Consider the following 138,473-nt stretch of genomic DNA (forward strand, 5'->3'; position numbering starts at 1 on the left):
CTCTACGGGCTCCGGACCTCATTCGTCAACCAGCATTTTGGGTTTTGCCTGTCAACGTTTTAAGGTATTTGGGTGCGAGGATCTGGCCAGGACAACTGAGCCACATGATGCCGATGTCGTCCCATGTCGTCGAGTACGCACATTTCTGACAGAAGCGGTGAAAATTTAAGATTGATCACCGGGCCGAGTGTTTGCTAGAAATTGGTTGAGCTGTTCGGGTGTCCAGGATGTTGTGTGTGTTGGTGTCGATGTCGAGTGCCGGCTAAAACCTAAATAATGTCGGAAAATGTCTGCAGCAGCAGCCTCTTTGCACTCCCCAATTCCCCAAAGGATAGGCTAGACCGAATGAAAGGGCAGTTGCCGTCAGGTTGGATTAATTTAATTAGCAGCGGACACCCCTGACCAGGGGCCCTCTTCGATGCCCCGGTGTGAGGTCAATGTTGAGCGGAATTAAAACATTCCAACGAAACGAAACGAAAACGAATTTGTATTGAAAATAATAATAATAAAAATAATCACTTCAGCTGCTGGCCGTCAGCGGAGACATTGTCTCTATTGGACAACTGTTGAAAAACGTCTGTTAATTACAATTTAGTTTGCTTAATTTCTGAAGGAAACACTCAACCGAGCACTCGAGCACCGACACTTGCCTGGCTTAATCATTGGCGAGCGCAATTTACAAACGGTTAAGCCGAAAATAGTTTATGGGAATTACAATACGAAGTAAATGCTGTCCAGCCGGTGAGCTCGAGCTCAAATAATGCCAATTAAACTTGCCGACCAAACCAGTTCACTTACCATTTTCTTTATGGCTTATTTTGGCAGTAGCCAGTGCGCCATCAGCAGGCAGCAGCAGCACCTGTGTGTGAGCCCAAGTCGTAAGCCCTAAAAATCTGCTGACGGTGCCTGGTGGCACTCGAATCACATACGGTGCCCCCGTCATAGTCCCAATCACAGTCGCAGTCGCAGTCACAGTCAGAGCCATAGTTATAGGCTTTGCTGGCGGGCCTGACCTTGATACACATAAATTATTGTTCGCACTGCGGCCTTTCTTGTAAGTAATCATAACGAAATATTTTTGTTCATTTGTTCAACTATTTATAAGATGCCCGAAGCAAAGTAAAAGTCAAGGGGGGTGACGAATACATTACCATTTTAGGGTGTCTCTATATATAAGTTATTCTCTAAATTTCCATTTCCTACAAATTTGATAAGATTTTATAAGGACTTAAACTTTACGAGTTATCTAAATTTAAACTAAATATATCCTGCGAAAGATTTTCAAATATATGAGACGAGTTTATCATTATAATAAAGGTGGTTAAATTGAATAATCAAAACATTAGTCAAATCCTTAAGATCGACTCAGTTTTTGTTTAAGTAAACAGGAAATATTAGATTCTCCAAGACCTCTTATCCTTGAGGTCAATAAACTTGTAATCATAGTTTTCCCCAATAATCCAAATAATTATAACTCGATAGCTCGATGCCAACTGTCCGATAAGAACCCAAGAAAAATAAATAAACAAGCACTTGTTTTGGATTTTTCGCTTTTTTTTGGTAGCCTATTGTTGTTTTTGTTTATTGTTTACACCTAAACTTAAACTCAAATGTAAATTTTGTCCAAAGGGCCGAAACGACGTTTGGTGGGTGATGGATGGATGTGTGGTGGATGGCTGATGTGCGATGTTGTGCGGCCTTCCAGCGATTCAATGTTTCGTGATGAGTGCCAATAGTAGTTCTGGCCAGATGCGAGCCCTGATTAGGCCCTATCAATGGGTTCTTCAATATGTCCGGAGAGTCATAATCAACAGCTTGATGCTGGTTTTTATTTTAGATACTTTAAATAATGTTTGGGTGGTTTGGGTGGATGCAATGACTGAGCTTGGACCAAAATCATGGATGTTTTCATTTTCAATATTTTGAGTATGCAGCTACAAGGCTGACACAGAAGAGATGAATCTGGAAAATATAATAAAATATTTATAAAAATTTAATTCCATACAGAGCATAAATTTAGTGAGTAAAAAGGTAAATGAAATAATTAAATCCTCAGTGCTTAAACATATATAAATAGTTTCAAGAACTTTCTTCTTTAACTATTCCAAAAGTAGTAAAGTTTTATGGGTTATTAAGCACACTCAAAACAAACTTATAATTCGTTTATAATTTTGCACAGATACTTAAGTTAATAATAAATTCTAAAAATTAATAATAAAAATAATAATAATAATAATTCTAATTCTAACAACTAATAAAAATGATCCCAGACAATAGTTATCCTTCTATTGTGTAGTTATTTCCCCTTTTGATGAAATTACCTCTACATGTCTGCCTCTTAGTGGACTGGTCGCCGGCTGTATCCTGAAGAACGGTATCCAAATGGTGAGTTTTTTGATGCTTTTATTGGCCTGACTGACCCCAAGGAGCGATCGCAAGCTGCTCCTGATCCTGAACCTCTCGGACTCAACACAAAACACTGAATGAGGCAACCGGGAGATATTGGGTCCTATTTATACGAGAGCCGGGACTTGGAACGGGCAGGGAAAAAATCGAAAGCCTGTTTGCCCCTGCTGAGGTTCGACGATCCTTTAGCTCACTTGATCGGGTTTGTTACTGGCTTTTTTTGTTGTTTTTGCCCCTGCTCCCTTTGTCTTTCCTGGGCTTGTGCTTTTTCTGTTCTTGTCTTGTTTTGTCCGGTTGCATTGTCAGTTCGCATTGTTGTTGGCTGCTCGCTGGATGATAATGACGATGATGAAGTTGAGAAGGGTTTTCGGCTGCGTATCGACGAGGAGCAGCACCCAAAATCAGAAATCTTCCACTTGATTAGTCGAACCTCGGCACCAAAAACAAGGGAGAAGTCGAAGTCGAAGGAAGCAGTTGGCTAGCTGGAACTTCGCCTGACCTTGGGGCGCCCCTTGCAGAATCCAGAACTGTTCTAGGGAGAAAAACAACAGGTGTGCCGTCCTCTAGTCGCACATAAATCCCTACGCAAGTTGTGGGAAAATAGAGCCTGCAACTAGAATTAAACTGCAGTTTAATTTGCAGCTCCCCCGACAAGATGCTGGAACATTTATCACTTGGCAAGTAGAGTCGTGACCCCATAATTTCCGTTTTATATTACAAACACCAACAACAAAGGCGGTTCTCTTTGCATTCAAATGGAAATGACCGACGGTACAAAGCTCAGAAATTTGCGCAGTCCCTTCAGACAGACAGGGGGATCGGGATCGGGATCAGGATCAGGATCTGCATGGCCAGCGGAATCATCAAGCAGGCCAACGCAGTTCGTTGCCCTCGCCTCATCCTTAAAGGATCGCGGAACAAAAGTCCAGACTGCACCACCAAAAAGCACCACAGGAACTGCATCGCCCTACGACTGCAGCAATCCTTTTTCGTGGCCTAAGATGTCTGTGAACTTTTTCACACACAATAAAAACAAATGAAAACAAAAAACAAGTTATGAAAACAAGCAAATAAATAATACTCAAGCCCAACAGGATAATGTGAACGACCTCTGAGAGTCCTTTAAAGAAATACCTCTGAGTAAGCTTCTCAAAACACTCTTGCTTTTCATGATATGTCTACATACTCGTATGCATTTTTTTATTGGTGCTGTCAATAAATAAATGTACAGTAATAATAAAGCCAACAATTCTATATACAACGTCGATTTCGATCTCGTCCACTATATTCCTTAATGGTGGTAGGCAACAGCGGGAGCGGAGTACGAGGTGTAGGTGGCAGCTGGGGCGGCGTAGTGAGCAGGGGCGGCATAGTGGGCCACGGGAGCAACGGCAGGGGCGGCGTACGAGGTGTAGGCAGCGGGGGCAGCATAGTGAGCAACGGGGGCAACAGTCTTCACAACAGCGGGGGCAGCATAGTGGGCCACTGGAGCCACGGTCTTGACCACAGCAGGGGCGGCGTAGTGGGCAACGGGGGCAACGGTCTTGACCACAGCAGGAGCGGCGTAGTGGGCTACGGGGGCAGCATAGTGGGCCACAGGGGCGGCGGCAACGGTCTTCACAACGGGAGCAACGGCAACGGCCTTGACAAGGGGCTCACGGTTAACCACGGCGTTGAATCCGTTGATGGGATCGGCGGTGTACTGAACGGTCCTCTTGTAGCCATCGGCATCGATCAGGGAGTACTCGCCGCGGACCACATCTCCGTCGCGCTCCTCTACCTGTCCCTTGTTGTCGCCGGTCAGCTTGTCATCGACTCCATACGAGAAACGGTACTGAGGATGGGGATCGTACTCCTCGGTGGCCTTGACCACGACCTTCTGGGCCACGGCGACGGGGGCATGGGCGTAGGTGGCCACAGCAGGGGCGGCGTGGTACACCTGGGGTGCGGCAATTGGGGCATAGCCAGCGCTGGCCACGGCGACGAAGGCAAGAGCGAACACGAACTAGGGAAAGGTGAAGGGTGAAGTCAGTTCCTCGTCCTCTCACTTTCCATGGGGACCAGGTGATCCCTGCTCCATCCCGAACACTTACCTTGAATGCCATTTTGCTGGAAGTGCTGATTGTTTGGTTCTTTACAGAAGTGAACTTGATCGGCGAATGATACTTTTCTGCGCCCAATCCTCAACTTTTATAGTAAACCAAGTCGCAGCTCTGCTCTGCCCAAATCCGCTCTGCCCAGATCAGATCTGCTCTGCTTTGGTTCAGCGCTATTTTCGCGGTGACAGCGAAGTGTGTTTAATGTTTCTCGACTGCGATTGTTGTCGGGCAATAACTTGTACTTCCTGTTCGTGGCGCTAAGCTCTGTGGGTGTGCAAAATGTGAGCAGAATGAGTGGCTTTGGCCGCGAATTCTGGAGCCGGTAATGCCTAGTCAAGTGAAAGAACTTTGGGGAAAGGTTTGCACACGAAAAATGGGAAAGGGCTTGGCGAGGCTTAATGTGGGGCTAATTATTTCACTGGATTACTTTGCTTAAAGTTGTCATATAAAAATTACGAAATCAACTGGTATAGTTTCTTTTTTGACTTTTATTCTGGTTGGTTATCTTATGCTGAGCTTAAGCTCTGGTAATCTTGTTAAGAACAATCTTGTTATGATTATTATTCTATCGGTTTTGTAATCTTCTTAGGGTTATGTAAGCTTGGAAAGCTGTTTGGAAAGAAAGTTGAACGAACTTTTGTTATTTCCATTGGATGTTATTGAAAATAATAATAATAATAATAATAATAATAGAATCAAGGCTATTCTTTCAAGAAGGTACATAATATTTGGTTCTTTTATAAGTTTGTAAAATGTTTACCTTTTTATTTTAAGATTATTATCTAAAAAACATACAAATATATTTTCCTTAATAAAGGTTCCTTTATCAATTATTTAATCATTTCCATTAAGGGTCGACTTAAGCTTAAGATTCATTGCCATTATGTCAGACACTTATCGTCGCTTGTGCAATCATCGGAAGTCAAGGCCACCCAATTGTCGGAAGATATATCCCCAAAACCCATATCTTCGTTCTCAAACCATCCTCTCTTGGCTACCTGTAGACCTGCGATTAATCGGCGGGGCTATTAGCAGATGCAATCATTTCACAATATCCAATTCGTACGTGGGCATCTGGCTGCCGGGAAATCCCGCGCGAATCCGCCGAATCCTTTCTAAATAATTGGTCAGCACTTGGCCAGCTCGGATTGGACAATGTCGCAGTCGACGTCGACGCAGAGCGGTGACTTCGCGCTAATTCGGACCATGATATGCAGAAGGCCGAAAGCCAGCACCTGCCTGGCCTGAGCAGAAAGTGCAAGCGAGTGCTATAAAAGCGACGGCCAGGCCAGAAGCCACATCATTCAGCCCTCAGCATCGTTTCTGCAAAGAACCAAAAAACCACAACACCAAATCTTAACAAAATGGCATTCAAGGTGAGTCCTCTTAAAGGGGAATGTGGGATTCTGGCAGTCATTTCTTTCTTTATCCTTCCTAAATCCAAATTCTATAAAATGTTATATTAGGAACATTACTGATCTATTTTTTCTCAACCCACAGTTCGTGTTCGCTCTTGCCTTCGTCGCCGTGGCCAGCGCTGGCTATGCCCCAATTGCCGCACCCCAGGTGTACCACGCCGCCCCTGCTGTGGCCACCTACGCCCATGCCCCCGTCGCCGTGGCCCAGAAGGTCGTGGTCAAGGCCACCGAGGAATACGATCCCCATCCTCAGTACCGTTTCTCGTACGGTGTCGATGACAAGCTGACCGGCGACAACAAGGGACAGGTTGAGGAGCGCGACGGAGATGTGGTCCGCGGCGAGTACTCCCTGATCGATGCCGATGGCTACAAGAGGACCGTTCAGTACACCGCCGATCCCATCAACGGATTCAACGCCGTGGTGAACCGTGAGCCCCTTGTCAAGGCCGTTGCCGTTGCTCCCGTTGTGAAGACCGTTGCCGCCGCCCCTGTGGCCCACTATGCTGCCCCCGCTGCCTACACCTCTTACGCCACCCCAGCTGTTGTCAAGACCGTTGCCCCCGTTGCCCACTACGCCGCTCCTGCTGTTGTCAAGACCGTTGCCCCCGTTGCCCACTATGCTGCCCCCGCTGTTGTGAAGACTGTTGCCCCCGTTGCCCACTATGCCGCTCCAGCTGTGGTCAAGACTGTGGCTCCGGTGGCCCACTATGCCGCTCCTGCCACGTACACCTCGTACGCCGCCCCTGCTGTTGCCTACCATCACTAAGAATCGCCATTTCCCATTCCCCAAAACACGTCCATTGTTATAGTTTTACGAACGACCCCTTAAAATAAACAAATATTTTTCACATAAAAAGTATACATTTATTTTACGATCACGATATCCGCCTGGAAGGATCTGTTTGGCCAGCGGCAGATTTGAAATTCAATTTAATTATTTTCGGTTCATTAGGGCCCGATTGGAGCTGCTGTGTGGCCAATTAATTGAATTTGTCTGCGACATTGAAATTCCGACGTTCGAGTTCCAAAGTCAAATTGAATTTTTTCTTTCAATTGTTCCATTCCATTTAGTGCTCCATTTGCTACACCCGCTACGATTCGATTCGGCTCTGGAAATCGACCAATCCTATCAGCGGATAATAAATCACAATCGGATAGCTGTGAACTATGTATGTATATTTATATAAGTGTGTCACGGATGTAGCTATGGAATTCTTACACTCGGGCTTTTAGCACGTGGTCAGGTGGTTTCCGGTTGGTTTTTGCAATTGTCTCAGAGTTGCCGGCTTTTCCCCATCTAATTTTATTCCCATTCATATTCCTACGATGACGTAGTGGAATCAATATATGACCCCGAACTGGTTTTATAGGAGACCAGACGTACGTCTGATCTCGAATGGTTCTTATAACAACCATTAATCAATTGAAGCTATTTATTAGTAAATTTGTCATGAAATGTCTTTATTAAGTATCTTGAATGCTGAAATCAGTTTCAGTAATAATTGTAAGAATACTTCTTTATATTTATAAAATTCTTTCAAATTTTAAATAATTGGTAAATCAAGTTGCTCGCTTAAGTCTTTTGTTTTCTGACATTAATTTCCTTTGATTTGATTAAATTTAGTATATTAATTTATCACCAAATAACACAATTATTATCAGATTGTGGTGGAGAATGTATTTTATAATAAATCGTATCTTAAGATTTATCACGTGGTCAGTTTGATTCCGGCTGCCTCTGAGTAAATCTTAGATTTTTATCTAACGGATATGGTTTGCCGGCTTTTCCCCTTCCCAAGTTAACTCCTATTCCCATTCATGTTCCTACGATGACGTGGTGGAATGGTGGTGACCAGGAACTGGTTTGACTCGCGGCCAGACGCACGTCAGACAAGATCTGAACTGTTCTTATAATTTTTGAGCTCATTGTTTGATTTGCCGGGTAATGAGATCGGGGCCTTTGGCACAATACTGCCAAGTAACAGATTTGCTAATTAAAACGTTTTTTTTATTGAAAGTGAAATATACAATAAACTAAACTTAATTGAAGTGAACTGAAATCGAAAATGAATTGTCTATTGAATTGGCCTTAAACGGTCATTGATTCCTGGATCGATCCCCAAGATAGCAGAGTCTATGCTTGCTTCAATGGAATAATTAAAAATCGATTTGTTAATTTAGATGAGAAAATTGTGCATTTGAGGCGCACCCTTTTCATATAAAAATGCAAAACTTTGTATGATTTCTAATATATTCTTCAGCGTGTATGTATAATTAGTTGAGACTCTATTAGTGCTGGATTTTTTTATATTTTATGATAACTTTAGTCATAATTATGTTAACCCTAACAGTTTGCGAGTGGATTGTGGAATTGAATAGGAAATTCATCATAACTAACCCAAAAATGCATTAATTTCAATTCAGAAAGCAGTTCTATGCTAGTTTTTGATCGATTTATAAATTTACATACTAATTTTAAACATTTAAATATTTAGCAATTTTTGAAAATTTTAATAACCCCTTATAAAATTTTGAAATTTCGACAAAAATTTTGAAAAATATTTTTTTCTACCGAACATGGCTATATCGACTCGGCTGAATGTACTGATCAATAATATATATGATTTATAGGGTCGGAAATGATTCCTTCAATACGTTTTTAGGTTCTGACTGAAATTATAATTCCCTGCAAGGGTTTTTATCTTAAACCATATATATATGATTCTGTAAGTATATTTCCTGTGTTCACAAACGTTTTCTGCATTTGAAATTAATTTATTTAACCAAAGACTTCATTTTGTAATATTTAATATCATTTAATACATCAATATAAACATTGTAAAGTTAGATAGAATGTTTTAAATATCTTAAATGTATCCAATATTTTATATTCATTTTATTTACAACTTCCTCTATTCCCACGACGACCTTCAAATGAAATTCTTTCGATACCAGCCCCCGCTGAATTTTATTTATTACATCACTTGGCCGAGCGTTGAGTCACTTTCCTGCCCATTTCGACTTCGACCATGATTGAGCACTTACCTAGGCCACAATAATGGCTGTAAAGCAGCGAGCAAAAAGCTTCAACCAGAAAGCTCGACCATTACTTGTCCATTTAGCCATGTGAGGTGATCGGGCACCTTTTTTGGGTCATTTGCCAAGCGGAGGATAGCGGAGGTGTGTCCCTTGCCGTCTTTCTCTGGTCTCTCCTATTTGATGTGTGCGTTTGTGTCAAGTGCAGCGCTGTTCATCGATCAAGCTGCGATTTATTGGGTTACTTACATGACTCGAGTGTGCCCCAAAACCACGATGCCCGTAGCCCCCCAAAAACCCCTCTTTAGAGTCCGGATCCCCGATACAAATCGAGTTGCTCGCTTAAGTCTTTTGTTTGTAACGACTTTGACGGCTTTGTCCGTCTCCCCCCATTCACACAACAATAGCGAAATGGGTGCGACTCGTGGGTGCAAATCTTTTTTTTTTTTTGGGTAAATCTAGCGATCCACGGGGAGGGGAGCATGCAAATGAATTACGATCGAAGTGATTTGCTGTAAGCCGCCAAGTGAAGAGAAGAAAAAAAGTGAAAGAAAGGCCAACGGAGAAACAATGGCCCAAAGATTTTTCGTCTATAAATACGAATGCAGCCGAGGTTCAATTATTATTCAAACCACGTACTCCACAGAAGGAGGACAAAGTCGCGCTTCTTTCGCTCCGCAGTTTGCCCACTAACCTCAAACTCTCGCCAAATGGCTTTCAAGGTAATCCCCGGCTGATGTAATACCCAGCCCCATGGCAACAGGCTATATTGATTTTGAATTCAATTCAATATTTTTCAGCTGATTGCTCTCGTCTCCTGCTGCCTGGCAGCCGCATCCGCTGGTATTATCCCGCTGGAGCAGCACGAACACCAGCCGCAGCTCTACCAGGCCCACCAGCCACAGCATGTGATCTACCAGAAGCAGCACGAGATCCATCCCCACGGCCATGAGGTGTACCCCGACGATCCTCATCCCAAGTACAACTTCGCCTACGATGTCCAGGACGCTCTCTCCGGGGACTCCAAGAGCCAGGTTGAGTCCCGCGATGGGGATGTGGTCCAGGGCGAGTACTCGCTGGACGATGCCGATGGCTTCCGTCGCACCGTCAAGTACACGGCTGACTCTGTAAACGGATTCAATGCCGTTGTGCACCGTGAGCCTTTGGCCCATGTGCACCACAAGGTGGTGGCCGCTGCTCCCGCTCAGTACCATCATGCTCCCGCTGCCCCCGCTGCCGTGATCAAGACTTATGCCTCTCCTGCTCCCGCTTATGTGGCCCCCGCTTACACTGCTCCCGCCTATACCGCCCACCACGAGGTGCAGCCCCAGCAGCACCAGATCGAGCATGTGCATGTCCAGCAGCCGGCTCAGGAACAGGATCACCAGCAGCACCACTATGCCAGCTACGAGTCCCCCGCCCACTCGCAGGCCGCCCATGAGGGTCATGAGTACTACCACCACCAGTAAGGGGTTACCTACAGCCACAGATCACCTGACGAGCAAAAAGTATCAACTCTGCATCTACACTACATCGCGATAACTCATTTAGACATTATCCTAGTTTTGTTGATTAGTCTTACTCTTCCTGTACATATTTCTAATAAACTATCTACCTATATGAATATATAAACAATTGTTGTTTTTATTCATATATAACAATATTAGGGGCTTACAAAGAAACCATTGACAAAATTGCATTCATTCATTCATTTTGTTTGAAAGCCCTAAGAAATATACAATACCCATATTTAATATCACATAAATAATTGAATTGAATTATTTCCAAATTTATTGGGTAAACATAGACAACTCTTAAATAAAATTAAATTTCACCAAAAGCCTTCAAATTTCAGCAAACTATTTTGTCAAGGCTATACCAATGCCACAAAATATTGAATGACTCGCATAATTACACATTCAAAGCTAGCCTGATTGGGATTATCTTTGCATCGCCTCGTGTTCTGCTGGATTACACACTCCTATGTCCAACTTAAGTAAGCTTAACAATCTATGTTTTTTATTTTGATAAAAAATACCTACACCAAAGCCAGAACAATTGGCAGTAATTTTATTAAGTGTGAGATTTACATTTTAAGCATTTGGCCAGTATTTCCCGATTGGTCATGATTAGCGGTAGCAATACCATGCGAATATTTGCCCGTGCTCGATTTTCGCACTTGGATCGGGCGAATCGAGACCGGTTTTTCGGGCATGCCAAAATATCCGGTAGCAACAATCGCACTTTTTGCAATTTTAATGTCGCACACAAATTGAATGTCAAATTACTTGGGACATATCTGCTGGCACACGGACACTCTGGCCGAAATATGTATGTATGTATGTCCAATTGGCGGGCAAGAAATAATTTGCTCCACATTTCCCGCACACAAAGGTCCAACGCAACGCACATTAGCCGCCACATCGCCACTGGCAAGAGCTCTTGGCCTTTCGCGGCTCTTTGTTTGCCACTGCCGGGGATAATAATCGACAGCCTCGACACTGGTCAGTACCCAGCATGGATCTCTATTGAAATAACTGGGCGCAGTTAAATACCAAATTTGATTGCATTTGGGAGAAGTCAATTTTGGATAGAATTAAAGTCTAATTATAAGCCTAAAGTGTTTTAAAAAGAATGCGGTAAAGTTTAAAACCCTTTTATTAAAAAATATAAAACCTAAAAAAAATAATTAAAGAAAAATTGTATAGTAGTTCAATAATTAATAGCATTTTTAAATACGAGAGTGATTTTTTTTTTGCAAATATGTGACAACACCAAAAATGAATCAAAAGACTTAAGCGACGAACTCGAAATCAAGTTACCAAATGTCGTTTCATGAACACGATTAGCTTAAAACCTTGTTTATAGTATGTTTATCCTTTTTTAATTTGAAAATATGATACAAGACAATATAGTTATAATATATACTAGTTTTTAAGAACATTTGAAGACCATGTTTGTATGTAAAACAACAAACATTGGCGGTAAATAGACGGTCAACATAGATACTTATATCCGTTATAGCCGTACTGAACCATATATAAACAATCAGCAGAAGTCTGCTGACTGTATTTGAGCCAGTTTATTATAAAGCTATATCCGTGACACACATAAAACGATTATGACTTACTTTTTACTGATACGATTGGTTAAACCCAAACTCAAATTTAATTGAATTTTTCGAGGGAGTAATAAACGGAACACCGCTGAGCGGAAAAATAATGATTAAAAGAAAAAACTCGACTTGACTTTGAAACTGGAGTTTTGGAATTTCAATGCCACCGACTATTGGTAATTGAATTTAAATGTTAATCGAGCTATTATAAACCACGATAGTTTCTATTCAGTTACTAGCTTAGAAATCCTTTGAATACTTTAAGTAAAACATACTATTTATATCAATAATAAGGGTATATTTTTAGGGGACATTCGTATAACTATAACAAAAAGGGTTTCGGGCTTTCAGTTCTTAATGGTGGTAGGCAACAGCGGGGGCGGCGTACGAGGTGTAGGTGGCAGGAGCGGCATAGTGAGCCACGGGAGCCACAGTCTTGACCACAGCGGGGGCGGCATAGTGGGCAACGGGGGCAACGGTCTTGACCACAGCTGGGGCGGCGTAGTGGGCAACGGGGGCAACAGTCTTGACCACAGCTGGGGCGGCGTAGTGGGCAACGGGGGCAGCATAGTGGGCCACAGGGGCGGCGGCAACGGTCTTCACAACGGGAGCAACGGCAACGGCCTTGACAAGGGGCTCACGGTTAACCACGGCGTTAAATCCGTTGATGGGATCGGCGGTGTACTGAACGGTCCTCTTGTAGCCATCGGCATCGATCAGGGAGTACTCGCCGCGGACCACATCTCCGTCGCGCTCCTCAACCTGGCTCTTGGAGTCTCCAGACAGAGAGTCCTGGACATCATAAGCGTACTTGTACTGGGGATGAGGATCGTACTCCTCGGCGGCCTTGGCCAGGACGGGCTGGGCATGAGCCACGGCCACAGGTGCGTGGGCGTAGGTTGCCACAGCGGGAGCGGCGTGGTACACCTGGGCGGCGGGCAGAACACCGGCGTTGGCGGCGGCGATCAGGGCGAAGAGAGCGATGAACTGAAAGTGGAACTCGGATTAGGAGCTGGTTCTTGGGGATTATGAGTATCCTCGGGGCATACCTTGAATGCCATTTTGAGTTGTTTGGTTTGGTTAGTGGAGCTGCTGCTGCTGCTGTTGGTTGCTGAGAGGCGAAGTGAACTGTGAGGGCTACTGGGCCAGCACTCCGCTTATATACGGAGATGGAGCGATCTCTGCACTGGTTGGCCACGCTCTTGGCGTAATTAGTGCAATTCACTTATGCTAAACGTGTGTGCAGAGGGAAATGCGTAGCATTGAGGCCGTGCTCAATCTTTGTATCTTTGCGGTTTGTCATCCAAATAAATTCAATTTATCCAAGAGATACGTAAAGCGTGCGCACTGTCATTTCTACTGTTGTCCAAAACCTGTTTTGGTTCACGAAACAGTTAATTAATTTATAGGTAAGTAGTTTAAATGGGATTTAATTGGATTTGCTATATATTTGATATTGGTATAAGACAATAAATGTCTTTGTCCTTTAATGGATAGATTTATTTATAAATTATAAGAACTTTGAACCTTATGTTAATTATAATTAATTATCAAAAGATTCTTTACTTTAAGAGATCTGTTATTTTGTTTTATTATAGCACCCATACTTCTCAGAATTAGGTAATTAAAATTGGCCTGGTGTAATCGATCGAGTGCAGGTGGGGGATTCCAATCGAAGACTTCCAAATGGACAGAACCGAAGAGGGTGCGTGACAATTTTTACAAGCCCCCCAGCGCCCGTTCGAGGTGAAGCGCCAAAAATGAATTCCAATTAGGTGTCATCAATGTCGCCAAATCGCGTATAAAATCCAATAGCTCACATCGGGTAAGACATTCAGTGTTTGGCTTTAGCCCAAGACAGCAAACGTTAATCAACTAAACAACAATGGCCCTTAAGGTTAGTCGAAGGCTTCAAAGGATTATCAGTGCCAGCGCAGTGTTATTTAATAAGAAATTACTACAAAAGTAATCGGCTCGTACACTTATTTATTTATTTTATTTAATATTTTTATAGATCGTGATCGCTTTGGCTCTGTTCGCCGTGGCTCATGGCGCCGTGCTGAGGACGGCTGCCCCTGTGGCAGTGGCTGCTGCTCCCGTTCCCGTTCTGGCCAAGACAGTTGAGCTGGAGGAGGTGGATCCGCATCCGCAGTACTCTTACAGCTACGATGTGCAGGACACTCTCTCTGGCGACAACAAGGGACACGTGGAGGAGCGCGATGGAGATGTGGTCCGAGGCGAGTACTCCCTGATCGATGCTGATGGTTTCAAGCGCACCGTTACCTATACTGATGCTGTCAACGGTTTCAACGCCGTCGTCCGCCGTGAGCCTCCTGCTGCCGTAGTGGCTGCCGAGCCTGTGGTTAAGGTTGCCGCTCCTTTGGTCAAGGCCGCTGCCCCCGTTGCCCTCGCTGCCCCAGCTCCCATCGTACGCGCTGCTCCTCTGGCTGTATCCACGCCCTTCGTCCGCTCTGCTCCTTTGGCGGTGGCTGCTCCCGTCATCAAGTCCGCTCCTCTGGCCCTGACCACACCCTTCGTCCGCTCTGCTCCTCTGGCAGTGGCTGCTCCCGCTCCGGTTCTGCGCACTGCTGCCTATACCGCACCTCTGAGGTACACCGCTCCAGCTTACACCGTTGCCAACTTGTAAACTGATGGGACCAGAAAGAGGACTGTTGTTGTTGTTTTGTTTCTATGATAATAAAATGTGATTTGTTATGTTTATATGATCTGAGTTTGTCTGAGATTAATTAAGGTTTCCATAAGTTACACTTTCATTTAAAGTTCTTCCTCACAAAATGCCACTAGTCACGGGTGTAGGTCAGTTCCAATCGAGTATTGTCTCTAATCTCTGTGAGCTCCCCAGCCAAAATACCAATCCGGTAACATGATATCGCTCTCAAGGCAGAATAGTGAAAGCGATCGATTCGCGAATAGCCCGCGGAGGGACACACAGATCCGAAATCTGAGGGTCTCTCCAACGACACTAAGCCGCACCACATTTGCATGTGTCCGCGGATTGCATAAATGGATCTTGTGCCCATGGCGTGGGCAGTTGTAATTGCCTCGTTTCCAGTCGATAAATTAATAAGGTAAATAGCGAGCCAACAATACCAGCAATAGTAAATGGTAGAAAAAAAGGTGTAAAAAAGTGATATGAAAAGTGACAAAAATGATTTTGCCAGCAGCGAATTAACCAATTTCCATTCGCTATTCGAAGCTTGGCCCCTTTGAGTGAGTATAAAAAGCAGTGCTCGTGGCGGAGTAAATCATTCCACAGCCTCTCTGTCTTCGCAGCAGTTAACGGATAACCAGCAAGCCTCCTTTTCAAACCCAGAGCCATGGCCTTCAAGGTGAGAGATTCACAGGATATGGCCACTTCCTTGCCACAACTAATACACTTTCTCTCAACAGTTCTTCGCTGTTCTCGCCCTCGTTGCGGCCGTCAGTGCTGGAGTCCTTCCTGTCCAGCAGGTGTACCATGCCGCCCCCGCTCCTGCTGCTGTGGCTTATGCCCACGCCCCCGTCGCCGTGGCCCATGCCCAGCCCGTCCTGACCAAAGCCACCGAGGAGTACGATCCTCATCCACAGTACAAGTACGCTTATGATGTCCAGGACTCTCTGTCCGGTGACTCCAAGAGCCAGGTCGAGGAGCGCGACGGTGATGTGGTCCATGGCGAGTACTCTCTGATCGATGCCGATGGCTACAAGAGGGTGGTGCAGTACACCTCCGATCCCGTCAATGGATTCAATGCCGTCGTCAACCGCATTCCCCTGGAGCATGTGAAGACTGTGGTGAAGACCGTGGCTCCCGTGGCTGTGCCCGTTGCTGCTGCCCCACTGCCAGTGGCCTACCATCAGCACCACTAAGTGTGGAACCTATTCCGATTTGTGGCCACTGTTGTAGATCAATAAATTGTTGAATATTTGTAAGCTCATAGCGACTGAAGTACATTTTTATTGGGTGGCACTTTCTACTGAATAATAATTAAAGCATTCTGTGCTTAAAAAGACAACCTTCACATTAAAAATATGAGAGTCAGTCAGCCAGAAAAACACCGAGTAAATAAGCTATTGTAAGTGGGCAGCCGCAAGGGAGTTGCCCTAATCCCACCCAATAAAAGTCAATGGAAGTGATTATTTGGCATTGCCTTGGCTCTTCTTTACGGCCTCTTAACCATATGCATTTTGTAATCAATTTTGTGGCAGTAATAACTCATTAATGCCTCCAAATTGATCAGGCGTCCGCGTCCGACCCATTTTACACCAATCAACGAAAATTGAGGCAGACATCCGATCGGAACGAAAACGCATCGATCGGAACATTTCAATGAAAACATCTGCGTCGAAGGCTTATTGAATTTAATGCATGTAATGCGCCCGGCTCTTGGAAACCAGTTAAGGTCACTTAAGTTGCAGCTTTGGCTTGGCCAGAAACCTTTCGCCAAGTCTCTGTTTTATGTTTTTTGTATTTTTTTTTCGGCCTGCTTGAGAATGATTTACGCGACATTATTGGGTCCCGAATCGTTTTCCTTATCTGGCCGCCTTTCCAACGCGGACAAGTGCAAATATGCCAAGGTACTTTAAAGTAAACAACAGACAGCGAACAACGGACAACGGACATCGAGGGTTAAGGTCAAAGTCAGTTGGCATTGTTAATTACCGTTGCAGCGAACGGACTCCGCTACCCATTCCCATTCCCATGTTTAGCATGTAAGTACACACAGCCCCAAAGATCCACGGCAACAATTCAGATTTTTTAATGACAGTGCGCATGCGCAACTCGCGGCGAGGCCCATAAACTTAACCAGACGAATTACATTAAAGCTCGTGTCGCATTGAAAATCAGACCGACCGAACGGCTGCCGCACTTAAGCCCCGTTTGCACCAGCTCCATGAATGAGTAAAAAGTTTTCGGGGAGTTTCCTTACACTCAAAATAATTTATTTTAATTAGTATAGCGTAGAGTAGTGTAGGATATTCCTGATTTACTTATAATAATACTAATTCGATTCGAAATCTAAATTCTTCTTCTAGTTAGGCTTTGGCTAAATTACTCCACAAGTAGGCAACACTTTTCTTCAGTGTGATGTAAATGCTTCTGACATTGTCTTTACGGTTTTGTCGCGCATTTCGTGCGTTCTTGGACGTGTTGGACTGCGGTCTTGCTGTCCCATTATGCGGACATAACTTCATTGTGTCTTTCTGTGACAGTTAGTGTTATTTTGTCAGTAGTTGTCGCTTTCAGTAAATTCTTTCTCTTTATCTGGCCTTGAAAACGGTCGTGGGAGAGTGAAAGTGAATTACATTTTTGTTTTTTTTTATAAACAAAGAAGTAATTATATGTTAAAGATACTTGTTTTTCCTGACTGATGTCAATGAATATCAATTGTGTGAAATTTAAATGCAAGAAATAAATAAAAGAGTACAATTAAGGAGCTATAACATAACTGAAAAGGTAACATAATATAACAGATTTGGTTAATTAGTTTACTAATTTAGGGGCGATCCATAATTACTTAGATGTAATCAATTTTGCAATTGGCTTTCATTATATTTGTCAAGTTCAAATCATTATTATAATCTTAAAGATATCTCTTTGTGAAAAGATAATATCTGGAAAGAAATAATATATGCACATTTAATTTTCAATATAATTAAATGTTTCACAGTAAGTTATGATTGTATATATATAATATATAGTTTGTTAATACCAACTTTTATGTGAGGTACATGATTATAGAACCATTGCTTTTCATTAAAGGTAATAATCGAAATACCAATTAAAGCACAAATTATTTCGAATATTATCCCCTCCAGATAAAAGATATAGCTTAATTTCCATTCAATTAGATCACATCCTTTTATTCAATAACAACTAACGGCAATGTTTGGGTCGTGGTAACCAATTAATTAGATAATTAATAGGCGTACGAGATAAGGGGAGAGGCGAACTGGGTCTTGACGATGGCAGGTCCAGCAGCGACCAGGGGGGCAGCGGCCTTGACAATTGGCGCCGGGGCAGCATAAGCCAGAGGAGCTGGAGCAGCGGCGTAGGCCAAGTGAGCGGGAGCAGCGGCATAGGCGGCGGTCAGAGGAGCAGCACGGACAATTGGGGCAGCAACGGGAGCGGCGACAGCGGCACGGACAACTGGAGCGGGAGCGGCAACCACGGCAGCGGGGGCAGCGGCAACAGCGGCCACCAGAGGCTCACGGCGGACGACAGCGTTGAATCCGTTGATGGGATCGGCGGTGTAGTCCACAATGCGGCGGTAGCCATCAGCGTCGTTCAGCGAGTACTGGCCCTGGACAATGTCACCGTCGCGGCTCTCCACCTGGGTCTTCGAATCGCCGGAGATGGCGTCCTTGACATCATAGCCATAAGTGTACTGAGGATGGGGATCGTACTCCTCCACCTGGGCAACGGCGGCCAAGGGAGCGGCAGCGGGAATGATGCCAGCGCTGGCCACAGCAATGCAGGCGGCGAAAAGGATGGTGAACTGCAATTGGCAAACAATAAAATAGTTAAGTTATTTTTATAGCCTTCTATAGAAGTATTAACTGGAGGAGGCATAATGGGATCCGTATGAGAGCAGTTAGAATGATTCTTTCAAGATCATAACAATCACAAGTTTCTTGAGCTTTTTTAAAATTAATCTGTTGTCCTCGATCTATTTCAGATTGATCTTATTTCGATTTATTTGTGGTTTCCTCTGTTTATTTGCACTTATCACTTGGTTTGCACTTGAGAACTTAGTCCTTACTTTGAATGCCATTGTTGATTGTTTTGGGTTTGGATTGGCTGCTCTAGATACCGTAATTGGTTTTGAACTGATTTGAACAACGTCCAACTGGGGCTTATATACCGCCTCGATGGCACTTCGCCCGAGTTCGATGTCAGCGGCGTGCACTTGCGTCACAAAACCGCGCCGACCATATCAAAATGCGAGACGCTCAAGACTAGAAGCGGGGGAAGACTTGGGGACAAGGTGACTGAGCTGAGGTGACAAAGCCGCGGCGAGCATAATGCCTTCTTGATTGAATCGCACCTGAGCGGGCAGCCGAATTAATATTGGCCTCAGAAGTCGCATACCCGAACGTGGCAGTCATGGCAGCCCCCCATTATTCCCCATCCCGATAATCGATCCACAAAAATAATGATGATCGCTAAAGCGCTTTCGAAAAATGCCAGCGCACTAATGGCAGCCATATCGTATGCAGCGCATGCGCAAATGCATAACAACGGTTTTTCAAATCGACTTTTTGCACTTTGCAAGCTCACCCATTTCGATTCCGATTCCGATTAACCATAACTCGTCGCGACCTTAAGCGCTTTTTTTTTTTTTTTGGTGTCGCTGTCGCTCCAGTTGAACACTAATTGGATTTCAAGCTTTGGTTTATGGTGGCCACCGCACTTCCGAATGCCCACCCAACAAAAGAGAAGTCATTGCTGATCACCTTTTCAGGAATTCTATCAGATATGTCATGCCAAATGGAATTAAGAAGCGAGTACCGGGTATCTTGGAGTTCGGTGACAAGGGTTTAATTACCTTCTTACATGTTTCTTTTGGGAATTATTATTGTTATTTTTAATAGAGTTTCCGCAATGCTATTATAAAGGCTTTAATTAAAATATTTTATGTTTTAAAATGGTATTTGAGGCAGTTACAATTAAAGATCTCGTTAGTATTTCTAAATGTAATACAGGAGAGAATATTAAAAGCTTAATATAAACAACATTATGTATATTTAATTTTTAAATTTTAACTTTATTGAACCCTAAAACACATAGGAAATGGCATGGGGATGGTGTCCGTGATGCAGGGAGGACTTAAGTAGAGGCACATGATGCGAAACGATGGTATGCGTGGGAGCAGCATGATGCAGCACATGGTGGGTCACGGGAGCATGGTGGATCACTGGAGCATAGGATCGATGAACCACAGCGGATGCCTGGGAGAGAGGCTTAAGGGCAGGCAGCTTCTTTAGTGGCTTCTGCTGGAACTGAACCTTTGGGGCCACCACTGCGGCCTGTGGCTTCACTACAAGGCCGGCACTAGAGAGTGGCTCACGGCGCACCACCGCATTGAAGCCATGCACATCGTCGGCGGTGTACTCCACGGTTCGTCTGTAGCCATCGGCATCGTTCACAGAATACTGGCCCTGGACCACATCTCCGTCACGGGATTCCGACTGGGACTTGACATCTCCTGTTTCCGAGTCCTGAACATCGTAGCCAAAGGAGTAGCGCGGATGAGGGTCAAAGGTGGCATCGCTTTCCGAAGATTTCACGGGCAATAAACCCGCTTGAGCCACGGCTAAGAAGGCCACAAAGACTGAAATCTATAAAGGATAAAATATCAGTAATGCCTTGGCCTGCAAAAGAATCACTTCAATGCTTACTTTGCCCAACATGATTATGCGATTCTTGAGTAGAAGAGAACTAAGGCTTGCTCCTGTCGGTAGCTGAATTTACACAAATTCACTTTGGCCGGGACCTCGGTTTATATAGGAAACTGACTGCCGGTTGACCCAATGCCACAGTGGCCTGCATCTGCGGCGGGATCTGGATCTGGGTCCCTGCAAGGTCATCGCAACCTCCCGTCCAGTCTCACTCTGGACCGCCTAATTGGAGTTGAGTTTGCCGATGCCCCAACAAGTTTATCAGGCAATCGACAGGTTTTCAGGCAGCTTTTGGGCTGCCGCTGCTTGGGCCTACAGCTCCTTACATTTTTTAGCGCTGTCATTCCCAACTAAGATTCGTTAACGCTTGACCAGAATTCTGATTAATAGCGTTGTACACTTAGCTATTTAACATTTTATGGAATTCTTTAATAATGATTGAGAAAATAAAGATTTGAAAATATATATCAAAGCTGTATTATTTGTAGAATAGGGATACAATAATAGGTATAATTATTGATATAGTTTTATAACAAGAATTTAACTGTTAATCAACAAAGATTATAACTAATATAGTTACATAATACAAAGTTATAAATAAAAATAATAGGAATAATGGATATAAGTTAAACAAATAATGTTTTTAGCTGCCTGAGTTCTGTATATTAATTTAAAAAGTACCCTGTGTGGTATGTCTTTATATACGAATAAAATAAAACTTTATCACAAGGCTAAAATAAATTTGTTGTACTATAATTTAAAATTATTTTTTACATGCCGTTAACTTAAAAAATTACGCCCTCTAGCGACACGATCGGTAATATATATAATACATATGTATATCTTTCAAGAGCAGGCGCTTTGCGATAGCGGCGCTGCCTTCAAAATTATCAAAATTTTTTAAAAATTTTATTTTAATTTTTATAAAAAAAAAAGAATTAAATGATAGTATATGTTTGTTAATGTGTATTGTAGAGTACATCATTCAACTTGTCCATAGGTTTCTTTTGAAATGCTTGAGTTCGAGCATTTCACTATACGCCGAAAAGTATGCTAATTTGCTGTCATTAATTTTTAATATTTTGCCTGAGAAAACAGACGGGTCTATAGTGCACAAAACATTTCATATTTAAAATTTGTATGCATTGCATGATTAAAATAAATATTTTAATTAAGAATAAATGACTTTAAACATAACTAAAACTAACTTTCACGGATACTATACACAATTTTATTGTGTTAATCTGTATAAAACATAAATATGTACATACACACAACAAAAAATAATCTAGTATTTACACTATTACTGCTATATTCACCCTTTAATAATTTTGTAAAACCTGCTACACAAACATGAGCCATATCTGTTGTACATTTCAGTAAATTTCTAATTTACAATGCCATTTACCAAAAATTGTTCAACAACTGTGGGCCACTTTTTCCCCGTGGCCTGCCAATCAACAATAAAAAGCGATGCCATGGCAATTATTACCATCCTCCTGTGCAGCTGCCTTCTGCAGGATTCCCATTTTGGCAAGGGGAACAAGGAGAGACTGTTATTTTAGACGGAATATTTGGAAATCGAGGGCTGTTCTATGGAAGTCCACTGCGATTGGCTCACTTCAGTTGCGCAGTGGATAAAGGGAGCATACAGAGAGTCGTCCCGCTCTAACTTTATCCGATTCTAAAATGAACGAATCTCGAAATGTCGGATTTGGCTTAAACCGCCCAGCATGGCTTCAAGTAAGTCGAGGATTTTTTGCATAATTTTTCAACTTAAGCATTCAAGGTCGTTGACGAGTCTGCAGACATTAAATTGCACCAAATTAAAGTTAAGTGAGTGTGACCGACAGATGAAATAAAACACATTTAATTTTAAGACTTGAAATAAAAGGAATTAAGTAAATAAAATAAGGCAACCATTAGGGTTTTAAATGGTTTACTGGTTTATCTTTTTATTGTTAAATTGAAATAATTTTGCAAGGGTAATTGAATTGGTAATTCAAGGAGCATTAGTACTCAAAACTTAATTTAATAGTATTAGAATCTTTTTGCCGTAAAGCATAAAATGTATTTAAATTAATTCAGTAAAAATTAAAGTTTTCGTTTTTTTATGTATTTTTGGTTAGAAGCTTGTTAGGCTGTGATGGAATCATTTCCGACCCTATAAATCATATATATTTTTGATCAGCATCGAAAACTGAGTCGATCGAGCCATCTCCGGCTGTAAAAAAAATGTACAAATTTTTTTAAATTTTATAAGGGGTTACATCTTTGAAATTTTCAAAATTTGATAAAAATTTTAATTTCTGAAAATGGTGAATTCAGTGCGCAGATTTTTTAATGATAAAAACTAACAGAGAACAACTTTCAGGATTAAGAGTAATGTTTTTTTAGCTTTTAATTTTTTGAATAAAATTCTGATATAAAAATAACGATAAATATTTGAAGCTTAGTTATGACCCGATGCAGTCCTATAATTCCATTGAAAACTGCAAGGGTATATATTTTATTGTGATTATTATTTTATTATCAGAAAATATATAAATATACAAAAACACTTTAGAATATATAATTTTAATTTTATTTTAAGTGGTTAAAAAATTTCTTTAAGTCTGAACAAAATTTGTGCCGTCGCCAATTACAGGTATCAATCAAGAAAACCCCCAATAAAATCCCCCCAAAGGGGTTTTAGGAATTAGCCCAGAAACAGACATGTGATGAATTCGGCAACTAATTGGAGGCGGAGTCTTAAAATCGTATTCATAAACATAATGAGCTGGGCCAATTACATATTCAATTAAAGACGGGACGGGCCAGTTAACACAACTCTTGGCCACCATTCAACAGGCATCTGTTGCCGTCTTACCCGAGCCCGATAAGTGGGTTCGATTAATTAATCATTACAGAAGCGAACAAAACGCCAGAGTCAAAAGCTGCACAAAACCAAAAACTCTGAAAAAATGGCACAAATATCGATTTACCAAAAAAAAAAAAAAAAAAATTACAAAGGAAACCCAAAAAGTACCGCCAAGTTTTGTTCTTCGAGCGGTGACAGTCGGCGCCGGGCAATCCATCAATTTGGTGCAGTGCCAATTACGCCAGTTACTCGTCACGTCACGTCTCGGACACCGGCGGACAATGGACACCGGACACCGGACACTGGACACCGGACAGTGGATAACAAAACACCGGACAGATAGGAGACCCCAAAGCTTTGTAACAAAAATCGAAACGAATCAGCGTAAATCGAAAGACGGCAGCTCAAGTTTTTGGAGCTGTAACTGCGTCGGCGCCCATCAACTTGGCGTCAGCTTGTGGCCAGTTTTTGGCCATTCCGGTCGATGGTAACTCACCCCAATGCCCCCTCGGAAAAGCTCGAGACGTCATCTAGCCCATATATCTTACTTCCGACATTTCCATGGCGCTAAGCAGACATTAATGGCGCGACTTACAAATCCCCCGAAAGTCATTATTGGAGGTGCATCGAGCACTTGACTAGACATATGCACTTATAAGTGGGAAATGTTCCAAGTTGATTTGTATAACCACTGCGATAAGATGATCTTATTAGATATTGAGGAAATATATTAATTGGGTAATATTATATTATACATTATATATTTTATTATATTATTGGGTGTATAACGCCAATAAAGTATGGTCAATAAATGTATTATAGAAGTATTTATATATGTATTTGCAACGGCACATTTTTCAGGTAATTTAATTTTAATAAATGTATTAGTTACCAATAAACTTCTTATGAAATTTCTCTTAAGGTTATATATATTTGACTTACATCAAATATATTGTTTATATCGCTATGTGCGTCTATACCAGGATACCTGGATCTCTCGAGTTTGAATTGAGATACAAAGACTTACATATGTTTCTCTATTTCTTTTAACTTATAGCTTATACCGGCAATTATATCCTTCCAATAAGTGATAAAATCTCCCTACATTTCCGAAAGCTAAAGACATATCCATTTGCTTATGTCCTACCTATATATGCCCCAACTCCCCAGCAACTGTCAGGTTGTGTCCCAACCCCCAAGTCTAATGTAGCAACGAGGATACTCAGTGTTTGCTCTAGCCATGTGGGACAGTTTCAGTTTTGGAATTGGGAGTGGTATTGGGATTGGGATTGGGATTGGGATTGGACCGAGGTAAGTTGCCTGTGTACATATGTACGTCGAAAGACACTCGCACACATCCTGTTACTATTAATTGCTGCTGTCCGAAAAATATAACAAATCACCTTGGAGCGTTGGGCAGGAGCACCCGAAAGGACGAAACGAATGGCCACTTCAGTTCACTCCTGTGGCACCGCTCCTCCCGTCCCCCGAAATCCCCGTGCGAGTGTAGAGACAAAAACTTGTGAAAATGTCAATCAACTTGTACAAAAAAACGAGAAATACCCAATGGATGGAAAGGGAACAACGCACTTCTCTCCAGACAGCCAAAGATGATGCATTGTGCGTGAAAGGTGCATGAAGATATCTGACGGTTGTATCTCTATCTTCGCCAAGTGACAGACACACATGCCGGATAACTCGTAGGGGGCGCCTACGAATTGCATCCCACTGAGTCAGAGCCTGAGTCGGAGTCAAAAGCCAGGTCCAGAGAAGGGGACAGATACTGAGACGGAGTCGCAACCCGGAGATAATGTCAGGAGTCTGGGTCGGGGAAGTCGGTCGACGACGATTTAAATTCCACAGTGCTGCCATAGATGAGCTGTCATATGTGCAAATGACGATTGACAGCTGCCACAGTCAGCATCCGTTTGCAGCTCCTCCTGGTCGAAGTTACAAAAGTCCCAGTCCCAATCACAAAACCCATTCCTAGTGCCCGCTGCCCATCCCCGGACGCAATCCTCTCCGTTACCTGCCCCTCAATTCATTTGGGAATTTCGTGCGAGGTGCTAAAACGTGCCAAAACCACAAAACAAACACACAACATTGGGTTTCCAGTTAAAACAAGACGTCGACATGAACATGGGCAGGGGCGTAACTTTTAATACTATCAGCGGGCGGCAGGCCCGGATTAACTTGGAAACATTTCGGGCCCAAAACAGAACCGACTTTAATTCAGATTAAAAAGTCTTTTAGGCTGTGAGACAATATTTGATATTATTGTATACCTTGTACATTAGATAGTCCTAAATATAGTCAGCACATATCAACAGAAACATTAATAGAGTATACGATTACCAAGAACCAAACACCAATCAGGTTCAGTTACATTTTTCGATCTGAATGTTTTGGTAAGCAATAGGTATTAACTTTTTTTTAATTTTAATTAATTTGTATTATTTTTTAATGATGAATGGTGATATTTAGCAAATACGTTCAATGGTACCCTACAGGCTTTTAGGATTTTTTGGCTACATTATAGTACCTTTAATTTATACTTGTATACCCATTTTAATGTTACTATATATAGGTATTTATAATACGCTCAATCTAATAATACTTTCACCATCATAGTCACCTTAATGATTAGCATCGTGTGGAAATGCTCTTGGGAACCTAGAGCAAATAAACGATCTGGGAAATATATATCCTATTCATTCAGGTAAAATAAAACTTAAATCAGCAATATACTACTTAAGAAGATACCACATTTATAATACAAAAGATATAACTAACCCCTTATACATACATATATGTATATATTCCAAATCTCCCATATTGAGCTGCATAAGTCCGCTCCTGCTATGGCGAATAGCAAAAAAATAAAAAAAAGCAAAACTCTGTGAAAATCTAAATGGAAACGGCAACTGCCAAAAACCGGTAGTGAGTCCACATATATGACTAACCCCGAACCGAACCACTGATAAGGCAGGAGCAAGTGAGACGCCATTACTTTGCACCACGACAGCGGAGCAGCCGCGTGTGGAAGCGAGACCAGAGTATGGTCACAGAGGGGGCGTGGCCAGAGTGGAACAGTTGTATGGTCTGAACGAAATCGGGTTCGGGCCAGTAATCAGTCACGACTTGGTAAGCGCGCTGGCAGCACGTCGTCGTGGTCGTTGTCTTCATCGTCATCGGGTGTCGTATTTGCAGTTCAATAGAGAGATAAGGATATAGCATATAGAACCCCGTCGCGTAAAACTTTCCGATATATTCGAGATTGCCAGAACTGTGCTACAAAAAGTGAAGTGAAAACCCCAAGAACAAGAAAGTGATCCGAGATCCCGAGAAAGTGCGGTTCCGGCGGGACAATATGATGGACGTAAGCAGCATGTACGGCAACCACCCGCACCACCACCACCCACATGCCAATGCCTACGATGGCTATGGCTCCACCGCAGCGGCAACCGCTACAACCTCCAGCGGCTATTTTGCTCCGCAGCAACATCAGCAGCAGCTGCAGCAACACCAGCAACAGTTGCAGCACCAGCAGCAACAGCAACATCACCACCAGAACCAGCAACATCTCTCCTACAATGGCTACGAGAGCAGCTCACCCGGGAGCTACTATCCGCAGCAGCAGGCGCAGCTCACGCCGCCGCCATCTGGAAACCACCAGGTGGTGCAACAGCAGCAGCAACAGCTCTATCCCCACTCGCATCTGTTCAGCCCCAGTGCGGCGGAGTATGGAATCACCACGAGTGCGGCGACGGCCGGCAATCCGGGAACACCGATCCATCCCACGAGCCACTCGCCAGCGGATTCGTACTACGAAAGTGACTCAGTGCACTCGTACTATGCCACCGCTGCCGTGGCCACCGTACCACCGCCCACAAACAACTCACCTGTGACTGCTGCGAATGCCACCAATCCCCAGCAGCAGCAGCAGCAGGCAGCAATCATCAGCTCCGAGAACGGAATGATGTACACCAACCTGGACTGCATGTATCCCACGGCCCAGGCACAGGCCCAGGCCCAGGCCCCGGTTCACGGCTATGCCGGCCAGATCGAGGAGAAGTATGCCGCCGTGCTGCATGCCAGCTATGGTCCCGGTCTGCTCCTAGAAGAGCAGGATCCCATGATGCAGCAGGCGACGCAGTCGCAAATGTGGCACCATCAGCAGCACCTGGCGGGAGGCTATGCTCTGGACCCCATGGACTCGTTAGGGATGCACGCGCACATGCATCACGGTCTGGCCCACGGACACCTGGCCAACCTGGCCACCAACTCTCACCAGCAACACCCACAGCTCCAGCAACAGAACCAACAGCAGCAGGCACATCAGCAGCAGCAGGCGCAACATCCGGAGAACCAATCGCCAGCCGGACAACAGCAACAGCATCAGCAGCAACAGAACTCCGTGTCGCCCAATGGCGGCATGTCACGCCCGCAGCGTGGTGGTGTCATCTCGCCTGGTAGCTCCACATCCTCCTCCACCGCCTCCGCTTCGAATGGCACGCATCCTGCGAGCACACAATCAAAATCGCCAAATCACTCTAGCAGCATTCCCACCTACAAGTGGATGCAGCTCAAGAGGAATGTTCCCAAGCCACAAGGTGAGTGTTCAAATATTTTTTTATATTAAGTTAAGCTTAAAATTATTTACTCATGTTTTATTAGTGCTCCGATACCAAGATTTAAAAGTATAATTCGTAAAATAAGCTATCAAGTGACTAACTTCTAGATATATTTTAATGAATCTTATGCAAAATTTCAATAATTTTTAATGAAAAATATCATAAGTAGCTCTAGGTTTAATTATACACATTTTACACCTTCGCACCACTTTTAATTATACAGTTATTATAAATTAAATTACCATTCACAACCCCGCGGCTATTAGAGGACCACATATTTGGCTAATTGCCATACTTTAGCATCTTACCATGCAAGCAACCAGTATTGTCAACTCAAATGTTTCCCTCAATAGATCACAGATTAGCTAAGAGAATAAATTAAACTAATCAGGCAGAGAATATGCAAACAAACAAACACACTCTTAAAAACATATAGGAATACAAGAAAGAGAAGAAAATGAATTTTAAAAATCATAAAACGATGACTTTCAAAACTGATTGACAGGCCAAGATACAGGAATCAGCAAACCCGTGAAACCAGAAAAATACGAATATGAATAATGTGAAGATGAGGGAACAAATACAGTAAGACAAAAATACAGAAATGGAGAAAAATAGAACTTTAACAATAGTAACAGCAAATATATGAACAATTAGCACTGCAAAAATAACAACTGACATATTAGCAACTTGATGCCTCAGACAGAAACTCAAAAGAGACGTCCCACCGAGGGCATGTCACCTAAAAATAAGAATGTCTCTTCAAATGCCAAAGATTTCGCTTACCTCCCGTCTCCGATCTGCAGTCTTCCCAGATTCTCCCCAATCCCGACCGATCCCCAAGATCCACTCCACCTCTCATAATTTTCGACGTTCTCTTGGACTCTCCTTTGGCATATTTCTTGCATATTTCAGATAATTTTGTCAATGCCTGTGCAGTCAGTCAGGTTGTCACTTGTCACATTGCCGAGTGGAGTTTTGTATCTCGGAATTAGCCAGCTAAGAAAATACATTTGCGTTGATAAAAAAAAAACTTCGAAAAACGTATAATATATTCATATGATAAATAAAATGTTGATTATCCAAAAGAAGCGGTGGGACCAGACCAAAACGAGTATTTTTATTGAAAGTTCATGAATTGCAGAAAAAACAAGTGTAAGCTTTTAATTGGAGGATTTTGATAGTAGTGTTTGTTTGTAGAGTTTGAGGTCATTTATGGCTCACCCTGAGATTTAATATAGTTTTTAATAGCTCAGTAATATAACTATATGGAAAATTTTAATGGACGATGCACATAATGTTTATGAGGTTACCTTGGCAGGTTGTTTATTAGAGCACTTAAAATAAACATATATAAATAGCAAGCATTAAACACTAAATTGGTAATTTGCAATATCCTTTGTGGCGTATCCAGCTTATGTGTTTAACATTCCCTTCTAAGAATTAACAATATATTCAAAATACTTAATTCCTCAGCTTACCTTTCAATTCTGAGTCCATCCATCCATCCATCCATCCTCTCAAACCTGTTGACCAATTTTGTGTTCGTTGTGGGCCCGTTCATAATGCACTTAACCTGTTCATGACTCGAGTTGCCCAACTGACGCTGATCGGCGATATCGGAGCATCGAGCGTCCGACCACTTACAGTTCAAACGTTAATCCCTTGGCTACACCAATAATCATACAAATATTTGCTTATTAATGCTGAAAAGTGTCATTTACATGCATCGTTTTCAATTAAACGACGCCACAGAGGCCGGGCACCGAAATGCAGCCGAACCGATCAGAGATCCGAGATCCCCGATCCAAGATCCAAGATCCCCACGCGCCGCACCCAAAACCCAACCGCCTCGAGACCCAAATACGATCCCGATAGCCCCTCGAATGACGCGTGCAAGTGGAACCAGGCGCTAAGATGGGAGAGAAGGGTTTGGTCAGGGAGGTGGCAGGAGTGCACTGCCAGAAGCATTATATTTTGACCAAAGATATTTGAAACAGAGTCAAATAATTTTCAATATCTTAAAGATACAAATTTCACTATCAACAAGTTCTAGAATTCTTCAAGCTCAAAGATAAAGATAATATTTTTGTTATGCAAAATTTACAATTTTTCGTTGGGAAATATATTTTCTAATTTAAAAATGGGAACTCAAAATCATAAATTTAAATTTATGTAACTTGATATTTATAAAAATTGTTCTTCGTGTGGTCCAGGGGCGACCGCAAGTCAAACAAACAATTAAAGCGTGCAGCCATCGGTCGTGAGATGTAGCTCGAATCCAGAATGAAACTTGCAGCAGGGATCCGAGGGAGCCATGGGACGGTGGGCAGGGGCTGCTCCTCGGCATTTCGAACTGGAAGTCAAGTTGGCTGTCAGAAAAAATGATTATTTAAATAAGAGTCTCTCGTTTGAGCCTCACTGCAACCGAACTGTCACTGAGCAATGATCCGCTGCCTCGTGGCTCCGGCTCCCCTGGAATCCCTGGGCGCTGGATGCTGGATGCTGGATACCCGATGTTGAATGCTCGACGCTGGATACTGGATGCTCGCCGCAAGCTCTGCGCACATGCTTGGGTCCATCTGTCATGTCATCCATTCTCGGGCAGGGAAACAGCATAATCAGCAATCATGGTTATAAATGGTAGCATTCGACATATTGGCATTCACGCACAAACGCAGCCACATATTCGGCCTGGATGCACGCTGGCCAATGTCTGCGATTCAAAGAGTTCTCTAATGTGTTAATCAGCATTTTTCAATAACCAGACCGCGGTCTGGAGTTGGAGCAGGAAGAAAGGAGCAACTCGCTCCCATTTGCCATGAAGATTAATGGACATTTTTACAGGGATTTGTCACTGGCTAGGAATCGGTTTAAGATACACAAATACACGCAAAGAACTTTCCATTTTTTCAACCACCAATATCAATCAATGTGCGAAATCTCAAAAATACTTTTGACACGATTATGATGACACCTAGATAAAACTAAAATTAGCCACAGTTAAAAAAAAATAAATAAATAAAGTGAAATAAACCAAGGAAAGAAACGAAAAACTTATCCATCATTCAAATGTCAGGGTTAAAGTATTTAGAACTCGTAGGAAACTCAAAGTTTTATGCGAATTATTCGAGGTTTGAGTGGAACATGGTTTATTTTTTTCTCTAGTCTGGTGCTTTACTAAGGATCTCTAAAACTTAAAATATCTTAAGACCATAGGTTATATCTTAATAATCTTAATAACAAATATCCGATTTTATTGAAATGTATTTTCCTGCCGAATATTTTTAAAACTCATACCTTTCTTATTGATTTACATCATTATCACTCCTAAGATCTATCCCCTATTAGCACCCAACTAGGGCTTTTACGACTTTGTTTACTTTTATTGGCCTTTTGATGGGCCCCTCGAACATAATTGAAAAGTTCCCATCGAGGCGGGTCTGGGCTTGTTGTGGTAGAACAGTTTAATTAATGCCTGGCAACTGGACGTTCTCCTCCGTTTCTGCTGCCGTTCGTGTTTTATTGTTTTTTAAACGATCTACCACTTTGTTCGGGAATTCCACCCACTCCCCCGCGAAGGGTTGGGAATTTCCACACGCAAAGCTGGCGCTCACAGAAAATATGAAATATGAAAATAGCTGACAAAAGTGAAGGAAACTCGAATTAACATAAATGTTGGTTTGGAAAAGCAAAAGGGAACACAAAACTTTTTGGCCAAAAGGTTGCAAAAGGTGTTAGTTTTATGGGCCACCGCAGGGGTGGGCCAAGCGGAGTGCCCCGGGACGAGGGGGAGCATTCGCTTGGGGTATTCAACATTTATTTGATGTGATGTTTTGATATTTCTTGACACCAACACGCGACGCGGCCCGAAGAGCGGCGAATGTGCCACAATGAAAACGAAATGAATTAATTACGTGCATTTCAAAACAAAAATTGGTAAGATATATGTAGGTATGAGCCAACGAGCGAGAACCCCGAGCCGAAAAACCCTCGGAGAAAAAATGAGGCAGACTATTTAAATGAAATGATATTGTGGATAGAAAAGTGACCACCAGGAATGCCAGATAACATCAACCGCTTGCCCAAACTCAAACCCAAACCCAAAACCCTAACCCAAACCTAACCGAACAGAACTCGGAGCCGAGAGCTGAGCTGGGAGCTGGGTTCAGACCCGCCCCGCTCGCCTGTCTGTCACCGTCATCGTCACAGACCGAGGTCCGTCACAGGGGCTAGTTAGCCCAGTTTTATAGAGATCGCAGCGTGAGCGGTTAAAAAATCGGTTTTATTTTTATTAAATACATACATAAATGCTTTACACAATCATTGGCTCTTTGGCATTTTTATACCTCCGACGAAATATATATATATCATATTTTTATATGATAATAGTTTTGGGTAAATCATAATTTTGAAAACATCATTACTAAGCCATTAATGCATTAATTTTAAATCGGACTTCAGGGATGTGCTAGTTTTCATACATCTACAATCTACATATGACATTTTAAAATTAAAAAAATTCAAATTTTTTGACACTGTTGAGAATTTTAACGACAAAAATTTGAAATTTTGTAAATTTTTAAAAACATTAATTTCTTGACCGGACATGCCTAGATCGATTTGTCTGTTGATTCTGATCAAGAATATGTATGATTTATAGGGTCGGAAACAACTCCTTAATCGGGTTCCAAACTTCTGACTAAATTTAAATTAACCTTCCAGGTTACACAAATAATTTTATAATAAACACATATTTACTCTCCCGACAGTTAGTTTTAATATTATAATTCTACATTATTTCCCTGATTTAATGGCTTTTAAATATTATCTGATTTAACTATTATATTATGTTGTACCGTAACAGCCAACTAGTCGTATGAGTAATTTATAAAATAATTAATAATAATGGTAGTACATGGCAAATCCCTTTAAATCATTTTGTTTTTCATTCTAAATTATTTCCCTTATTCAATTTCTTTTTAAAATTTGCTACTTTAAAATTTAATGTTCTTTCCTAACAGCCAACTTGTCGTATGAGTAATATAAAAGGTAATTTATAATAATAGGAGTACAAGACAAATCCCTATAAAATGTGTAGTGTTTCCACGATCCTCTCACGCACCCATCTCTAGCTCAGGTATTTCTATACCTCCTCCAACATCACCGAAAACAAAAACAAAAGCAAAACCAAACGAAACCGGGGCCAAAAAAATGTATGGCATGTGTCGTGACAAATTTTGTTCGCTGGCGCGCGCTGAGTTAACATTTTTGAAAGCGTATTATTAAATTTCTTTCCCCCAATCTGGGATAGCGGGGGGAGCTTAGGTCCAGGGGAAATCGGGTAGCCCGAAGGAGCCTAGCCTTGGCCTTTGACTTGAGTTTGGCCGATCAACGAATCGATTTGTTAGGTGATAAGCCCCGGGCAGTACTTACAATAATTACCACTTAAGTGGGATGGGGATAGGGATAGGGAAGGGTCAGACCTGGATCCCGAACTCTATCTCTTTCCAAATTACCTGAACTGCTAACCGCACTCCGTCTGCACTGCCGCGGTGACATTTACACACCTAAAATGTCAGTTTTCATAAAGTCTGACTCGATTCCAGGCGAGTTTCTGGAGACAACATGAGAAGCACATTAGTCCAGTCCGCACGACAGCCGCAGAGGGATGGAGAGAAACGGAGGGGGTTGGAATGGCGAAACTGCTCCCAAAAAAATTTAAGGAGCCAGAACGATATAACCGATTTACTGACTATATAATACCCAGTAGTATGCTAAATGTCCATTTAGAAGAGAATCATAGTTGGACCTACAATACTGTAGTACATGTCATGAAATGTTTGTTATTAATAAATGTATAAATGTGTTAATATAAATTTATAAACCTAAAAGTCCATAATACCCCTCTTAGTTTTTTCAAACTGGATAGCGAAATTGGGCAACGCAAGCACCGCTGCATTAAAGGATATCCCTTCGAGGGTGCGCTTTCTCGATGTCCTTCCTTTCGCTGTGTTATGTAATATTAAGCACAAATATGTATAGTGCACACACCAATGTGGATATCTTTGTGGTGGCTTGGCGTTGTTTGCCTTGAACGGACATTTGGTGCAAACAGTGCGCCAAAAGAGGAGGATACGGATATCTTATCTGCTGTTTGCATTCGCTCGGCAATGACCCAAGGTTCTCTCTTCATATCCAGCCATGGCGCCCAATATTCCGCATTCCGTATTCCGTTTCCTTCGCCATCGTGGCCGCCTTAATACTTTTCAAGTGTATAATTTACTAAATTATATAAGTATCGCGTTACGTGCCCTGGCACAAGCACAAACACACTCAGCCCCCCTGCCAGAAGGCCGATATCACAACGATAAATGCGGCTCAATATCGTTTAGTTTTGCCTTTTGTTTTCCCTCGCTTTCTGCGCAAAATTGCACAGAGTCATCGTAGTCTTTCGATTTTCCAGAAAACTTTAGTTTCCCCCTGGTCACTGCACTGATAGGGTTATCAAATACGCAGCTAATTGATTGTGATTTATTTTGGGGAACGGGACTGCTGTGTTTTCAGTTCTGTCCTTTTCGAACTTAAATGTTATTTTTAAGTTCACTTTACTAAAAATATATTTCACCTGAAGTGGGTCGTCTAGAGCGGTGAGTGTGTATATATGGAAAGTAAAGTGGATTAGCTTTGACAAACATTTGTGGAAAAATACGCACCTAATAGATCAGGTATTTAATTGATCAGGACATACGTATTGCACAGTAATTTACTTAAGTACTTAGTAGAAGTTCATGATCTAGAATCATATTTAAAAATGTCATGGATACTAAAGATATGGATATGCCTTAATACTGGATTCATTTTAAACATTGTGTTTTCTGATTTCTGAAAGATATACATGCCTTGGTGCTTAGTGGCATTAATTACAACACACTTTTTATTGAATTAATAATAATATATTTTCATTTCAAGTATGTATTGTATCGTTAGATTTAATAAAACATTATTTTCTAAATATAGAAAATGTATTCAAAAAAGACGGAAGTCCCTTTCAATTAGTCCGTTTTTTAGGCAGATAACTCCCGTTTCAACCAAATGGAGTTTCGTTGTAAGCGGCAACAGTAAACAAAATACTTTGCGACCTAATGAATCATTTGACGAGACAAACAGTAGTCGGCCAACAATTTAAGCTGTTCCCAAACTGATTTGGCCAACAAGAAAAAAAAAGGAGAAGAAAAAAAACGGCCAAAACAATGAGACAAATGGTTCGGGCAATGAAAACTTTTGCTCTGCGGTGCGCTTTGAATTGTCGGTAAAAAGCTCGAGCATTTAGCAATTGATCTGCGAATCAAAGGGACCGCTCTGAGCCCTAGAGCTCCACAATTGTCTCGATTTCTTGGCCTCTCAGTGCGCCGGCTTGCGGGCCAAGGTGATTTCATTCCAAAATTCTCTCCATACCTTCGAACACAGTAGATAAAATGGTAAACGAAAGCTGTCAATTTGAAGTCCCATTGTTGGCTTCGATTATTGTTTCCAATTTTACTGCTCTCGCTGTGCGTTTCTATTGACGATATCTTGGGCCATGTCCGTCGCCGCTCCCACTCTCAGTGGACTCCCGGCAGATAACGACAATGGACAGCAGGCGGCTTTAAAGTGGACATTCTAGTGGCCAGAAAGTATTAGCCATGAACGCTTGAACTTCAACTTGGCTGGCGACACGCGCTACTTGAATTGTGATTTATTTAATTTTCATTTCGGCTGCGATTGAGCCGAACTGATGGATGTATCCTATCTATCTTTAGGCACGGCCATTAGGGACAGGAGGGTGGTATTAAGGCATTAACTATACCACCCCATACAGGCTTAGTTTAGATTGAAGAGATTTAATTCCATAGTGATTGAGAGTTGATGGGAAGTAAATGAAGGCTTGGAATTTATTATAATTGCTAGAATATGCCCTGAAATACCATACTACATATGATGAAGATACCTGATACTTTTTTTTACATTATTGCCTTACTAAATATTGTTCTTAATATATAACCTCTCAATACAGTCCCAGTTACTTTCGATGTGACACAGGAACTTTGAACCCCATGATTCACGATTATACGCCCAAGTAATGTCTAAGCTTCGTAACACTTTTGTACGACAGTCCAAATCCAAGGACAAACAAAAATACCCCCAAAAAATAAACAACAAAATTAAAATCTCAATTTTGTAAGAACAGCAAAGTAAAAAAATATACACAGAGAAAGAAAAAAATGATTTATTATATTGAAATTATCTCATGTAAACAAGTCAAGTCAGTTGCCAGTTTGGCTAATGCCACTTGTCCCAAACGAAGCCCCCCAAAAAAAACCGCCCCACTCCCCGGTACACCAGTCAGTAAAAATTTGTTAATTTGTCTAATGAAAATTGTATATACATTCGTATAGGCGTAAATTTTTGTGGGCAGGGGGGAGACTCGGGAAAATCCAAAGTAAACCTGAGGCCTAGTCAAAGATATACGGGTAATATCGAAGGCGACAGTCTGAGGCTCGGGCGTCTTGTCTGCACGAATTTCCACGGCGGGCACGAAGATTGATGATGACATTAGCATCATTGTCGAAAAATATTTCTTTTAAAGCCAGCTAAAGGACGAAGAGCAGGAACCTTTTCGTTTTCTCTTCTTTTTGCAAACCACTTGAGAGGCAAAATGTTTTGAAATTTGTTTTGTTGACATTTTAATTTGCAAATACTCCCTGGTATATGGAGTATGTGTGTGCGTACACATATTATGTGCGAACGAATGGAGCATTAATTGAATTAAATCATCAAAAAGTGGCAGGAGAAGGAGGAGGGGAAGGAGGAGGCGGTGGCTGGAATGGGGAAAGGGCCATGTCAAGTGGAGCCACTCAAAGTGGTGACTGTCAGCCACACGCACACCCCACTGGAGTGTATATAAACATCGTATATATATGTTTTTCCCTCTGCGTATATACAGAGATGTGTGCCAGCCCACATTTCTTGTATTTCCTTTTGGCATTTGGCAGCCATTTTTATTTGAGTATTTTTTTTTCTCCGCTGGTCTTTTTCATTGCTTTTCCTAAGACCCCATCGAACACCCTTATTTCAACAGCTCTTTGGGAAATGTCCGTGTACATATATACTTATATTGTGCCATGTTTATGTACGAATACAAAAAGGGAAACTATGAACATCTACACATCCGTACATCCGTACATCGGCACATGTGTGCGTGCATTTTCGTTCGGTGATCCGTCATCTTGTCAGAATGTATTATTCGAATTAAGATTTTACTTTTTTTCTGCTGCTGCCATTGAATTGAATTAACACACAGGCAAAGCGACCAAAAGAGCAGCTGTAGCCAGCCAGGGAAAAACTAACCCCCTCCTAAGCATTTCGCCAGTCCGTCCCTGGAAACAGAAAAACTTTTGGTTACTCAGTTCTATTATTAATTTGGTAAAATCAAAGCCCCCTCTAGCCTAAGTTTAAAAATAAATAACCCACCAACAAATAATTAGCCGTAAAAAATAATTGTTACTCGGAAATACTGTGTTGTCACTGCTATCGTTTAGGCACTTGAGCTAATTATCGACCAGCTCCTGAAGATAATCTACCAAATTATTGTCAAACATAACTAAATGCCTTTAACATTACCACATTATCAAAGAGAGCTAATAGTTGAGGAATTTAAATCTAGCATGGAAAGTAATTAAAGTAACAAAGTTTAGTTACTTGACTAGACGAAATAGTATAGTGAATGATATCAAAGCACTCCTTAGTCCTTGTGAATCCTTAGGTTCATGTCATAACTGACCAAATCTGTAACATTTAAGAAAAGGTTTGCATTTGAAATTAAGTAAACTAAGTTACCAAATTAATATCTAATGTGAACTTGGTCCAAACTGAAATTTAATTTAATTCTTTCCCCCAAACACCTTTCATGTCGCAATCTTTGGCCATTTCTTATCGCCTAAAAAAAATAATATGTAGTACAAATAATGTCGACAATTTTGATTTTCTAGTCCATCGGATGGCTACCGGAATTCAGCGTAATCTAAAGAATAGAAAATAAAAATAAAATAAACAAAAAGCAAAAAAACAGTAGCCAAAACGTTGCTATTAAGATAACACAAATATGTGCATACGAGTATCTGGGTAAATATTTAAATCGCGCTCGGCGCTCTGTTGTGCGGTGTGGTGTTGTCTGTGACGGCGACATAATTTTCCAAAAGGTAAACAAACAAAACCGAGAGACACACGAACGGCTCAAACAGATCAAAGATGTTCGATAAGGACTTGAAAACTTCTTCCGGGGAGACAGTTAACAAGATTAAGGAATTGTTACCCAGGCGCCAGCTGAGACATTTTCTAATGCCCCATGCAAGGTTCACATATCTGACTCAGACAGCCTGACCGTCTCTCTTTTTTTTTGTGATTGGGATTTATTTTTCAAAATTTTGAAACCCTTTGTCGAACAATTTCCATGTGTGTTAGACATCGTGACTAATAAGCCGCGGGATGTCTGCTATGCCCATACAAAACTTTCAATTAAGCTGGAAAACTTGAGGTTTTGCTTCGTGGCCTTTGTGTCTTCGATTTGATTTTGGAGGTTTTATTTTATTTTTTTCCTTTGGGGAACGATGATATGTAGATACAATTATGAGAATTTTAACTTTTGTGCATTTCACGATTCGTGTTTGAAATGTAGATACCAAGATACGACTGCATCATCGCATGACATGTGAAAAAAGTCATGGGTTGACAGGCGGCCAATAAAACTGACAGAATGAATGGACGTGGATTTTGGACGGGATTATGCCAGTTTAGTCAAGTCAGTGAGTAGGAGAGAGTCCCAGAATGCGGACCCCGAAATGCCAAAGAGTGTTGACTGTGCCTAATTAGCTGAACCCACCCCCGCCCGGATGAAAGGGTTCTTCGACTCCGAGATTGCCAACTTAATTAGTACCGACTGACCTCTGGTCAGAGAAGTCGAACATCTGTCCCGATCGAAGTCAGGCAGAGGGTACAGCCTCGTCTCTATCAATTGCAAAATATTATGGGGACATATTGGCATTTCTTTACTATTGGGGGCCATAAATTACCCGCCAGGTGATCAATCAAATCGTCACCAGCGCCCACCGATCGTCAGCATATTTTGGGCCAGCTTTTGTGCATTTTTATGGCCCCAGATTATGGGCCCAGCAGAATCGGTTCTCGAAAGTTTCGCCACATGACGTTGATGTTGATGTTGTTGTGTTTAATCAACAATTAAAACAATTTACTTTTAATTGAAATATAATTTTCTATTTGCACTCGAATTAAATATTATTATCAATTGAGCCGTCTGCCAGACGGCGTTCCACGCACTCTGCTCCGCTCGTGTACGTTCTCCGGTCTCCGGTCTCCGGACTACGGGCTCAGGCCCACTTAATCGCCCCGAAACGGACCCCATGTAATGCTACCCGGGCCCCCAGATTGTACGAGTGGGGATCTCCGTAAAGTGGCAGTGGCGCCTACATAATAGAAATGATAATATCATTATATCATATCAAAATGGCCGTTCTCGAGCGTATGATTCATGACCGCAAAGAACTGTACGTGGAGTAAAGAATTCAAGGACAACTTGATGGTTACTACAACTAAATTCTGATTAACAATAATAAAAATATATAAAGAGTGTCACAATAACATTAAAGAATTTGTTTATTCGAACTTTGACAGATAAATGCTATATCCTCTGACTTCTTGTATTAGAAGTAGTTATCCCAATAATTTATCTCATTCTTTCAATCAATAATCACTTTGTTTGACCTGCTTAAGACAATCAACGCTGACTGTGTGCGTTGCCCGGATTTTCCACCACTCAGCTTTTCACACGGGAATCGATTGTGATGCAAGGGGAAGATATGCAAAAGTCAACAAGCGTTTGACTGACTTAAACCTGCAATTGTAATTACCGCTAGTTGAGATGTTATCAAATTACATCGACTTGGTGTGGCGCCTCTGACTGTTGCACTCCCTGACTCCTCCCCCTCCTTTGCAAAGTTCTGCTGCACCGCAACTCCGGCTGTTTACATTGATTGTCAACAGTGTCACTTGAGCGCCATGGTGCCAGCCCTCTCTCACACCCACCCCCTCGGGGGATGGCCTTCAAGGGGGTGAGAAGAGGTGGCCAGTTGGAGGCACAGTTGGCCCGGAACGGAGCAGAGTGGAGTTCCCTACTTTCCACTCCTCGTTCAGAGCACCACTGAAGTGGAAGCAAGCCCCGATAATGCTCTCTAAAACTAATATTACAAAGCAGATACCGTTTGGCGCCGGACAAAAGCGACAGTGCCGCCAACTGGCCGCGACATGTTTGACAACCCGAGCGACACCACCAGTGGCTGAGGCAGCCGTGCCACTAACAGAGGCCGCACCGTGCCACAGTGGAGTCAGAAATGGTTTCCCTATTTGATGTAAATATTTACAAGGGTTTTTACTCTAATTATTTCTATTGTGACTAGCTGTGGCGAAGTACTTAGTCATTGATTGCAGAGTTAAACTTCTGATTGAATTAAGGGATTCACAGATACAGATGCAGATACAGATTACCGATTACAGATACAGATTAGAGATACAGATACATTAGAGTAAAAAATATTACTATTTACTAAAAATATGCAAAATACCACAAGAACTGAGAGGAATAAAACCCCATGACACCTTTAAATTTTACCTTTCTGTGTATTGGATATAATTTACACCACTGTGCATTGATTGGCGGCAACATATTGATAACCTAACCGGAATGCAGTAACTCTCAACTGTCGCAGTTGCTACTACTGCTGCTACTATTAATGCTACCGGGAATGTGAACGTGAACGTGAAGGTGGTTGTGAATTCGACTTTGACTGTGACTTGCGACTGGCGGCTGCAACTGCCGCGGCGGCGAGTGTGTGTTTGGTTTTGTTTGCTGGAAAATTCAAATGTAGCCCAAGCCACTCGACACGGTAATCCTGCGGCTTGTTTTCTTAGACATTCCTGTGTGCATTACGATAGGAGCTAGCCAGGCAGTCCGACATCCACTTATCGATAGCTCCGCGCAAACAGTTCCCAAATCCTCGAAAGGTGCGCGCCAGCTACTGTGCGGATATGACGGGCTGGTGGATGCCAATTTGGGTATCAGTGGCACTTGGAGGAGCCGTCATAAATTCATCACTCATTCGGCTCTGTGGAACTTATTTATTGGTCGGTTTGGCTCGGGGTTCTTTTTGATTTATTGCACTAGAAGCGACCAATTGCCTAAAAAACTATTAAAACAACTCGATAACTAAGCGGGCTCGACCAGTATGTATTAATATTGCCACCGATCGGCGTCTTTTAACTCCCGGTAAGGTTAATCATCATCAAGGAGTCAGCAATGAAACTATCGAGGTTCGGTTACGATGGTGTCGCATAATGCTTATTAATTGATTTATGCTGAACAAGTTTTCATTTAGATTTATGACTGTGTGAAAAGGTTTTTTTATGAGCTTTAAAAGTTGGCTCCATAAATTAAATATCACTTCAATTATATTTTAGGAAGATATTAGTTTGAAGTATAAATTACATTTGTCTTTTTGGACACAATATTTGTCATTATTTTTTCAATATTTTTTAATGATTTTCTTATATCTTATATCTATTCTTATATGTTTCTTTCTTTCTTTAAATACTATTCCAAGTAAATTTAGGCAATCTCACCTGTTTACTTCTTAAACAGAAATCCTCACAACGCATTAAGAGAACTGCAATTATCCGCTTTTTGAGTCGAATGTAGAATTTCTTAAGGACTAAAAACAAAATCCAAATCCTAGACAAACCCACAAATATCATAATACCTGTACCTCCCACCAAACAAAGTGAGTGTTTAAGTCAGTGCCAAAGGATATCAGTTAGCGAGTCGAATGCCCGCTGTCAGGATAATCCCTATATTTTCAAACAAACCTATTGGGCGCATTAAATCCTTCTATGGAAAGGCATACAACCAAAAGGAATTATTTTCATCATCGTCGGCTTTAGCCACGGGGCGCATGTCAAATTATGAATAAAATGCAAAATCACGCAAACAAGCCAAAAGTCAAAAGTTAAAGATAGTGTGTTGAGGGAGAGCAGAGGGGAAGGAAGAGGGTCGAAACTCTCACAATGATTAGCTGCGACAGCTAAAGATCAACCCAAGGGATCGTATACCTAAACCCACAACAAAGATGCACACAAAAACGAGGATTACACTAAAAAGAAAAATATGGCATAGAACTAGTTATATACTTATAACCACAACTGTGAAATGATACTAGGATAAAGGAATCTTTAAGAAAGTTAATTTCTGTTCTGGAATTAAATGGAAACCTCCGTTCAAAATAGCTAATATTATTAATAGTTAAGTTTTTTAATATTCCTATACTATTTCATCGAATTTCCCTGAGTGTACTCACGCCCCTCTCTATTTCCTTTCCAGCTCCGAAACTACCTGCCAGCGGAATTGCCAGCATCCACGACTACCAAATGAACGGGCAGCTGGACATGTGCCGCGGTGGTGGCAACGGCGGCGGCAACGGAGTCGTCACCAGTTCTGTTGGTGTCGGCGGCAACGGATCCTCTGGGATCGGCAATGTCCTGGCTGTGCAAAACTCTCTGATGATAGCAAACAATGGATCGCCCGGCAGCGCCCATCCCAACGGATTGGGCGTTGGCGTGGGCCTGGGCAATGGGTCCGGAGGGGGCCTGAGCAGCTGCAACCTCTCCAATAGCACCAACAATTCCGGCCGGACAAACTTCACCAACAAGCAGCTGACGGAGTTGGAGAAGGAGTTCCACTTCAATCGCTACTTGACGCGGGCGCGACGCATTGAAATCGCTAATACACTGCTGCTAAATGAAACTCAGGTAAGAATGTTGCTTTGAGTATTTACTTAATTACATTAAAATTAGTATAAAAAATCCGAAAGGGAAAAAATACAATTATAGGCAGGATTAAACTAAACTTTTAGGTTTGGTTTGGTGTGCTTCCTTACTTTTTTGCAACAAAAGCTGCACTTGATCAACAAGTATGGCGATCGTTCGTGAGCTTCGGGATTATCCTTGGTCCTGCATGAAAATTCAATTGAATTGAATCAAAGATGATCATTTTAAGAGATGATTTGGATGAATACAAAATAGGCAAATCTATCATGGCATTGACCGTCCTAACTTGGGGATTACTAATCCATGTTGGATGGTAGATTACACTAGTTAATATAAACCTATAAATCTAATCATTTATGGGTAAAGTGCTTAAATATTACTTTTATCTCAAAAATAACCCTAAGTTGAGACCCTTACATATGTGAACCTGATGACTAATTTCCATTACCACAATCCATCAGTGTTGAAAGGCATAATAAACGAACCAATAAAAAGATAGAGACATCTGCGGGCTTGGAAAATATAAATGAAGTCTAGTAAAATTCCAAACAACTTCATAGGGGTCGTTGAGCATTTTTAAGTTTTTAAAGATTTCTACTATAGTGTATGTAGTATGAAGTTAAGAAAAGCTTTTTTAATTTCATTTAAAATATGAATGTCATAATAATAAATAATTTATGCGAGCTTTTCTTATTACTACTATTTATTGAAATTACAAATTTCCTACAACAAAATTACCACTCTTTTAAACCAATTTTTTAAAATTCTTGATTGCAGGTCAAAATCTGGTTTCAAAACCGCCGGATGAAACAGAAGAAGCGAGTGAAGGAGGGTCTTATTCCGGCGGACATCTTGACGCAGCACTCGGCGGCTCCCGTGATCAGCGAGAAGCCGCCTCAGACGCAACAGCAACAGCAACAGCAACCTGAGTTGCAGATAAAGCCGCAGGCCAGCGATCTGGGAAGTAACGAGTTGTCCACAGCAGCAACATCGGCAGCAAACGCCAAGCAGAGTTGAATGCATTTCACTGCTGTACTTGTTATTGTTATTGGTGGTATTGCTGTTGTTTTTGTTTTTGTTGTTGTTGCCGCCAAAATATTGACGCATTTCGTTGTGATAAATAAATAGAAAATGCCCAGAAAATCAGAAAAATAAAATAAAGAAATAAGTATATAAATATTATGTCATATTTGTAGCAAATTTAAAATTAATATAAACCCATATGAAATCGGTAATCAAACGCTAGAAACTTGTGGAATCAAGGTGCCATATATTCAATCTAGGGGCTGTAAATACTTAAACTTAATTTTTGCATTGCCGCAGCTGAAGTTCGTTCGTTAGACTAGCATAAACTAAACTCAGGGTTATATGAAAAATCAAACTAACTTAAAAGCACGCAGAGCAATTGATTAAAAAACACACTGAAACTAACGGAATCAAAACTAAGATCCAAAATTAAAATGTTAAATAAAAAACTTTACAAGAACTACATACTTATATACCACGTAGAACCCCAAGTGTACACCACCACTCGTCTGTAGTATTATTAGCTAAGTTATTCGTTTTGTGCTAGCCAGTAATAATCGGTAAAACAATCTTGATGTACGTCTGTATATTTAATCTAGTCCTAATTGTAACATAATTATAACTGTACAACACATAAATACGTATGAATAAACAATAAACAAAACCGATTGCAAATTGTTAATAAACAGTGTGTGGACAACTTATTACGAGTGTGGGTATTACAATAATGATGGCGATCTCGGAAAGTTAATTCGTAGCAAATTGCTGCCGAATAATGGACACATTTATATTTGGTAATCAAACCAAGTACACCCGATAAGCGAGGTAACACTCGGCCGGGGAATTCAGGCACAGAGGGCAGATGCCAGAATAACCTTCAAACCATATATAATATAGGATATCTTGATTAATTGGAATGGAATGGTCAGAGTACAAAATATGCAAATCTATCATGGCTTTGACAGACCTGGCTAGGGGATTACAGATCCATGCATCACATGTTTATGAAAATTCGAATTTTTTTCGGGGATTTATTGATTTCATATCTTTTGGTTTCCCGAAAAGAAAATTACTAAGGAAATTCATCAATCGCCTTTGACCAAAACAGTTTTGCATATGGCTGATAGATCGGGTTTTAAGACCACATTATAGATTGTAGGAACGTAAGAATCTCAGGAATTAGACAAGAACTTTTATAGTGACTCATAAAATAAGCAAGACAACAAAAAGCAGCCGTAAAATAGTTAGGATCTAGTAGGAATGGATAATAAATTACAATATTCTAGCAGGAAAGCTGGTCATTAGCAATAGTTTGGTTTTTGTTTTACTCTTTTAAAGCATACACCATGACCCATGAAACATTTTTGATTATGAAAAGGCCTTAGACCGATTTATACTTTCCATTAAACAATTTATTTACTAAATAAATAAAAATAAATAAAATAAATAAAAAAATAAATAAATAAAAGACATTGAATAAAAAAATAGGTGACTTCCGGAACCATGCACTGCTTGCTGAATGATTTTTAATTTACCGCCAACTTCGGATAGTCTGGCAATGTATTCCATTTCATATAACAGTTTTGTTTCGAATTCTTTTTGGCGCTCTGAGCGACTAATGTGTGACCAGCTGCTGCAGAGGAGACAATACTTTCTCCTCCTGAAGAATTTACAAGATAATCGAAAAGCAGCAGGCGGTTACACCACCATCAAAGCATTTAATTTAAAAAACACGAAATCAGTAAAGTTTGTGTACTTTTGAACCTAAACAACAATGTGGTTTAATGAGAAACCCCGCATCTGCTTGATTCCATTGGAGAATCCACCTGAACTCATCCGCTTTTCGATCCTGGCGACCAAGTTCGGCCGCATACTGATGGGCATTGTGAATGCAGGCCAACACGAAGACGCAATTTGTTTAATTTACTTCGTAGAGAAAAGCGACAAGGAAACTTTGGAGGAACTGCGTCGGCGTTGGCCAAAGTCCGAGCTCCTACAGGACGACAAATCTGTCCAAAGTGTAGCCGACAAACTCTTCGAAGACAACAAAGAGAACAATGACGTGATTTCGATTGCCATCCTGGGCACCGAATTCCAGCAGTCCGTGTGGGCGGCCTTGGTAGGCCTAAAAAGTGGCGAAACCTGCACCTATTCCCAACTGGCGGAACGCATGGGTCGTCCGAAAGCAGTGAGAGCCGTAGCCAATGCGGTGGCCAAGAACGAGATAGCCATCTTAATCCCGTGCCACAGGATAGTGTCGCAAAACGGAGCCACCAAATACCACTGGGGCTCGTCTCTGAAGCAGCAGCTGCTCACCTTTGAAAGTTCCTTGGCCAATTAAAAATTGTTACTTGTGTCTTTATTGAAACTCAGCTCCGGACAACGATCTTTCTGTTGGGGTGATGGTGGTGGTAAGGAAATCGCTGTCTCGAATCCTTCAAAAGAAAATGCGAACAGGCTCGAGATTGTGCACTTCCTACTTATAAATTGTACCTACAAAATAAGAGCGAACCCGTCTATTCCCGATGCAGCAGCACGAAAATGGCCAGAATGGAGAGGATGGCCCACTGCAAGGAGAGAGGATTGAGGGATCAGAAAAAAAGAGGATAGTAATTTGAGAGAGATGCCTACTCACCTTAACTTTGGGATATTCGTTCATGAAGATCGTAATGATGCCCACGTAGGGCAGGAAGCCCCTGGCCCGGCCCACAATATCCTTCTTGGTCAACCACAGCTGATTGGGAGCATAGAGGCCCCGATCGTCCACATTGTTGTTGTCGCCCTTGGTGAGGAACTTGACGGAGCCGTCCTCCCTGCCAAAACAACCAATGGTTAATTTGTACGAACCCAGCCTGGCCTGGCAGCAACTCCCACCGCCGATTTTTGCACTTACTTTTCGTGAAGCTTGATCACGCGATGCACTATGGGTATGTCTCTGCCCTCGACCTTGAAAACGACGATCTCGCCTACACGCACCGGCTCCTCCTTGTAGTTAGTGAGGAAGAGCAGATCGCCGCGGTGAAAAGCCGGCTCCATGCTGCCACTGAGGACCACCACAATAGGCGATTCGCTGCCGGTGACCACCATGAGACCCTTCCAGATCATCAACGCCGAGGAGACGATCATGGCGAAGCTCAGCACCTGATACAGGGACTGCGGAATGGGGAAAATATGGGTCAGGATGCTACTCCAGAGCCGGAAGGCGGTGCCGCGCTCACCTGACGCTTGTTCATTCTGTTGAAGTCGCCCAGCATCTCGTCCATCTGCAACATACTGGCTACCCCCATGGCTGCGGCTGTGTGTTTTGGACTGTTCTTGCGGAGATTAACCTAGCTAAATGCAGTTAAATGGGGTTTAACAAAAGTCGTCGGCTTCGTCCACGAAGACAGAAAATTACAGACACGTATGTGGCAGTGTGGCCAGACTCGGCGCTGTGGAATTAGCATAAATTGGCTTTTTTGTGTCGCTTTCACTAGGTCACACTGAAATGGCGGCTTCTCTAATAAATAGTGTTACTAGTTTTGCTTATTTTAGGCTAAATGTAGCATTTTTAAATTTTGCAAAGCTTATTTAATTCCCATCTGTATTAATATCTGATATCTATCATATTTAAATTCAACGCAAGCAAATAGGGATGGAATTGACAGTATACTAACTTTTTTAAATTAAATAATGGTGTAATTTTTGACTCGTTATTTGTTGTTTTCTGAGATATTGTTTTAAATCTAATTTTTTTGAGTTTTGAGTAACTTGTGCCAATATCATCATTATTTCTCAAGGTTTAGATGTTGGTGTGTATATCAAAATAAAGGGATTAAATTATTATAATTAATTCAAATAAATTTTACAATACGATTAAAAAATTCTATTAATTTTACTTTAATTACTATTACTGTGACATACTAGCATAGGTTAAACATAATTTTTCAATTGTATCTATGATAATAATATTATTTAATAATTATTTAAGACTATACAAAAAAATAGACTTGTCGGATAAGGCAAGTTCTGAGATTTTTTCTGAAAAGTTTAAGCTGAATTTTAAAATGTTATTCGAATATTTATAATAAATACACATAATAAAACATAAATTCTTTCGGAATTTATGAGTTTTTATAACTTAGTTTTACTTTACTTATCTTGGATTTGTGAAAAAAAAACAAGCATTTCAAATAAATTCAATGCGATTAATATTGGTGTATTTAAATTATTTTACCACAATAAAATTATGGTATCCATCAATGTAATCTCTACTAAATTCATTAATTAATGCATTAGTGTCATCATTAATCAATGTGTCATCATTAATAATCGTGTCATAACACCATAACGGGGTGTCATCACTATTAGTGTGACCCAAACGGCGCGGTTGGTGTGACCGCACCCGAAAACGTGAAGTGAGCGCCATCGGTTGCGTTTTTTCGCGAAATAAAATAGGAGCAAATTAGCCAGCAGGATCAAAATGGGGGACAAGCTGCTGGATTCCACACAAATCATCAATGGCCTCGCTGTGATGCTGTCATTTTTCGTCGGCTACCGATACGCCCTAAAACGTGGGGACGCCAAGGATCTGTCCCCGGTTGAAGGAGAAAATGCCGCGGCCGGAGGCACAATGTCCAGTCCTATGGAAGCTCCAGTGGCCGACAAGGTGAGAAGGGATATAATCTGAATGCTGGGAAAAGAGAGGTGCCCTTACCCAGGTGTTGCCTGGGTGTCTCTGCCTTCGCTAGTATTCGCAGGTTCCACAAAAGCTCGATATATTTTAGCGCACCTACACTCACGGTCAGAATTTTAGGGCTGCGAATTTACTGCGAATTGTCAGTTGGCGGTTTAATTCTTTTATTACCGATTCCGGTGATATTAATATACTATAAATTTAAAAGGAATTCGATTCTAACTTCCCACTTTCTGTCCAATAACTCAGGGTTACGGCGGCTTCAACGAGAACTTTAAGATGGTCCTTGTCGTCCGCAACGATCTGAAGATGGGCAAAGGCAAGATTGCCGCCCAGTGTGGCCACGGAGCTGTCGGCGCCTATCAGCGGGCGGTGGGTCGGACGCCACGGTTGCTTCGTGCCTGGGAGAACTGCGGCTGCGCTAAGATCGCCGTGCGCGTGGAGAGCGAGGCAGAGCTAATGGCCATCAAGAAGGCAGCTGAGCGGCAACAATTGAACACCTGCCTCATCCGCGACGCTGGACGCACCCAGATCGAACCCAACTCAAAGACTGTGCTGGCCATTGGGCCGGCAGCCGCCGATGATATCGATCGGGTGACCGGCCACCTGAAGCTGCTGTAAGATCTGCGCATTAATGTAACTCTCGCAAGCCATGTAGTATCACAAATTCACTAAGTGCAACCCGACAATTCTCGAAGCAATAGGGCGCATGGGGGTGCCGGTGGATAAGGTAGAGATGGTGTCATGCCACCGATGAGGAGGCGGAGAAGATGACGACGACGACTGTGACATGCAAGTTAAGCTAAGATTTACGTTATCACGTTAACTGTGAACCGAGCTGTTACACATTAAATGATTGGCAGTCCTCACCCTGGAACTGCAAAGCTCTAATGCAAATTTGTTTTCGTGGGCAATTATTAATGGGTCACACCCTTTACAGGGTATTATTATTTTAATCAGAAGCTTGGAACACGGGCATTAAGTCATTTTCGACACTATATATTCATCTATATTCTCGATAAGCATTGACAACCGAATTAATCTAGCCATGTCCGATCAAAAAGTAAATTTTCGATTTTTTTTAAATGAGCAAATATACATACATATATATAAAAATTATAGTTTTTCAAAATGTTAAATTTGGTATGAGGATATATTAACCTGATGAAAACTTACACATAAGAACTTTCAGAACTAAAATTAATGCTTTAAAAACAATTTTAATTCTAAGTTTGGTTAGCAAAAGTCAGCATTATTCAAACTATACATTATATTCATTATACAAATATAGTATAAAATATGTTTAGGCTCTTTAGAATAGTTTGATAGATCAAACAGGATATGAACGTTAAAATATAGATTTATATATTGGCATCCATTCAGTATAAATTTATCGTTTTTTTATTTAAACGAATTAAGTACATTAAAAATCTTTGTTTATCAAACATCATTAAACGATTAACCATGATAGGTGCAAATTAAACTTGTTGAAAAAGTACACAGTTACACGTACAGTGTTTTAATGAATTATTTTTTAAAGTACAAACTTAAGTTTATTTAAAAGGCATTACAAAATTACATTATTTTTCACACTCTTGTGTAACCAAAATAAGTGGAAATTATTTAAAACTGGAGTTCTAAAAAGTCCAAGCATAATCGTTGTCTCCCTGTGGCGTTTGCGGAGGCTGCTGCATTTGATCCGGTTGCGGCGGTGTCATCACCCGCTGCTGAATCTGCATTTGCTCCATTCCCTGGGCCTGCTGGAAGTCGAGTTGCGGCTGCTGCTGATAGTCGAGAGTTGTGGGCTCGTTGGACGAATCCACCAGGTATACCTGCGACTGCGACGGTTGACCGCCGAAGCCCATCTGCTGTTGGTGATGCACAGCATAGTCCCCATCATCGAAAACTTCCTTCTTAATGCGCACTCTGGTGCCATCATCCTCCTCGTCACTCTCCGAGATGTCCAGATCGTCGTCTATGCCCAAGCCGTTGTTCATGCCAGCTGTTGACATTTCCGCCGGCATTTGCATGGCCGCTGATTCGTCATCGAGCGTGGTCAGACCCATACCAGCCGCAGTAGCAGCGGCTGCAGCAGCGGCACTCGTGCTGGCTTCCGTTGACCCGTAAGCACCACTGTCATCCTGAGAGTTGGGCATGAAATCGGAAAAGGCGCCTTGCAGGCTGGTCGGCTCGCCGAGATTTTGCCGTGGCTTGTGCATGGCCAGGAAGTCGGAGGGATCGTAGTTCGGGTCCACATCCATGGACTCATCTGCAAGTATCAAGAAATGTATTAAAAATCTGTTTAACCAGAGAAAAATCAATGACGGATTGGGCATGGGGTTGGGACAAGACATCGAGGGCACAACACAGAAGTTAAGAAATGGAAAATAAAGACCTTGCTGCTGCTGAGCGTAATAGCCAGCGCCCACGCCACTCAACTGCACCATTGCTTCGGCCACCTGCTGGCTGTCATCCTCGCCGACCGGCTCCTCTGCTCGGGTGATATATCAGATAATATCACAAATAGAATCCAGATAACGTCAGCGACCAAAAGTTGTTGGTGGATGATTAGTAATCAATTTAGAAACAAAGACCAGGGACCAAAATCATTAAAAGTTTCAATATAAAGTTACAAATTGTAATGTAGACCTACACTTATTAATATTATTATTGGCTTAAAAATAAGTCTTGTAATAATTATTATATTCTTTTCAAAAAAGCACTACTATATGCATTCCATTACAGAAGCATTTCGTATATAAAAGGGCTCTAGGCCAAATGCACCCACCTGCCATCTGCTGCTCCTCGATATCGATCTCTGTCTTGATGTTCTTAGGATCGATATAGTCGTCGCCGGAGGCATGCATGCGTTCGCCCTGGTCTAATATGCTGGCCGCATTGTTTTCATCTTCGGAGACCTCCTGGAAGTCCTCCTCCTCGTCGTCGTCTTCGTCATCCGTCGAGCATTGCAGGTCTAATGGAAAGCAAATTAATTTTAATTAAAATAATCAACAAAAAACACTCACTGATTTGTGCATTACCAGGAACTGAAATAAGATGCAAGTTAAATTAAAATTAGAAAATTAGACTAGCTAAAATGTAACGTAAGGGCGTGCAACAATTTAGCTACTTAAACGGTTATTTAAAGTTAGTAACAATGCGTTAGTTTGTAATTAAATGCTCAAGCTTTGGAAATCCAAATAAAAATGGTTTGCGTAAAATAGCAGTTAAGAAAAGCATATAATGGGTATCAATAAATTTTCGGTGTCATGTGTTTTAATCATTTGGATGCAGGTGAATTCGTGTGCTGACTCGCTGGCTTAGTTGGGCTCAGTCGGTGATTAGAGGCTTACCTTCATCCAGGAAGTAAGCTTGCGTGTGACTCATGTTTGAGGCAAGGCTGTCCTTCCTCGGACGACCCCGACCACGCTTAATTGGATTCTGGGCTTTGACTACAAGAAAAGGTAAAAGTTTTTGCAGTTCTGAAGGCGCAACATAGTTTAGTGGTTCGATTATTAAGGACAATCTTCGGAAATTATCGCAACATATGTTCCTCTGGCTGTACATATTGTGATTTTAAAAACTGGAGCGCTTTTCCCGATATATACATATTTCCTCATAGACAATCTACAATTATTTCTGATATTTTTTAAAATTTCTGAACACGGATTTAATCATATAATATTTCAATCTTTACGAAATATATATTGAGCCAGTTATTGCTTTCTCATTATATCATATCAGAATCTCCTCTTGATATACATTTCTTCTTTAGGTACTAAGTAAATTCATGCATTGCGTTGATGTTGGATGTATACATTTTCAAACGGATCTGATGTCTACATGAATATTTATATAATGACTCGTCAGATATTAAAGATATTTGATAAGAGTTCAAGTTCAAACTACGCTGAAACATACTATATATTCGGAATTAGTAGAAGCAGAAATTCCTTTGGATTCGTGTCGACCATAACCACAGGGCTCTAATTTCAGATATTTTTTATATTTAGTTGATTTCGAAATGGAGGAGGAAGCGTGATCAATACCAATAGTTTCATAAGTTCCAGGAAAGAGATTACACTTAAAGATGTATATGTATGCAGATGTAGAGATATAGTTCCATAGATCCTGGCCCGTTCTGGCGGTGGTATTAGTAGAATGAAACAGACCCTGGACCCACTTACCCTCCTCAATAGGATCTCGCTGCTTGCGGGGTCTACCTCTGCCGCGCTTCACCTCACCCGGACCTGGAGCCTGAGTCTTTCGCGATGACGACGCCGTATGAGAAATGCCAATTTCCGCTCCCATTCCGCGGTGAATGGAGTTGGGAGGCATGGCGGTATGTCCATGACCCTCCACGTCGATGTAATCGTCGCCTGGGGAGCTACCGCGGCTACCTCGTCCAAAGTCGTAGTCATCATTGCCCCAAGCCTCGTCGAACTCGGGGGCGTTCTCCCGTGCTCGCTCCTGGGTCTTGGCTATGTTTTCCTCCAGCTGGGTGCAGTGCTCTGCGAACTATGTTTAAATGTTTAGTTTTATATTCCTAAATACCGAAAAATTTCAAAAAATATCTCGTTGTACGAAATACCTCTTCCAACTGCGATTGTCCGTACTCCAACATCTTCTTGGCGAACTTCGTGTACCGGGAATCTGCGCCATTGTACTGCTCGCAATTGGTGGCAATCAACTCAATGTCGGCCAGGTACTCTGCTCGACTGTGGTACTGATGGGCTGTATGGAAAATAATCCTTTATATTATTCGGAAGCTAGCCACTTAGGTGAAATTACCTTCGATATTTTTTCCGATCGTCTCCAGGTCCATCGGCCGCTTAATAACAATGTAATAGTCTTTGACTTGTTTTTTGTTGACTGGCTTAAGGAAGGGCCAGCTTTCGGTGAGCTGCTTAATCTGCGTGTGTAACTTGTCGAAAATAAAGGAGAGAGCCACCTGGTCATCGTCATCCAGCAGTGGATTAATGGCCTTTTCCAGACGCATCAACTTGTCCTCACGCTCGGCGAGCAGTTCAAAGCAACTGGAGAACATACGCTGGGCGGCCACTGTGTAGGCGCTCTGCGATCCATTGTAGATCAGTGAGTTGTCTACAATCTGTTTAAGGTCTTCCAGGAACATCTCACGACTCGTGTATCGTCGTTGGCGAATATACTCCCGCATAGTTTGCAGGTCCATGGGCTTGGTCACGACGCGATAATAGTCGGGCACCCGTTTGGCACTAACGGGAAAAAGGAACGGCGATACATCTGGCATGGACCGGAGTTCATTGAGGATGAGCTCCAAAATAGACGAGAGAACCACCACTGGATCGGTGCGCCTCCGATTGGCAGTCTTGTTGTGCCTCTGCAGATAGTCACAGTGGAGGTCGCCACCCACTCGGCGTTTCTTTTTACCCATAGAATCTCGGGGAACCTTCAGAGTTAGACCCGAACTGGAGCCCATGCGACGCCTGCTGTCGTCGCCTCCATGTCGCTTCAACACTTTGCTGCTTAAAGTCACCTTGGTTCCATCAACATTTACCAGATCGTCGTCGTCCATACCCATCTCCTTCTCGCTCTGATCGTCCAGATCGTCAACCAGCGAGGGATTCGAGTGGGACAGGCTGCTCTGCATGCCCGTGTACAACGGACAGGCCTTGTTGGTGCGCATGTGACCCACCTGACCGCAGGCACCGCACTTGAGCTTCAGGTCCGGCTTAAGCTTGAACTTCTTCCGCGAAGGGCTGACCTCCTTGTAACCACTATCCCGTTCCTTGTGTGAGTGGCCACCGGAGCTCTTGGGATCGCCCAGCGAAGTGGGCATGCCACCTGGCTGCAGCTTCTGATTCTGGGCCAACTGTGCTAGTCGCTCACGCTCTTGGTTTCGCTTGATGCGACGTAGCTGCTCCTGGATGCGCCGCTTCTCCCGCTTCATTTCTTCCTTTTGCTGCTCGTCCAGCGTGGCAAACTGCTTAATAAACTGTTCGTCCTTGGTGGTGCGGATCTTGATGTAGGCATCGATCACCGGCTGACGGCGCACAGTCTCCACGCGGGTGTACTCCTTTCCATCGATACCCTTGAAGGTGCGCGTGATGCGCAGGATCCGACCCTGATTGTTACTGGGCAATGGCTGCTGAGCTGCTTCTTCCTTGGCCTTTGCACCCTTGGCGCCGCCCTGTCCTCCCGCGTCGCCGTTTTCATCGTCCAGCTGCCGCAGTAGCTCTTGGCGCTCTTGCTCCTCGCGCTCCAGTGATAGTTGGGTCGAGGTCTTCTTGTTGGAAAGCATGTTCTCTAAGTTCTTGCCGAGTTCCTCGAGGTCTGATTCCTCAGAGGCCGAGGACTCCGCTTCATCGGTGGATAGCACCTCCGAGCTAGCTAGCACTCTGTTTTGCAGATCGAAGATGCGCTGACACTCCTCCTTGTAGCGCTCCTGGTGCTCAGCAATGGAGAAGCGGTTACCGCGGGAAAACTTGTCCATGCCCTCTTCGCCAGCCTTCGCCTTCTCCGTGGACAGGGTGCGCACCACATCGATGACCTCCCAACGCGACAACTTCTTGATCTCTTCCTCCGGCACCTTGAATTTTCGCAAAAGCTCTTTTGCCCGCTGCAGCGGAAGCCTTCGCAGATCGGCATCTGTTCCAGTAACCGACCGTTTCGGCTGTGACTCCTGCTCCTCCTTAGTTTGCTGTTTGGTCGTAAGGATATATTTTAATTTTGAAAATACAACGTGAAATTCGAATCTCACCGTGGGCTTGTTGGGCACTCGAACATAAGAGAATCCTTCACCACAGCCCGTGGGATCTGCCGGCCCACTTAACTGCAGCAGGCACTTGCCCCTCATGGCTTGGATATAAGCACGGGTGGTGTTCCATGGCGCAACCTTTACTTCGTCATCTAGCTTTAGCTGTGCCTCTTCGTCGTCATCCTCTTGGGGAGCGAACAGAAACTTCTCGCCATAGCCAGCATCCTAAAATTAAAGATTTGATATGATGAAAGTATTTCTCTTATGGAACCTTTCTGATCCTACTCACCTTTAGTCGCTGCTCGGCAGCAATCATGCTGAAGTAGGCGCAGCATTGCTCCGGTGAGACCATTGCCCTAATCTCCTCTTCGGATGGAAGACGGAATTCCGGCTTTATCACCCACCAATTGGAGTCCATGCCTGTGCGCTTAAAGTCGGCGCACTGTTTTAATCTCTTGCGAATGCTGCTTTCCGAGTGAGCGGGGAAGGCCCTTTTGATGTCGTCCATACGTATACGCCGCGGATTGTCGCGACTTTTCCAGAACAGGCGGTAGATAAATACCTAAAATCCATACAGAGCACACCTATATAGAAACATCAAAATAGTAAATAAAACCTTATGAACAAACCTGTAGAAAATCACGAGTAAAGTTGTTGGCCCGCTTGGAGTTTGGACCCGGCACCTCGTACAGTGGACACTCCTGACCGACTGTGAAGATGGCATTGACCGCTCGGATCCAGTAGCTGTTCCTGGTACGAATAACAAGGAAATCGTTGTGCGACATCTTGTGCGGGTATATGGGAGCTCGGTACATATTGTTTTCAATCGCCTGGATACACTGGCCCGGATGAAGGATGCCCAAGAATGGGCTTGTATGGGCAAAGGCCACCTCACCATAAACATAGTCTTGCGGTCCGCTGTCCTTCTCTGCCTTGCGCTTGTAGTAGTTCTTTATCTTGGAGCACATTCCCACCTGGTTCATCAGCGGCGGATGCTCCTCGCAGAACTCGGTAAGCACGATGTCTCCGTCCTTGCCACTAAGATCCTCTGGATTTCGCATGAAGAAAACATCGCCACCGCCGGAAGCGATACGCTCCACCTCGCGCTGCTTGGCCTTCTTCACGATGTGCTTCAGCAGCGGAAAGACGGGATGGTGCGCGACTTGAGACAGTGGGCCGTGTGAGTACTTCTTCAGGGGAGGACGATGGAAGGAGCGTAGCTTCGTCGAACCCATGTGCGTCGGCACGAACGGAGCCCGCAGCTCTACCACCGGCGTTGAGTGCTGGATGAGATTGCCACCGCCCACCTTTAGACGAAGAGTGGGCTCCGTCTTGGGTGTATAGTACCTGCGGGAATAATAATGAATGAGCTTTTACTTTTCATGAGATCTTGATTCGCTTACGTATCGTTGGATATATTAAAAGGATCCCTGTCCGGACTCTTAGGTGGCGGCGGAGGAGCGTCCTCTGCCAATACGTTGATCACACCCGCCTTACCCAGCAGGATTTTTGACTTCTTCACGTGCGGATGCGGAATCTTGATCTTTGGTGGTGGACCCGTGTTTTTATTGATCTTCGAGGGATCGATGTCGTCCGGTATGCCCAGGATAATGTTCTCATCGTTGGGATCTAGCGTGAGTACTTTCGGCTTAGGCACCTTGGTCATCTGCTGGGCATCCCATATAACCTCGTCCTCCCACTTGTGATATATGAGTTCCTCATTTTCCACCGGGAACAAACTATACCAGGTGTCGTCAGGGGCCTCTGCTGGCTTTGCCTGAGCACTGTAATCGAGAGAGACGTTACTGAGAGCTAAGAAATAGAAACACATTTTCACTGAATTTACTTTTGCTGTGCTTTTTTGCTCGAGGCTGCGGATCCCTGTTTAGAGCTACCACCGCTGTTTCCCACAGGCAGAGCAGTCTTTCCCGGCTGGCTGAAGGCACCTGCTGTTCGCGAACCGCTGGAGGGAAGCCATCCAGCTGCGTTTGTCTTGGAGTTAAGCTTCTGCATCACTTTGGCTTTGATATCATTGCCATCCCAGACCACGTCGTCTTCCCAGTGTAGTTGGGACACCATCAGGAAAGCGTCATCCGCAATGGTTGGTACAACCTCTTCTTCCCGCCGCTCATCCTTTTGCTGCGTTTGTGCTGAAGAGTTTACCGTCTTCGTCTTAAAGCCATAGTTGAATCCTTCACCGGAATCGGGAACATCCAGCATGTCGTACCAAATCTGCGCCGGGCCATAACGCCAGTCGGCCACCTTGGGCTTTTGGTCGCTGTTCTCCCCATTATCCGGCCCCTCTTGTCGCACATCGTCGCTATTAAGGTCTCCTAACAGCTTGTCCTCATCGTCGGACATGCATTCCACCGGCGTTGGCTCGGAGGCATAGTGCAAACTGAAACCGCGCTTTCGTGGCTCCTCAGTGTCACTGGGTGAATCAGAGCCACCAGTGTTAGTCAGCTACAATGCAAAATCATCGATTTTAACCATTTATTCATTCTTTCACTTATATTTACTTACCTTCTGATCCCTAGACTGGTTACGCTTTCGGCGGCGCTTGCGTACATGCCGCCAAATCTGCGGCAAACTCGTTGGTTTACCAGGACCAAATAGCCGGGAGAAGCGTAGAACCTTTTGAGGACGGAAGTCCGGAAAGAGTTCCCGCACATCCACATTTTGGTATTTGGAAGGAAGAATATCTGCCAGCGGAGTGTCCAGCTTTCGGTCCGCATCTAGATGATGAACCAATATTAATAATTGATAATCAATATTAATAATTTTTTATTCGTTATTTACCTTTAGCATCGTTGGTCTTGGCGTCGCTGCCGGGACTGGTGGCAGCTTCAGCTGGTTTGGCGGGCTCATCAGTGCCGCTGCCAGCGCCGGAACGCATGGGAGCACTTGGTGGTGGCATCAGCTCCTTGTCGTCTTTGGCTACAAAAAGGTTAAATCGAAGACTACTGCGTTTAGTTTCTTGCTGTAATGCCTTGTCCCAGACACACACATTTACTTAGCTTGGCCTCTACCTTGGAGGCGGGAATAGCATCCTCCAGATCGTCAAAGGTGGACAATGTCTGAGACGTCTGCTCTGGCGGCGTGCGTGGGCAGTCCTCGGACAGTTCCGTGATGTCCGAGTAGTCGATGGCATCGTCCTGAGCTCTGACCGCACCATCCTCGTTCTCTTCGTTTTTCACGCCCGCTTTTAGAGCATCAAAAGCACTCAGACCACTTCTCTCCCCATTGTCAGATTTCTCACCATCCTCGTCGTCGGACAAGGGTTCGGCCTCTTTGCGGTCAATTACCTCGAGAAGCATTGAGTCCAGACCCAATCTAAAGGCGATCCGAATGTATTCCATGGCCTACTAAAGGATAGCACATGTACTCACTTGCCCAGGGAGCCAATGTTTTCCCGCAGCTCTGCATCGAACCCGGTGCCTGCACGGCCGCTGTCGCCGTCATCATCGGCCAGCAGTCTGCCCTCGGAGTCGATGTTGCCGAAGAGAATGCCGGTTAAATCCATCCCCATATCGGCGCCCCCATTGCCAATGGAGCCTTCGTCGTCACTATTGTCCGATCCAGTATCCATTTTTTATGTTATTAATGTTTACTGTAGGGTTGTTAAATAAATATCAATATATCGATATTTTTTCTCAAAATGATATATTTATATTATGATATTTCGTTTGCCCAAATATCGATGTTGCGATATTTTTTTGTTGATATTTCTAATATATATTTTTGGTTTTTAATTAGATTGTGGCTTTAAAAATTGCTTTTTATTTAATTTTTATTACACCGGAAAGTATTTTTGACAATCGGATTAAAACAAACATCATTGAACCAGCTCAATCAAAGTTTATTCGATACTTCAAAAAGTTGTCTTTGAAAAGTACAAAAGAGTTTCGATGAATAGCCCGCCAGAAAATATTTCTATTGACTATTTTATCAATTGTATGAAATATGCAAGCCACATTAATGGAATTGGCATTCAAAACATTTTGGTACTTGTTTTATCAAAATCCGTTCAGTCTTTTATGAGAAAACCCCACTTTTGCATTTATTTCCATAAATGTTCCTACGAAGAGTAAATATATCTGGCAGCACTGCCTGCAAAAAATTAAGTCAATTTGATTTAAACTTTTTTTTTACAACTTTTGCAAAATGAGTTCTGAACATTTTGATCCACGTTTCATCAAAATCCATTCAGTCGTTCAAGAGAAATCATTACTTTTTCATTTATTTCCATTTATGTACCGGTGGAATATAAATATATCTGGCAGCCCTGACTGCCTAAAAACAAGAAAACTTGATTTAAACTTTATGGTTAAACCTATGCAAAAGGAAGACTGTCCTATAGACGGCATCGCAGTTCTGAACATTTTGATATATGTTTCATTAAAATCCGTTCAGTCATTAATGAGAAATCCCGACTTTTTCATTTATTGCCATAAATGTATGTGTGTGTATGACCGACGAAGAATATTAAATAAAAAAATGTAATTTAAACTTAATGGTAGGACGTATGTACATATGTATGTATGCCAATGAAATGAACGGCATTGTCCATTATATACTAGTAAAAGTGTATAGATGACTAAGTGGAAAGTTTTATTTAGATAGCTTTAAATATGAGGGTCTAGTTTCCATAAATTTGGACTGCCAAACAGACAGACATGGTTAGATCGACTATGCTGTTGATGCTGAACAAGAATATATATACTTTATATGGTCGAAAATAATTTTTTTACTGCGTTGCAAATTTTTGACCTGAAATCATATGACATGACAAGGGCATTGAAGCACTAGATTTCAGAAACAAATTTTCGAAATAACATTTAATAGTCTGCCCAATAAATGATATGGTTTTTCTAAGAAATTCGGTAGGTGTTTCATCAAAATCCGTTCAGTCGTTTTGGAGAAATTAACATTTGAATTTCTAATTTATATACTAAGGAGGCATGACTATGCACCCCTGGTACCCAACTGCAATAAATGAAAAATCGGAATTTCTCATTAACAACTGAACGGATTTTGATGAAACATAAATCAAAATGTCCAGAACTGCAATGCCGTCTATGGGACAGTCTTCCTTTTGCATAGGTTTAACCATAAAGTTTAAATCAAGTTTTCTTGGTTTTTAAGCAGGCAGGGCTGCAGGATATTTTTATTCTTTGCTGGCACATAAATGGAAATAAATGAAAAAGTTGAGATTTCTTATGAACGACTGAACTGATTTTAACGAAACGTGGATCAAAATGTTCAGAATTGCGATCCCGTTAATGGTACGATCTTCATTTTGCATACGTTTTTTTTTATAAAGTTTATATCAAATTGATTTAATTTTAGGCAGACAGTGCTGCCAGATATATTTATACTTCGTAGGAACATTTATGGAAATAAATGAAAAAGTGATGTTTTCTCTTGAACGGCTGAACGGATTTTGATGAAACATCTACCAAAATGCTTGGAATGCAAATTCCATTCATGTGGCATGCATATTTCATACAATTGTTAAAATTGTCAATAGGAATATTTTCTGGCGGGCTGTCCAGTTTGTTTGTTGAGGAGGGGCATAATCATTTAGCCGTGGTATATACTAAAACAATCGAAAAAAAACTAAATAGGAATTTATCTCTGATTTAGTTGAAAGTCCCACCTAATTGTTTCGAATGGCGTTTCCATTTATTGGGCTGTCACTTTTCGTAATATTTTGTTCAATAATTTGCAAATTTTTTTTTAATTTAGTATTTTTCTTAACATGGTTCCATGGTCTTGTTCAGCGAGTGGTTCTCTGCTGGTTCCCATCTGGTTCTATTTTCATAGTTCGCGCCCTAGCTATCAGCCCAAATACACCACCCACTGTTATTCGATTTTCTCGAAATCTGACGGTTAAAAAAATTAAAATTTGCACTAAATATTCTTTAATCTTCCCCTAGTAAGCCTATATACCGTGCATATGTGCACGCGTTCCTAAATCGAAGTTATAAGCCTTAAAATTTTGCATGCTCTATTTTGTATGAAGCCGACCCGAGGTTAGATCACTGTTATGCGATTTACTCAAAAACTAACGGATTGAAGAAATTGAAACTTGGTAGGGTAAAACTACAATAAATGTCCTTTATTTTGGCGTATCGGCTCTTGCTGCACGCATTTGATTAAATTTAACTCGTAAGTTTATTATATTTATAACCGGGCTACACTGACATGGGGTCAAATTACCATATAGAAAGTAAAATAAAAAAACAGAGCATTTGCTAGTCGCTAGCTAATTCTTAAACCTTGGTTCGACACTTTGATAATTATAGTACTTATATCGATCTGTTATACAGTAATCGATACCGGATGTAGTTCGATAGGTTCGAAAACTACTTATAGACAGTAAGTTGTCGATTTGTAACGTTTCTTGTAGTATTTTAAATACTTAAACCCAACACATATGTATGTATGTATGTAACTCCCGGTATTTGATTTGTTGTCCAAGTCTGAAAAAGGGGAACCCCCGTACAACAAATATTTTACGTATGTACATGGCTGTGCATACCTATGTCTGTATGAAGTTGCATTCTCCATACTAAATTTATTTTATATTTCCTTTATTTGCGGTTAATACATATGTATGTCATGTTGCGTAGTTATAAATATTTTAATAAACGTTGATATAATCGGGCGAATGACTGGTCCAGGGGCGGTACGGGCATTTCATGGGCAATTTTTTCGGGTTTCTTATAAATAAGCAGGTAGATATTTATATCGGGCAAGCACCTGCAGCCACCGAGGTAAATACCAGGGAAGCAGCGGGACGCGCTTTTTCTTACCGTAGCGAGGGCATAGCTCCATGTAGCATCTGTCGTGCTTATCGCAATTCATGCACCTGCCGCAGGAGCAAGAGAGACCCCTCTCGCACTGGCTTTCTGCTTGATAATCATTGCAGGTCTGGTTCAGTCGCCGGAAGCAATAAAAACGCTCCTTGCAGCCCTCATTGACTTCCACAGCGAAATAATCATCTTTCCCAGGGCAATCCGATGTGACATCATCCCCCGGGTCCTCGCTGCAATAGTCGCTATAAAAAAGTCATATTTCGATCATTCATCTCTTGAAATTAATGAAATGATGACAAATGAATTAAACAAGACAACTTACAAATCTTGGGAAATCACTAAGTGCAGAGCACAAGCCACTATTAGCAGTTGGCCAAAACGGAACTGCACTTGGGACCGCATCTCAACCTTCTCCTATCCATTTTCGGTCCTGTGGCGACTTTTTATACCCTCAGACCCAAATTAGATTGTAATCTATGTGAATGTCTTTGCATAGATTAATAAATCTGATCTGTGCACTGGGGCGTGAGAGCAGACCCGGACTTGACCGACTCGGTTCTGGCAGTGAAAGGCGTGAGTCAATGGTGAGGTTCTACCTTACTTACACTAGCTTGAAAAATAACTAGCTTGCAAAATAATTATAAATTGCACAAAAGCTTAATAGGTAAAATTATTTGAATATTGCTTCTATAACTTAAATATGAATCACTATATTTGAGCTCTACTGTATCTCGCTGTGCAAACTTCGCGTTCGAGACTGACATTTGCTATAATTTAAGAGAACGTCAGGGTCAAGAGCAATTAAATCAAACTAAGAAATATTAGGGGTGGTACTCATTGGTTAGGAATTGATTTTCTCCCGATTATATTTAAAAATTTAAGGTTGAAAAAATTTCGTTATTTCAAGGACAAAACACTTATTAGACCAGAAATGTAAAGTTAACTCAAATTATATTGTTTATTCGATATCGTTTAGGTACATCCTAAAATACATTTTTCATGGTCTCCTATTTATTTTGTTTACATATCAACTTAAAGTTGGTCAGTTCACTTTGAGTGATAGCATATGCTTTATTTTGATTCAAGTGTATTATGTCCTGTATGATCATTGCACGATCACAAAAAAGGCCCTTAAAGCGGAGGCTTCTGCAAGAAGAGAAAGGTTATTTCTTTTATTTTTATGTATTATATAAACAGCCATGAAACGTACCCCAAAGGCATGTAGGACTTAATCATAGTGCGGTAAACTCCCTTTCCCAGCCAGGGACACACGACCAACTGACCATATTCGAATTCTGAGTAGTACCTGAAGAAATCCTTCAAAATATTACGGACTTCGATCGCATTCAATGGAATCGGCTTCATATTAAAAGACGATAAGCCGAGCTTTACAAAATCGGTTTTCCAAGCTATAAATTCATACAATATATATATATATATATATAAGGTTCCGATAAAATCATGTTTAACTCACGTCCAAAATTCGGCAAAAGGTTAGTTTGTAAATTACTGACACTAGGCAGTTGTCCACGAATTTGAAGGAAAAATATAACCATTAGGGTGAATATATGTCCGCGAAAATTGCTTAAACCATTTGCCAGGGCCCAGCTTCGCAGATAAATTACCATGTAGCGGGCTGTAAAGTAGTAATCTTATTAACTCTAGTTATATTTGAAATTAAATATTTTCATTACTCCCACCAATGGGTTGCAAATCAAAGATATAGTTAACCAGGTTATTCTGATCAACGGTTATCTTCATTGAAAAGCTAATGTCACACAATATATCCGAATCCTTGTGTCGGGCAGTCACAAGGGGATACACTCCGTCGAAACTTTTTGTGAAACTCCAATTCGAGGAGGAGCTTAAGGCTTTTTTAATTTTCATCAGATTTCTCAATCTTGTATGGGTCGAGTACTCGGTGTAAATGTTATTGCCATCTTGAAACGGTTAATTATTATGATATTTGTTTAATGGGTTTTAGAAATCACTTTACATACCAGCATCCACATAAAGGTCCAGATCAGAGTCGGCAGTTGCTATACCCATAATCCGCGACCCAAAGGCGTAGATCGGGGTGCCAGGAAAGTCAGAGTACAGTGCTTGCTTCAGATCAGATATTATTTGATCATGTCCAGTCGTTTTAATATAATCAGCCTTGTCAACTTTCTTCTTGAGGTTTTCCCAGAAATTAACCGAGTCTTTTTGGCGAAGAAGAATTATTAAAAGGTATATTATTACACTTTCACAGATTTTGTTTCTTTTATATTACCTAGCTCCATTTTATTCGGAAAGCGGTAGATGTAAGTTTGTCTGATGAATCGTTCAAAGTAATCAAAGTTCTCAGAATATTTTTGGTAAGTTTGTGTGACCATCACACACAAAGCGAGAATGTGAGCTTTGCCAAACTATCGATAAAATATTTAGTTTGTTATTATTTTTTAAATTTGATATACTGATTGTATTTACTTTTATATATTTATACATTCTTTTTTTTTTGTAGTACATTATCTTTATATTTCTTTATATGAGAATGTAAAAAACGTAATATTTTTCTGTGTTTATTGTAAAGAGAAAAATTTATTAATGTAATGAGTATGAGCATTATTATTCACATATATTACTAAATATTATATATTGAAAATTATCAAGATAAAGTATGCATGAAGGATTGGCTGTGCCATTTAATACACCCAAAAACTGGTCATTATTATTACATAAGTTCTTGCTTATTTCCTTCTGAGTATAACAGCCTTTCAAACTGTCTCTATTAACTTTGGCAATATTATAAAAACATTGTCGTTATCGTCTGCGGCAAACATCACCTAATCATCCAAGCGATTTGAAGAGAGTCTCACTGATAAGGTGTTTCCCGATTAGGCACAGATTACTTGAAGCCCAATGGCTGAGGAGAATTGCCGGACCTCAGTATTTTTGCACCACCATCTCGAGCGGACGAACAGCAGCGAAAAATGAGGGGAGAAACTGTGATTTTAGCCTACTCTGGTGGCTTGGACACCAGCTGCATCCTCAAGTGGTTGCTGGACCAGCAGTACGAGGTGATCTGCGTTCTAGCTGATGTTGGTCAGAAGGAGGACTTTGTCGCCGCCGAAAAGAAGGCCCTTAAGATCGGTGCCAAGAAGGTAAGCCAGATGAGTTATCCTATTGACAAGATTTTGTACCTTCCTGACCTCCAGGTGATCGTGGCTGATGTAAAGCAGTCGTTCGTGGAGGACTATATCTGGCCGGCCATCCAGATGGGCCTCGTCTACGAGGAGCGTTACCTGCTGGGCACCTCGCTGGCCCGCCCGTGCATCAGCGTGGCCTTGATGGAAGCGGCCCGTCAGTGCGGAGCCAAATACCTGGCCCATGGAGCCACTGGCAAGGGCAACGATCAGGTGCGCTTCGAGCTGTGTGCCTACGCCCTCAAGCCGGATCTTCAGGTGGGTCAGAATAGCCGATAAGCTAAGCCTTGGCCAGATAATATTGTCTTATCGCGGCGCAACGCCTGCTATGCAGTCGTACCTCCTCCCGTTTGTTATATTTATCGATCGATTAATAGATTGATTTTAAACCATACACATGTATATTAATTTAAGGTTACACATCGTCCATTTCAGATTATTGCTCCCTGGCGGAATGTGGAGTTCTGTCGACGGTTCCAGGGTCGCCAAGATCTCATCGCATACGCCCAGGAGCATGGAATCGAGGTGAGCGCCAAGCCGGCCACGCCATGGAGCACTGATGCCAATATTCTGCACATCAGCTACGAATCTGGCATCCTTGAGAATCCCAATACTGTGGCTCCGGGTAATCTTTACGAGATGACCGTAGATCCCCTGACAAAGGCCCCACGAGACCCAGTTCGTGTGGTGATTGGATTCGATCGCGGACTGCCCACCAGTGTGGAGGATTTGGCCGGCAGTAGGGTCTACACCAAGCCATTGGAGATGCTGCAGTTTCTGAACGAGCTGGGCGGATCGTACGGCATCGGACGGATTGACATCGTTGAGAATCGCTACGTGGGACTAAAGTCCCGCGGGGTGTATGAGACACCCGGAGGCACTATTTTGTTCGCCGCCCATCAGGACCTCGAGGTGTTTGCCCTGGACCGCGAGGTACTTCGCACCAAGCAGGTCCTGCGGGATCGCATGGCCGACTATGTGTACAACGGCTTCTGGTTCAGTCCGGAGGCCATCTATGCCCGCAGCTGCATTGAGCTGGCCCAACAACGGGTCTCCGGCCAGGTGACCATGGAACTGGCTCCCGGCTACTGTCGAGCCATAGCTCGCCAAGCGTCAGAGGATGGCGGAGCCCTTTACAATGAGCAGCTCGTGTCCATGGACGTACACGGCGGCTATGTGCCCCAAGATGCTGGCGGATTCATTGCCATTAACGCGGTCCGGATTAGGGAGCATGTCCGGGCATTTGGACCCTACGAAGTGCCCAAGCGGGGCAAATAAGACATAAATAAATGGAATTTTGAAAATGGGTCTTATAAATTTAGAACTTTAGACACTTTCTATCCATCAGAAATTTTGAACCTTAGCCAATAATGCTCCTAAAATTAGCACAGATTTTTTCTCTTAATTTCTAAGACCGTACTGTCACAGGAATATGTTTTACTCAACCTTCTTAATGTTAGTGAGATATGTAATATGTAATTTTCACTGCAATCAATTGGAGTGTTTGCCTAATAAATCTGAAGGCCAAGAGGGATGGCTGGAACACTTGTAAGGGAAGCTGAATACACAATTAATGAAATACTAGAATTCAAATAAATATATAAATATATATACATACATATGTATGTCTTTCGCTTTCAATATTTGGCAGAGCCAAGAGCAAACATAAGACCAAAACACAAATGCCCCATGTTGGATTTCCCAATTGCATTAATCTTATTTCCGGAGTTGCCTGGATCCGGCGAAAGATGAGCAAAACAAAAGATGCTCCTTCGCACATATATAAATGCAAAAACAAATATTATTACAACAAATAAACAGAGACCCACAAGAAGGGGAACATCGGCTGTGATTGTATTTCAGACAGCCTGGATATTTATACGTCCGTCTGCATCTTTGTCCTGTGTGTAGGTAAGTAAGCATTGTTTATCTATCGACAGGAATTGATGATGGAAGTGAGTGCCGAGTGGCCATGACCAGGGAATCGGCTCCAAGGACAGAAGTCCAAGTGATGGAGATCTTTCAGCATAAAGCCACATACCCAAAGGACATCTTTCCTTACTATTGGTTTTGGCTTGGCTTGGCAAAAACCTATGGTTTTCTTATTATTTTTTCGTTTTCATCATTATTTGCTTATTATATTCGGCACAAAAGTTTTGCATTCTTAAAGTTGTTTAGTTTACTACAATTTCTATTTCAAGAGACTCCTTTTGGTAAGCTACGATGGCTGACATCGGTGGCACACTGAACATGTGGTGAGTCTGGTCAAGAATGTCTTTGGTGGCTGACAGATGGGAACACAAACGCGAAACTAGGCAACCGCGCCAGTGGACCAACTTAACTCAACTCGACTGTGCCTCATGCTGCCCATCTATCCATATCCAGCCATCCGTCCAGCATTATCTGCGCATCCATGCATCCATCAAAAGTGGGGACAATGTTGCTTTTGTTGGTTTGTTACCCGTGGCATACGATCAGAATCAGACAGCGTTGACGTTTCAACTTTGTCCTAAACTACGAAAATAGCAAAAAGGGCTTTGGCTCTGGCTCGAATATGGGCAAATGCAGCGACCACCGACATCGCCCCATAAATGCTGAAAAAGTTAAGCTCTCGGTTTTTGCGGGATTATTTGCGAGCGTTCAAAGGATGTCGTTAGTCCTTTGCGACTCGCAGGCGCAACTTTTGCGAGACCTTCGCTCTTGCTGGTTTTTGTGGGCTCTCTGTGTGTGTGTGTCGCACTTTTTTCTTTTTTTTTTGCTCTCCTCTTCATTGAAGTTGATAAATTGAATCAAAGGTTAACTTTGCGAAAAGTGTGAAGTATGATTAACAAAGCAGCGACGGAAGTGGCTTAAAGCGCTCATTTAAATGGCTGCTAATTTTGATATCCCTGCGGGCCAAATTGATTTAGTCAAACAGTGGGAAAAACTCGCAAGAGCAGCGTTTAAATTCCCCCAGCTACAGGGACAGGATGCTAAAATAGAATTCCTTGTAATTGCAAAGAAAAACACGTTCTGTCTCTCTCTCTCAGGAGTTGGCTGAAAGCTGTCGGGTCTGGCAACAACAGTCAGAAATTTATGGCCAACTGGAACTTGAAGCCAGCAGAAAGGAGTGAGGGGCTTGGAGCTAGAACCAGGATCCTGGCACGCCCAATACACTTTAGCAAACATAAATTTATTTATGAGCATGTGTCCGTTACCCCACCCTTTCGAGCTAGAGAGTCCTTCCGCCGAAGCTCACAAATTGTTTGAGGGTGAATTTTAATTATTCCTTATTGTTTTGATAGCCAAGCGTGCAGCTCTCTACACTTTCATTCCATTTTCCCAGGATTCGGCCAGCCATGGCCAACAGAATCGTCCTGACCTATGACCTAGCTTTTGGTTTTTATTTGTTTTTTGCTTCTGAAAAATATATCCAAAGATGGAGAAGATACTCTTCTTGAAATATTATTATATAATACATATAGATCTGAGACCCAAGTGAATATCTGAAGCTGACTTAACATTATAAACAGATATAATTTTGTATATTTTCCACTTGCACATTGTTTCATTCAAAGTTTGATGCAATTCCCTCTCTACATTCTGCGCGACAGTCTTGACCTCCTTTGGATGCTTTGATTTTAATTATCACGCAGTTGAATTCGCACAGCTGCACTGTCTCCATGTCTCCATGACTCCTGACATCCGACACCACCCGGCTTCGGTGTCCGGAGGACTCGAGCTGCTCCTTCGCGGCGCCAAAACTATCCGGCAAAAGGAATTTTATTATTGAAATTTGTTTGCGCGGGCTTTGTTGGAGTTGCTGGCCCTGCCATGGCCGCTGCCTGTGCTGGATGCATTCTCATTTTGTAATTAAGTGCAGACAGAAGTTGGAATCAGGTCACTCATACGCCCCATTGGCCGACGGTGCGACGCGGCACTGTCCGTGAGAAAACTTAATTTTTCAAATGAATTTTTCCGACCCAGCAGCGGCGCTCAATGGCTTTTCAAATTATTACACTTGGCAGCCAAAAGGGACGCCAATATATATATATATATTTTTTTTTGTTCACCAGTGGCAGCACCTGCAGTTAATGTTGAGTAGCCAAGTTCTGGGGACAGGCGAAACTAATTAATTCGGGAATATCGCAGGTGGATCTAAAGGTTTCATCCACTTTTACACATTTTTTTTTTTGGTTGTGCTTGTGCAGCAACATGATATTGTTTTTGAGCTACCTTCTGCGTAAATATGCAAATCGCAGCGCAAAACTTTTTGTGTGCAATTGAAATTGAGTTTTAAAGTTTCGAAATCCATTTTAATGCATTCCGCCACCCCCTTCCCCCTTCCCGCTTTTCCGCGCATGTAGTTCTCAAAGGGAGGGGCCAAAACCAGGGGAGCACAAGGTAACTACAAAACGCCAGATACAATTTTCCAACAGAATGTTGCCCTGCCAACAACGGCACGTGGAACGTGGCCAGATTATGCTGTATTATCACCTGTAAATCCTTATTGGCAATCAAAACTTTGCCAGCAGCGCTGCCCTCTGACCCCTCCTCCATCCAGTTTCCTCTATTTTTCGTTAGTATTTGTATTTGCTACTTTCGATGGATCCTGTAAAATCTGTGAAATCTGCGCATGCAGCCAAACTTTTAATTTTATTGGAAAACTTGTTCAGTTTTTTGTTCCTTCGTTTCGGCATATTTTTATATCCCATTACGACACAGACAAGCTTGACCGAAATGGTAAGCGATTTTTTTGTTCAAAGTCATAAAAATAGTTGATTTCATTTATGCCAGTTTTGTGTCGTATTTTTTTTTTAACACTATTGTACTTTTAGAAAATCAAAAATGTAGTATTACAATTTTTTTGTAATTAGGGAAAAAGAATTTTTTTTTGCAACGCAGTGAATGAGGCACCTCCGACCAGAGTAGAGGAAAAATGCAAATCTGTGAACTGCTAATATAATATGTTTAGGTGAATGAAATGAAAAGAGGTGGTACTTCATTGTTTTTTATCATAAATATATATAATTTATATTGTAGGGATTCCTACTCATAGAAGTTCTATCTGCAAGGGTATATAAACTTCGGCGTGCCGAAGTTAACTTCCTTTCTTGTTTTTAATTGTTCTTACTATTTTAGTATACTTTGGCTACAAATCAAGGTAAGTACACTAATCATATAATAAAAACTTATTTTATATACAAAAAAGTTTTTATTAGGGTAACAAATCTGCATACTCAATTAAAAAATTAAAAAAAATCAAATTTTCGTCAATTTTTCACAATTTTAACGATACCCCTTATAAAAATTTAAAATTTTGAAAAAATTAAATTTATGCCGGACCTGGCTAGATCGATTCGGCTGTTAATGCTGATCAAGAACATATATGAATAATAGGTTCGGAAATGACTCCTTCACTAAGTTTCAAGCTTTCGACTGAAAGATAGGCTTTGTTTAACTATTTGGTACATAGAGCGCTCTCCTCTGCGATTCTCAAGTCTTACACTTAAGCAAGTGTCTAGCTAGAGGAAGTTTAGTTTTCTTCTTCTTCTTTTATATAAATTACTAATTTAGTGCTTGGTGATTAGAAGACTTTTATCAAGTGGATGTGGCAACCATGGCTAGATCGAGCCGGCTGCTAATGCTGATCAAGAATATATATGAATAATAGGATCGGAAATGACTCCTTCACTAAGTTTCAAGCTTTCGACTGAAAGATAGGCTTTGTTTAACTATTTGGTACATAGAGCGCTCTCCTCTGCGATTCTCAAGTCTTATACTTAAGCAAGGCCCTAGCTAGAGGAAGTTTAGTTTTCTTCTTCTTCTTTTTGTGTGTTTTTTTATATAAATTATTAGTCTAGTGCTTGGTGGTTGATAGACTTTGATCAAGTGGATGTGGCAATCATAAAAATTATAGTTTTCTTAATTAAGGTAAGACGTTAATAAAATATCTCTTCATAATTGAAACCAAAACAAGGCCCACAAAAGTCAAGATACATGGAAATATGGTTTATATTAAATTATTGTTTAATTACTATACCCTTGGCCGTGTTGACTAGCTTATTATTGATTTCGAAAAGTCTTCCAAGCTCTCTTTAAGAACCGTGATGATCATGACGAGCGGGGATATGGTGTCATTTATTTGTTTATATTAAAGTATACTTAACTCCCGAAAATAGTTTATTCAGCACAACTTACTAAACAAAGAACGAAACAATGGTGATGATCGAAACTGCTCAATATAAAATATATATTAAAATAAGTTGATCTATATTTGTAAAGCAAATTTTTAAGAATTGGTATGCTTTTAAATAACAGAAAGTTAACATATTTCAAGCAATGACTTGTATATCATTTTTGAAAAAGTAATTCTTCTTCTTTTTTTATACCCTTGCAGGGTCCGTCTGTCCGTTTCTACGCAAACTAGTCTCTCAGTTTTAAAGCTATCTTAATGAAACTTGGTAGTTAGTCTTCTATATACTCTCACTCGTATATATGTCGGAACGGGCCAGATCGGACGACTATATCATATAGCTGTCATAGGTATGATCGGAAAATTTTTACGAAAAAAGTTATAACATTTTCAGTTTTCAGCAGATTTTTATTAAATTTTAGATATAGCCATTTCATATTATTCTACAATTTTGTGTAAAATTTCATGAAAATCTGACTTTTGTATCATATAGCTCCCATAGGAACGATCGAGAAATTAATACAATTAAAAATTATAACGTTTTCAGTTTTCAGAAGATTTTCATCAAATTTGAGATTGAGCCATTTCATATTATTCTACAATTTTGTGCCAAATTTTATGAAAATCGGACGACTATATCATATAGGTGCCATACAAACGATCCTTAGATGTGGAGCAAAAAAGCAAATCTGTGAATGTAAAACTGCAAATATAACTTGTATAGGTGAACGAAATGAAAGCCGGATTACTTCATTGTTTTTTAACATAAATATATATAATTTATATTGTATAGATTCCTAGTCATCGAAGTTCTATTAGCAAGGGTATATAACTATATCAAAAGGTGCTTTCCCAAAAAAAAAAAAAACTAAATATTTGTTTGTAGCTTGTATCCCATACTTATCTATCTATAACAAACTTTATAAAAATATTTGTTGTTAAACTTGAATTCCCTTCCGTTGCAGGTCTTTTTTGGGCCAAAAACAAAAGAATGAATTCAATTCCATTGAATGTGGTTGCGCTGTAGTTGATGGCCCAAAGCAATTACCCGCGCATTATGCCGCTGACAGTGTGGCTTTGAGCGGCGGTTAAATGCCGCTTCAAATTATTTTGGCAAAGCCTCAACTGAGCATCACGGGGACGGAGCTGTTTTGAAATCGTGAGAGTCCACCCCCCGCAGTTTGAAGTGTGGAAAATGCCACCTTGGTTCGGCTCCCACCTTCCAGCTAGCTAATCACGGAGGTGAGAGGGCAGAGTTCGAACCGAATTGACAGGATGGCAACCGCATCACACGGCACCGCAGCATATTTCCGTCACCGATTGCCTGCCGATTGAAGGGATCTCCCTATCGCCGGGCTGCAGGGCTGCAGGGTACCAGGTTGCCATTAAACTGCAAATCCGCAGTCGAGCAATTCTCGCATGTAATGCTGATGTCGACATTTTACTGCCGTTTGCTGCTGTAGCTGTTGCTCCTGTGCCGTGCTGCAACTGGCATTGCTGCAGCTGCTGCTGATGCGGGCTCGTGTTTTGCCACAACAGCGCGCCAGTGGCAGTGCAGCGACACCTTCTGTGGCAACAAGGAAGCAGGAGCAGACATTTCACCCTTTTCCAATTCAGCCCCCCCCCCCCATTCACATTTCTATCCCTTTCTCTTGGCAACTGCAGCACTTAAGCATTGCATCGTTGCTGCTCCTTCTACTGCTGCTGCTGCTGCTGCGATCGGCAGCTGCTGCTGTTGTGGATTTTTGCATCGCCATGCCAAAGAGGCCAGCGAGCGGAAGGGCACAGGACGAAGGGCCATGGACGAGGGACGGGGAACTGCAGCAGCAGCCATAAAATCCTTTGCAATCAGTTGCATGCAACAAACACTTCGGTTCATGTTCCCACAGCGCCTCCACCCGGCTTTTGTTCAGTGAAAGAAAACGCATTGTTTTTAGTTGGTAAAACCTTAATAATAAAATCAATTCTGTATTTTGAAATCATCAATGATCATTAAAATATAAAGAATACAGGAGAAGCAGAAACCCATTTTAATATAGTTCCATTTGAAGTAAATGTTGTATTTATTAAATAAACATTTTCTTTTTTTCTCTCAGTGCTTCCAAGGTTTTGGAGTTGCTTGAATGCATGAGAATTGAACCAGGAATAAACACACAAGCTTGGAACTCGTAGAGGAGGCCACATTTACGTTTGTCTATTTGGGATTTCTTATCGCTGTTGCTGCGCAAAACACACACACACACATTGGTTGCATTACAAAACAATTTCCTAATGCCGAGAATTGGCTTTTGTGCAATTTACAGTCCTCGGGTACTTAAAAATAATTTGAAATCTGAAGTGTTGCTGCATTTCCGATAACTCCAAAATGTGAAATAAATGGCCGCACATGAGGAGGCGGTCTACTAAAAGATATTACCATGTTAAAATGGCTCAACAAAATAGTATTTGTTGCACGAAACAACTTCATTTTATGGATAGTGTGCAACTTAGGCACTTAAGGATATATATTTGCTTGATTTGCCATTAAAAGCTTAACAGAAAATAACATTCCATGCTGAGATCTTGGAGAATTAATTTGGAATTAGAAACCTCATTTCAATATCTGGAGAAAAGTTATTAAGACCATTCAGGAATCTTGTATTAAATTTAAATTAAACTTTAAAGAAAGATATTTCTTTGAATACGATTTTATCAAATGAATTTCACTGAAACCCCATTTTTTACGTTTTTAATCAGGTCTTGTTCCCCAATTAATTTAGAAAGAAAGCATCAAAGGCTAAATTTACATGAATTTAAAGTCGAGCTTGTCGCCCTCGCTCACAGCCACTATTGAACGTTGAGCAGGGCTTTCCTGTCACAGATTAAATTCGCATTCCATTACGTACTCTGTGTGGATTTCACTGCGTAACGCGGTGGGAAACAAAACCTGGGGCTAACAACTGTCGAGGTGTCCTGGCAACGTGTGCTTCTGTCGGACAAAACTATCGAACGGAAAACAGAAAAGCCATCAGCCTGATTTGTGCTCTCAAAAAGTACCGTGTGCAGGATATGGTATAAAAATCTGCTTGACATTCAGACAACAAAAATAAAAAAGATTGAGAGACCAAAGCGGGCAAACTTTTTGAATATTTAGCAAAAATGTCAGCGCACAAAAGCGAAGTAGGATAACTGACCGAATCCATTTCGGATCACAGAAAAAAATAGTGCTATTTGGAGCACTACTAAGAGAGCCGCAGGACTTTATCTTTATGTGAAAATATTTTTGGCCCTGTCACAACATCCGGCATGCCATCTCCTGCCAGCTGAAGTCGGTTAGGAGTACCAGCTCTTGGGAGTTTTCCAAAGAGTTCTGAGTTGCTGCCGCCTTCAGCGGATACTTGAAAATACCGGAAACCCGAGGGCACTGCTGAAATGAATTGTTTGCGAGCAATTATTATTTGACAAGCGTTTTAATGATTCCAGCCAGTTAGGAGCGTAATTAGAGCATCTTTGCCGGCAGACAGCCACGGACGAAGCGCCTCGGATCGGTTGCAGTGGCAATTATAATTTCAATTTTACGATTTTTCAAGTACGAGAGTTTTCTGCAGCCAAAGGCGGTCTGCAGCATTTGCTGCATTCGGTTCTCCCCTGCATTTTCCTTTTTCTTTCCCCCCTCCGGTCTCCTCCTCCTGCTGCTGCACTCGCAATTGTCTGACTTTTGTTTATGCCAGTTGTGTGCTCCAAAGTGCTTAGTTTTAATTCCGGGCCGAAGACAAAGAAAACGAAACTGTGTACAAACAGTCGAGGTGGAAATAATTGCAATGGAGTTGCGTTCGCAAAATGAAAACAAATGGCATCAAGTACTTATAAGAAGTTAAGTATATTTATTTTTGCTCCTCAGTGTTTTTGATTCAAGAAAACGAATTAATGTATTTTCAAAGGTATTTAAAGGAGTTTATGTTTGCTTATATTAAATAATTATGACTCTTTTCTATTTAGAAAATAAGGGGAAATAATCGTTCATTTTCATTTCTAATACCTCAACCTCAACTGTATGGATAGAAGCCCCAGTTCGAGTTCTGCGCTATACAGTCATTTGTGGAAGTTGGTCATACTTAATTGAGGCTTGTGTTGCTCCAAATGAGTTTTTCCCCTCCAGTGCCACGTGAGAGATTATGAACTATGTTTATACAATTCAGCACAACAATAGAGTTGTGTTTTCTTAAAGACGTACCGCTTTATCATTAGCACAAAAACCAGGATAATCAAACGACTTCACGTGCCTGAAATGGATTCCGTTTCCGATTTCCTTTCTCACCCGAAAGCCGATTCGATTTGATTTGATTTCTCTGCTGGCTGCTGTGTCAAACGTGTTGGAATCCCGATCCCCCCCCCCCTATCTGTCCTTTTTCCAAAACACATTGGAAAACATTTACATTTGCTCCGATTCGTGCTCGTTAACAAAAGATACATATGTATCTCGTAGATGCTGTTCCTTTGTGTGCCGTGCGCGCAATGTGCTCGGAGTTTTTCTTATTCCCTCCGCTTGGTTAGATCTAAATGCCAAATTTTCAATGCAGCACACATCATCGTGCCGCCGAGGACATGTGCTCACCTGTATCCGTACCTGGGAATCTTCTTCCGAGAGCCAGGGTGTAATCACTTGTACTTAATATGCAGATGATGACAATGTGACAATCAAACCGATTCCAGGTCGAAAGATACTTCTGCCTCGTCTCCGCCCTTTCCATTGCCTGATGTTATGCGAATCGGATTATTATTATCATTGTTATCGTTATCGTAAAAAGCAAAGGCAAAATGCGCATTTGGCACCCCGCCACTCCCCAGGCTTTTCATCTGCGTTTCCTTTGAGTGCGCAGATTTGCCCGAGGCATAAACGCATTAGACCTCGCCTCTGTCGGCACTTTGAATCCTAAAAAGGCAATTTGTTTGCATTATGATTTTTATCTTTCTGTTCGAATTGTTTGTTTTCATTTCCAATTGCCTAATGTAAAATAGAATACAAAGGCAGTTCCTTATGCGATGAAAGGGATCGAAGTTGGTGATTTTAATTCCCCTCTTGGATTGAGATTACAACATAAGCTTGAACCTCTTTTATGGAACCTATTTACTCTTTATGAAACCGGTTCCAAATCAGCTTATTAAGCTTTTAAAGCTGCATTCACTTCAAAGGCAAAGTGAATGGTTGTGACTTTAATAAAGCGGTGGTTAATCTCATTTGTTACGTATACGCCCGAGTGACAGCAGCCATTCCGATGCTAAAAAGTGTATCCTTTTTCCGCGAATTCTCGCCAATTCCTGCCAGCATTCGTGGCGGTCATTTCGTGTGGAAAATTCACATTTTCATCTGGCATGTGTTAATGCACTGAGCAGGCGGACGTGGGGTGGCATGCAGCCGAGTTTGTGGCATAACTTCATAAAAATTCCAACCGGTTGCACCACAAGATTTACTGCAGTCGGCGAAAAAGGCTGAAAAATGGAAAAAAAAGTAAGGAGAATTGCAGAGGAAGCCAAACCGTTGTTGCCAGTCAAAAGTTTGGCTGCGATAAATGGACTGACGAACGCGAAAGGATAACAGCAGGATACATCGTTCAGGAATACAAATGTGGGCAGCATGTTTATTTTTTCCAATTTGTTGCTGCCCTTTTGCGTTTTTGCTCTATGGCATTGTTTTTCGGTGAGAACACACTCGAGGCATGAAAGCGAGCGAAAAAAACGGGAACCGACCCAAGGGTGCGACGCCTCCTGCTGGGGTCCTCAGCATTTTAACCGAAATGCAACAGGAGGCCGCGTGTTAATGCTGAAAAAAAGGACAACAAACCAAGGACCCTTTTACAGCAAAGTGGCAAAGTCGTGACGAACTCTGAACTCTGTGAGGGGGAAAAAAGCGAGAGAGGAGCGGGGGAGCTGCCAGCTGGATGCCGCGGTCACTTTTCATGCATTTTGCTGAGCCTTTTCAGATCCCTTTTTCCATTTTTCGAATCCAGCTTTCGAGGGACGGGGGGCTGGCCACCAATGTCTGGATCTGAAAGTCACGCGCTGAATTAAATGCCCAGCCAATGCCCCCGAAAACGAGGCGTGTCAATGACTCTGGGTCACCAAATCCGAATCCTCACATCTCGCCGATTGCCCCACTGAATTGAAGGGCCAAGTTTTGGTTTACCACTTTCGATTTTGTTACTCATACGCCCCGTTGCACGCAGGGTATAGATTTATAGATTGATACAAATCTGTGGCTTACCAAGTTAGAGTTAGAAAACAACAGGACACTGACGAACTACATAAGTTACAATTGATAAAATAATTATTATTAATAAGGACTTTGCAATTGGTATTGATGTTATAGATAAACAAAATCTGAGGAAAATTCAGAGCTTCATCTTGAAGCAATTTGATAAAGGAATAGTGGAGATCTTAAGGTATCTTGGTTTCGATGATGATCGAAGTATATATACTACAATTGTTCATTTCTTTTCTTTTCAGTGTGTCGGAAAAAGTAATTGCCACAATATGCTATATTAAAAACATATAGCAGAAAGAGGAAAACTTACAATTTTATACAGTGTTACCAGAATAACATAATCATTTTTGTGATATTTAACTATTTTTTCAATGTTTATTTAGTTTGAGGGAAATGAAAATATGTTAGCACCATAAATGAAAACATTTTACCAACCAATGTATGATATCCAATTGTTTTTTATCTCCGTCCTTCAGGCACATAATTTTTGCGGGAACTTAATTAGAATTTCGCTGGGTCTGTGTGTGTTTGCCTCGTTTGCCGCCGGTGCCCGCATGTGTTGCGCAAATTTAATTGCTGAACAAAGCCGCAAAATAGACAAAATGAAAGCTGCAGCGTGCCCGTACCGCCTTCGCAGCCTGGCAACATCCTCAACAATTCAGAAAGAGTTGTAGTGGAACACGAAGACAAGACACAGATTTCTGCCAAAAAAACAGAGAGCAACAGAACAGAACAGAAGAGCCCGCAGAGGCATTCACAGTCTGCGAAGGCAATTTCAACTTTTCCCAGTGTGTACTTAATGGAAAATGACTTTATTGTAAGCCGACTTTTAGCTCCCTAAGCGCCAATTTTCAACACTTGTGCTATTTTGTTCAACACTTTCTAAGCCGGTTGAAAATTGTAAATTATTTCAAAATTCACGCTAGTTTTCCTACAAAGAATACCATTTTATTTAAATATCTTTCCCCGGCGGGAACCATGACTCCAAGTTATGACAGTAGGCGACTAGTGTTTTGTCACTTTCATCGGGAAAGACTTTACCTAAAAACTCCAATAGTCCTGGCTGCCTTTGAACAATTTCGGCGTATTCGTCAAAACATATAACGCCATCCTTATCCGTGTCGAATTTTCGAAATAGAAATTCGCACATATCCTGCACAGAATCAGAGCAGATTATACGATTCCATCTCTTGTTATACTCTACTCACCGCTCGGAGTTCGAGGATCTCGTCGTCATCGTCGCCATAGAAGAATTTTTCAATAGCCAAGCCTACCACCTCACGATTTAATGCCAATGTACCAGCGCTGGTGTACACCTTATAACAAAAAGAATAATAATAATAAAAAGTTGCTAGATGGCGGTGTACTCACATTATATGCAAATTTTATTCGTTCATGCAAATTTCCGGTGAAAAACACGGAGAACAGCCTCATCCATGACTCTGGCGTAACGAATCGGCCGTCCTGCGTGATGTTCATCGAAATGCGGTCGATGATGGCCACGTCAACGATCCCAAAGGTGACAAGGAACAAGTTGTAGAGCTGGTACGTGGACATCACCCGGGCGTTGTTATTGAGGGCATACTTGTAGAACACGATCAACAGGCAGAGCACCTCGTTGGAGGAGAAGCCCGAGGCGGTGGTCAAGTTCTTGATCAGGCTACTGTACAGCGTAAGGAACTTGGTGTTGGCCATGTCATCCATGGTAAGGTCAATGCGATTCATTGTAGCAGTCTTATTTAATTAAAATAACAAAATTAATATTTTTTATTTTAAAGTTAATGTGTTGAGTGTTTGTGCTTGTGTGGCGTGGGTGTTGCGAGTGTGTGGCGAGTGTTTCGTGAGTCGAATGGGGTGCCTAAAGTGATTAACGTGGGGCACAGGCCTACTTAAACCCGAGCTCCACGAGACAAATTGCAAATAGATTGGGTGAGTCGGAAGCGGGAACTTCAGACGCCTCGGGAATGTAACGAGCGCAATTTAAAAGCAATAAAAACAACGCCGCGACATAAAAAATACATCAGCAGCGCTACACGGACTACATCTGTCCCCCATTTCAAATAAATATTTGAAACAAACCCGGCTGCACACAAAGGCTGGAACAGAACAGAACAGAACGGGCAGAATGAATGGCTCAAACTGAAAGCTGTGCGCATGAGAAACGCGAATATAATAATCCAAACAAAAGCGCCGAGATGGGTGTAAAGCCTTCCATGTGGAAATTCGGCGGAAATGGCTGTGTAGCCATTTTCTTTGGGGTAACAAATGTTCGGAATCTCCTCCTGCTCCTCCCACTGTTGTGTAATTGTATGCCACACACACATGCCACGCCCTCCCTCTCCCAAATACCAAAGAAAAGCGGAGGCGGCTCAACCGCTCGACACGGCATAATAACAATAAAACGAAAGGCAAGGAAGGCAAAAAAAAAAGAAAATACATAAGGAAAGGAACGGCAAGGATTCATGCTCCTTAATGTCTCCAAAGTTGACATCGCCAAGTGTTGGCGGATTTACAAGCGAGTTGGGCTGGATTTTGGTATAGAGTTTTGATTGATACATTTTGCATTTGGTATTTGGAAGAGACTTACGACAGAAATTTGTTAAGCAAGACGAATTGCGGCGAAGAAGTATTTGGAATAATTTAATTTCGCTCAAAATTTTAAGAAAAATTAAAGATAATCTTGTAAACGTTATGCATGATTTTTGAGTTTAGGTAACTATATATTTGCAATCAAAGTAAAGTAGGCTCAGAGAAATATCTTATATTATATATCCCCAACTGGTGGAAGGCACATCACAATATTAAACATTAAAAACAAACAATCTAACCTTTATAATTTTGGAATAAAAAGGTTTCAGTTAATCCAGACTGAACGTTAAACATCTTAATATACCTGAAGGACTCTCCAGAAGTAGAGAAAAAAGAAATAGAACAATGGAACATCTTGATTTGACCCTCAGCAACATGGAGAACAGTCGTTTTGTCGCCCGTTATAGCAGCTTAATCAAGGAGATAGCAGGCAATTCCAATATGTCGCTCGCGGATATCACATGTCTGGTACTCGTTTATTACAAGTTCGTAAAGTTGCTAGGACCCTCGGCCAAACTGATGCAGAAGAGACAGTTCTATACGATATACCTGGTCTTCTTTGGCGTGTCCGATATCCAGGTCATCGAGCGTAGTATGTTGGCCCTCACAAAGGACTTCACGTTTGTGGGTCCCCAGTCCTGGGTTCAGCTTTTCGATCTCTATACAACGGATGACATCAATGTGCGCATGCGCTTTGCCTTTGAAGTGAGTGGAAATAGTTTAATAGGCATCGAATCGGATATCCTACGATCTATTCAATAGGTATACGACACTAAGGGCACCGGAGTCATTGATCGCGAGCAAGTTGGCGTTGCCTGCGACAAGTTCTTTGAAGGCGATGATGAAGATGAAATAAATGAGCTCAAGGCGGTAAGCGAAACCATAGGATTTTGAATTTTAATCTGGCTTAATTCCAATTTTCCTACAGGACATGATTGAGTTTCTCATGAAGAAATTCGACCTGGACAAGGATGGATTCATTTCTTTCGACGACTACTCCACCGTTGTGACCAAACAGCCAACTTTGATCGAATTCTTGGGATGGGTTTTTCCGTCTAAGTATGACTTGGAGCTAATGGCTCACGTCGTCAACTTTGATTCCATTCTGAAGTTATAGACTTAACCCATATAGTTGTACGTTGCGACCTTAATATCACTTTATACAAATATTTGTAAATTTATGCATTAAGCATTTATAAATTAAAAAAAAATTGAATAAAATAAAAAGGATAATAAACTTCAGAACGTAAGCTTTTGGTTCGTGTACTTTTCGGACATGACCTAGGTTAAAATCAACTTTAAGGATACAAATTCCCAATTCTTTAAACAACATTAAATACATTTGCTATAAGAATGAGTATTCGTTTTATAGTTGAGAAGACCCGCAAAAGAGCGGAGATATTTTAAGTTTGTTTGTTTCAATTAGTTAAAAGTGATGATGGTTAATCAAATCCTAAGCTCACCTTAGCTGCGGGCATTTGTGGCCGGCGTAGGGCCCTCGACCCAATTCCAGACATCCCGTAATTATACGCTCTCCGACAGCCGCACATACCACATATCCACATTGTGGATGGGATTCAGTGCCGGGTCGAAAGTGGAAGTCGGTTAAGTAGCTCATTAACTTCAATACGTTTGATTACATTACGTACGGTTTGGTGCGGCATTCAAGCCAAACAATTTGAGAATTGTGTGCGGCGCTCTTTCGCATTTCTCCCCACCGTCATCGGGCTCAGTCATATCTGTTAATTTGCCCGATTCAATTGGAATTTGCCAGTATTTAGGACACGTATTTCCCATGATTTGGCATTTATGCAGTGGCATTATGTGATGCGAATTGATTTCCATGACTGACAGCCAGCGGTAGCTTTAGTTAAATTAGTTTTATGCACTTCTTCTCGCTTCGAAGCCCCCTGGGAATCAGACTGCGTGCTCTCCACATCAAAGCCCAGTTAGAGCAAGTTTTAATGTTTCGTTTAAAGTTGGAGATGGGTTAACAGGATCAACTTGCTGCAGTTGACAACTGCCAAGCTCCTAGCCCCATATCAACGCACTTGGCCAGCATGTGGCCCAGGGACTCCGAGTCCTGAGCTGGCCCTTTGTTGAGCAGTCTGCCGTCGGCCAACATGTTTGAGTCTCGCTGGCATCAACATTAATTATCCTTGATAGTAATCATGCAATTTGTACGTGAGCCTGAGCCAGAGACGAAGCCGGAGCCGGAGCCGGAGTTAGCGCTCCCCAGGCTATCGGCATCCATGCTGCGGTCTTTATTGTGGCATTAACGGCGCCATTCCAATACCGTCCGCATGGCCTGGAGCCTGGCAGCATCATTATGCTCATTATTGTCGTCAAAGCCGACCTGCCGCAGGTCCTGGGAACGGAATCGAGGGGCCTGCGGATCCGGGGACAATGCGCGTCTGATGAATTGCATTAGTACATGTATGTAATTATAATCAATTATGGCGGCTGGTCATGTGGTATTAACTCTCAATTTTAAAGGAGAGCTCAACCTCAATGTAAAGCAATTAAATTTGAATGTAAAAGGTATTCGAATTATAGAAAATCACTTTAACAGTGAACTAATATCTCTACTTAAACTATACTTACAACTGAGATCGATTTCTAAGGACACATTAAAGAAAAACTTACCCACTCAACAACGGCAGTACGTTGACAATCTTCGGCGATGGCGACAAGTGACTTTTGGGCTATCAATGGCCAAGGCAAGACAAACCGAGTTGGCTAAGTAAACAGACCATTTAGCTCAGTGGACAATGCAAACTTTGGTAGCAAACGGGGCGGAACAGTCGAGCTCAGTGCAATTTTCGATTAAAATTCCAGTTTGCAATTCAATTAAACACTAATTAAAAGACATTTTTCCGCCAAGCTTTCTCTTTGACAACTTAGCTCAACTCAGTCCCGTTCCTGTTTTCATTCTCGTTCCCGTTCCCGGGGAATTCTCCGTTGTGTCTCAGGCCGGCCTCTCCCCGGGGATCTCGGGGCTGTCAAAGTGGCAGCGGATGCCGGGTCACCCACTCGGGATAAGGAAGCTCGACAAATGCGCACAAACTGTGATAAATGAAGGCGAATCGAGGGGCCAAAGGGCGGGGCATAATGAATGCCCTGAAAGGAGACGAAGATAAAACAGGAGAAACAAAAACGAATCGAAAGGAAGGGACGCAGCAGGAGCAGGAGAGTCCAGGAAGAGGAGATTCCAGGAGGCTAAGGAATCAAAGCCAGGCATTTTTTTGCTGCATCTCTGCACCGGCTTTTGGCTTTGACTTTCTGTGGACAGTGTAAGCGAGTGAGTTAATTTCTGCCCAACTCAAAAGCTTCACGGAATTTGAGTTCGTTAAAGTAAATTTCACCTCCCACATGCCACCCCGCCCACCGTATCATCTTCCGGGCGGTGGCAACTACTTTGTGGCAAATTGAGAAGGGAAACACAAACAAAACTCGTTAAAGGGCAAAGCGTTTGTCAATTATCTCCAGGGCAGGAGGGGAAAATGTGTGTTTTGTGTTCAAGTTTTTTTTTTTTCGGAGAACCTCGAAGAGAAGATAGCACTTTGAAATGTAAAGGTAAACTGAGCCTGTTTTTGGAGCCTTGAGCTTTAAAACTGTTGGTGAAATATATCTGTTTGCTTGACGGATTTAATTGCTTATATTTTTAATTAATCATATATAAGTTAAACTAGCTAAATGATTATAAACTCTAGACAAAGAATATATCCGGTTGATTTACAAACTTTTACTCTACTATCACTAAACCCAAGGTCTCGCTATTTAATCCCATAATTATCAATTTTGCTTGCCAACCGACAAGGACTTCTCGAATCAATTAAATGCATTGAGAACTTTTGCTAATTACCAGCAATTTTGTGGCAAATTCTGCAATGCGATACAAAAACGTCAGGGCAACTTGGCTCTAAGAGCCGGTCGCAGCTCAAAGTCAGGAGCCATCAAAGGCGGAGAAGGACTTGAAGCGCTTTCCATTATCCGCTTGGCTGTGCTCGTCAAAGCTCGCAGCGGATGCACTGGCGGATGCAAGTCCTGCCAGGACTCTGTACGGTGCAAAGTGGGGTTCGTGGAGGGGCTGCAAAAGGAGGACAGTCTGGTTCTGGGTAGAATTATTGGATGGCAGCTTGTCGGAAACTGCTTAATTGCATCGAAGCTCAATTATGCAACTCTTTCTCGATTTTTACGGACACGAACTTGACACCGAACTGGGTTAAAATGGCTTTGTGTATCTTTTCGTTGCCAGCTTAACAGCATATCATTATGATAAAAGTCCGAGTCATTGTCGGTGCTTTGCCGCCACAATTCGGTATTCCATCGACCTTCAGTTTTATTTTATTTGGTTGCTCTTGCCATTCCGGATTTTTTTTCTCCGAGCACACTGAGTCCGGCTAATGCCATAATCCGATTTGGGATTGGAAATTCATAGAATTTTCATAAAACGAAGGGAAAACGAGAAGCAAAAGGAAGAAAACAGAATGAAAACAAAAAGATACTCATACACACAAATAATAATTGCCTGAACGTGGCTAACAGCGCGTACATAAAAAATAAAACTCGGCACGGACGTGATCCTCGGTGGGAAAAAATGCGGAAGCGGGTCCGCATAAATTTTGAACTAATTACAATTTCACTGTCCGGCACATAGCCATACCCACACACAATTTAACAATCAATACCAAGAGTATATAACAATAACAAATACAAACAGCGAAAAACGAAGGACTTGCACACATACTGGCTCGAAGGAGAAGTCAGGTGAGCATTTTGTGAAGGATATTTTATATTCTCTTTATGGCAAAGGAATTTTAAAGTTTTAGTTGTACTTAGCGAAATTTTTATTAGTATTTATAAATAATTAGGAACTGAAAAACTTCAACAAGATTAAGAACTAAATATGGTACTTAGTCGGATATATCTTTTAGACAGGGTACAAATTACAGTGTTTGGTGAGTGCGCTTAATGGCTGTGACTTGGTGGGTCGGTCGGTGGACCCACATTTCGACATGGAAAGAAGACCTCCCAGGACCTCACAGTGTTCCCCCTCTGTAGTGTGTGTGTTTGGGCTTTTGGCTTTCTGTTGTTAAACCCATTTGGTGGGCCGAACGCCGTCTGCTCGACCACAGTGAAAACTCATTAATTTATTCTTCGTTTCGTTTGTTGAACTTAAAATAACAGCGTTAATCCGCTTAGCGCTGCCATTCAACTAAAAACAACGATGGGAACAACAGCTGTAGAAGGCTTCTCAACGGGCTCTACACTTTGTGCACTTGAAAAAAGTTTTCTACTTTAAAAATTCTTAATTCTGAGTTAGGGATCTTAGAAATTAAAGCTGCAAGTCTGGCAATTTACTACAATTTTAATTTGATGTGTGATTTATATATATTACTAAGTAAATAAGCATTTCCTTTTATTATAAATTACAACTATTTATCATATGCTTGGACTTGTATCAACTTTTTTCAAGTGTGTCCCCTCCAGCTGTGTTTCTATCTCTTTCTCTGGCTATGTTTTTGTCTCTCTCTCTGTTCGTTGCCTTATTCCCCGCCTGTTTTGCTGGCTGTGTCTGTGCAATCAGCGGACTGCGGTTTCCACTAACAATGACGGTGGCGACGAGGATGACGATGACAGTGACAATGTCGCGGCGCCTACAAACAAAATGAATTAAGGAAACCGCAATGACATAGTTACAGTGGCAAACACTCCTTTTAAACACACACACACACACACTCACACACGGACCACTTATCCATAAATGTGTGCAGGGGCTGCTTTCAAGTTTTAAGCTGACTTCAAGTTGTTGGTAAACTTTGGGACAAGAAGTCAAGTAATGACCCCAAAGCCAATGTAGGAAGCACTTCGCAACGGATTCGACTTGCATGAGAGTAAAACTTTAATCCTCTAGAAATAAATTTCCGGAAATTCGTTAGCCTTTCCCATGCTGATATTGATATGGTAACAGTACGAAAGCCACAAGCTACTGAGGCTGGGGACTCAGGTTTGGGGCATTGTTTTTATGCAAAGCTATAAACAAATCTGCAAACACCCACACGAGCTGCGTATATATCTATATTTATATCTACGGATATGTGTATATGGTTATATATGTGAGCATCATCTTTGCTTTGGGTCTGGCCAACAACTCAATGCGCATAATTTCGTTTTCCTTCGTCTACTTCCTTGACTCCTTTCGACCCAAACTCTCGGGTCCCCTAAGACAATCGAAATTCGATAATATTCGGCACACACACAGAACCGAAAATAAAAAAAAAAAAAAAAAAAAAAAATGGAAGCGATGGGGCTGCAACCGAAGACAGTGCCGCAGGACACACAAAATGGGTCAGCCAAAGGAGCAAGCCGGGTGCCAGAGTGAAAACCCATCAAAATAAACTACAGCCCGGCTTTGAAATTTGATGACGGCGGGGGAAAGGCCGAATAAAGAGTATAAAAAACAATGAAAATGCCCCGAATGCATGCTAAATAGAGAATTTACGTAAATGGATTTCTAGGCATTTTCGCATTTTAGCCTGGGAATTGAATATAAACTTTGTCTGTCTGCCTGTGTCCCTTTTCTGTCCCTCGCAGGATAATCCCACATGTGTGAGTATGAGTGCGAGTGCGGGTTGGAGTGCGTGTGTGTGTGGTGTGGTGTACCAACATTAATAGGCCAAGTTTAGGCAAAGATTTCGTTTTATTATGTGCAAATTTATGAAAGCCTTTGGGCCAGGACCCCGGCATTTTAATCGTTAGTGCCCGTTGAAGGCAGGGGCATTTATGTACTTATGTCCTCGGCACTCGGTACTCAGGGTTGTGTACTGGTGATCCTGCCTCCAGCACTCTGGGCTATAGCCACTTTGCCAGCCAGTGGGCTGTGGTGAAGGAATAATTGGATATCCTTGTTACTTATTTACAGTCCTTTTGCCGTGCATTTCCTTGCCACTGTTGCTCTACTCTGACAGCTCCGACTTGGACTTGGAGTCTTGGACTCTCGTCTTGGATTCTTCGACTCTGGTCGTTCTCCGACTGCTGCGAGTGACGTTGACGTTTGTTAGCTTTTGAAATGCTTTAAGTAAGTTTAATGGCTTCCCTAAGCTGTCCCGAAAGTGCTGCAAAGTATCCATGGCAATGGAGCAAGCTGGGCCTTGGGAGAAGAAAGTCGTAAATGTTTTACTAAATGCGAGTTTTATTTGTCGGTTAATGCAGCTCTCGAATGCACTCTCTCTTGGTACTTACTCAAAACTCTTACAATTCCTTGGGCTTGATAAGTTCTGAATTGTTTATTATATTTTTCTTACATTTTTAAATCCATTTAATTTTATGACAATTATTATAGTAATATTTATTGAACTCATTTAAACAAAATTAAGGGGTTTTAGTAAATGCTGAGAGATTACTATTTACGTCATCTCTACCAAAGTTAGACATCTGTTGAGTGTGTATTTTATCCAATGTATCTTTTGTTGATTCGTTGATACGTGCCTCGGGTAGTGTGTCTTTCAATGCCCTGTAAAATCCAGTTGATTGCTTCCCATGTTTGCATCCGCAACCCCGTTTCGAACCCTGTTGCAGAAATCCGACAGGACGACAAACAGAGACGGCAATTCAAGCTATTTTTTCACCCGCTCATTTTGCTTCCTTGTTTGGCTGTTCCCAGCTTCCGCTTTTGCTTCTCCTATTCCTCGTGGGAATAGCCAACCGTCCCACAATTTCCCACTGCGCTTTTCCAGCCAGGACGAGGGACGAGGACGAAGAAAGACTCCGACCGAGCAGGGGCGACAATCTCAAATGGGAATTAGCGCGGTCTGTAATAAGGATCGCGGACGAAATCGCCGGGCGCACAATCATTGGCCTGTGTAAACCTGCACTTAGCGTGGTCATCGGTCCACTCCGCCTGCACTACGTCCAGTATCCAGAGTCCACCATTCGGTGTCCTGCATCCTGCGGATTCTCGGCAGTGCATCCCATCTGGGCGCAAATGGTGGCACGCTTTGTGCGGCTTCCGCCTCGCCGGCTAATACCCAAATGGATGTTTAGTGTAAGTCGTCCCGACCCGCCCTCTCTTCTTTGCCAGGTACTTAAAGAATTAACGGGTGTGTTGGAGTCCTACAGGGAATTTCTGCCAGTGGTAGCATTTCTTTGAAAATAGGGTACCCATCTATCTATCACTATTTACAAACGCCATTTAAATATTGCTTAATTAACGTCAGCTACTAATTCTAATATATATGTTATCATCATCACACATAACATTCAAAAATCCAATTAAGTTGTGATTAATATTCTTAAGACATGAATGCATTCTTCTTTCGAAAATAAGGAAGTTATATATACGTTTTTAAATATTTTTAGAAAGTAGAGATTAAAGTTTATATATAAATAAATGTGGTATATCATTCGTTAAATATAGATTCAAAATATAAATTTAATTCAAATCTAGGATATTTCAAGGTCGGGACAGAATTTGGGACACACTTGCTACTGCTTTCGCTTCAACCATCCTTGTCGCCTTTCGGCATTGTTCGAGGCTTTGGCCGCATCCTTTTTGTTTTGCTTTCTCCTTCGCTTTCTGTCCCAGAGTCGCCTGCTTTTGTTTTCGCGCCGGCTTTGGGTCCAGTCTTGGATCGAGCGTAATTACGTTGCTTGTTATTGTTGACAAAGTCGCCATCGTCATCGCCATAGCCACATCCACGGCCATCGAGTCCTTCCTTCACCGAGTTCAAGTCCCAACACGAGTCGCACATTGTTGCTTATTTCTGCTTAAAACTTAATGACACTTTTAGTTAATTATCGCGGTGGATTTGCAAAATTAAGCGATTTGGGCATAATTACAAGGGATTATGTGGCCAACTTTTTTTTTCCAGTCCAGTCCAGACCAGTCCAGTTCTCCTTTTTACGACCCAAACCGCACTGGGACGGCAGATTCCCTTTTTGATGGCGCATAAATTAATCCAGCATTTTCGGTTAAACACAATTCCCAATTCATTTAAAAGGTTGGTGTTTTTTTTTCTGTTCCAGGGAGTCTGCCTCTAAATATTTTAGTACACCTTGGGCCTTTAACCTTTTCCTTTCTTTTTCCTTTGCGTTTGGGCTAAAAAGTGCAGCAGGGCCAACTTGAGCAAATAATTTGTGCGTTAAGCTTAACGCAAAACCAGACGCAAAGATGGAAAAAAGAAGAAAATACATAAAACCGCAGGAGAAACTTTTTAGACAACAATTTCGCAAACTTTTCACAAGTGCTGCAAGTTGTAGCAAAAGGCAAAGGCGGAGGATGTTCTGTGGGGAGGAAATGCCAAATGTCGATGTGGATGTGGCTGCAGATGCGGATGCGAATGAGAATGCGAACGTGTATTTGCCCACTTAGACAACGAACGAGTTAAAATTTATAGGTATTTCGGGTAAAATCTCGCCGAGTATAAACCACTTAGGCTGCGGCCACAAAACCAAAAAAAAAAGAGAAGGGGAGTGGCCCGCCACTTTTGCGAGCATCCTTTGCGAGTACCTTGAAGCTGGCAGCACTTTTGCTTGCCGCTGCACTTGCAGCGCATAAATCAGCCATAAGGAGCGGCCAAGTGCCAGGACAAACACACACCCACACACAGGCATAACTGTCTATGTGTGTACCGAGTATGTATGTGTTGTCCAGAGGCAGGTGGAAAGGCTAGAATATTCCTTAAAACTACCAATGTGTCTTTAAATATCAGTTCGCAAAGTTACAACACTTTTATACCCTAAGAGTGTTTTTGTTTAACTTAGAAAATCAAAATGTAAGGCGTATAAAATTGGTGATAATTTTAAGCATATTTTATTTATTAATTAATTATTAATTATTTCTCTTCGAATAACTTTTGGGCTTTGTTTATTGTCTAATTATTTTGTTTTCTTATAAAGTCTCTAAAGGAGTTTGATAAATATTAAAGTGTAGCTTAAACACTGTTTTTGGGAAAGCATTAATAAGTCAAATACTTTAATTTTAAAATAAATTTAATGAGCATAAAACCAAAACATCCTTTCAAGATAAATATTACCATTTAAGCCGTTGCCCGTTCGCATACTTTTTACGCCGTTATAAAGTTTTTGTTTTGGGCCAAACTTTGCTTATATTTCATTGTATTTTTCGCACCACATTGCCTTTTAAGCGAGAATATTGAAGGAAAACTATAAATAAAACAAATAACAATAAATTCTGGAAATCAGTAAGCAAACAATAGCAACACATACATGCAGAGCCTTTGGGTGCCTCGAGGGCACTTATCCGTAGGCTTCGGGCGAAACATAAAGAAGATTTCATTTAATTCCTGTGGTCATCCAGCTGGAGTGGTCTGGCTCGCGTCCTCGAGCACTCGAGTGGCGGGAAAAAATCAGCATAGAACTGCATCGGAAAAGCAATGGAGTATTTGAGGGGCGGGCAGGTAGCTCTGAGGCAGGAGCGGGGGATTTGCAAGTGGATCCAGATCCAACATGAGTTGCATTTGCATACAAAGAGCTTTTACTGTTCTTCTGCCGTTGTCATTTCTTTATTGCACTCCTGCCCCAAACGAAAAAGGATTCCCCTTCACACATGTCCTGCCGCTTATGCACACAACTATGTCATGTGTATGAGCGGGATGATAGGCTATTTAATAGTTACCTGTTCACTTGGCCAGACTTGTACGCATGGCCCGGCCCTTGTCTTTCGCAACAAAGTTTACATAACTCCCAAAGAAAAGATGCGAAATGTGCTCACAAGATATTTGTGCTGGTGTGCGATCTGTCCCTGTGTTTGCGGCTATGTTACGTAAACAAAGGACATGCCGTTTGGAATCATTGACGAGAGTTGCATTTCCATAGCATACTTATTTGCGCAACTTCAGTCTGATGCGGGAAAATGAATAAATAAGTAATTTAAACGTTAAGGAGACTTTCTTGGAATAGTATCTGGGATTTGTGTGTGGGAGTGTTAATTAAGGTATCAGCATATATTTAAGCTTGCATTACATTTTAAATTTGTATAGTTCTTAGCCATATATTAAGACTTTATAATTAAGGCTGACAATATTGAATATGAAAATCTTTCTTTGAAAAGTACATAAGCTACGAGTAAAATGGTATGTCATTGCTAATAGCGATGCCACACTGTACGGGTGCCTTCTGCAGATACCATAATCCAGGCAAAATGGTTGCCATCGGGCTAAGTGTGTGGGCTTGTCCCATCTGTGTTTTCTCAGCCACCGCCGAGTTGCAGGATAAGAAACATACATATGTATATATACATATATGTATATACATATATGTATATACATATATGCAATGGCATATTTGCTCGGCATATCTGACCTCATACCTGGAAGGAAAGCTGGGACTGCAATAAACGCCGGAACAATCTGTTGCCGCCGAAAAGTCGTTGCGGCTGCTGCATTTCCACTCAGCAAACTGTTTACCCATTCTGCGTATTTATTATTGGCCCGTTATCAATGCTGCACTACCATATAAATTATTTAAATATTTCAACCGGTGCAGGTTATGCAAATTATCCCATGGACTTAAGTCTATGCATTTCGAACTGAGAAGATATCTGGAATAAACTTTGCATACTTTTATTTTCCATGCAATAAGCAATATTTGCAAATATAGTGTAGTTAACTTTAATATTAGTTATCCCATTTAATTTTTAGAGAGATCAGTTAAGTAATTTCCTATTGTTCAGTTGATATTCAAAACACCAAACACTCGGCCGGATCTCTAGTCGATTGTTCGATCCTTATCCCGAGACCGGAAATTATGCTTGACTAGCAATTTTCACTTGTACCGCCTTTCCACGGCTTTTGCACTTGGCCACTTGGGATGCCAAGTTGGCAAGACGGTGCCATTCCGCTGGACAACTTCGTTAGCAGCTGCGACAGATTCCTTTGAGCCTTCTGGTTCTTTACTCAATGGACATCCGGTGATGTTTTAATAATTTAATTTTTCTTCTCTATTTTTTCTTCTTTTTTTTGGAGAAGTCTCCATCGGTGTCCCTGGAGGAGAATGATGATGAGGCGGAGGTGGATGGTTGTATATGTAGTATATAGGCAGGCTGCTGCTGGACTGCTTTTGGAGCCGATTCTGGTCTGTTTCTGGCTCTGACCATGAGCATTGAAATTCAGCGAAGCAGAAACTTGGCAAACAAAACCGGATGCGTGGACGGGGGATCTGGGGGACGTCTTCAAGTTTAAGTTGCCCGGAAATTGTCTGTTGTAGCGATATCCTGCAGCGTTTTTATATTCGCGTTATGAACTTGTGCCTGTCTGTGTGTGTGTGTGTGGAAGGATGGATTAATGGCAGCAACGTCTGCCGCACGCGCTGACCCCAATGGAAAAGCCACTGGATCCCAGTCCCAATCCCAGACCACCCTCCATTTCCTCACCTTTGGCTTCATCATGGTCATCATAATTTTCTTCGTTTTTTGCTCAACTCTGCTCGTGTCTTTTGGCTTTGTCTGTTTGCTTGTTTGTTTCGTTTTTCTCTCGCTCTCCTCGCTTTTCACCGTGTGCGTGTCCTACCAAAGTTTTAATTAATTTTCATATTCTGCAAAAGAGAGGAAGTGTCCGAATGAGGAGCTGGGGCGCAGCGCTCCGGGGCGCTTTCCGAAAGGGAAATTTCCCTTTTGGCCAGCGAGACTCTGACAGGTTCATCTGGGCGTTGAGCTATTTTAGTTTTGTCAGTTTTGCAAAAAGAATTTCATAAGTAAACTGTGGCAAAAGCAGAAGGACCGAGCATTTACAACTTATTTTATGGAGAAGCTAAAAGTCTGCTAGCTTCGTGACCTACCACCTGGGTATTTATAAAGTTAATAATTGGCTTAGATTATAATTAATTAGCAGTATTATAACCGAGATAATTACAATTAGTTAAATGTTTAATATTTTTCATAAATTAAATAGAAGCATAAGTGTGCTTAATATTACATGAATTCGTTTTTTTTTTTAATTTAATTTAACATAAGTTAACTTGATAAAACCCTCTTTCTTGCTCTCCCTCTCTGTTTCGGACTCTCTCTCTTTCTATCCATCTATATCCCACTCTCTTTCTCCCTCGGCCTCTCGCTCTCTCTTTGTCTGTTCTCTTCATCTGGACAGTATAAATACAGGCACTGCCGACGAACTGATCTCATTCTGTTCCCGGCCTCTCCACTGCTAACATCTGTCGTGATAGTGGCAGTGATAGTGATTGCCATTCGACCACCATAATATCACCTGATCAATACAATAAAATGGATAACATAGGAAGATGGTCACTTTGGTTGAAGTCAGCAAGAATATACCACTACGAAAAGCCTACACAGAAAAGCTTACAAAATTGCTATTAAAGCATTTTAGCCATGATCCCATGATAAGTGCAAGTGTATAAAGACTTCGGCTTCTTAAAGTTATTCTTAGTTAGTCATCAAACCAAACAGAGGTTGCAAATTTTGTCACCGCTTGTTGAGTTTCATGTGGTAACTCATTCTTATGCAACTATGACTCTGTTCGGAATTTGGTTAGCAGCTTTTCTGGGACGTGCGCATCCCCTCCAGAGCTGGTGGAAATTTCGCCAACAATGGCGAAAATCTTGCAGAGCAAAACGGATGTTCATTTGGCATTTGGATCCCACACTCACACTCGGGCCAAGGAATGTTACCGGAATTATTTATCGTAGCGTACGCTGCCGAGGTGCACATTAAACGCCGAAATTTATAAGGGCAACGCACTGTCTCCCCATTTTACAATTGCGTTCTGTTGCTGGGTTTTTGGCTGTCGTCGAGGTGCACTTTATGATGTCGTCTTAACCACATTTCGTGGGAGTTAGAAGAGCGGTCTTAGTGGGATCCGGTTTCCCGCCCGGCTAGCCATTCGGTTGGGCGGACAGCTTTATCTGTGGGCAAGTGGCTGATATTTTATGGGGGCAAAATAGCAATGCAGCCGACTGCACACACAGTTGCAGCTTCCGGTCTGATAGAGTACAGTGGCTGGGAATTTAAGAAAATGGAAAACATTGCGAGAGCAGGGATATTTTAAGTAGCTAACAATAATACGTTCTAGGAAACATTTATATATTTACTATCAACAGAATAAGTTCTTTGATAAGTGTATTATTATTCTCTTTTTAAAATGATTATGAATACGTCTTTTTCTAATTTCAAGAATAGAATTTATCAAATTATTGAGTGCTCTCATGTTTGATTTGTCAATTTGTATTGAGCTTGTTTTTCCTATTTCAATGAATCCAGATCCCTTCTATTTTATTTGCTGCTCTTATATAAGCTTTGGCTTGTAGCTGTGGCCAGGACTCCTTGTCCTCGTCATCTCCATAAGCATGCCGTTTTCTCTGCCCACCACTATTTGTATCCCCTCTTTGTGGGACAAGCCTCTCTTGCTGCGTTGATCGCAGCGCTTTTGTCGTCATCAGACGGTCATCGTCATCCCCAAGCTCATCCTCATTCTCATTCTCATCCTCGTCCCCATTGCCATTCGCAACCGCATCCCTAAAGTCCTGGCTATTGTCGTTCGTCCTGCGTTCTTATCGCTGAGACGCTTGCAAGCCGCTGCTGACTCTAAATAATCCTTTCCCTGCGACACACACAAAAAAAAAAAATTATAAGGACGGCAAAGGAACACACAGAGAGAAAAGTGGCAGCCGCCGCAGATGAAACGAGTTCAGAGGCGTACGGCGGACGGCGGACTGCGAGAGGGGGGCTGTAAAATCCAAGTTAGTGCGCATAAATCAAGCCTTTAAAACGTGCCTCGCAACCGAAATGTCCGCCAAGGATGCACACAGCCCACTCCGCCATTTGCTGCCGCATCCCGACCCATCAACCCACCAGTGCCACCAGCTACTCCACCCTTGCGTAGCCACAACATCGTCGCAGCCATCGACGTTGGCCCAGAAGTTGTGGTGGCTCAGTTTTCCGTATGCAATTTTATGCAACTGTGGCACATCCGCCCCCATTTCCACACTATTTCCCCAATCCTCGCCAGAGATTCCCAGCCCGGGCCTGTGGTCGCATGTCTGAAATTGTTTACAACTGCATAAAATTTATAATCTTGAAGAATTTATTTATTTATTTATTCCGTGCTGTTCATTACGGTTCAGCTGAGGCGAAGCCGCAAGGAATCAGTGCCGGAATAGTCGATGGATGCTGCAGATGAGCCTGGGGGATCAGGACATGCAGGGACTCCCCCTAAGCCAGGAATTCGTAACCATCAACACATTGTTAATTGGACATGTTATTTCTGTTGACGCCCTAAAAGGTTTCCCAATTAAATAAAGATTTACACACTCAGACATGTTTTGATTCCCTGATTTGTTGGTAATTATTATTTAAGCATTCGCAATTTTCGGACAAAGGCCTGTGTCCGCTCAGGGCTTACGTTTTAATTAAATTTCAATTGAGCAATGTCCGAGAAGCACAAGCAATGCCGAACAACGCCAGTCTGCCCTGATGAATTACAAAAATAATTACAAGTCTCAATGCAAAAGCAAACAATTGGTGTAGCAAGACCAAGGGCCTCAGCGCATCTTAGGTGTAAATCCAATAATAATTGCCCAGCAGAAAATTCAATAGAAATTGACAATTTCTATAAGCTCTCGAAAGTCAATTCCTGGAATTCAATTAACAAAAAATAGACTTGTTTGTTGTGCCACTAAATAAAATCAAATCAAATCAAAAGGCAAATGGCAAATGGCAAAGCACCAATAGACACTAAAGGCCACTTCAATTTTCCGAACTAACAAACAAACAAAACGAGTCGCTTCTCAAGCTATTCAGCTGTGGAAGTGCAAGGAAAATGCACTAAAGTCCAAGAAAAAACTACAGAAATCCCTTGAAATCCTGGCCCAATGCTCCTTTCACTCCTTGGCCTGCAACAAGAGGGAGCGCATGATATTTTCCGCCAGTTTCCCCGTGATGGAAACGAAAGTGAAAACAAATGAAAGTCGTGCGAGGGAATACATTAAAATGAGAGTTCCTTTGACCGGGTCTCAAGTGAAAGCTCAAAGTAGTATAAATATTCATGGACAAAAAGTATACATACAAATATCTGGATAGAGGTTCCCCCAGCTGCAAAAGTTCCCCATCATGGAAGTGATTATGAAATCTAGGTGAATTATAAGAAGCGCTGCATTCGGCAGGGAGTTATTGAATTTCCAGTCCACCAGCTTTGTATTTTTAATTGAAAATACCGAACTCGAATTCGGGTTTGCCTAAGAGGATTTTCTTCAATACACTTTTCGAATCCAGCCTTTATTTTTAGCAAGCATTTATGCTAAAATAAATGTTCACAGTTTGGTCTTATATTGCTTTGCACACAAATAAAGGCTTAATAAATTTAGTTAGGAAAGAGGGTGAAATATTTTGAGCTCAAGCCTTGCTCAATGCATAAATTAAACATATTTGTTCTTGTTCCTTAAATTACACTTTTCCTTACAATTTTAAAATGTAAAATAATAAATATATATATTTTATATATATATATATATGATTTGCCAATTGTTTTCCATTTCAGAGACCATTTATACTCGTATTTTGTGCACCTGGCTGACTTTTGACTTTGGCCAATTTATCGATCCGCAATCCCTGTCGGAGAGCGGCCAAATATTTGCATCTGTCATTACGCCGGCTGGGTCAAGTGGGCCGGATATGCGGAAGGAACTGAAAACGCTGGATTGCTCTCTGGTCCGATTCGATTTTATGGAATCATAAAAGTAATTAATTGATATATGCGTGCTGGCGTAATTGCCCGGTCAGTGGGATGGGTAAGAACGGAGATAAAGAGCACCGGGGATCCGTGCAAATATCCAATGGGATGCGTAATAAAAGCATTGCAATTTTTCAGCTTTTTGCCGCCACTCGGCCCGCCAACCCGCAGTTCCCCAAAGAGTCAAGGATATGTTCGAGACCGTGTCCGGCAACCGAGTATGGTACCGGGTACGGATATTACGTAATGAAAGTTAACAATTACGCCCCCGTGCGTGGGCTTCAATTAAATTTTTGAGTTGTGGCCGTTTTTATTGTAACTGATAATTGCATTGTAATGACAGTGGGACACCATGGCCATTGGTCAGGTCTCCATCTCCAGGTCATCATATGGGGTTAAGCATGCATTCCGTGGACCCCCTTGTACCGCAGACCACCATTTTAATTATCCCATTGTGTGGCATTCACAGGTCTCTGGCCTTACCCGGCTTGGCCATATTGAATCGCATGTGGCGTGAAATTGCCGAGAAATCGGGCAAACAAAAATCTCAGAATCATTAATGGCTTTGTGATCAATTTGAGCGGGAATATTCGCACCCATCAATTTGTGGAAAGCCTTTTAAGTAGATGAAGAGTAAAAAGTAGCTGGTAGCCACCATTTGAGGATTTCTCGGTCAAAGGTTTCGACGGGTACTTGGTGACGCATTTCCGCTGGGCATGAAACTGTTATCAACAATTAATTAAATAAAAGCCCAATCATTAGGCCACGATTTGTGGGGCCTTTCCGTTTCCGCTTCAGGCTGACCTCAACACATGGCCAATTCCAGGACAACTCACTGCCACACATTAAGCGTTACGTTTCATATAGCACACGACTCGCTGCGAGAGTCAGGACCCAGGCAAAGTCCGGAGCAGATAGCTCCAAAGTATCCTGCATACTACACTTGGAAATAAGGTATTAATCTATTTTGCTTTTCAAAACAATAAGCAAGTGACAGTTAGGTTGAGTAAATTCAAATTTAATGTTTTGTGAATAAAACTGTTTTAAATAATGACAAATATATATACTATAGCTTATTCTCTCAGTGTGTTGGGGGGGTGGTAATCAGCACCCACATGTGCGGAGGTTGCAGAGCCACAGCGGTCTGGCATTGTTGCCGCTTGATGGCCGCCGGCCACTGGGTCGATCCTGTTGTTGCTGTTGCTGCGCTGCGCTTCTTGATGCCATATCATCATCATTGTTGTTGCTGCCGACTGTGATTTGTTGGCATCGTTACTGTTGTCGCTCTCAGCAAACTGTGCATAAATCGTGCACACCTACATTATGTTGCGATAAATCTGTAATGACCAGAACAGTTCAACTGGGCAACCAACTGGCCAACACACTGGCCAACCGAGCATCCAACCAACCGACAACAACTGAACACAGAGTGGGAGAGACGAGGCCAAGTTAATTTGCGTGTGTTTAAATGTGCGTAATTATTGTTTATCTACCATGCAATACAATTTAACCACAGTCCGGGGTTTTTATACCAATTGCAATCTATTGAAATATTTCAAATGAACATGAATACAAGCAAATTAAGAGGATTAATGTGAGTGCCCGTATGTCTGTGTGCGGAGTGACTGGAAAATGGGAAATATTTGTGCCGAGATTTGATCTTTGTACTCTATATTTTAAATATATATTATAGACATCTTGATATAACTATATCGGGTCCCTCAACTCTAAGGATATTAAATAAAAAGAATTCCAAGTCTTTCAGATTGTATAAATAAAATATTTAATTTAATTTTATTTGGTTTACTTTATCAGTATTCTGATAGTCCGGATCTGTGCTCTTATAATAATGTGAAGCAAGTTTATTTTATTTATATTTATTATTTAGTAAAAGTATATGAAAGTCCTCTCAAAACGTAAACATTTACAATCATTAAGTTTACTTTGATTATTGCCATCTTGAGGCATTCAATCAAAGCATCAAAAGGTTACAACTTGTTATCATTGCTATATAATTTTTCCCAATAAGCAGCATTAAATTAATTAAATAGTAATGAAAGCAAGTAAGTTCTTCAATGAGCACAGCTCAAAGTTCATATCACAAAAGCTAAGCGATTGCTAAAGCACAGCTTCCTTTTTGAGGATTGCAAACTTCGCTGCAAACTACGATTGCAATGAAATTTGTTCCAGCAGCCAGCACTTACATATATAGAAATATTCTGCTTAAATCATTTGTATAATTTCATTCCCATTTTCCCAAGGGGGCTCCTCCCTCTACCAGCGGGCCATATGAAACTTTCACCTTTGCGTGGATGCTTGGTGACTTAAGAGTGGGGGCCTTATGGGCGGGAAAAGGGAACATTTGCCAGCCTCGCAGTCAGTTCGGAGTAATTAAGTTAATTTGTCTTGACTGCCGGGCCAGAGATTTCAACTTTTGCCTCATGTTCTCGTTAGCAGGCGAACGTTGATTACGCTGCACATTAATTTAACCATTTCATTTTGTCATTTTATTACGCGACTGGCTGGCAAGGGGCCTCAAGTATGTCTCCCCCTATCAATTGCGACTTTAATAAACTCCTTTGCTCAAATTATATTTACGAGGGGGTCACAGAGTGCAGAAAAATTGGCAAGGAAAATGGGTTTTGGGGGAAATGGGATAGGCAGCATATTTCGCAAATGTGCAAAAGTAGATACGCCAAGTCTGTCACTGTGTGATTGCACAGAAAGTAATAATCATACACTTTCTTTTATATATTATATATATAAATATAGCACTATGTTAATAAAAATAAAATTGTAGATTATATAGTTGATAAGTTGATAAGCTAAAAAGTATAGAAAACAAATGTAGATTTAACTGTGAGATGCCGAATTTTCTTTGATTATTATTAATGTGCTAAGAGCAGTAGTTTGTGTTTAAATTATTTTAGTAAATTTCCTATTTATCGCCAAAATTGTGTTCTGTGCATTTGTGGAGGCATCATTAAGCGCTCCATTTTGATACTTAAAACTTTGCGGCGCTGCTGCTGCTTGTGGCAGACACACCAGCAACACCAACTGCAACAGCAAAATCAGGAACTCCAGTAGCAACACCAACAACGCTGACAGCAACTGCAACCCGCGCCCAGCGAAAGGCGACGTAATTTTTAATAGTTTCGCAATTAAATCGTAAAATTTAACAACTTTGCGCACTTCTTAACGAAATTGCGCAGCCAGCGAACGAAACTGACACTGATGCATTTCCGGTTAGCCAGCAGGGCCGTAGAGATGGAGGGGTTGAGCGGGAGCTTCCGGGTTTCCCTGGTACTGGTACTGACTTTCGGGGGAGTGGCCAACTGCATTGCGCTTAATGAGAAAATCTCACCCGAAAAACTTTTTCACCCCTCACGCTTTTCATGCTGTTTGCGTTGATGCGTTGTTTGCTTGTTTGTTGCTGTTGTTAGTGTTGCTTCTGGTGCTGCTCAACTTTCAACTTTCTCTTTCATATCTTTATTTTCGGATTACTTTTCTGCTTCGCTTACATATATTAAACAAGCACCACATTAATTATTGCCCTGGCTTAAAGAACTGAACAGAAGTGCAGGAAAACTCAGGGATGCTGTCGGTTCGGTAACGCAATTGATCCGATCTGACCTGATTTAAAGCTGGATTTCAAAAGAAACTGTATTGTTTCATTATTTTACACTTCACTGATATGTATTGGAAAGAAAGGGAATTAAAGTTAGTTGAACTGAATTTAAAACAAAAGACACATTAAGTACAGTATTAATTTGACTTATAACACTTGTAAATTACTTGCTAATTTTGAATAAGAATTATTTGATTTTGAATTTGAGAATCAAATGCAGAGCTCTGTACAATCTTGGATTGAAAATCTATCTACCCAGAACCAAGGGGGAACTGAACTGAGGGATATTTTTGTAGCCATCGCCTTTGGCCATGTATCATCAGGAAACCGAAGCGAATTGGCAACTAATCTAAGGCCTCCGCACTTGCATGCATATAAATCCAGCAACCACAGACAGATTCCGCCACAGTTGCAGGCGGTGACCGGGCAGGCACCTCAAATTAAATTAAGCCATAATTTATTTCCCATGGAGACGGGCGAGAGGAAGAGGCTCCGTCGGCCCACAGAAGCTCAAAATTCAAATGCCCAACTAAAATATGGCACTAAGAGCGACTGCTCCTTTGCCTGCTTCTGATGCTACTCCTGCTGCAGCGGTTAACACTCGCACACACTCGGGGAAAACGGGAGCCAGCTGAGAGGAGGATTTATTGGAATTCCATCAATGGAGCGGCCCAGAGCTCTGCTGCTCCCAATTCGCATGGCAGGCATCCCACTGTGACCCGCACGAACTCTAACTGCAGGACATGCTTTGAGCCGCAGTGCTGCCAGCTGTCTTTTACCAAAAGGAGCTAACCGGAAGCGGATAGAATCGCTATATACATACACATATTTCGAAAGAGGCTAAGGAGGGAAGGAGGAACTGTTTTTGATAGCATGTTTAAAGATTATGGTTTAATTGAAGGTTTAATACTTTTGTATTAGTTAATTATTGTAATTTAAATCTTTTTTTTTATAGATTTGTTTGGTTTTATAAAACTTTGCAATATGTGTAATTTGTAATTTTGAAATTGTAAAGTAACATTTACAACGTGACTCTAAAGTTTCGTTTATAATATGATCTCTGGCCATTAAAAATATCTGGATTTTAGCTAGGTTGCATCGCCGTTGAGCCCGGCAAGTCTGTTCTCGGCAGGCAAAAGAGAAAGAGGTTCAGGACTTGGACAGGACGACATTGTATGACCCGCAGGAGGCACGGGATTGGCACAACGAGGGACTTTGGCACGGATGGCTCATCATAAATACAAAGCAGGCTGGCGCTTTGTCAGGCAGCCTTCGACACTTTTATTGGCCCAGCCCGGCCCGAGACCTCCTTGTCCGCCTTGCTGCAGAAGCATCCTCTATTTCTGGGCAAGCGGTGGCCGTCATCGATATGCCAGCAGCATCCTGCACTTGCCACTGCTCCTTATTATTTCTCCGCGAATCCCCATCCCCATCCCCAACCCCATTGCCATCTCCATCACAATCTTTCTACCCCCAAACTTCGTGCTACTCCTGTTCTTTGTGCCTGGCAAATGAAATTGAAAATTTTTATGATGCCAACACCAGTGTGCTAGCAAATAGAATGCTGAAAATTTAAGCAGCTGTATAAAGTTGGTTAATCTGCCGTCTGATTAAGACGAGATTGAGCGGCGTCTGGGGCCGGACACCTCTCGACATTAATGGCAAAGTCTGTATAATTTTTATGACTACCGATGGGCTACACGTGCTGCTCGAAAATGTTTATGGCTTGGCTTCTGCAAGACTGCAGCTTAAATATTTTGTAGGGCCGAACTCTTGAGCTAAACGAGTTAGCATTTTGAGGGGCGAAACCGGGGGGCTTTGCAAAAGTAGCTGGCAAGTAACAAGCTTAACCGCAAAAGTTTTAAATAAACTTTTGTTGCTGTTGTTCCAGGCGAAAATATATTTGTAGAATGCGTTCGCGCAAGCGGCATAACTATAACTTCCGATTCCGTTGGGTGGCTTTAGACACACAGGGAAAATATGGGTTCTTATGGAAAAATTATGAACATCTCAATAAGACTTTAATTCAATATAAATTGGGTTAAAAATGTAAAGAATAAGGATACGCGCAGTAATAATAACTCTATTTATTGAGTTTACTTTGCGAATTAACTTCGATTGACTCCACCAAACTACTGATAATTGTTCTTGAAGCTACTTTTAGTTCTTAAGATTTTCTTAGAATAAAAAGTGTAAGAGGTGTAAACATTTTTCTGTGTGTGGAAATGGAATGGAAACGTTGTGTGGATGGGCTATGGAAGCCCGTTTGCCTTGTAATACAGTTAAATATAAATTCAAAAAATATACGAGTGTACGGGGGAGTTTGGCGAGAGCAACTTTGTTTGCCACTATTTTCCTTGTTGGTTTTTACTTTCTGCTTTTTTGCCTTGCCATCTTTTTCTCCTCTCCTCTCCGCCCGCTGGGCCGGCTTTTTTCTTTGCATTCGTTACTTATGCAATTTGCATGAGCGGCAAACACCCACGAACAACTAACAAGTCTGCCTGGCAACAACTGCAACGGCGGCAACATCGCCACAGCAACAATGCGAGCAGCCAGCAAACTTTCGCCTGATGAATAAGTGTCTGCTCTGCCTCCATATTTGCCCCTGTATCCCAATGTTTAGTTTGCCCAACTGCATCCAGCGAACAACAATAATAAAAACAACTTCCTAATTGAGAAAATAAAAATCAACAGCTATGATAACTACTCAAATGGGGACAATGGGCTAGACTCAGTCAGTAAAATGTCTACATGTTTCAGAGGGAACATATAAATGTTCTCTATTAAAATTATAATATTTTAATTTGATTCAATGTCGCATGGGTGAAAAATTCCTTAAGTTTATATATTAGTATATCAAATAGTAACATAATTTTATGTAAGTCGATTAACTCAATCAATTTGAATTACTTACAACAATACATGATATTTGAATACTCATATTTAAAACGATTATATATATTCTATACTTAGTCCAGCAAATTAGTAATAAAGTTAAGGTTATCTCACGTGTTTAATTTATTGAGAGAAGGAAGAAAACAATTGTTAAATTGTTAAAAGAATGCTAAAAACATACGGTCTTCTTAAAAGTATTTTTCATATTAAAAGTTCCCTTGGAAAGTGAAAGTTCCAATGGCCTTATGATCCGACTGCTTGGTCCTTGTCCATCTCATTTAACCCATTGTGCTGTCGCGGGGGAAACAGCAGCTTCAGCCTGAAAAGAATCCGCAGCAGCCACTGGAACTGCAGATGCAGCTGCTATGGCAACTGCAACTGCGGCGCTGCCAAGCCTCAGTCCGGCATAAATTTTATGCCGCACAAGTCGGACTTCCGGTCGGAGAGACCGCCATGTTGTTATGTATTCAGACTGCGCCTGTGTGCGTGTGTAAAAATGCAGTTAAAGCGAAGGAATGAAACGGGAGCTGGAAAAACAGACCGACCAACAAAAGGACCAATGGACGAAAGGACCGACAGACCGGACCGGGTCCAAATGAAGCTATACCAATGCTGATAACCGAACAAGCGCCGCGGACTCTCATATTAATTTCTGCTATCTCGGGGACGCTTTGCATGCGTACTATTGTAGGTACACTCAGAGAAATGCTTAATAAGTCAATTTACCATATTCAGTTTGGTAAATATCTACTCTTTGCATTGCCATAAAAATAAGTAAACTAAAATAATCCATCTTTCATTTGCATAATATAAAAATTAGAAATGTAAGATAGATAAACTAAAGTTGGTCAAGTTTAACGTCATAATAATAATTAATTAATTAATTAATAATAATTTTTCTTAATTCAAGATTTTGTGTAAAAATTTGTATGAGTGCAGTGCAAACGCTGTTGTGTGCGCAGCTCTGGCTATAAATTTGATTTGTTTAGCAATTTGTTGCATATCGCATTGCGCATACGCCCCGTACATCCATCTCGTCGTCCTTCGCTGTCGTCATCGCTCCAGCCTGCAGTTGCTTTAACGATGAATAACGTGTTTGGTTGCGTTTTTCGTTCTATGTTTGCCTTTGCCGCCGGCTCCTTCATTTGTTGTTTGGTGTTTTTATGTTCCAGCTACATGCAACATTTTATGCACTCCCATTGACAATAATTTATATTGAAATGTGTCACTGCAACCGCCGGAGTCTCTCTATCTGCGTGAGGTTGGAATTGCATTAGTTGCGACTCGTTGCCGCATTTAATTTCTGGGCACAACCATTAGTCATTTTGGCCATCTGTATAAAGACCATTCAATTTAATCGCCAACGAAATAAAATCTAAATAATATCTTTGATCATAGATTAAATTAAATCACAAATTTAGTGAGGAGAGTGTTCTCTACGAAAATTATGAAATCTTTTTAATAATAATAATAAAGTTGCAATTCTATTGTAAATTGTCTGCTTGAGACTCCAACTTTCAGTTCGCCACTTGGTGACACTTGCAACAAACTATCGCCTGCCCCCGATACCGCTCTCTTAGTATCCCTCTGCACGCGATCGATGAAAGTTGGTGGCATCTTCGCGTGCACTTTATAATTAATAACAATTTAGCATGCACTTAATTTTAATTATTACCCAATTAGGTCAGCGCCATTATAATTTAAGCACCCGGCACACTGCAGATAATTAAGCAAGGGCAAAATTAAACAATTTCGAGTCCGACGAAATGAAGTCCTGCCAGCCCGTCATGACGTTCTTGTCCTGAATTCGTCCTTTTCCGGAGCAGCGCCTTCGCGCTTCCGTTCTGTTTGCGGGCTAGGTCATTAGGGATGGTTTGTGTGTAAATTTGATTTCACAACATTTTGTCACTGCGTTGCCCCAACTTTCTGCGTTTACGAGTCACATAAATTTAACGACCAAGTTCAAGTTGTAAATAGTTGACAAACTCGTCTCGTTCGCGAACTGAAACTCCAATGAAGTGACGATGGATAACTGGTGCTAGTGCTTCAAATAAATTACTTCGTTGGAGCTTCAAAATAAAGTTATTAACAATAACTTGGTACTTATTTTGACTGATTTTTGCTGGGCACCTAAAGTAATTTTTTGAAGAAGTAAAAATAGGAATTCTCTCCATGTCTCACATGTACAATAAAATAGTTATGATTAATTCAACCATAATGTTTTAAAATAGGCAAATATTTTGTATACAAACTTATTTTAGATTTAATGTCACTGCGATTGTTGATTTCCTTAAGATTAGTCCTCTATTTTATTTAAATTCTGGCAGGTATCTGGGGATCCAGAGTCCCCTTGGACTTTGTGATCTATAATTCCATTAATTTTTTGTTGAAGGTGTTTCAATTGAAAGCGGCCGGAGATGGAAGCAATTTGAATGTCATTAGGTGCCCACGCATGAGACAGCCAGCCAGGAAGCGGAGTCAAGGAAAAAAAGGCATTCGACTCCATATCTGATTGAATAATAATGTGTGCTTAAGGATTTAATGCGCTCCCGGCAGCTGCTCGACTTCCACTTGGGAGCAGATATGTTGGGAAAACAACGGCAAAATGTTAAATTGCAATCCCACGAACGCGGCAGAATCACATGAATCCGAATCTGAATCAGACTCTCCCCGCCTTTTTGTTGACACCGGCATGGCCAATGGGGAATTCCCTTGGCTGATGCTGATTGCCAAAAAAAAGAGATAATATAAGTAGTAAAGAAGGAATGGGCTGGCAAAAAAAACTCAGAGACTGGAAATTCGGGCGGCTTACACATAATGCAATCTGGGAAAAAATTGAATAACCTTATCGTACGATTTTAAATTAACCCAAAAGTCCCACAAGCCTGCCAGTTTCCGAAATGGTGTTGCGTAGTTGTTAAAAATTCCTCAAAAAAATAAAGATTTTGCCTTTCTTAACGTAATACAGTTAACCACGTTTAAAATCAAAGGTATCTCCCATAAGCGGATCGTTAGAGCTGCCCTTAATCGTGGCAATTTGTGTATGGCGTTGACAGCTGGTTGGAGGTTTAATGCCTTGCACATTAGAGAACTAAGCGAAAAATACATTTTCCAAATGACACCGAGAAAAAATATGTTTACAAAACAAAAGGCATATAAACGGCAAACTGTATTTTTGCTGCCGATTTTTATATGTCAGGTTAACTTTTGTTATTAAGGTAAATAGCTTTTTTGCAGAAATGTAGTCCTTCAATGTGATATTTGAGTTTCTCTGACTGGCTCAAGTATGAGTTGTCAGTCAGATAAAAACAAACATGACATTGACATTTCAAAAAATTTACCTCAATGACAAAATTAATCTGTCATTGGAAAATCGGTCCTTTGCTTTAGTATAATAATATAAGCAGTCCCAAACAAATGGAAATAATCATTGTCTTAATCGAATCACCAATCCTGCCAGATCCAGACATTCCAGTGAGGTTATATGGCCTGAAATCAACAAAAATATTAGAAATTGCCTCAAGACTTTGGAGAGAGTAACTAACGATAGAGGCCTAGGGACGTTCTTTTCAAAGGAGTGAGTGTTTCCTCTTGGGGTATACCGGGCCACGACATAGTAGAACCCGTTGTCGGCCTGGTGTTGCCCCCAGCCCAATTCCGTTGACGAGGCCCAAATCACTTGTGTAAACTGTGCGGCGTTCAATTTAGGTCCTGGATTACTAAAGTCGTACTCCTTAATTTCGTCATACCAATATTGAATGCATTTCTCAGGGTCATCGAGGCGGAAGCACAAGTTTTCGCCGTATTTTCCCTGGGTATCTGAAAGATATAAATACTTTTGTTTCGCCAACTCCTGTGCTTTGCCATTCCGGGTATTAATGCGGTTATCCAAAATAATTCTAATATCGATGGAACGTACCTGAGCGTATGCGGTGGCTTTCCAACATAGCTGCCTGGACAATCTGAGGGGAGGAACACCGTGTAAATTCCTCAGCCGATTGTGCTCAATGAGCGCTTCCTCATCCGGAAAGGCGTTCACAGCGGCAAACTGGAATTAACCTTGTGCGTATACGATCTTTCTGCTCTAACATAAATCTTTTTGTACATATTACCCAATACAGGAAGAGTACCATTTTAATTTTTACAGCTTCCATAGCCTTAAATTTTTTTTTTAGATAGATCGAAATAAAGAACCGAGAAGTAATATTAGTTAACAGGATTTTTAATACTTATACCCATATTTATCTCCAAGCCTTCTAGGCGGATATTCTTTTTACAAACCCATAATTCGGCAGCATAATCTTAGGTTATTTTCAGAGCCCAAAGAATCATTCAGTTAGCAATCAAAACGGAAGGAGGGTACGATGATTTGTCTCAGTGTGCTTTCGGAGGCGCCCATGCGATATTATTTTGAGGGACTAACCACATACAAGGACAAAGGGCAATGCGATGAGCTCTGATCGTCAGCGGCAGCGGTTTAACTCTATTAGGACCACGCCCTCAATCCACAGGTCCTGCATTGGATATTAAATTTTTTGCTCCTGCTGCTGCTGTTGCCGCTGCCACTATCCTGGCTGTGTTGCTCTGTGGAACCGTGGCAATAAAAGTTTGGCTTTTGGCAGCCATGTGTGCTCTGGCGCTTTATGGAAGGATGAGCTGGTGCCACAACGCATGTGGCTGATGCTTTGGGTCATCATTGTTGACAACAATATCAGTGGCTATGGCAGCGGCAACACAAAGCAGGCGGAGCACGGACGATGGAACTTACTTTGTCCTTTGCACAGTTTTGGTTTCTGGTTTTTAGCTCTAAAATGTCAATTTGGGCCGTGACGAAGATTTATTGTGTTTGGGTTTGATAGGTGCTCTTAAATATCCCCCACTAGGCGCACATATTTCCACTATAAATTTCGCTGGATCCATCATTATGAGGCATATATGCTACAACCATTAGTAATAGGAGGCGAAACGATATTGTGAAAATTATCCTTGATGTTAATAAACTATGCAGCTGTTATTAAACTTTTATCGAATAAGACTTAAACTTTGAAATACATTTGCATCTTTGTATTCCTGATGTTTTTTTACTTATTTATTTAATTTTTTATTGGCCAAAATCCAATCACAATTTGAGCATATTCCCCTCGAGCCTAACTGTACTGAGAATAAATGGAAAATAGTCGCCAAAGAGTCAACGAGTTGAACTGTTGCCAAGACCGGCATTAAAATGGAAATGGCATATTCCAGCCACATAATGGTTAACCAATATCAACAGAGCAACACGCAAAATTTTCGCCATTTTGTGAAAAATTCACCACTATGAAAAACGCACACACATTTGCTGACATCGAAAGTGGGACAGAATAACTTGCATAATAAATGCAATTTATCCTTCCGGGCTTCGAGTTGTGAGTTGGCTCACGGCCATAGCTGTCCCATTCGCACAAGACTGATAACTCAATAGCCAGAACTGTTCCCAGTTCCCAGTTGGCATAACTAAACTAATTTCTTTTTAATTCAAACTGAGGAAACACATCTTCTTCCCACAGGGTCATGCGAACAATGCCGTCCAAATGCCAGGATGCGAAACTTTGATGGCGCCCCACTACTTGGCCCCCGGGGCAGGTGATCTAACCCTGCTCCAGGACCCGGCTCCCTCCAGGCCCAAACTCTAGTCCAGTACCACCCATTCCCTCCCTGGTGGCATCCCTGACCGACATTCGATGAATTGACCAACGCAGCTTGTTATTTTTCGTGTGCAACAGCGCGTTTCATTCGCTCCCGGAGGTTATCTTACCCAGCCATATTCGAACAGTGATGCTGGGAAGTTATTCAAGATTAAAAAAGATATTCATTCGCTTTCGAATTACTTGTTCTAAAAAATAAATTACGATTAAGTGACAAAAATAACACAAAAGGCATACGTAGTACAATAAATTAAAAGGTTTATCTTTACCAGATTTGTATGCGCTTTTGATAATGTAATTTATCGGCTTGGAAGTATTTATCCAATCAAACTACATTTTAGTAATAAAAATCAAATACTTATTTCTTTGCGTAAGAGTTGACATCACTGTACACTGTGCCGCTCCAATAGCTTTCTAACCGAAGGACGAGAAACATTTGATGGTGGCAATCCGCCTTACCTTTTTTGTCTGGTCAAACTTTTGCTCTGTTTTTGTCGAATTCCGCATTCTATTCGGGGATTGGACAGCCGACGTCTGTTTTTCACCTGCCAGGACTCCGCTTCATTCCGTTCCATTCGGATTCGGATTCAGAATCCTCCATTTGTTTGCGGATGGGAAATCGTTGGTGTTTGTCCATCTGAGTGTGCGAGTGTTTGTATGTCGAGTGTGTGCAGGTGTGCATGAATTTTACGCTGACAATTGTGATTTTCGCATGGTTCAGCATCGGGCAAAGGTTTTTAATTAGATTTTACTTCATTTTCCGCTGTCATTCAACGCGATTGCCACTGCATGCTTTATTCAGTTTCAACCAGATAAAAAGGATAGGCGAGTTCAATCGTCAAATCGTGATTTGATTTTCACTTTAACACAGTTCCCGAGAGCTTGCCTGGATCGAGGAATTCTGTATAACGTATTTTAATGTGTGTTAATTAGTATTTTATTCCGAAAATATACAATTATATAGCCTTTAAAATATTTTTTAATAATTCTCTTTACAAATATTCTCGTGTATCGATTGCTGCGGGGTATTAAACATATACATCGAATTCTCTGATATTTACGGGATATTTAGTTATGAAATTCTCTGATATTTACCGGGTATTTAGTTATGAAATTCTCTGATATTTACGGGATATTTAGTTATGAAACTCTCTGATATATACGGGATATTTAGTTATGAAATTCTCTGATATTTACGGGATATTTAGTTATGAAATTCTCTGATATTTACCGGGTATTTAGTTATGAAATTCTCTGATATTTACGGGATATTTAGTTATGAAAGTCAGTATACTAATTTGAGTAGTCCGAAACAAATCGAAAAAATCATGGCATTAATTGAGACTCCAACCTTGCCACATGCATTTCTTCGATCCCTGAAATTAATAGAATATTAAAATTAGACTCAAAAACACAATGCAAAAACTAACGATTTAGGCCTGGGAACATTTTGTGCAAACTCTCCTATCATATTCCCGGGTGGGGTGTACCTCGCTACTACGTAGTAGACCCCATTGGGATCCCTGTACTGCCCCCAACCCAATTCATGTGTTCTGGCCCATATGAGTTGCGTAAAGTGCCCGGTTTTGAATGAAAATCTTGGCCTAGAATAGTCATAGTAAATGCTTTCATCATACCAAATTTGAACACATCTCTCAGGTTCGGAACTGCGATAGCATAAGTTTTCTCCGTACATGCCGTCGCTCTTTGAATGTACCAATTCTTGTTTTTCCGCCAATATCTGTGTATCGAATGGCTTTGCAAAAAATAATTGAGATTGTAATTTTGGATCGTACCTTAGCATAAGCGGCAGATGCATCACAAAGGTCGGGCTTTAATTTAAGGGGAGCAACTCCGTGTAATTTCCTCAGCCGATTGTGCTCATTTAGGGCTATATTTTCAGCCCTGCCAATGCATTCCACTGCCGTGAACTGCAATAAATGTTATGCATACGCGATTATTATACGTTCTCATTAAAATATTTGTACTTATTACCCTGTAAAGAAACAAAAGTATTAAAATTTGTATAGCTTCCATATCTTTATCATTTTTCTAACTTGTGTGTGAGCCGAGAAATAATTGTTGTAGTACTTACTGACTTATGTATAATGATAAGATTGCTTGATTGATCCCCATTCTCTGAAAATGTATGTTTCTAAAACACAATTTCAATAGGTCGATATTAAGTTGTATTGTAGGACAAGAATATATTTTTAAAGGAAAATTGCAGCTGTACATCCAAGGTGGTCAACCTCTCCAGATCGTGGTCTAAATGAATGCCTAAACATGCGACATATAATAAACCCACAAATCCCTCTTTAAATGGTTCAATTTGTCAGCGACCCCAGTACCGCCTCCGATGGTCCAGGCCATCGGTCGAGTCGGTTCTTCGTGGTGGCAGCTGCCACAAATAATGGTTCTCTTGTCTTATTTAGCATCAATAGGCCATGTCCCCTATATCAACAACCCTAATTCCACTTTAATATTATTTGCACATAGCTTTTGATAAAAACTTCTTTAATTTTCTTTCTCAATTAAGACTTAAGAAAACGCTCTTATTGGTTTAAACTTGTAGATATGAGCCTTTCAAGTTAATATTTCTGACTTAGCTGGCCATAAAATAGAGTATTCCGTCGCCGGCGGTGTTGGATTTCTTTTGTCGCTTTCGGTTTTGGTGTTTGTGTTTTTGAGGCCAACAACGAAATGTATTTAGCATAAAAATTTACGATAATGAGAGCACAGAACAACAGGCGGCATTGCTAGAAAACAAGAAAAACGAAAGCAGGCGGCAGTCGACAGAGCATCAAATTTCGCCTAGGCAAATAGACAACAAACTGAGGTCTACCTCAATAAAGGAGGGGCAGGGAGTCAGCAGGTGTGGATACCACACCTCCCACCCCAAAAATGCCATCGCTGTTTTGTGGTCAAATACTGCCGCGAAGTGTTTGCCACAGGTCTCCACCACAGAGGAGTGTCATTGCTCGGCTAATGCCGAAAGTTAAATTAATATTTTTCACTAGACATTTGTTGTTTCGCCGCGATTTCTTATTTACAAAAAAAAAAATTGACGAATTTCATGGCGCTGTGGTTTAACCAACGTCAAAGTCAACTGTTCTAGTTTGTATCAAAATCCTTCTACCACAATTCTGGCTCTCACCTGTTTTCTGTCAGATTAGTAAAGTTTGCTGCAGTCCTTAATTTAAACTTTTCATTCGGCCTTCCTGGAATTAGACAATGAAAGCTGGCTGGGGCACAGGATATGGCAATCTCGATGGCGTGATAATCTCTTTTTAAATGCCATCGAAAGTCGGTAGAAAAACAGTTTTCTTCTTAAATACGGAAAATGCTGAATGTGCATCCCACTGACACTTGGTCGCTTTGTGAGCTCGAAATAAATTCTATTTGCAGGAATTATGCTGCATACTTAGCTGCGAGTGCCAGTGCACTGGCGGTGCGAAAAATGAAAATAAATGCAAAGGCATCCCAAGTACTTCAGGTTGCCATTTACATTCAGCACTGGCATTGGCATTTTATTTTGTCAGTCGCATTGAAATCCATGAATGGAATATGTGTGTCCCCTAATGCGTATCTCTTCGAGGGGTGTACAAGTTGGCAGAGCCGTTGTGGGTATTTTTATAAGGGGGGAAAGCCTAAAGTCATTTACCAAGTCTTTTTTTATAGAGTACTTAACAGGCGAAATTTTAGTAATAGTTGCCACAAGGCATTGGTATTTAAATATAAATATAATTATAGAAAATATGATGTTAGATAGCGAGAGAATTATTTATATCCTATGAAGGGTACACAGCTTAATATTAATATTACATTTAATTTAACATTCAGATGAAGAGCGTTTTTTCCCCATAAAAAAAACCCTTTTCCTCAGCCGCTGTGGGTGCTGCAACTGGCTTATGCGACTGTCTTCTCCTTTCCATTGCGTCTATAAATTATTCATTCCGTTTGAGATGTTTGATGTGCCTCCAAGTGGCATGATGTCCTCGCACACAGACACATACCCTCGCACCCGCACTCGTAGTCGTACTTGCACATTGCCAATCGGTTTGTTGCAATTTTTTTGCACTCCCTCTCGGCGTTGTGTCTGTGTTGCATCCCAGCTTTTACCCGCATTTCATTGAATTCATTCATTTTTTAGCTGCCTTGCCGCATATCCTGGCTTGTTATTGTTGGTGTTTGCCACAGCTTTGCATAAATAAGATAAACACAAGGATGTGCTCGGTAGGGATCGGTCCCTTTTCGCCATTCCCTCCTTTTTTAGCATCCTGAATCCAGGATCTCGGGGAGAGCATCCAGCATCGTCTCGAGTCGGTGTGCTGTGATTTATTTTGCACTCAATGTTTGCCAAAGTAAAATTGATTGAAGCGTTTGTTGGCGCTTCAATTGATTTTTACAACCGTATGTATTCGTATATGTACGTGGTGTGTCGCACACCATCTCCATCTCTCCTGCTCTACCCCTGATCCTGCTCCTTTTTTGCACCTTATTTCCGCCTCGTGGCCAGCGAGGCATTTGAAGTGCCGTGGTGCTTGAGTCCCGGCTTGTTTACAGTGGTTAAATTAACTTTGGTCAATTTGGTTCCTGTCGAGTGCTCGGCCATTCCATTGAGATAAGTTGATGCCAGACTTTGCGAACTCGGCCTTTGCGGCAACAAAAGGATAATGGCATAACCCTGCCCAGCTTACTGACAGTCCATTTGGTATACCACAATAACTTGGCAAATTGTGGTATCGAAATTGTGGTTATTCGTAATTGAAATGGGATCCAGAAACAATTATTAATGTTAGTAGTCGAATTGAAATATAACCTTTACTTAGCGTTAATTACTGATTATGTCTTAGTTATTTCTACAAGAGTTTAAGAAGAACGGAAGAGGCTTTAAGAACATATTTGATACCTCTACATTCATTGTCTAGCCCTATTTGCCTAATAGATGGATAAACGATTTGCCCTCAAAAATGTCAGTGGCAAAAATCACAACAATTCATCAAATGTCGTGCTGTGATTTTATTAACTGACGCTGATGGTGATTGAGGCACATCTGGGCCATATCAACACCTGCAGCCGGCAGTCGATCATCGACCACCCACCTCACCTCTCAGCACTCACCCCTCGCCACTTACCACTCACCCCTTGTACTCACTCACCCCTCAGTGCTTACCCCAGCAATCACCACCAACTGCAGTCGCATAAATCTTGGCCTGTCAAGTGCAAACAGAAAGGGAGGGAAACCATCAAAGATGGAGCTAACAAATTACTGACAGCAAAACAAAAATAAAACATAAAAGAAAAAAAAATAGCACACCAAACAAAAGACAGAAAAATATAACCAAAGACAGTGAAGAAACAAAAAAACGGAGGAATCATAATGGCAATAATAATTATGCAGAATATACCAAATATACGAAATATAAAAATAAACACGCAACGCAAATGTATGCCACTCATTTTTATGAATGGGCATTTATCATAATTAAAAATTCCACCAACACCGGCAAAGGTTCTGTGTGTAGCCAGAGTACCCGGCACCCATTACACCGTTGCCCATTACCCCGGGCTCCTTCCTTTCCCCGAATCACTTTCAGATGCCGACGTTTCTGACCTAAGACACGCCACACACACACACACACACCACACTCTCTGACATCTGGGAGTATCTGGTGAGAGTGCGTCAGAGGACAGCTTTTTTGGATTGGATTTTGGGGCTCACTTGGCGAAACAGCTGTTGCTGTTTGTTTTTGGGACGTGCACATTCACGACGTAAAGTAAGGCACTGGAAGAGCCACGTTGGTGAGTCCTCTCCACTCTGCGCATGTCTGCCGTTAGTCGCACCCAAACGGCTCTCTTTCGAACGGATAGAGAGAGCCATTGCGGGTCTCTTAGATGACGATGTGCCGAGAGGATTTGTTCGGCTTTTGGTACGATTCTCCCGAGCTTTTTTGGGGTCGTCGTGGCTGCTGGCATTAAACGTCGCCACTTCGAATGCCGTTGTCGTGGGCTTCAGTTGTGTCCAACGCTCTCTCTGTGTGTGCTCCTCCAGCAAACTGTGACTGTGACTGTGATTCCCGCTAGCCGCCACTGGCTGTGTGACAGTGACTGTGACTCTCGGGCGTCGGTTGATTCGGCCCGGTGGCGTATACTTGATGTGGCACCCTGGCGTATACTTGATATAATCCGCGGTTCTGAGTTGCGATCGCCACACTAACTTCGCGCAGTGTATTCTCGAGGATATCTTTGATCCAGAATAGCAACATAACGAATTCATTGAATTGTGCGGCTTCTTTTGAAGTTAATCCACACAGATATTTCTCACGCACATGCTCTGACTGTGGCAGTGTAGTAGTTGTGCGGTCGCTTTGTGTCCCAGTGCGGTGTGTGCGGGCAATTGTGCGTGTGTGTGTGTGTGTGTGTAATGCGTATGTAATCCAAACAAATCTGTCACGTGTTTTGGATATCTTTTTCTGAGGCCACCAACGGCGTCGTCGCAGCTACGGGGAATTTATTGAAAAATCACACAAAGGTGAGCCAATCCATGCGGCATATGGCCGATAAGCCGGATGGGGCGAAAAAAATGCCCCGATCACGTTGAAAATTAAAATAGTTAAGCAGCTTACGAGCTACAAGGGCATAACTATGCGGATGCTGGGCCAACAATGTTAGCTCCCACTGGGAAATTGATAATTGAATATAAATTGGTTATTTTCACAGTCTCCGGATGGTCCTGGGGAATCTGAATGGGTTTGCTCTTTTTATGTCCAGGTATTTTTGGTCCGGTTTAATTTTAATGCCACATTTCTAGGCAGCAAGTTGGTGAATTTAAATTGGAGTTTATTGAGGAAGATGAAATTGTATGCTTATCCTAAATTATTAAAATAATTTTAATAATAATGAGATGCTTCACACTTTTCTTAATTAAATGCATTCTTTAGCATTAATTTACTTTATTTCCACGGTCAGAACACTATTAATTACAAAGTATATTAACTAAATCCAAACATATTTAAATTAAAGTCAATAGGGATAATTGGGTAATTATTGTATGCCTCGTTTCATGCGATACATATTTATATGAAATTCACAAAGGATGTATGGGAATTTCCGCATCTAAAGGGACTATAGGCCCGCCATAAATTAAATGCCTAATGGTCACCCCAAAGGTTTCTGGTGCCCCTCGGCATTAGCAACATTTAACCTTTATGCCCTGTAAGTTGGCCAAATTAAATGACAGAATTTGATTAGTCCCATACACGCAAGCAACTTTGGGCACTCGTCTCAGCCCGCTGAGTGTATAATAAATGAGGGGTTCTTCCGGGGCGAGAGTATCATTTCCCAGCTGGGAAACTTTGGCAACTCGCCCCAGCTCAATTGTTTATTTAACAGCAATGAAAAAATCATTACGCATTTCATATCCAAACTTCAAAAGGTGAAATTCCCATGAAAAATTATATAAATAAGTTGAAAAGTTTTTAATGCATATCAAAGTAAAAAAAACATGAGAAGCACAACGTAATGCGACTAAAAAAGAAATGTTGATTTAAAATGCAAAGTTAAGCGACAGCGAAGGGAAGGAGAAGGGGAAAAGGCAAGGAAGGACCGCTGTCCTGTACGCAATTTGTCCACGTATAATAATTTTTTCCCGCATTTTGTTTGGTTACTTTACGCCGTTATTTGCCCTTGTCCTTGCCCTACTCTCGGCAAAGTTAATGTCATTTGCATTCACATTTTGCATATATATACCCCACTTTCATATGCCATATTACATATATTTTCAACTTTTTGTCCTGGCCATATTTTCTGGTTTGCCGCTCACTTCAAGTTCATTGTGCATTAATAATTTAGTTGTCCTTTCGCCTCGCAATGCGAATTTGAGTCGACACCCAGGGAAACTTGTTGGTCGCCTTCCTGCTTTTCCTTTTCCCTCTTTTTTTTGTAGCTTTTCCCTCTGCCTGCTTGTAATTTGATTTTACTCTCCTGTTTTCGGTTTTTCCGTGTTGGTCAGCAGCTTCGATGGGAATTCCAAATGCCTTTATCAGTTCTGAGTATTGTTTGCATGACTGCCCTTTAAATTTGTTTCATTTCGGTCTTTGTCTTCGGGCCATCGCCAATGGGTTCTTGGATTAAATAAAACTTGGCAAGACTTTGTGGGCGTCCGCAAAATATGCTGCTGAAATGTACAAAATTAAATATCATATTTGAGTTCAATTTTAGTTTTATTAAGTTCTCAGAAACACAACATCAACAAAATGGCTTTCAAGAGAAACTTAAATAGGGAAGTTATTACACCTAATGCTGTATTCTGTTTGAACTTCCTTAAGATTAATGAAAGTTTTCCACAAATATTCGTTGTGGTCAGACACTTTCTGCTATAAAAATTCTGGAAACTGAAGACAATATTAAAGTAGTTTCTTTGTACATGTATATTGTTTTCTAATCCAAATTTAAAATAGTTATAGTTTAATAGTCAACTTGTTTTACTCCGTATCCCCAAAAGTCGACTACCTTTCATCAAGATTTCAGCATCCTCGATTTCTTCTTTAAGCCCGGAAAAATGACAAAACTGAAATCCATTAGCGTTCCATGGGGTCTTCTTTTTTGCGCCACAACACTCCATTTGCACCGCACTTGAAGCGGCGGAAGAACGACAACGCGACTGAGTCTGGCGAAATTTGTTGTTATGAAAAATGATATTAAATCGCATTTTTCATTATTATTTTTCCTGGGAAATCGCGTTCTTCATCTTGTCAGACAGTTGTCTCAGCCAGTGGCAGCGCCGAAGAACTGGTTGAGACCCAGACCCGGAGAGCCCACAACCCCAAGGCTCGTCTGCCGACGTTCCATTTTCGTCCTTTGCACGGATTTGGACTGCAACTGGAAAAGGCAGGGCACAAAGAGAAGTCCTTGCAGGAGCGAAAAGAGGGCACTCGGGAAGGGAGATAGAGCGAGTTGAAAATTCAGAATAATGAGGAAACTAACGAGCCAAGACTTTCTCATTGTTTACTGGCGCAAAAATTGCGCGATTATTAATTTTCTATGCTATTTTGTAGCCCCTTTTTTTGCGACGCCTCCTTTGCCACTCCATCTTCTTCTGTTTTCCCTGCCACTGGCACGGCACAATTTTCTATACTTTTCCCCCATTTTCTTTTTTAATATTTCGTAATATTCGCCACGTTTCTCGCTCGTTCTTTTTGTTTTTTGGCGCGTGCAAGTAATGGAAAGGGGTAAAATTTGTGGAGTGTTGGCCCAAAGAGTTGAGCCAAGAGCCGAGCCAAGTTTTGCCGCGGAGTTCATTGCTTTCTCCCACATGTTGTGTATACGCCACTTTAACTGACACATTTTCGCGTTGTTTTTCCCAGCCCGCCTTTCGCAGGTTTATTTTTCTTTGCCGTTCGCCATGTTTGTTATTTTATTCATCGCCTCTGCTGGGAGAGCGGTGCCGCCTTGAATGCTAATGAAAAGCCTGAATTAAAGTTCGTCCCTCCGTAAGTTTATCAGAACAGCGGCGCGAGTGCGAAGATAGTTTGATTAGGACACGGGCCCTTGTGCGCAGCTCCAAGAAATATGAAAATTGCAGAGAAGTTTCGTCAACATCTTGCCAGTATCAGCATTCTGAAGGACTCAATTATGCTAGCTAGCACAGAAAGTTGATCGCTTTATAGGGCCTCTTAAGCAATTTACAAGTGTTTAATTAGTATAAGTAACTTTTAAAGTTTACATTCCTTTGTTTTTCGCATTATAATATTAATCAGAAACCCTGAAATTTAATAGTGTCTTTAATTAATAAACCTTATATGGCCTTGTTTATTTTTGCTCTTTTTAGGTAAGCGAATGCCGTGGGAGAAAACCGCCGGGAAACACAGTCAATTTTCAATAGCCACGTCCTTGGGTGACATGTGTGTAAATACATTTTTAATTTAAAGTAAACATTGTGTATTAAATTACGACTGTCCCGAAACGGAAGGGCGCCCTGATGAGCTCGTCGGGCAATATCCGCTGCGAAGGACACACGAAAATATGCAAACTGGCATCAAATCCAATTAGTTAATATGAATATTTGATGAAATCACTTCCGTTTCAAATGCTGCAAAAAAATAAATAAAGGACGACCGCCCATCGTGTGCCTGGTGTTGTCCCTGGTGTTTGTCATCATCATCGCCATGACGATAATGATTCGTAAGTTTTAACGTAACGCTCATGTTGGGCAACAACTTTTTCAAAATTTAAAACTTTAACACATTCCCCAAAGCCAGTCATCGTTCAGCGTTTGAAATATTCGCCTCTTTCGAGCTTTTGTGTTGTCGTCCACAATAACCACAATTTGCAACTTTTTGCGGCACTTTGTCAGTGCGAAAAATGTCAAAATGTTTGCGGGTCTGAAATTTGTTTTAATATTTCATTTGTCACACATTTAGTGCTGGCTGGACGGTTTGAGTTGGAGCCTCTGCATATGCGGCATTGATTAATGTTCATATTCAAACGAATTTTACAAGGATATGGGTTATAATTAGCAACCAAATTAAATACATATCGCAGCTCACATTTTCCATGTTCATCTAATAAAAATCGCAAGACCTTGTTGTATTGAATTTTTAATACTCTCGGGGCTTCTGCTCTGGTTTTGTTTTATTTTATTTTTGTTCTGCTCCTTTCATTTTTATGTTTTGTATATATTGTTACCTTGTTTGCTTGTTTAACTTTTTCGAAACGGCTTCTTGTTGGCTGTGTGTTTTGGCCACATATATGCAGCCATTTTGGCATACAATTTTAACGAGGTGCGGTTGCTGGTCCCATATATCCTGCGACCCCGCATCCTGGTCCTGTTCCGTTTGCCTTGGCTTTGTTGCAAAAAATGTCACGCATTGTTTAATATTAATTTCATTTTCCGTACGCTCCGACGCCGCGCGACCGAAAATTCATTTTCAAGCTGTCGCCTTTGCTTTAATTGCGACACAAATCCAAACAAATTTAATTTCAATATGCGTGGGCTTTTGCATTATTTACTTTTATTTATTTTTTTCCTTGTTTTCCTTGTTAATAAGCAAAAAATCTGAATTTTTTGTTGCTTATTATGAATAGGATGCCAACATTTTAAAGTGCATATAAATTTAATTTAAACTGCAAAAAATTTGACACACCAAAGTTTAGATACATTTTCAGTTCGATTGAACAGGATTGGATGAGAAATCGATTAAAGCCAAGCTTAAAATATTCGCATTCCTTAATCATTATTAATGGATGTTTTTATATGACAATTTTTTCAACAAATCAATGGTTAAAAATCTCATAACTAAGCCAAAAACGCATTAATTTTAATTCGGAAAGTTGTTTTGTGTTAGTTTTTGTTAGATTGATAAATCTACATACTCGATTTTAAAGAATGAAAATTTTTTGGAAATTTTAACGATGTAACCCCTTATAAAAATGTGAAATTTTGTAAAATTTTCGAAAATTTATATTTTGACTAGAGATTCTCAAGTCTTACACATAAGCAAGGCTCTAGCTAGAGGAAGTTTCGTTTTCTTCTTCTTATTTTATATAAATTACTAATTTAGTGCTTGGTGATTAGAAGACTTTTATCAAGTGGATGTGGCAACCATGGCTAGATCGAGTCGGCTGTTATACTGATCAAGAATATATATGAATAAGATGATCGGAAATGACTCCTTCACTAAGTTTCAAGCTTCGACTGAAAGATAGGCTTTGTTTAACTATTTGGTACATAGAGCGCTCTCCTCTGCGATTCTCAAGTCTTACACTTAAGCAAGGCTCTAGCTAGAGGAAGTTTAGTTTTCTTCTTCTTATTTTATATAAATTCCTAATTTAGTGCTTGGTGATTAGAAGAATTTTATCAAGTGGATGTGGCAACCATGGCTAGATCGACTCAGCTGTTGATGCTGATCAAGAATATATATGATTTATAGGGTCGGAAATGATTCTTTCACATCGTAACAAGCTTCTGACTAAAATATGAATACCCTGCAAGGATATTAATATTCATAAAAAGTACTAATAACATGTGAACACTTTAAATTATTTAATCCATTTTTGGCTAAGCCATAAAACATATTTACTACATTTTTGCGATTGATTATTACAAATTTGAATAATTTAAAGTTTCACATTAATGAAGAAAGCTCATTAAACAATTCCCAGCTGCGTTCATAAAAAAAGTTGCAACATATTTGGCTGTCGAACAAAAGTGAAAATTTAGTTAAGCTCATTACATTGAGGAGCCTTTTAATTAAATATGTTTAGCCTGAAAAGAGCTCTGCTGAAAATGGAAACTTTTCCAAATAACCTGAACAATAAAATGGTGGAAAAAATTACCCAAAGTTGCGGGAAACGAGGCGAAAGCGAGCCAATTGAAATGTGACCGCATAAAAAAGCCGAGGCAAGTGAAAGGAATATCCACAGAATAAATGTGGAGCACACAGAATAATGCACATTTATTCCGCCAGTAAAAAAAAGAACAGAAAGAAAAGAATTTGCAATTTTTTGCCATTTGTTAGATCGAGGCGCCAGCAGCCAGATAATAAATCACCATTAAACAAATTATGTACTCAGCTCGACGAAAATTTTAAATGTCTCTGGCTGTCCATTGTATCTTCACAGCACATAATACAAGAGCCAGAAAGTTGTAGAGAACCAGCAACAGAAAAAGCAGGGAAAAACAATGATTCAAATGGTTGTTCAAAAAAATATAGCACAGTGGGTCAATTCGATAAGATATACCATTAGGTTTTTGCTTCTGTCTTTAAAGGGTTCTACTAGTTTATTAAATAAATGTTATATGTATTTCAACTTAACACTTAACACTTATTAATCAGATATTATATTTGTTTATATATGTTTTTTTTTTGTTCATATAATATTTTATGAAAATATACATTATGTTAGGGATATATAAAGGCCAGTTCGATCTGTTTAAGGACTTGTTTAATAGGTTAACCTATGCCTGAACCGGATGTCGAGTTCACTGTAGTCGTAAAACACCCCCTCAGAGATGGAGAGTTCATTAGCTACTATGGGGCCGCACATTTCCGTTCCACTGTGCAACAGGATGCACCGTCAGCCATTATCATTATTAGAACGACGTTTATCAGCGCCTTCCACCACCTCTTCCACCTGCGTCATTGACACGTTTTGTGCGTGTGGAAAATACCCCGTCCCGTCCACCACCATCCTCCATTGCCACCTGCCTGAGCCTGAATTTCCACCCAGACAAGGTGTAAACATTTATGAGGCTTTGCTTGTTCTTGCCGTTGTTACACATTTTTATTTCCATTTCTTTTTTGCCAACGCTGCAAGCGACACAAATTTATTTCGCAGCATTTGCACACGCAGGTTGGATACCGATGGAGTCGGAATACTGGGATGCTGCGGTGCCTGGGATCCTGAGATGCTGAGATGCTGAGATGCTGATGCCGATGCTGAGTTCGCCACATGCCACGTTTAGTGCCCGCAAATTTGAGCTCCTCCCCGTTGGGTTCCGCTTGCCACATTCTTCAGCGACCACAAATTTTCATGTAGTTATTTTTCTTCGCCTTCGGGGCCACTCCCACCCCGCTTTTCCATTTTCCCCTGCATTGTGTTTTTTTTTTGTTTTACGAGTGCCAGGGAGTTCTGTGTCCTGTGTGTGTTTTGTTTGGGGAACCGAAATCGATCTAGTTACTTTTTTAAAGCTTTTGCGTCGGACAAGGATTTGCATAAATCACAAGGGGCTGAAAATAGGGTTTTAGCTTTTTAAAAATAAGTTTTTTAGAAGAAACGATGACTAGGTCTGTAATATCTTAAAAAGTATTTAAAATATCAAGCATTTTTCAAGGCTTTTAGTTAGTTGGATTGGTTCAACTTGACCTATTCTTACATATTGTTATTCTAATTGTAAATATTAATAAATAAATATTGAATGGGTATTAAGCTAAACAAATACAACTCTTTATTAAATGAGTTCCAGACACAGCAACAGCTCTCCTGGAAAAATATTAATAGATTTCCTAGACTTAGCGGGTATCTCATCGTCGCAACCCTCTTACTTCTAGAATTTTCCACGTTCTGTTTTTTTCCGGGACTTGTAAACGTGCTATGTTTTATTTTTACAACTTCCTTTTGGGCTTCGACCAGAAAAAAGCTAAGATGAAGAGGACGATGGTGAGAAAGTGCCAAAAAAACAACAAGGACACAGCAACAGGGGATTGAGGCTGGGATATGGGGAGTCCCCCGGCAGCCCCCAGCTCCTTCGATAGGAACTGTGTGAATCTGCTTTGACTGTTAAAGTGTTCCAATTTTTCATGTCCACATCTGCATACACACACACACACACACACGTCGGTCTAAGCATATGTAAATGTGTCTGTTTGCCCGCCTATATCTCTTCTTTGACGCTGGAACTGGAATATCCTGCGTGTTATTTCTGCGTTTGTTTTCCTTCTCGCTTGTTTTTCTTTCTTTCTGTATTTTTTTTTTTGCTGAAGCTCCTCTCCATTCCCTCGCTTTTTGTTTGAGTGCGTCGTCTTCCGTTTTTCCGTTTCCTTCTGATGGCGCAAATTACAACGCATAATTTTCACATTACGTCAGCGTATTAAGAATGTGTGTGTGTGTCTGGGTGTGCGAGTGTTGGTGTCCCTTCTGTACTCACTTTTTTGCAGCTCGGGAATGCGACTTTTTGTTGCCTTCTGACGTTGGTTAATGTTGCGATATGGAAATCAATATTCCTAATGGCTGTCATGCGATACACACAAGCACACAAGGATCCGCAGGATTCCCGCGACAAGGACCGGCACTCTCTTCTCCGACATTCAACATTCCGACATTCGACATGCATAAATATGTACGTCAGCTTGGTTAATATTTAATCAGCCCCAACGTTTCTCAAATTAATTAAATCGATATTGAGCTGGGCACGAAACGGCGGGTGGTTTTTAAAAATGGAATCCAGCAGACGGAGCTTTAAGCCTTGATCATAAAATATCCAGATTAAACATTATATTTTTTGTTATATTGAAAACCATGTAATGTGAGCAGCTTTGAAGCTTTTTCTTTTAAACGAAAACATTTAATACAGAATCGCTTTAAAAATATGCAGTGATTATATTTATTTTTATAATAGAAGCGAACAAATGCATGCTTTATGAACTAAGAATTCATTTTTTGAGGAATATCCTTGCAGAATATATATTATATTCTTGATCAGAATCAAAAGCAAAATCGATATAGCCATGTCCGGTCGAAAAATAAATTTTTGAAATTTTTTAAAATTTTCAAAATTTTATAAGGTGTTACATCATTAAAATTGTCAAAAATTTATCAAATTTTTAATTTTTAATTGAGTATGCAGCTTATTTATTATTTTATTATTTTGGCTGAGATATGAAGGATTTTCTCTACAAGGATATAGAAATTTGGGTTTCCCAAAGATAGCTTCATTTCTTGTGTTTTTATTGTGTTTATCAAAACTTGCAATCCCTACTTTGCCCACAGAGTGGCTGAGAGTCCTGCAGATCGTGATTGGGTCAAAACTTAGACCAGCATGGCATAAAAGTCAAAGCCGAAAAGTAAAGTGCACACAACACTAAACAAAACAGAAAAAAAAGGAGACGATGGCAAAGAAAAACACATCACAACAGAAGGACGAAAATGTTGGAGACGGCAAACGGGCAAAAAACTCGCGGTAATTTGAACCTTTTTCCGTTTGGCTGATTCCTGCCGTTGCAGGCCAGCACAGAAATCAAATATCAAAGCGAAAACTTTTCCCTATATCGGGAAAAGCGGGAATGGGCGGAACTCTCCGAGATGGGGGCCATTCAACGCACGAGTAATCCTCCGTGGCAACAGGTTGCCAGGTTTTTATTTTGACAACTGAATGGGGCGAGCAACAACAGCGGCAACGGCAACGACGACGGCAACTAAGTGGGGACCAGGACAGGATTATGGTGAAGGCAACCTGTAGTTGATTTGAAAATCAAACTTGCATGAAACAATGCCAAACAGTTGGGCCAAAAAGCAGCAAAAAAGGAGCAGACTGGCCAAAGGAGAGACAATAGAAAAGTTTAAAGTCGTTAAAATAAAAGGATTTGAACAATTTAAACCGAACTGTGCCAAAACGTTCGATTGAAATAAGCTACTTTCCCAGTCATTTGGCTGTGCTGATTTGGGAATTGACTTTTAGTTAAGGCTTCCTTCCATCCCACGTCCTCTCCCAACAGGATGTAATCTTTCAACTTAACTGAGATTCCGCTCCACTCTCCATGGGTTTTTCCAGCTTTTCCCTGTTTGGTTCTGTTTGTTTTGCTTTGCTTTGTTTTTTTGTTTTTGCTGTTATCCCAGTTATTTTTTCTATCGTCTTTTTTGGCCCTCACCTTTGCAATTACCAGCGAACGGAACGAAAAATCGAATGGAACGGAGATGGAGTGGAGTAAACGGTTTCCAAGCCAACCTCGAGAGTTTTCCGCACGCCAAATTTTATCGCTTGCGGATTTATTTTTCAAGAGATATCCGCTTTTCATCCTTGGCCAGTCCGTTATTGCTTTCGCGGCTAGCAAGGACGAAATGAGAAAATCAAAGCATACGTGGCCAGTTTATTTTGATATCTGTGCGGAAGACCAGAGTGAACCTCTTAGGCACTCATTAAATCCCTGATTACGACATGTAAGGCGGAAGCAGATGGCTGCCACTGCTCCCAGGGATAATATTCCCGTTTAAATATCATTTCAAACTTGCCCATAACAATCCATTTAAATTGTATACATCACAAGTTTCAGAAGTTAACCTTCCACTCAACGAAATTCATTTGCATTCATATGCCAGGAATTACCCCGGGCGAGAACCTGCAATGAAATTAAATACGTTACCAAAATAAAATGCCAAATAAAAGCGTGAAAAATGAAACCCACTTTCGGCTCTTCCCACTCGAAACCACCACCACCACCATCACCACACATCCAAATAAAAGCCGTAAATGGGGCTTCAACGCCGTGAGTTGGAAGTGGCAATGGATGTGGATGTTGATGTGGATGTGGAGTCAGGGGGTGGAGTCATTTATTTGCATTTCAAACCCAAACCGGAGCGAACGAGCCAAACATGAAGAAAATGAAATCGGCACTCTGGCGAAAAATTCATAAAATAAAGGATTTCCTAATTGCCAATTTGCATGCAGCCGCGTCTAATTTTTGCCCATTCGCTGGATAAATAAACTTCATTTTGCGCTGGGGTTTTTCCGGCCTTTCCTTTGCTTTTTTTTCCAGCAGCAGCGGCACAATATGCCCTAGCAGGGGGTACTTTGACTTGTAAGCTCCGAATTTTTTGATTAATTTTAAGTACTTGTATAAGAGTACTAAGGTCTAGATCAATCCGATCCAATTCTTACGAATCGTTATAGGAAAACAAATATATTCCATTAATATAAATAAATTATTCCATATAAAAATGTTTCCTTGGGTTACAGTAATCCCTTAATTTGAATGTAAATTAAATATGAATTTCCTTAGATTTCCTAGATTTCCCACTGTACCTACTCGCAAATTGATCAATTTATCCGAATCGCTCCATCAGGGTATCAAACTGGACCCTTGGAAAAGTACCATATTTCTCGCACTTGTTTGTTTATGAATTTGTTGATTTAGTGAACTGGCGGCCGTGCTTTGCCGGCATGCGATATACCATATAGCTGCACCACAACGGGCGCACCAGGACCTTCGCTCCCTCCTGAATTCGGACGAATTCCGCGCAAATCTTATTTGCCCTTAGCCACCGGATCCGCCCGTAGCCAGGAGTCCGGACTCTGCCCGGGAGGAGGCCAGAAATTCCACGGTTTTGTTTTCACTGCCTGCGTTGCATATTTGCCTCGGCTTTCCCGTCGCGGCATGTACTGGTTTTTTTTTGTTTTTTTAAATTTGCCCAATTCCAGGCATGATATGTGTGCGGTTCCGGGGGGCCCGCCCGAGTACGGGCACTATTTGCCTTTCAACTTGCTGCCCGAGATCGTGTTATTTATGCAAATGTCAAATATTTTGATATTCCGCTGCCATGTGAATGAAAGCAAACGGAAGTACATTATAAAGTTGCCCACTCTGCAACCGTATTATTTGGCCAACCAACAAGCCGAAATGTGCCACTAATATGACCGCCCCGGAACCCATCCTCCTCCCATCTAACCGCCACCCTCCTGGACGTCCATCTCCGGAGCTGGCAGCAAGTGGAGTAATTATGGCATTTTTGGAATTCCACCTGCCACCCACCCACCCAACAACACTCGGAACCACTCGTTTCAAAGCCACCTGGCAGCCTCAACATTTTGTTGCCATCACGAACCTCCTTTGTTGCCTTTGTTGTGCTCTCTGTGTAGGGGGATATCTCTGGGCTGGGGGATATGGCAATGGGGCAAAGTACATTTTTGAAATTATTGGCACGTTGGGCGAGTTACTTCGCAGAAGGAATTTTTAATTTCACAATACAGAGTCACTCACAATTTTACTTCCATTGATTATTACACAGCATAGCAGGCCTTTTGAGTTGAAGATAGATGGACCAGAGGCCCCAGGGATGGGTGGCCTTATTTTCGCAATTAAATTGCTAATTGAGTTGCCCAGCCGGAAAGTCAATTAGCCAACGGCCCCAGATCAATGACGAAAAATTTAAATTAGCAGAAAGGTGCAAATTTTGGGTTCAAGTGAGTCACTTTGCCGGGAGAGATCATTAGCCGAGAGCTCGGTCTCGGACCAACTTGCCCCAAATAGTCCCAACTGGATGGACAATCACTTTTCGATTGCTCCGAAAGGTCAGCGTCTCGTAGTGATAGCCATCTGCTATCTTGACAGAGTTCTGGTTCATGGTGAAGGCCAAACTTATTGGGTCAAGATCCACGTAGAAACAGTTCAGCAGGAAGATCAAAATGTTGGATCTCGCCACCAGTTCGTAGGCGGCGGCCAACTTCTCATTCCAAATTGTGGCAGATGTAAAGGGCAACGGCTCCTTGGACTGCAGCTCGATGGCCTCCTTCATGGTCCGGAATGTGTGGACCGTAATCACCCCAGTCGGTCCCTTTCCTAAATGCCGATGACAGAGGTCGTAGACAAGCACTGGGCTGGCATTCAATGGAACCGTTTTGGGATTCCCCCTTGTGGTCCTGGCCTGCAGATGCTTCAATCGCTTCAGAGTCTGCACGAAGACCGGATGGGCTGAGATCTCAGGGCTAAGGGGCTCCAAGCGATCTTTCATGCGATCGATAAACTCCTCCAATATCGATTCCTGCAACAGAAGGGTGGCCACCGAATTGCTGGCAAACGGATCCTGGAGAGACTCAACCAGATAGTGGATGGCGCAGTTGATGTCGCCATCTTCGCACAGGATCATCAGGCGAGGGGAGTTCCAGCGGAATTGGATCTCCACTTCCGGTTCCGACTCCTCCTCACTTATGGAACTCAGTTCGGAAACCACAGTGAGCCTAGCCGGTTTTTTCTGTGGCTCATCAACACTCTTCGTGGACTTGCCCGCGGACACTGTTTGTACTACCAAAGGCTGGGATACTTCCAGAGATCTGCTGCACTTCAGAGAATAAATAAAGTCATGTCGAATCAGGGGAATCGGAAGAATAGGATTTTTGGGGATTAGGTTTTCAACTTCGTCAACAGCCTTGTTTGTTCTAGAATAAGAATTTTTTTGTATAATGAAAAGTTTTATAATGAAAGTAATATGCAATATATTATATATTTTTCTATTATATTGCCACAGAATTACCTGTTCATCGTGAATTATTAATTCCTTAATTATTGTTAACTATCACTTAAATGAGTAATGTTGCCCGGCCAACTTAATTATATTTTCCTTAAAGTCATTACTTGCTGTATTTCTTTTTTAAGATCCCAGAAATTAAAGCTTAGTTTTTGGAGTTTTCCTTTTATGTTGGTTTATTGAAATAATATTTACTAATGCATTTAGGATGAGATCTAAGCTAGTATTTGTAATAAAGACACGATTTTCGTACCAAAAGAGCTTTGCCTAAAAACAAACCGAAATCGAACCTCGATCCTAGCGAACTCCAAATCAACTGGAAAAGCCAACCCGCCATGGTATCTTAGTTTCCGATAAACCTCGCCCTCCCGACTTCCAATCGCAGTGATTTATCAAATCACACTCATCCACACACACACACATACACAGTTCACACTTGACTTGTGCAGTTGACCGCCCATCGAAGGCCGTTCCGCCCGTTCACCGCCCATCACCTCGACCTTATTGTGGGCAGAGAGAGATTTACAGTTGATTTAACCATTTAAGCATGGCTAATGCATAATAAACGTTTCGCCGCAAACTTTTCAAGCACTCCAACGAGTGTGTGTGTGTGTGAAGGGGGCCTTTCCGATTTTCCGAACCCTTCTTGCCCATTTTCCAGCCTCGTGTCGAACCTATTTGAGATAGAAATCATGTGCAGTCATTAGATTGTTTTTCGATTGACGTGACATGATAATGAATGATTTTCCTTTTGCTGTCTCCTTTGTTTCCCTTCGCTTTCTCAGCTTTCTTCGCTCGTCTCTTCCGCTTCCGGTTCCAGCGTTTCGCAACTTTTTTGTGGCGCTCAACGTGCAATTTGTGCGAAAAGTGGGTGTGTCTAGTGGTGACGTGGCCGTCGGAAGGCGGCAGGTGGCAGGTGGCAGGTGGCGGCCAGTTTGTTTGCTGATTTGTTTATGGCAGACCGTAATGACCGATGAAGTGGCAGCTGGCCGCCTCAAGTGGTTGTTAACCCAAGTTTCGTCGGCGAAATTAACACGAATTGCAATTAAAGTGGGCACGAAATTGAATTGGAGCCCCCTCTGACAGACCCCATTCACACGTTATTTCATGCACTCTGACAAAATATTGAAGACCAGGTCTTAATAAATTATATAAACGAAGCAAAAAATATATAATATACATAATATTCTATAATTAACATTCTGATAATTGTGCGGAATTTAACTAATAAACAAAAGCTTGATTTAAATTAAATTTAAATGAAATTGGGAATCGCATTTCTTCTTAGTGTGAGTGTAAACTTTATCTTAATTGGTTTCAAGCAGATGCAAATCTATTCGGAGTTGGCTCCACTCAGCACCAGTTTAAAGCCGGGATTGACATTTGTGGCAGGTTGGACCCACTGCTGCTGACAGGTGTGACAATGCCGGAAAAGCCGACAGCTTTGAGGGCTATTCACCTGCCGGCGGCGGGGATTGCCCGTTCATTAGGGGCTGTTTAAATAAAACGCCCGTTAAATATAGAGAGAGATATGCGAAAAGTATGCGAGTTGGTTGTGTAATTAAAATGTATAAATGGAATCAAAAGAATCAGTCAAAGGAAGCCGCACGCACAAAAAAGAAATTAAATGTACCACGTCTGGCGTATTATGAGGACATTTCCATTTCCTGTGGACAAGGGGAGAGAAAATGGCAGTGAACAAGCTCTCGACTTGTCACGCCTCCTTGCCACCACCGTCAACCTCCCATCGCCCCGCTTGCCACTCCTTTTGCATGTCCTTGTCGCCATCGTCCTCGTCGTCGTCTTCTTCGCATTTCGTCTGGTTCTTGAGCGGCGGCGCTTTGTTTTGGCTTAATTAATACGCGTTTACATGTTGCCGACTTACGCACGCTTCGCATGTCCCAGAAAAACACACCCATACATAGACATCAGGCCGCCTCCAACCCTCCGAACAGGACCTCTCTTTGCGGTTGACACGCAAATGCAATTTGTGTGCCAAAGGTAATTCTTGTCTCCAGGACTTTGAGGACTGCTCAGCAATACAAATGACTGAAATAAATATTTAAATAGTCGCCCTTGTTTCGTTCGCTTTTTTTCTGCGCCTCTTATGAAACTTTAATTAATGTGTTAGCCACACACAAATTTTAATCAGGCACGTCCTTGCGGAATAGCAGATCATTAATTAGGCGGGGTAATTGCACAGCCAGCTAGTTCACTTCCGGCTATGCTCGAATTCCATTTAAATTTCCATTTAAAGCACACGTCCCTCGAGACATGGAGCATATGCTGAGGGGCAGAGTGGTGATAAAATCAAAATTTTAATTTAATTAAGCACGAATTGAATTTGCTGTAATCAATTAGCTCAGTGTTCAGTGAGCAACGAATGAGTTTCACAGGCAGGTGCATAGATCCTGGCCAAAGATACCACAAAATACACATACTTCTAAATGGGACGCTGTGGGAAATTAAGAGAAATTTCCAAGTGAATGACAGGGAGTGATAAAATCTTTGGGATTATGCCGAAATTAGCCAAGGGGCAGTTTTAATTAGTGTGAGTGATTTTAGTGAAAATCCCATTGAATTTGCACGTTTTTATGGCAGCATTAATGACCTTAATTGTGACGCCTTGTTTACACTCATAATGCCCCGCGGTGTTATTTCTTGTAATTATGTGACAACAAATTGAGTCCAGCATAAGCATTATCGAGAATACTTGTGTGTGGAGTGGCATAAATTTAATTACAATGTTAAATAATGACTCCATGCCATTATTTTTCCCTTTGTTTGCTTTCACATTAACGAAGCAAATTAATGACAGCCAAGTCCAGATGTCAATTTCCTCAGTCAAGCGGGAATTCGAGGTGTATAATCAGAAATGATGCGTAATAAAATTTTCATAAATATTTAAATTTAAATTTAAGGCCAGCATCCATCGATGGGAATGCTGGCATAAGCCACGCCAACGAAGGGCACCGAGTTTTTAATCAGCTTATGACATAAACAATGCAAACAGAAGGCAGTCGAGGAGAGTCCTAAGAACACCGTCTGTGGGCCGAAAATAATATTTTTGGTTCAAAATGAAAATCAGCATCGGGCCATATTTCATGAATGCAAATTAATGGCCGCAAACGGCTGGCAGCCCAATGGCTTAAATGCTGCAGAAAAATGGGCAGGGAAATGGGGAGTTGAGCAATGCAAATATTTTTCCAGGATTTATGCAAATTTTTCGCCTGTGTACTTACATGGAAATCCGTTGGCTGAAGTTCAGAAAGTTGTATCATGCACGCCAGACTAAGTCCCAATGTGTGAGTGTGTGGGTGGCCCATGGGGCGTATTAGTAATACAATAATAATTATATGCAAAGCAAATTGAAATACCAAAGACAAATTTTTATTCAAGCCCCCCGCCCCACCGCCCGTTGACGTTATCTCCTTAAAGGTAAATAAGGATAAAGGAATCACGGAGCGGGAAAACTCCAACTCATGGCGTGAGTAAGAAGATTTTTCATCCTCCGTTTGCCGTTTGCCGTTGACTTTCCGCAGGGCTTCCATATTGCGTGTCTGCCGGGATTCCAGATACAAGATTAACTCGGAAAGTATGTGCGTGTTCCGTGTGTTCTGGGTAACCTGAGCCAAGCGAACTGAAACGAAATAATCGAGACATGCAATCTGGGGAAATGCATCATTAACGACTAATTAGTGGCCGTCCCACATGTTGACCGAACGAAATGAGCTGCGAAGCGAAATCAATGCTGAAGGAATTGTGGTCGAAAGGCGCCTGCCTTCCCTGCTGCCAGCTCAGACTTTATAATCCGCCGTCTGTCAGGCAAAATTAGCCACAGTTTTCCCCCAAACGCCCGTCGGTCCTTAATCTTTTTACCATAAAGTGAATGCCAGAGGGGGTTTAATACATTGGATGTGCAGCTTGGGGCCATGGAATTGCTTGAGACTCCGCCGCCAACTGCCTTGGAGTACGCGGCGTATGCGTAATAAAACGCATCTCAATAGATTATTACGCTTACATAACTCCAAGCCGCACGTCAATAATGGGGCACATTGTCTTTGGGCCCAGAGCTGGTGCACTTTAGCCGGATGTTGACGGTAAACACAACATTTTGCAATCAGAAGCACAGTGGGTAAACTCAAAAAGATGTTGTGTATTTTAAACTAACTACTTTTAGGTAGTGGTTATTGTGGAATAAGCATTCAGCATTTAAATGATATGCAATGCATACAAATTATAAGATTGTATTCTGTTTACTCTTTCTTACAGCATTTCCAATTTAACTTTTGAATCTACAGCAATTTGTTTTTGATATTATATAAAATTTATAATTATTATTATTATTGATGAAAAGTAAATTCATTCTTAGAAAATATATTTCTTTGGATTTTAATATATTTCATTGCATCATAATCTTTGTCTCTTAATTTTCTGGCCAAGGTGTCTGTATTGTATCCATCGTACTTGAAGAAACTTGGGAATGCGCCCTGCGCGCGACTCGCTGCGGTTACCCTGTCCGTTTATTATGCCATTCACAGTTTAATAATGATAATAACGTCAGGATATTAAAGTTTTCCTGCCCGCCAGCCGGAATGTCGAACGTCTCCGTGGAAGCGTGGTGTGGGACTCCGCCGCAGCATTTCCCGGCATCCTGTCCCGCGGCTCGCACTGTGCGGCATTAAAACTATTATCAGTTTATGCAATAAAGTAAATTGTGTACGTAATGCGTGCTGATGGTATGTCTTTTATTTATTTATTTTCTTGTGCGCTACTTTTTATTATTACGGCTTAAACTTGCTTAGCGCATTTAACGCTCCTTGTCCCCCCCTTCAGCTGACGCCAGCTGGGCCCACCCACAATAAACGCGTTCAATATTAATAAAAGTTTGGCCAAAGTTAATTAAATCTGCTTTTTAATGTGCAGCCATGCATGAGCAGCTAAAGCGCGAACGCAATAAATTGACCGTACGCACCATAATGTCCATACATCCGTATCCATAGCTTTTTGGCCCTGGATGCTGGGTCCTGGGAAACTTTCTCTGGGGCTGAGGTGCCGAAGGATGGTCAGTGGGGTTTGGTGGGGGTTAGAGTGAGCCATAAACTTGGCTTTTCTTGACGCTTTTTTTGGCATCCGTTTCGTGGTGGCGTTCTCTCTGTTTTATAGTCTATTCTCATTCAGCTTTAGATAAATAAATATTGAAGGTTTTTTTTGGGAATTCAAGGAAAACCGATTCACCTTTTAAAGTTTATTTCATTTAAAAGTAAATCCGGGAAGAATACCTAACGTGCTTATATAAATACATTTTTCTTTGTCTAATACAGAATGAAAAATTAAATAACTACATGGTTATACCCATGCTTTTGTATTATAATTTAAGTAAAAAGCTTAAAAAGTTGTGAAGGAATCATTTCCGACCCTATAAATCATATATATTCTTGATCAGCATCAAAAGCCAAATCGATCTAGTAATGTCCGGTCGAAAAATAATTTTTTTTAATTTTTTCAAAAATTCAAAATTTTATAAGGGGTTACATCATTAAAATTGTCAAAAATTGACAAAAAATTGAATTTCTCCAAATTTTAAATTGAGTATGCAGATTTAATAAGCTAATAAAAACTAACACAGGAACGCTTTCCGAATTGAAATTAATGCTTTTTTGGCTTAGTTATGGGTTTTTTAAACTTTGCTTTGTTGAAAAAATTGTCAAATAAAAAGCTCAATTATTGTCGATTTAAGGAATGCAAAAATAAACTTTGTTATGATCGATTTCCTTTTCAATCCTATAATTCATTTTCAAACTTCAATTGTTCATTATTGTTTAAATTTAAAAGGGACTCCTCAGGTAATTATGGGAATCGGCCTATTTAATTTACTATTCGTTTTCCTTTTAGATATTCACTTTCCTCAGCTTCCCTTTGTCATAATATACATATTCTGGCTTTTTGAGGTTGATTAAATTAATATGCCGCATAATCGGAGCCACTAGTTTGGCTAATCCTAATTGAGATTTTCTTAAGCCCTTTCTAGTGGTGTATTTTGGCCATGGCTTATGGTCTCTTTGTGGCAAAACGAGTGTGTATTTTGCGGTAATTGGCAATTTTAATGCTTCACCTGACACAAATTTGCGTTTGATGTTATACAACCCGGGAAATCGCCTTAAATGAATGTCTCCCCAGCTCTGTCCCTCTGCCCCCCTCCGTTTCCTTCTCTTGACTACGCCTTAATAAAGCACATAAAATAGCATTAGAGTGGCACAAAGTCGCCATTATGAGTTCTTTTGTGGCATTTAGCCGCCTTTGTGCGGGGCGTCAATATTTAATAGCGCCTCGAGCCTCGTTTCAGTTTCGCCATTCTGCGAACTGGCATTGTTCCCCAGGCAGGAGGAGCAAGTTTTTTATTAAATAATGTGACGCTTTCATGTTGCGGAAAAATGAGACATTTGTTTGGGCTCGCAGACCTCGCCAATTAAAGTTCAACCGTGCTCGAGCTCGAGGAATTTCCATGTTATTTTACAACTGACACACGGAAAAAAGAAACTTATGTGGAGAATAGTATAAACTTTGTGAATGCAAAATAATCCGAGATCGGGAAAAAATATTCCCAAGTATATTTTAAACAAACTTCTCTTTATTAACTTGTATGCCCATAATACATCCTAGATTAAGTTTCTAAAATGAAAGACTGCTTTTTTCCCGGTGCATGTTATTTTTCAATTCCAGCCATGTCGCGTTTCAAGTTTTTAGAAGCACTTAGCCTCAAAAGAGCCGCGCCAAATTGCAAACAATCGAAGCAATCAAGCGAAATCATCGCCACCGGAACGCGTGCTCGGGATTTTGGGGTGGATTAAGGTATTAACGTCTCAGCGGGGGCGTGGCAGCCAACAAGCAACGCCCACTCTGCCGGCAGTGAACTTCCCAATTCGATTAGGACGAGGGCTTACTGGAAACTTGGCTTTAATTAAAATGGGACAGAACTATGCCAGGGACGAGCAGAGCCTCGACAGATTTGTGTGTCAAGTGCCGGCAGAAACTTGATCAAACTTGCGTTTAGACGGACGGCTCTTCTCTCGGAATTCCTTGGTAAACAAATTTAATAACATAATTTAAAGCCTCTGTTTTTGGCCCCGGGCTAGATGGAGATGGTAGACGGAGATGGAGACCGAAACAAATGCTACATTTTGTCATTGTGTGCGGTTTTAAGTGAATTACAAGCTGAAATGGCCACAACGAATTCACAGAATGCCGCCAACAACAATGCCAATAACACATAGGATAACACAAACAGGATGACAGTGGCGAAAAGTAGGTTCTGGGGCTCCAAGAGGTGGGGCTGTGGAGGCCAGCCAGTAGTCAGTGAAGGAGGACAAAGCCAGCCAAGCGGCAAAATTATGTAAAAAGTCAGGCAACAAAACAACAGAGGCGGCCCGGCCAAAAGGGAAACGGATGGTGGCTGGGGAAAGCGGGTGGAAAACATGGGGGGAGGGAGGAAGAGAGAGCGGGTGGCCCGGGGCCAAAACACAGAAATTGTCTAAGCCAAGACAATGTGAAAGCGAAAGGAGGCGAAGGAACCCAAGGGGGAGGACACAGCACATGACCTCTGGAGGCCGCAAGGAGGCAAAGTTGAAGGTGCCCCAGACAAGAGAAACCGAAAACTGCAAATGAACATGCGACAGCAAAACAAGACGAAGCCCAAGACATTTACACCGAAAGAAATGGAAGATGAAACCCATCCCTCGGTTGTCATTTCCTCAAGATTCCTGCGGTACGCTTTGCAAGCTCGATGTTAAAAGGATTTCCGCTTTAAACATGTTCAGTAGTATTTAAAATGCGGAACAAAACTGGATAACACATCCATTATGCGTGTACAAAATTAGCAATTTAAAAACGATACCTTTACCCTTTTGGAATATTTTTTCTAATTACCAGATTCTAAATTAAAAATCTCCTTGTCCCTTAAGAGATACTCTTAATCCTCCAAATTTTTAAGCTGGAAATTAATGAATTTCAAAGCCAAGGCCAATTTAGCATTCACAAGGGTAAAGGAGAAAAGGGAAACACGCCTGTTGGCCTCAAATTTCGCACAGGTACTCAAGCTCTGATAAATCGAGACAAATTCATTAAAAGGCTGTTTGTGCAAGCGCTTCGAAAATTGCGCTAAACGATGCGAAATGACGCCAAGTGTCGTGTAAGTTGGCATTAAATTATGAATACCTAAGCTGCGACGGCAGAGCGAATCCGGATCTGCCAGTCATCCCCACTCAACCTGAACACAGCCATCGCTAAACCCGGCGGAAAGGTGCAGCTGAGTGAAATGCCTAAGTCTCCTCGGCTGTCGCCTGTCTTTTACACAGAAATTGTTAACAAGCGAAACGAATGACTAAACAGCAGACAAGGACCCGGACCCAGATCCAGACCAGAAAGGCCACCCGCCACAAGCCCATAGATAACCAGGCTGGGCTGGGCTGGGCCTTGGTGGATCCCTGTACTCGCAGCTCCTGTTTCGTGGGTAGCTAACTTAAATTTTCAGACCCCGTGCCGTAATTCATTATGTATGCCTAATGTTAACAATTTAGCAGCTATTGGTTTATCTTAATGAAGCCGTCTGCCCCCAGGAGCGACCTAAATACACACGAACTTTCGCACACACACACACACTGCCCCGATTTTCGGGGGTCTTTAACTTTTATTACATCCTTGCCCAACCTCTCGCCTCCCAATGTCGGTTAATCCCGGCCGGCGTCGCTGGGTTATATGCATCGCATCCCATCGACGGAAAAGATTTAGTCACCCCTGGAGCACCCTTAACACTCGACATAAAATATTGTCACACTTAACCGCGAAACGGCTGAACTTTCCGCCCTTTGTCTTCTGCATTTTTCAGCTCGCCTTAAATATTAAAGCGCTCTCATTGCGGTGGAAGTCCCACCAAGTGCCGCCAAGTTGGGGAATCTATCTGGCGACTCCCAGGCGGCCGGAATGACGACCGCCGAAAGTGTTGACACTCGTGGGAAAATGTTTTAATAATTTGTGTAAAGAGTTGACAGCTGGGACGCTGGCAGGAAAAACGACAACGACGACGAAAAAATGGAGGCGGCTGGCGCACGTGTGAAAAGCTAAACTTTTATTTTCTACAACAAAGTGTACCCCAAAACTTATTGGGCAAGGGTTGTGAGTCGACCGAAGGGTTTTGGGGGCCTGGTGACGAAGGCTAAACAGCAGTGACAACGCGCCCGGTTGCGTCATAAAATATTCAAAAATATATGTGACTAAGCACACACAATGAGGAAAAGCCCACATTCGGCCCACAAGCATGTATATTCAGATGTGTGTAAATATGCATCTACAAACAGTATTAAGATATACATATATGGGCACAACTATACGCACACCAAATTGACATGAATTTCGATTGGGATTTGCTTCAGCCCCAGGCCGGCCAATTGATTTGATTGTCCTTCACGCAGCAACTGGAG

At 41.5% G+C, this 138,473-nt stretch overlaps 22 protein-coding genes across 36 annotated transcripts in view; 10 read left to right on the top strand and 12 right to left on the bottom strand.

Annotated features, from left to right (window-relative positions):
- Positions 1-3,570: 3,570 nt before the first annotated feature.
- LOC110191723 (cuticle protein-like) lies at positions 3,571-4,688 on the bottom strand. The gene is made up of 2 exons (XM_020962641.2): positions 4,500-4,688; positions 3,571-4,411 (listed from the first exon to the last, which is right to left on the bottom strand). Exons 1-2 carry the CDS (start codon positions 4,509-4,511, stop codon positions 3,698-3,700), a joined length of 726 nt encoding a protein of 241 aa, XP_020818300.2. The 5' UTR covers positions 4,512-4,688; the 3' UTR covers positions 3,571-3,697.
- A 1,117-nt stretch (positions 4,689-5,805) lies between these two features.
- On the top strand, positions 5,806-6,779 carry LOC110191724 (cuticle protein-like). Its single transcript, XM_020962642.2, has 2 exons — positions 5,806-5,881; positions 6,006-6,779. The coding sequence occupies exons 1-2, from the start codon at positions 5,870-5,872 to the stop codon at positions 6,687-6,689; spliced, it is 696 nt and encodes a 231-aa protein (XP_020818301.2). The 5' UTR covers positions 5,806-5,869; the 3' UTR covers positions 6,690-6,779.
- A 2,890-nt stretch (positions 6,780-9,669) lies between these two features.
- Ccp84Ac (chitin-binding domain-containing protein Ccp84Ac) lies at positions 9,670-10,591 on the top strand. The gene is made up of 2 exons (XM_020962643.2): positions 9,670-9,681; positions 9,760-10,591. Exons 1-2 carry the CDS (start codon positions 9,670-9,672, stop codon positions 10,426-10,428), a joined length of 681 nt encoding a protein of 226 aa, XP_020818302.1. The 3' UTR covers positions 10,429-10,591.
- Positions 10,592-12,351: 1,760 nt separating this feature from the next.
- On the bottom strand, positions 12,352-13,135 carry Ccp84Ad (cuticle protein Ccp84Ad). Its single transcript, XM_086832049.1, has 2 exons — positions 13,124-13,135; positions 12,352-13,061 (listed from the first exon to the last, which is right to left on the bottom strand). The coding sequence occupies exons 1-2, from the start codon at positions 13,133-13,135 to the stop codon at positions 12,429-12,431; spliced, it is 645 nt and encodes a 214-aa protein (XP_086688175.1). The 3' UTR covers positions 12,352-12,428.
- A 769-nt stretch (positions 13,136-13,904) lies between these two features.
- Positions 13,905-14,721, top strand: Ccp84Ae (chitin-binding domain-containing protein Ccp84Ae). Its single transcript, XM_020962885.2, has 2 exons — positions 13,905-13,971; positions 14,089-14,721. Exons 1-2 carry the CDS (start codon positions 13,960-13,962, stop codon positions 14,719-14,721), a joined length of 645 nt encoding a protein of 214 aa, XP_020818544.2. The 5' UTR covers positions 13,905-13,959.
- Positions 14,722-15,412: 691 nt separating this feature from the next.
- Ccp84Af (cuticle protein Ccp84Af) lies at positions 15,413-16,009 on the top strand. Its single transcript, XM_020962784.2, has 2 exons — positions 15,413-15,424; positions 15,486-16,009. Exons 1-2 carry the CDS (start codon positions 15,413-15,415, stop codon positions 15,939-15,941), a joined length of 468 nt encoding a protein of 155 aa, XP_020818443.2. The 3' UTR covers positions 15,942-16,009.
- Positions 16,010-17,910: 1,901 nt separating this feature from the next.
- Positions 17,911-18,897, bottom strand: Ccp84Ag (cuticle protein Ccp84Ag). Its single transcript, XM_020962785.2, has 2 exons — positions 18,836-18,897; positions 17,911-18,571 (listed from the first exon to the last, which is right to left on the bottom strand). The coding sequence occupies exons 1-2, from the start codon at positions 18,845-18,847 to the stop codon at positions 17,993-17,995; spliced, it is 591 nt and encodes a 196-aa protein (XP_020818444.2). The 5' UTR covers positions 18,848-18,897; the 3' UTR covers positions 17,911-17,992.
- Positions 18,898-19,850: 953 nt separating this feature from the next.
- Positions 19,851-28,876, bottom strand: Edg84A (Ecdysone-dependent gene 84A). The gene is given in 3 exon segments (XM_086833265.1): positions 19,851-20,414; positions 28,755-28,790; positions 28,793-28,876. Coding segments are annotated over 3 exon segments (684 nt in total).
- lab (labial) lies at positions 26,467-44,611 on the top strand. Its single transcript, XM_020962887.2, has 3 exons — positions 26,467-27,947; positions 42,454-42,881; positions 43,677-44,611. The coding sequence occupies exons 1-3, from the start codon at positions 26,705-26,707 to the stop codon at positions 43,914-43,916; spliced, it is 1,911 nt and encodes a 636-aa protein (XP_020818546.2). The 5' UTR covers positions 26,467-26,704; the 3' UTR covers positions 43,917-44,611.
- A 1,088-nt stretch (positions 44,612-45,699) lies between these two features.
- On the top strand, positions 45,700-46,297 carry agt (O-6-alkylguanine-DNA alkyltransferase). Its single transcript, XM_020962690.2, has one exon. It carries the CDS (start codon positions 45,700-45,702, stop codon positions 46,264-46,266), a length of 567 nt encoding a protein of 188 aa, XP_020818349.2. The 3' UTR covers positions 46,267-46,297.
- On the bottom strand, positions 46,263-47,409 carry twr (signal peptidase complex catalytic subunit SEC11 homolog C twr). 2 transcript variants are annotated; one of them, XM_020962693.2, is made up of 5 exons: positions 47,144-47,371; positions 46,819-47,078; positions 46,561-46,738; positions 46,423-46,492; positions 46,263-46,360 (listed from the first exon to the last, which is right to left on the bottom strand). In XM_020962693.2, exons 1-4 carry the CDS (start codon positions 47,210-47,212, stop codon positions 46,442-46,444), a joined length of 558 nt encoding a protein of 185 aa, XP_020818352.1. In that variant the 5' UTR covers positions 47,213-47,371; the 3' UTR covers positions 46,263-46,360; positions 46,423-46,441. The 2 variants fall into 2 exon arrangements, with proteins under 2 accessions (XP_020818352.1, XP_020818351.1); XM_020962692.2 differs by having other exon boundaries at positions 46,263-46,492; positions 47,144-47,409.
- Positions 47,410-48,228: 819 nt separating this feature from the next.
- Positions 48,229-49,491, top strand: LOC110191807 (putative peptidyl-tRNA hydrolase 2). Its single transcript, XM_020962759.2, has 2 exons — positions 48,229-48,573; positions 48,850-49,491. Exons 1-2 carry the CDS (start codon positions 48,388-48,390, stop codon positions 49,219-49,221), a joined length of 558 nt encoding a protein of 185 aa, XP_020818418.2. The 5' UTR covers positions 48,229-48,387; the 3' UTR covers positions 49,222-49,491.
- Positions 49,492-50,127: 636 nt separating this feature from the next.
- Taf1 (TATA-box binding protein associated factor 1) lies at positions 50,128-59,133 on the bottom strand. 8 transcript variants are annotated; one of them, XM_086832099.1, is made up of 17 exons: positions 58,726-59,133; positions 58,344-58,669; positions 58,136-58,273; positions 57,860-58,071; positions 57,183-57,799; positions 56,740-57,120; positions 55,966-56,683; positions 55,626-55,898; positions 55,340-55,561; positions 53,392-55,279; positions 53,192-53,334; positions 52,788-53,118; positions 51,954-52,052; positions 51,627-51,647; positions 51,389-51,574; positions 50,996-51,091; positions 50,128-50,869 (listed from the first exon to the last, which is right to left on the bottom strand). In XM_086832099.1, the coding sequence occupies exons 1-17, from the start codon at positions 58,923-58,925 to the stop codon at positions 50,238-50,240; spliced, it is 6,483 nt and encodes a 2,160-aa protein (XP_086688225.1). In that variant the 5' UTR covers positions 58,926-59,133; the 3' UTR covers positions 50,128-50,237. The 8 variants fall into 8 exon arrangements, with proteins under 8 accessions (XP_086688225.1, XP_086688233.1, XP_086688226.1 ...); XM_086832107.1 differs by lacking the exon at positions 51,954-52,052; XM_086832100.1 differs by lacking the exon at positions 51,627-51,647.
- A 2,782-nt stretch (positions 59,134-61,915) lies between these two features.
- LOC110191902 (uncharacterized) lies at positions 61,916-62,951 on the bottom strand. The gene is made up of 2 exons (XM_086832142.1): positions 62,480-62,951; positions 61,916-62,399 (listed from the first exon to the last, which is right to left on the bottom strand). The coding sequence occupies exons 1-2, from the start codon at positions 62,557-62,559 to the stop codon at positions 62,063-62,065; spliced, it is 417 nt and encodes a 138-aa protein (XP_086688268.1). The 5' UTR covers positions 62,560-62,951; the 3' UTR covers positions 61,916-62,062.
- Positions 62,952-63,091: 140 nt separating this feature from the next.
- Positions 63,092-64,579, bottom strand: LOC110191855 (terminal uridylyltransferase Tailor-like). Of its 3 annotated transcripts, none has more exons than XM_020962833.2 (6): positions 64,430-64,579; positions 64,158-64,358; positions 63,858-64,097; positions 63,632-63,793; positions 63,368-63,566; positions 63,092-63,303 (listed from the first exon to the last, which is right to left on the bottom strand). In XM_020962833.2, exons 1-6 carry the CDS (start codon positions 64,530-64,532, stop codon positions 63,165-63,167), a joined length of 1,044 nt encoding a protein of 347 aa, XP_020818492.2. In that variant the 5' UTR covers positions 64,533-64,579; the 3' UTR covers positions 63,092-63,164. The 3 variants fall into 3 exon arrangements, with proteins under 3 accessions (XP_020818492.2, XP_086688262.1, XP_086688264.1); XM_086832136.1 differs by having other exon boundaries at positions 63,852-64,097; XM_086832138.1 differs by lacking the exon at positions 63,858-64,097.
- A 422-nt stretch (positions 64,580-65,001) lies between these two features.
- Ass (argininosuccinate synthase) lies at positions 65,002-66,961 on the top strand. The gene is made up of 3 exons (XM_020962717.2): positions 65,002-65,300; positions 65,355-65,600; positions 65,778-66,961. Exons 1-3 carry the CDS (start codon positions 65,130-65,132, stop codon positions 66,618-66,620), a joined length of 1,260 nt encoding a protein of 419 aa, XP_020818376.2. The 5' UTR covers positions 65,002-65,129; the 3' UTR covers positions 66,621-66,961.
- An 11,722-nt stretch (positions 66,962-78,683) lies between these two features.
- Positions 78,684-79,625, bottom strand: sunz (sungrazer). The gene is made up of 3 exons (XM_020962803.2): positions 79,130-79,625; positions 78,967-79,074; positions 78,684-78,911 (listed from the first exon to the last, which is right to left on the bottom strand). Exons 1-3 carry the CDS (start codon positions 79,481-79,483, stop codon positions 78,711-78,713), a joined length of 663 nt encoding a protein of 220 aa, XP_020818462.2. The 5' UTR covers positions 79,484-79,625; the 3' UTR covers positions 78,684-78,710.
- A 399-nt stretch (positions 79,626-80,024) lies between these two features.
- LOC110191836 (calaxin-like) lies at positions 80,025-81,589 on the top strand. Its single transcript, XM_020962802.2, has 3 exons — positions 80,025-81,052; positions 81,110-81,217; positions 81,276-81,589. The coding sequence occupies exons 1-3, from the start codon at positions 80,693-80,695 to the stop codon at positions 81,462-81,464; spliced, it is 657 nt and encodes a 218-aa protein (XP_020818461.1). The 5' UTR covers positions 80,025-80,692; the 3' UTR covers positions 81,465-81,589.
- Positions 81,590-106,743: 25,154 nt separating this feature from the next.
- LOC147645036 (Golgi-associated plant pathogenesis-related protein 1-like) lies at positions 106,744-107,854 on the bottom strand. 5 transcript variants are annotated; one of them, XM_086833295.1, is made up of 4 exons: positions 107,686-107,846; positions 107,493-107,621; positions 107,119-107,392; positions 106,744-107,062 (listed from the first exon to the last, which is right to left on the bottom strand). In XM_086833295.1, the coding sequence occupies exons 2-4, from the start codon at positions 107,518-107,520 to the stop codon at positions 106,960-106,962; spliced, it is 405 nt and encodes a 134-aa protein (XP_086689421.1). In that variant the 5' UTR covers positions 107,521-107,621; positions 107,686-107,846; the 3' UTR covers positions 106,744-106,959. The 5 variants fall into 5 exon arrangements, with proteins under 5 accessions (XP_086689421.1, XP_086689418.1, XP_086689412.1 ...); XM_086833292.1 differs by having other exon boundaries at positions 107,119-107,426; positions 107,686-107,845; XM_086833286.1 differs by having other exon boundaries at positions 107,119-107,621; positions 107,686-107,848.
- Positions 107,855-110,218: 2,364 nt separating this feature from the next.
- Positions 110,219-111,368, bottom strand: LOC110191904 (Golgi-associated plant pathogenesis-related protein 1). The gene is made up of 4 exons (XM_020962889.2): positions 111,253-111,368; positions 111,054-111,188; positions 110,688-110,998; positions 110,219-110,633 (listed from the first exon to the last, which is right to left on the bottom strand). The coding sequence occupies exons 1-4, from the start codon at positions 111,292-111,294 to the stop codon at positions 110,543-110,545; spliced, it is 579 nt and encodes a 192-aa protein (XP_020818548.2). The 5' UTR covers positions 111,295-111,368; the 3' UTR covers positions 110,219-110,542.
- A 3,876-nt stretch (positions 111,369-115,244) lies between these two features.
- Positions 115,245-138,473, top strand: part of dpr11 (defective proboscis extension response 11) — a 71,624-nt gene continuing 48,395 nt past the window's right edge. Inside the window, exon 1 of the mRNA XM_086832165.1 lies at positions 115,245-115,792. The gene's annotated coding sequence lies outside the window, so the exon portion shown is untranslated. The remainder of the gene's footprint in view (positions 115,793-138,473) is intronic.
- On the bottom strand, positions 127,687-129,130 carry LOC110191821 (uncharacterized). Its single transcript, XM_020962786.2, has 2 exons — positions 129,004-129,130; positions 127,687-128,908 (listed from the first exon to the last, which is right to left on the bottom strand). The coding sequence occupies exons 1-2, from the start codon at positions 129,009-129,011 to the stop codon at positions 127,963-127,965; spliced, it is 954 nt and encodes a 317-aa protein (XP_020818445.2). The 5' UTR covers positions 129,012-129,130; the 3' UTR covers positions 127,687-127,962.

Source organism: Drosophila serrata, unplaced genomic scaffold (assembly GCF_035046125.1).
Source record: "Drosophila serrata isolate PLE 108 unplaced genomic scaffold, ASM3504612v1 contig_30, whole genome shotgun sequence".
In the NCBI taxonomy this organism is placed as follows: Eukaryota; Metazoa; Arthropoda; class Insecta; order Diptera; family Drosophilidae; genus Drosophila; species Drosophila serrata.

Bases quoted from the DNA above. Each gene is read 5' to 3' on its own strand.
- LOC110191904 (XM_020962889.2), bottom strand. From the start codon at position 111,294: ATGGAAGCTATACAAATTTTAATACTTTTGTTTCTTTACAGG. The intron at 111,189-111,252 runs GTAATAAGTACA...CATTTATTGCAG, and splicing joins TACTTTTGTTTCTTTACAGG to TTCACGGCAGTGGAATGCAT. The intron at 110,634-110,687 runs GTTAGTTTTTGC...TATTAATTTCAG, and splicing joins AATGTTCCCAGGCCTAAATC to GGATCGAAGAAATGCATGTG.
- LOC110191807 (XM_020962759.2), top strand. From the start codon at position 48,388: ATGGGGGACAAGCTGCTGGATTCCACACAAATCATCAATGGCCTCGCT. The intron at 48,574-48,849 runs GTGAGAAGGGAT...CCAATAACTCAG, and splicing joins AAGCTCCAGTGGCCGACAAG to GGTTACGGCGGCTTCAACGA.
- LOC110191902 (XM_086832142.1), bottom strand. From the start codon at position 62,559: ATGCGGTCCCAAGTGCAGTTCCGTTTTGGCCAACTGCTAATAGTGGCT. The intron at 62,400-62,479 runs GTAAGTTGTCTT...ACTTTTTTATAG, and splicing joins TTAGTGATTTCCCAAGATTT to CGACTATTGCAGCGAGGACC.
- LOC110191836 (XM_020962802.2), top strand. From the start codon at position 80,693: ATGGAACATCTTGATTTGACCCTCAGCAACATGGAGAACAGTCGTTTT. The intron at 81,053-81,109 runs GTGAGTGGAAAT...TCTATTCAATAG, and splicing joins GCATGCGCTTTGCCTTTGAA to GTATACGACACTAAGGGCAC. The intron at 81,218-81,275 runs GTAAGCGAAACC...ATTTTCCTACAG, and splicing joins AAATAAATGAGCTCAAGGCG to GACATGATTGAGTTTCTCAT.
- agt (XM_020962690.2), top strand. From the start codon at position 45,700: ATGTGGTTTAATGAGAAACCCCGCATCTGCTTGATTCCATTGGAGAAT.
- sunz (XM_020962803.2), bottom strand. From the start codon at position 79,483: ATGAATCGCATTGACCTTACCATGGATGACATGGCCAACACCAAGTTC. The intron at 79,075-79,129 runs GTGAGTACACCG...TTTTGTTATAAG, and splicing joins GAATAAAATTTGCATATAAT to GTGTACACCAGCGCTGGTAC. The intron at 78,912-78,966 runs GTGAGTAGAGTA...GATTCTGTGCAG, and splicing joins AGATCCTCGAACTCCGAGCG to GATATGTGCGAATTTCTATT.
- twr (XM_020962692.2), bottom strand. From the start codon at position 47,212: ATGGGGGTAGCCAGTATGTTGCAGATGGACGAGATGCTGGGCGACTTC. The intron at 47,079-47,143 runs GTGAGCGCGGCA...CCCATTCCGCAG, and splicing joins ACAGAATGAACAAGCGTCAG to TCCCTGTATCAGGTGCTGAG. The intron at 46,493-46,560 runs GTGAGTAGGCAT...CTCTCCTTGCAG, and splicing joins ACGAATATCCCAAAGTTAAG to TGGGCCATCCTCTCCATTCT.
- Ass (XM_020962717.2), top strand. From the start codon at position 65,130: ATGAGGGGAGAAACTGTGATTTTAGCCTACTCTGGTGGCTTGGACACC. The intron at 65,301-65,354 runs GTAAGCCAGATG...CCTGACCTCCAG, and splicing joins TTAAGATCGGTGCCAAGAAG to GTGATCGTGGCTGATGTAAA. The intron at 65,601-65,777 runs GTGGGTCAGAAT...CGTCCATTTCAG, and splicing joins CCCTCAAGCCGGATCTTCAG to ATTATTGCTCCCTGGCGGAA.
- LOC147645036 (XM_086833286.1), bottom strand. From the start codon at position 107,727: ATGGAAGCTGTAAAAATTAAAATGGTACTCTTCCTGTATTGG. The intron at 107,622-107,685 runs GTAATATGTACA...GGTTAATTCCAG, and splicing joins TGGTACTCTTCCTGTATTGG to TTTGCCGCTGTGAACGCCTT. The intron at 107,063-107,118 runs GTTAGTTACTCT...TGTTGATTTCAG, and splicing joins AACGTCCCTAGGCCTCTATC to GCCATATAACCTCACTGGAA.
- LOC110191855 (XM_086832136.1), bottom strand. From the start codon at position 64,532: ATGGTCACACAAACTTACCAAAAATATTCTGAGAACTTTGATTACTTT. The intron at 64,359-64,429 runs GTAATATAAAAG...TTCGCCAAAAAG, and splicing joins TCCGAATAAAATGGAGCTAG to ACTCGGTTAATTTCTGGGAA. The intron at 64,098-64,157 runs GTATGTAAAGTG...AACCGTTTCAAG, and splicing joins GGACCTTTATGTGGATGCTG to ATGGCAATAACATTTACACC.
- Taf1 (XM_086832099.1), bottom strand. From the start codon at position 58,925: ATGGATACTGGATCGGACAATAGTGACGACGAAGGCTCCATTGGCAAT. The intron at 58,670-58,725 runs GTGAGTACATGT...GATCGCCTTTAG, and splicing joins AACATTGGCTCCCTGGGCAA to ATTGGGTCTGGACTCAATGC. The intron at 55,280-55,339 runs GTGAGATTCGAA...ACGACCAAACAG, and splicing joins GAGTGCCCAACAAGCCCACG to CAAACTAAGGAGGAGCAGGA.
- lab (XM_020962887.2), top strand. From the start codon at position 26,705: ATGATGGACGTAAGCAGCATGTACGGCAACCACCCGCACCACCACCAC. The intron at 27,948-42,453 runs GTGAGTGTTCAA...TTTCCTTTCCAG, and splicing joins GAATGTTCCCAAGCCACAAG to CTCCGAAACTACCTGCCAGC. The intron at 42,882-43,676 runs GTAAGAATGTTG...TCTTGATTGCAG, and splicing joins TGCTGCTAAATGAAACTCAG to GTCAAAATCTGGTTTCAAAA.